The sequence below is a fragment of the Varanus komodoensis genome, unplaced genomic scaffold (assembly GCF_004798865.1).
Source record: "Varanus komodoensis strain SLA01 unplaced genomic scaffold, ASM479886v1 scaffold41, whole genome shotgun sequence".
Classification (NCBI taxonomy): domain Eukaryota; kingdom Metazoa; phylum Chordata; class Lepidosauria; order Squamata; family Varanidae; genus Varanus; species Varanus komodoensis.
In genome coordinates, this window is record NW_025335954.1 from 1,465,261 (window position 1) to 1,571,214 (window position 105,954).

At 44.4% G+C, this 105,954-nt stretch overlaps 2 protein-coding genes across 8 annotated transcripts; one reads left to right on the forward strand and one right to left on the reverse strand.

The window, feature by feature from the left end:
- The first annotated feature begins 9,453 nt into the window (after positions 1-9,453).
- Positions 9,454-81,354, forward strand: SLC11A2 (solute carrier family 11 member 2). 7 transcript variants are annotated; one of them, XM_044443301.1, is made up of 17 exons: positions 9,454-9,522; positions 24,264-24,341; positions 33,199-33,323; positions 35,655-35,780; positions 37,547-37,666; positions 40,798-40,904; positions 42,516-42,586; positions 44,092-44,159; positions 49,189-49,344; positions 50,758-50,916; positions 52,699-52,785; positions 58,965-59,084; positions 60,092-60,241; positions 61,678-61,751; positions 63,748-63,901; positions 66,078-66,131; positions 76,938-81,354. In XM_044443301.1, the coding sequence occupies exons 2-17, from the start codon at positions 24,308-24,310 to the stop codon at positions 77,013-77,015; spliced, it is 1,683 nt and encodes a 560-aa protein (XP_044299236.1). In that variant the 5' UTR covers positions 9,454-9,522; positions 24,264-24,307; the 3' UTR covers positions 77,016-81,354. The 7 variants fall into 7 exon arrangements, 6 of the variants coding, with proteins under 6 accessions (XP_044299236.1, XP_044299241.1, XP_044299237.1 ...); XM_044443302.1 differs by lacking the exon at positions 9,454-9,522 and adding an exon at positions 10,930-11,846; XM_044443303.1 differs by lacking the exons at positions 9,454-9,522; positions 24,264-24,341 and adding an exon at positions 25,056-26,161.
- Positions 81,355-82,738: 1,384 nt separating this feature from the next.
- HIGD1C (HIG1 hypoxia inducible domain family member 1C) lies at positions 82,739-85,912 on the reverse strand. Its single transcript, XM_044443118.1, has 3 exons — positions 85,819-85,912; positions 83,110-83,244; positions 82,739-82,803 (listed from the first exon to the last, which is right to left on the reverse strand). Exons 1-3 carry the CDS (start codon positions 85,910-85,912, stop codon positions 82,739-82,741), a joined length of 294 nt encoding a protein of 97 aa, XP_044299053.1.
- Between the last annotated feature and the right edge of the window lie 20,042 nt (positions 85,913-105,954).

The following is a 105,954-nucleotide window of genomic DNA, read 5'->3' on the forward strand; positions in this document are numbered from 1 at the left end:
ATGCTTGATTCTTGGTGTCAATAATATAGGAAATTTTACCTTTTTTTAGCTACCATTTTAAGTCATGTTGAAAGCAAGCACCTATTTGACCCAGCTCAAACACTGCCTTGCCAAAATTAATTTGCAAGTACTTTTTGACCTCCTTTACTGACTGCACAAAACAAGGAGTGCTCCACATGGGACCTGAAAAGGAGGCTATTAATTTTTAGAAGCATCATGCATTAAAAGCAGAAACCATTCCCCGCAAGTAGAAAACCAGCACGTTCAGGTAAAACCTCCTTGCTGAGTTAGTTTTGCAGGCACGTTTTTGGGTTTTGGGCGTGTTGTGTAAACCAAGGGATTCCTTCAAAAGCAGTATGACCTCCGCCTATTTTGCGGGTGGTGCCACCCGTTCGTTCAGGTTTTTGCAGTACGCTTACAGCAGTGTCGCCAGGTGCAGCAAAATGAAGTGCTGCATCCTGATGCGTCAGGATAAAGCATAAAGCATCCTGATGCGGCCGGGACTTTGCTTAGAGCTTCTGGAATGTCGTGGCGGCGGCGGCGGCGGCAGTCTTTCAAATCCAGTAGGGGCTGCCCGTGCCTACAGCCTAAAGTGGCGGCCCGTTCTGATGACCTCGCCCTGCTGCACGTGTACATTGGGCCCCGGCCGGCCGCGCTGCGACGCGTGTCCGCGGGGACTCGGCTTCGGAGTCCGCCTGCGCCTCCGAGAGCGGCCTGGGGGGCAGGTGCTGCCGGAGCACGCGCAGATAGCCGAAGGGAGCCCCGAAGGAGACGCTGCCGGCGAGCGCCTCTTCCTCCCGCGGCCCGCCCCTGCCTGCTCGCCCGGCCCGGCCCGTGCACTCACCGCAGCCAGGGGAGAGGCTCGGGCGGGCGCAAGCCCCGGTAGAGCGCGGCGGCGGCGGCGGCCTGGCAAAGCCCGGCGCGCGAGCCGAAGCGGCAGCAGCAGCGCCAGCTCCGCAGCAGCGCCATCCTACAGAGGCCGGCCGGGAGGCGGGGAAAGCCAGCGGCGCCGGGCGGGGGGCGCGAGGGCGATTGGCGCAGAAAGGCCCCAGCGCGGTGGTTCGCCCCAAAACTGCTCACGTGACAGCTTCGGGCGGAAGAAGCTGCTACGGGAAGAGAAAGCAGCGCGAACCTCAGGCGGGCCCTGTACCGCAGGAGCACGACTCCCTCCCTCGCTCGTCCCGCACGCTCGCGGTTTCAGAACCGCGAGGTCCACCCACCGGAGCCTGCTGCGAAAGAATTAAAGTATTCCAATCTCAGAAATTTGCTTTGAGACCCAGGAAGGAATGCAGCAGTTCACACACCTTTCGCGCAAATATCCACCCCTGGTTACCCGCAAGTTTTCTTCATTTCAGCAGCCCTAATTTAGGAAAGAGAATAGTAATAGTGCTGCTGCTTTTGCCAAACATTGGGATCCTTGGTAATCTGCTGCGAATCACAAAGAGATTTACCAATGAATCCTTGCTTCTTCCTACCCGTTACAGAAGCGTTCTGAAGATGCTAATCCTGAGCCTTAGTCTGCAATTCTATACCTGTTTATCTAGGAGTATGTCCAGCTGCATGTAGTAGGACTCATTTCTGCATAAACATGTATAGCATTTCAGTCTTGTGCAGCAAAACCAACCAAGAGTCCTGTGGTCCCCCAAAGCTAACACATTTATTTGTGACATCAGCTTTTGTGTGCCACAGTCCATTTTATGAGCTGGAGGGAAGTGTGTGCTGATGGCTTGACCATTGGTGCTGCATCTGCCAAAATGATCTTTGGCCTCCACAGGCTTTCACCACTTTAGAAAGCTGAACTGAAATTGATATGACCGAACTCAGCAGTTACTTTTGTGCTAAGCCTCTTTGTGGCTTTGTTGCAATTTATGTTTTTATTAATTTGTTTAAAAAGGAAAGCTTTCATCACAATGTCTTTATTATCTCTGAACAGTGCTATAGGACTCTTGGTTGTTCATTTTACACTGACTTCCAGGCATGTCGCAGGAAGGTAGCATTGTCCGTAGGGGCTCAGAGGCATCATTACTCTGGCATAAAAGAGTTAGAAAGAAGGGCTCTTGCTTGTAAAGAATGGGCCAGATGAGTTTTATATACTCATTTAAAGCATTTATATCACCTTTTCTCAACAGAGCAGAACTCTACACAATTTTTAAAAGTACAGCAGCTCTTTTTTGTATCCGACTACCCTAGCTGCATTTCCTCCTGGCACCATGGAGTTATACTAGACATTTCCCCGATTATTGTTCTTTGCTAGCAAAATATGAGTCAACTTTCCTAAATGTTGTTGTAGACCACAGTGGCCACAATCATTCACAGCCAGCATGGCCAGTGCTTGGGGATGATGAAAGCTGGAGAGCAACATCCTAAGGCCCTGTCCTAAAGCATGGCAGCTTCTTTTTTAGGAGTTTCTGATGCAGGCCCAGGACATAGTCTTCAACAGTCACACACCTACATGATTCTGGCCCAGCTACCTTGGCAGCTGAGTTTTTTTTTTTAAAGGTTAAAAAAAAAAAACACTGAATTGGGTTCTTTAGGAAAGGCACTGAAAAAAGACTGATATAAGAGGAGGCCTGAGTGAAAAGAGATAGATGAAAGGGGTGAATCTAACCTGAGAGGAACAAGAGACAAATGCTGTCACTAGAGGAAGGAGCAAAGGTAGGAAGCGAATGACCTCAGTGTGTGCAAGGAAGAAATGGGGAACATAAGGCAAGACCTTCAAATGTAAAAGATAGAAATCTGATTCCTGTGTGGAAGAGAATATAGAATCAGGGTAGGAAATTGCTTCAAGAATAAATTGGGAGAGAAATTGTTTTAGGACACACACTGTTCATTTAAAACCAAGCCAATCCCCCCAAACTGTTCTTATTTACAAGAAGTTGGTCAAAAAATTACAACAACTTCCTGGAAACGTGTACCCCACGCACACTTTCTTTAACAAATGGTACCTGAATTCTTATGTGTTCCACTTGGTACTGTCTTTGGCCTCTGGAGAAGTACCGTCCTCATGGTTGTTGCAAGCTGCCCCGAGGCTTCGGCGAATGGGGCGGCATAAAAATGTTTTAATAAATAAATAAATAAATAAATAAATAAAATGGTGTTACATGAGCCATGACCTGTGCCAGGCAGAAAACTGGATGCAGACTGAGGAGACCTAGGTTCAAATTCCTACTTCTCCAAGGAGTCCCTGGGTGACTCTGAGATAGGAAATATCTCATATCAGCCTCTTTCACAAGGTGTAAGAATCAAGTCAGACAGCCCCTCCCCTGTCCTACACTGAGCCCCTTGGAAGTAAGGGCACACATGCAATAAAAGGTGCGTGCTTACACACAAGTGACTCCCATTGACTTCAATAAGGTTGTATTCCCAGTAAGTACACATAGGATTGCTCCAATAGTGATGGTGATCAGAAGACTGTTGCATTCTTCTTGAAGCAAAGAAGAATAAAAGACTCCTATCTTTTATTTTGACCTTTATTCTGAGCCCAGATGCATCACAAGCATAATCTGTCACATCAGCATCAGGGAGTGTTATTCTCTGCTGATATTGCAAGAAGTACTTAGTTAAGAGAAGTCCAAAGGACTGCTGAGTTAAGTGGTGGCAGCAGCATCTTTTTTTTTTTTTTTGTTTTGAAATACTACCTTTTCTGATAATCATTTAGAACTTTTCAGGCCCCCTGAAAATAATCAGTTTTGTTTTCTTTCCATCTCTACCATTTCGTTTTAGAGGTCTATAATTTGGTAAAAGATTTCTTTAAAACAGCCTCAAACATACACCATTGCACTACATGAATTACATGTAGGTCCAAAGCCGGAAAAAAATGAATAGCAGCTCAAAATCTTGAAAAAAATTCCAAGGCTAGTGATGGGAGTCATAATCCAATATTTTGCAGGACACCAGACTGGAGAAATCACATTTCTCAGCATTATTCATTAAGTTAAATGTATGTTATGTGAATGACTATTTCCTCTGGGGATATTTTGCAGGTGTGCTGCCAATCTGTTTCATTTCATAACCCCAATTGCCAGTGGTCTACAAGCCTTCTGCAACGTGGTGCTCTCCAGATGTTTGTGCTACAACTTCCAGCTTCACTGAGCCTGAGTCATGCAGTCTTGGGTTGAGGGGCTTCATCGTTCAGGACACTTGGAGATCACCAAGTTCTGGCAGGCGAAATACCTGCATTTTTCTGCATCAATTGCTCTGCTCATTCTGGTAAGAAACAGTACACAGCCATTTATCATCAGCAAAGAAATACTTCCAGGTAAAGGTTGTCCATTGGGGGTTGCCGAAGCTCATCACTGCATCATAACCAGGACCAAGCTTGGATGAAAGCAGCTTAAAGGAAGCTGTTTCATTCAGGAAAACCATAGGTGGAAGAGAATTGGTGGCAAGAGCTTTTACTTCAATCATCTGAGGAACATGGATCAGTCAAGATCAGCACATACATTACAAGTATTTATTATTAAATGTATATTCTGCAAGTGATTAGTCCAACAGGACTCTCTAGGCAGATTACAGAGCAAATAAGATCAACACATATATACCAATGAGATAACAATAAAACATAATATAAAATAAACCAGTAAAATAAACAAAAACATAGCACCACATCCAGCACCACCTTCTGGCCGTGATTGGCTAGGCAGAAGTCGAACTACTGCAGTGCAGTGCCCCTAACTCCTAACCCAGCCAAACTGTCCAGAAGGACACCATGGTCGATGGTGTCAAAAGCTGCTGAGAGGTCCAGGAGAACCAACAAGTAACAGCATGCGAGTTGCCCTCTTCCACACCACTCCTGTAATGTGTGAATTCACACACTATACAGGTGAAGCTAGTATCACCTGATGGTTATCACCTCCCTTTCCCTGCAGAGACACTGACTCTGGTGAGTGATTAGGGGCACATCATTGGCCAGACAAAATGGCTCCTAGAGTCAAACCTTAGCAGAGTGGTTGAGCAACCACATCTCCCAAAATGACAGGTTTTGTGGCATGAGCTTTCATGGAACATAGTCCACTTCATAAGAGGCATGCGAAGCGCCACGGCTTTTGCTAGGCGCATATCGCAGGGAGGGAAGAATTGTAATCAGTGAGGTCAAAGATGTGCAAACAGCAACAATCACAGTATTAACAGTGGTCATTAAAAGTGCAGCTGTTGCTGATAACAGCCATCCTGGCACTAGGCAAGCCTGACACTGTGGTGCGAAAAGAGAACTGGAACACAGGAGGGATTATGCAGGTGGAAAATCTGCTTCCCTGTGGCCGAGATCATCAGGAGATGGGAGCAGGCTCTGTCTCCAACCTAGTGGTATCCCTGAGTATTACCCATTCGCTGTCTCTCCTCTCAGTGACCGGCTGACAGGGTGGACTCCAAGCACAGGAAGGCAAGAGGCCTTCACAAGGTGCCCTCCGTCAGGGAGTCTACATCCCCACCGCCATTGTCCCCAGCTGCCCTTGCTCCTCCTGCTCCTCTTCTTTCTCATCAATGCTGCCATTTGCTTGCCCAGTGGGCTGGCTGAGCTCCAGGGAGCAGGTGAGCCGTAGCATCTTCTGCTCCTCCACAACACCACCATTGACTGGGCCAGCGTGGAAGGCGGGTGAGCAATGGTGGAGGGGAGGAGCAGGTCAGGGGGTGCCCGCTGCAGTCAGCAGGTGCTTACCATTCTCATTTGGGCTGCTGGACCTGCTGGCTGCTATTCACGCCAATGGGGAAGAAGTGAAGGGCAGAATGCTGGGTGAGGGCAACACCTGCTCTTTCACACAGGCTGGGCTGATCCTCCCTGTCAAGGATTGCCAGGCTAATGCAAGATACCTCTGTGCCCTACAACATATCCTTGGAAGTACAGGGCCTTCCTCTGCCTGTGCGCAACCTTGCATAAAGTTGGGCACAACACACTCACTTGTTATCACATGTGAAGCAGCTCCAACCCCACAAGCTTCTGTTGTTTTCTAGATGGCCATGAAGCCCTTTCTGCTTTCTTGGTAGATCTGTGGGTGTGTGGTCGTTCTTGTGGTTTTGTGTGCTCAGCCCTTTCTTATCAGGAACAAAGCACAGAAGCCAGGAAAAACTACTGAAAGTCTGCACGTCCCTTGGCTAATAAATTCAGTCTTGATGGAACATTGAATCAATATTGATCAATGACACACTTTATATTGATCTACCTAAAGGGACTTACCCGGACTGTACATACCAGCAATAGAACTTTGCAATGGTGCCAAGTTCTGATCCTGGCTGAAAAAAAGCCTGGCTACCTAAAATAAACCAACACAGACCAGTGCAGAGTTCATTATAACTTATGCACAAGATCATTAGAATGTTACTTTATCTGCCACTGAATGGCCTTCTATACTCCCTTTACCCATTATCAGTAATATTTGCCCGAAATAATCCTGTTGTATCCAAGTCCAGAACTGTCAACTGTCAGAGTGAACAAATCAAAGTTCTTTGTGCCCCATTAATTCTCCATTAAATAATGAGTCAGTGACATAACTATTTTTACAGCAGCTTGCCCCTACTAGATATAATTGCCTTTTAAAAATGACAAAGAAAAAGGTATAATTAAATTCTCAAAGATATTTCAAACAACCCTGCTCATTAGCATCCTGAGAATGGGTAAGTCTGAAGAACTCTTATCAGTCCAAGACACGTGTATATAAAGAGGTGTTTCTTTCTGGCAGAAGCAGTGGAACAAAAAGCAACTGTCACCATTTCTGCATAATGCCCATCAAACGTTTCCCAGAGCAGAACTGTGAACTGGGTAAGTATAAGTAAGTTATACCTTGGGTTTTGAGGAATATCTAGACACCCAAACTGAGAGGGTGTTTCTGTTTTGCAGGGCAATTCATATACATTTTCTCCAGAATTTTGTTTGGCTTCCATTATAGCATTCAGCTTCGTTGCTTTACTCAGCTGGGGATATTTGTGCTGCTAGTGCCATTGTGTAGTCTCTGGGAAACTATGTTCCACGTTGCATGATGGTCTGATTTGTGGATGGTCTTCTGGCCTTTTGGTTTGGCAAGGTGACTAAATGCAAAGGGGAAGAAAGTACCTATAGGAGGGAGAACTTCAACAGATGGTTTTTCATCCCTACATGAGAAACTGCACCCCCTGAAATCCACTTTTCTATTTTTCCACTTTAGCCAGCTGGTAAAGGTCCTGGTACCTGGCGTTCCTTTGCTTCTCATTACTCAAAGGGCCAGCAATCTTGACAACAATCTACAATAATCTCTCCACTTTGTGTGTCATTATGGAATCACTCATCTCAAGGCATAGTCTGCAACCATATAACACAGACATCTTTCTAAAGCTATAGCAGATTTAGTTCTCGTCAGTGCCTGTAAGAGCGATCTCCTGAGAACCATATGTATGTGCTCTGAGCCCTGCCGAAGAAAGGTGAAATATGAATAAAATAAGTTAAGCCTGAGTAAAAAAAGGTTCCTTTTATCTCAGATAAGGTTTTTTCTTCCCACCTTATTATCTGAGAACAGGAGGAGGAAGAACAAGGAGACAAGCAACCCTAAATTTAAACTTTTGTTCTATTTTTGTTTTAAACATCTTCCCCCCATTTAATGATAATACATTCATACCATATACTTTTAATGGAATCTCTTTAAATTAGGATTCTGATGGTTAGTTGCATTACTAATGTAATTCAAACCTTGTTGTACTTTGTGGAGAAAAGGTTTTATGATGATGATTTGATTAAAACCAACAACTGTTGAATGGAGGTTATAGTCTGAAAGTTTTCAAGGTAAGTTTGGACACTTTTCAAGCTGGTGTGATTTGGGTTAAATCAGATGTGATGCAGAAAATCTTGATGTGAGCACCTGTGACCATTTTTAAAATGAGGTGGAGTATTTTAAATCGGAAGGGGTACTCATATCAGACTAATTATTCAAGTGCCTTTCTTTATGCAGGCAAAACAGTACCATAAGGGGGAAGTATCAGAAAATTGGGGAGAAACCCCAAGGTTTGTGGAAGCACAGAAATATCTAGAAAAAAAAATTAAACGCTGTTAACTCAAAACCTTCCAAGGAGGACTGAATGTTCTAGGGCAGCTTTCCCCAAACTGGCATTTGGACTGCAACTCCCAGAATTCCCATCTAGCAGGGCCGTTGACTGGGAATTCTGGGTGTTGTAGTCCAAACTGGGAACCAGAAGGTTGGGAATGGCAATCCAAGCAGGGGACAGAGAGAGCTGGAATTGTGTATCAAGCAGGTGATCATGACAGGCTAGTAACCTGACCAAGTGTATTCTATACTGCAACATTTTGTTGCAGGCCCCACATGCTAGTCACAGGGTAAGTGAATGTTCTCATTTCTTTCATCAGGGAAAAAGTGTTGGCACATAGGATCTATACCTGCCCACTGTCACTGACCCTCAGTGGTTGACATTTTAGACCCTGGAATAGTGGAGACAGCACTCAGACTGTGGAAGAGGGAGTAGGCAGTCTGTGAGAGAGAGCTGCGCCAGCCATGTCTCCAAGATAGGAAAATCAGCCTCAGAGAGGAGAAAACAGTGATCCAGCCGGCAGGGTGGGGAGTGCCCCCCTCTGGATATGACTTACCCTGCACCACTTCCGGCTTCCTCACATTTCCCTTCAAAGTGCCCACATTAGAAAAGCCCTTCTAGTGAAAATAAAAGAGATTGGAAGAGCGGGAAGCAAAGATCGCCTCCACTACGCCTGCCCTGCTGGCTTCAGGCAGGCAAGGTGTAGGGACTACAGAAGCCTCTAAGCTTCAGGGCTTCCAAACAGCAACACCTTCGCACTCTTTGACATTCATGTATATTCTTAAGCTGTGAAACACCCAAATAACATTTCTCCACATGCAGTACCTCCACGTTTTACAACTGCTTTCCGATAAATTAGATGAGAAAAGCTGCTCACTAACCCTGATTTAAATAAATATACATCTGTGCAAGTACAGCTTCACATTTTAAGCTCGCTGAAATCGAAATACTGTTAAGACTACAGCCATAAAATGAAGCTTGCTGCCCTCTTGCCAAACACATTTTCTTGGGAATAAGCACTCTTTTGTTGTAGAAAGAGAGGTATTAAAAAGGAAAAATAACAAAACGAGCAGCTCTCACCATGAACAATGCCCATTGTAGCTTGACAATAACATTTTAAAAAACTGCTCAGGAAGGACCTCTCTGTCACTGTCCTAACCAGCTACCATTCTCTGAGTGCTCGTCTGCCTGTCTTGGCAGTCTCCAGAGTCCAGCCCAAACCTCACCAGGGCTGGCACGGGGTATTCTGGCTGCGACGACACGCATCTCACGTAACGGGAAATACGCTCCTCCTCCTCCTCCCCCCCCCCCGGCAGCGCCAGGGTTGCAGCTAGATGTCGGACGCCCTGCACCGTGTCTTCTTGGCGGATCCCCTGCAGGGGGCGCTCCCCGCTCCCCTCCGCGGCTGGTGAGCCGCGAGCGAGGCGGGGCTTTTCTGCTTTCTCGAAGGAGTTGAGCTGAGCCGGGCCATGGCAGGCGGCGAAAGCGGCGCGTTGTGGGGCGTCTTCGGCTGAGGTGAGACGCGGCGGGGCGGCGTCCGTTTGTGCGCGAAGTGCGCATCGCCTATGCTTGTTGAGAGGGAGTTCATTTCAGCAGGGTGGCGAGACACGGGTGGCCAGGTGTCGTGTGTAGTTTAGGGTGTGTATACGTGTCCACACGTGCATGTGGCGGATGCCCTTTTGCTGACTGCTGATACTATGAATGCTTAGACTAAGTCTGAAAGGGTCAAAGTATATCGGCGGAAGGAGAGGCTCGGATAACTGAGCAGGGTTACGCGATAAAAGAAAAAAGTAATTATGAACATCACCAACAGTGTAGAAATCGCACTGAATATAGGAGTACCCCGTTGACACAAACAGGCGCGCAACTACGCGGCGGCGGCGTCGGGGTGGTGGTGGTCTTCTTGTTTTCTAGGCGGTGTTTTTGCTTTCTAAATGGAGGGCGTTTAGGATAAGGGCGTACTGAAGGAGAGCTCCGGGACCTTGAGCTTGTCTGCAGGCGTCTGTGCTTTTTAAAGGAAGTGTTTTATTCGGCTAGGGGCGAGCCCCTTATCCTCCGACCTGCGTGCCAGTTCTTGCGTTCCAATTTACCGATGCCTTTTGGAGTGCTTTCCAGTTCGAAGCTGCCAGTCGCCCGCTGTGCGGGTTATTGGGGTCACCTTACACCACAAAATGCAAGTCTACAAGTATTTATTTCCAGCAGTCGGAATGACCTGCTTCTTCTCGCCTTTCTACTGTACTTTAATATCTACTCCGGGGCAAAAAACAAGGGGGGTTCCTTCCAGGAGGAAAAAAGGTGGAATATAAATGTAATGTAATAGCAATAACGGTAATAGTAGTAGCAGTACCCTCTCTGGAATTTAACTGGTGTTTGCACTTCCCATCCAAACATTTTATTTCGTCTAATTAGATAATACGGAAGACTGCTGATACACTGATATTTTGTCAAGGCAAACCTGGATAATCTTAGCATGCGAAATCATAAAAAGCAGGGAGGGATTCTTCCCAAACCAAACAGAATTTCAAGTCATTATGACCCCAGTTTTAAATAAAGTTATAATTTACCCTTTCCTATTCTTCCTCTTGTGATCCATTCCGAAGTATGCCTGTATACAGCAAGCATTTCCAGGGTAATCCATCTCAGGTTTTTAGTATGAACTAGAAAGATAGGGGGCACTCTGGGAAAAGTGGTGTCACAATTAGGCAGTGGTGATTGCATGTGACTTATTTTACAGTCCTTTTGAGGCATGTTTACTTGAGCATGAGGCTGGTTGACGTCAGTGGGATTTTTTTCCAGGTAAGTATATTTAGGACTGAAGTCTAAACCCCTTTCTTCTATTTAGTTTCTTTAAGCATCAAGACCACTGTTTTAATTTCTAAGGCTTCCTGGTAGATAGGGGGCACATCATCTCATCTCTCAGTTAAAACCACCATGCAGCAGTACACTTCAGAAGTACCATATGCTGGGGACAAGCAGGGAAGGCGCTAAACTTCTTGCCCTGCTTGAGAGCCTCCCTTGGAAATGCCCTGCTGGAGTTGGTGGGCCTACGGTTTGAACCTTTTGGGAGCCTGTATGTTGTTGCAGATCTCAACCCTTTATCTATCTGTCCACTGCAGTGTTTTCATTTTTTAATTTGTGTGAAATGCTTACTATGTAACATCTCATGCAAAAGAGGTCCAAGTTGAAGGAAATTTTTTTAAAGCCCAGGAGCATATATGCATATCATCATCATCATCATCATCATCATCATCATCTAACGCTATTGTGTGAAAGGTTATTTACCTCTAAAAGATTTACTTTATATTCTTGCAATTTTGCTAAGTCAGCAGGTGGTCTGTTCTTATGTGGACAGGCATTCTGATGGAAGGGCAGATGGGGAGAATGGGGAGAGTTGTAGGTGAGCAATGTTACATAAAGGTAATTAGCTCCTCATTTTTTTCATTTTGGTGTTTTGATGGGAGAGAGGAACTTGAGTAGGCAGAGCCTTGCACCAAACCAAGATTTGCTTTTCCCCCCTTGAAGGGCTGCTTCTTTAGTCCAGATCATACATGAGTCCTGATCAGTTCCATTGCAGGTAAATGGCTAAAACCTTCTCAGACCTTGTTGGCTCTGTTGGCCCCTTTGCCAGAAGATGCACCCATTCCAAGGGCACATTTTGGTGGGTTGGTCGTTATGGATTCCAGAATTGCCTGGTAGCCCTGACCTGAACATTATGCACAGGTTGGCTGAAAAGGCAGCCTCAAATTGCACAGCAGCACTACACTCTATCTGCGGGGAAGGATGCTTTCGTAATTTCAAAGAGGCACATGCTGCTTGGTGGGACCAGAATGTGTAGTAAGGTAAGTGTCCAGCAGTAAGCGGGTGATCATTCCTGTGGGGCTGCTGTTGGTGTGTGCCTGCTTGCTAAGCCACATTCCCAGCAAGTCAGGGATGTCATTTCAGTAAAAAGGGCAAGGGGGAATTAAAGCAAAATTTAAATGGCTACTCTTAATATTTTCAAAGAGAACCAAACAAACCAATAGATCAGAACTAAGTTCTGTTGAGTTTAGTGGGACTTGTAATCATGTGCCTGCTAAGTCCCACTGAATATAGTGGGATTTAATTTACTTACACTGTAAACTGAAAAAAAAAAAGATAAAAGGAAGGACCACAAAGAGTGCTCTCCAGATAGCAGTGTTATTGATACTAGTCATACAGTCTGCTTTTCTTTTAAAGCAAAGGAACTGAATCATTGCCAACCATGATAATTGTGTAGAAACAGTGAGCTGGCCAGAAATCTGTCATCCTGAGGAATAATTACAACTGGTTGGAAAGGGGTGGTAAGATCTGATTGTCTACCAATACCACTGAATCTCTTTCTAACAGGGAGGGTTAGGTGCTGAAGGAACTGGTAGATACTGGGCTTCAGTGTGTGTCTTGCATCCCTGAGGGTGAAAAAAAGACGTTTCATAAATATTTGCTCAGATAAAGGAGTTGAACAACATGGCTCTTCATTTTTTTTTAATAATGCTGCTAGCCCACAATTGAAATCAATGTCAGTAATTTGAGTTTCAGGTATGCTTGGCAGAGATGAGGAGGAGGAGGACACCCACACTGTCTGAAGAAAGATGAGGCAAAGCACCTCCTTTGCCCCTTTTAGTACTGTTATCCTGTACTGAACTTCCATCTTCCTCTCTTCAGGACATTAGCAAGCTGAACGTTAGGCTAACTCTGGACCCTGAGCAGAAGGGAGGAGAATGTTTGCTTGCCTAGCAAGAATCTCTACATGTGAAGATTTCAGATCCTCCTTGAGACTGTGTAGGGGAGTACTCTGTTCTTGCTCCCCACTGGGTTCACTTCACAGCAGAGATGCTGCCCTTGGGACTAGTCATAGCTACTTGGGCCCTACTCACTTGGCTTTTAGAGCAAGTGTGAAGATGTATCTTTTCAACTCTTAACCCTTTAAAATATGAAGGGTCAGGGTTAAAAAAAGTTCTTTTTATTGTGTTGCAGTTTTATTGTTTCAGTGTTCAGCATCTCGCTGGCTTTTTAGCAAATAAGGTGGTCTTCCTCTTTACTGAGTATTCTTACAGGCAAAAATGCCTTTTCAGCTCTCTTGTCCAGAGTCATAAAGTTCCTTTGAAGCTGTCTTGCAGGTTAACTTTAACGAAGAGACTGCAATTCTCTCACAGCTTTTATTTAGCGGTAGTTACCATATTTGCATCCTTCTGATTGGGTTTCTACTTCTTGAGTCATGTATTAAGCAAAAGGGGTTTTTTTAATAGTAAATTTTTAGCTTAAAAATTAATGACTAGAATCGATTAATCTGTTCTGTAAATCAAAACTGGACAAATGACACTTTCTCTCTTGGTTCTGAAAAGTTTAACAGTAGACATGGATCAAGTTGGAATGATACTGGGATGGAACATTCCAGTGAGGAAGCCATGCCACCTGAGAACCTGGAAGCCACCCACCCTGCTGTGGATGTTTGGGACACCTCAAGTTGAACCTCCGATGCGGACCTACATGTTTGGGCAAGAGCATGGGTCCTCCAACTACAGCCCGCAGGCTGGATCTGGCCCGCCATGCCCATTTATCTGGCCCGCCATAGAGGTTTTGGACTTGCTGCGTGCATGTGGCGAGGCGCCAGCTTGCTCACAAGGAGATCGTTTTGGACACATTTGGAGAAAACGATCTCTGCGCACGCACACCCCCACCCCAGCCCACGCCCTCCACCCGCACCACCTTGGTGGCCCGTGCCCATCGCCGGCACCTTTCAACTGGCCCCCTGTTGAAAAGGTTTGAGGATCCCTGGACAAGAGTGTATAGGAGCAGGTAGTCCTTCAAATATCATGGTCTCAAACTATTTAGGGCCTGCCAGATGGGACTGTACTCACCCTAATTTCCCACCACTGCGTGCCATGCTGACTGTGGATAGTGGTAGTCCAATGCACCTGGAGGCTGAGAGGTTGTGGAAGGCTGGTTCAGTGTTTTATAGGATCAACATCGGCCCTTGTGCCTGGAAATGTGCCAGAACTCAGTGGTGTTTTTTTTAAGTTCTGCATTCAATGCATCTGGCTTTGAATACAGGAAAAAAGTTGAAATATGTGCTATGACACTTATCCCCCACTCAGTATCAAGGAGTGCAACATAGGGCAGGGGCGGAGAGAAAGCAGATCTCTAGATGTTTGAGATTCCAACTCTCAGAAGCTCCTGTCTGAATAATAATCAGCAATGTTGGGAGTTGAAGACCAAAACATTTGGAGATCTTAATTTTGCCCACTGCAGCTTACAGAACACATGATGTTTCCATGTATATTTTGCTTTTTATTGCCATTTTATTTGCTTTATGCTTTCTAAGCTGCTCACAAATTTTCATGGTATAATAATGTATAAATTGTATAATGAAATGTTTTAAAGTTCCAATACCTCCTTTTTTAGCAGTAAACACTAGGGTAGATCTCTATGAGTGGTATCTACAATATCCCCTAGTTGCGCTTGATTTAAAAAAAAAAAAAAAAAAACTAAGGGATTTGTGCCTATTTATTTGGTAATTCTCCACAGCCTAATTTAAATGAATGATGTGTTTTATCTCTTGAGTGAAACTGCTTTTGATGCTCAATCATGTGTATTCCGTCCCCCTCTTTTTTAGAAACTAACAGTAGCCATGGAGATTGAATCTAGAGAAGAGGGTGAAGGAATCCCTAGGCCTTTCTTCTCTGGCTATTTTTCGACACAGAGGACTGGTTCATACAACACAGCCATTTCATTATCAGTAATTTAGCCCTCAATGAGCTGTTGTTCAAGTGGCTACCATTTTGAATACACAACCCCTGAATCAAGTGATGGTGGTTAAGCTGTGTTATATGAACTCAGCCATCATGGGTTACTTAAGGATGCAACAACCTCCTCCTGATCAAGGGTTATATGAGGGTTACTTAACCCTCAAATAGCTGCTGAGAGTTGCACAACATGCAACTAACTCTGTGGTAGGGGATTTCAAATTGAAAACTGCATCTGAACATGCCCAGCACACATACAGCTTAATATGGATTGAGCAACCCACAATGACCCATCAGTGTTGTGCAAACCAGCCTCCCTTTGTGAAGTTAAAGGCACTATTTGTGTGGGGGAGGAAGGGGCAGGGATTCGAATGGGAAAATAACTAAAGATGGAAAAAGTTAAGCAGCCTTCCTTTTCTCCCTGTTTACCCAAGTCAGTCCTTGGGTAATAATATTATGGAAATAAAGTGTGAAGATAGCTCATATCTTCCTTCTGTAAGAACAAAATATGCAGTAATAGCATTCTTGGGTTTAGTTTTATTTTTTGGTGCTGACTGTGTCTCCCCTGCTCCAACAAACGCACATCCATTTACTGATTTTCTTGGATCTTTCCTGTGTTTTCATTCTCATCTTATTAATGTTTATTGTTTATAGTATAGCTGAAATTTAAATTGAATATTAAAAGCAGTATTTTGCCTATCATTTCATGTGCTGCCTTTTATATTCCCAGTGTGTAACTAGATGTTCCCACATGGAGGGAGCAGGGAAAGTGGATAAGCAGGGAGAGGTGGCATAACTTAATGGTTTCACTGTTAAAGGCACCATAAAAATAACTTTGAAGAAATAGGGCAGTATCCAAATTGACTCAAGCACTAATATAAATTGTACTGTGCTAGTGTGAGGGGCCTGTAGTATAATGGAGATAGCATTAGCTGACTCAGTGGGATTCCCCTGAAAACTCATCATGCCAGTTAATGTGGTTGTTGGCACAACAGAATTTACGTTGGTGCTTGTGTAGACTTGGATGCTGCCCATAAAGCCTTTGGCTAGGCAGTAAGCTAGCTGGAGCTAGCAATGCGCCAGCAGTTTCTTCTCTATAAAATAGTTTCCGGTAGTGTTCAATACAGTTTTATCTTCCCAATTTATATTGTTTTTTCCTTCTTTTGCACTCCTTAGGAAGTAACTGTGTTTTTATAGAGGAACTATAGACATTTATGACTTTCAGACTTTATAATCTCTAGATTATAGGGATCATTCTGTCATGTTTATAGCTTAAGGAATGGAAAAATATGACTGTTGTAATGTGTTCCATCCATGTATGAAACTGGTTAGGTGAAGCATATTTAAGTAATTTTTTACTTTTTCCACATTATATGAACTTACTGTGTGTGTTTGGCCCAAGATTAGAGTAGAAAAAATGCATGTTAGACTATAAAGACCATATTGCAGGTGTTTGCACTTTAAATACGACATCCTCTCACGGCGCATTCTAGTCAGCTTGTAGAGTGGGCATGTTTTGCTGAATGTTGGATTAAGACGATGTAGTTCAATATATATTTATATTATATCATTTGAGATAATGTTGAAATTACCTCCTAATGTTCACAGTGGGCTGATTTACTTGATCAAACTGGCCATGCTGAGCTGCAGTGTGGGGGGGGGGCGGGGGGGCAGGTTGTGCAACTGTAAAACCACTCTCACATAACCAGTGGTCTGTTCTAGCATTAGGTGAGGTTGAATTTTTTTTTTTTTTTAGGTTGAAATTTTTTATTTAAATAGAAACATACTACAAAAGCTTAGGTGAGGGTTGCTTAACCTTTGCACATCCCCCATCACTTGCATTCACACAACACAATAAACCTCAGCCAGGCAATGCAGCCCACCATGGCTTAAATAAGCTATTGTGCGCACTAGGTCACTAATAAAGGTTGATAAAGTTGCTCTTGAGCTGAGCATACAGGTTTGTAACATACTCCATTGTTCTTTTAGTTTTATATCACATGTTATGATTTGTCCCAGTTTGTGACTGTTTATCAGCTGATAGAAGAACTTGTGTATAAAGTTATGACATATTTTAGTAGGGTACATAAAAAGGGATGTATTACTTCCTCCAAGTTAAATGACACCACCTAAACTGCAGTATCTCCCAGGAGTCAGCTCCATTGAATTCAATAGGGGTTGTGTCTGCATAGGGATGTGAAAGGATTGGGCTGTTGTGCCTTAAAAGTTACTGGGCTCACCTTCCAACACTCTGTTAATCCCATTAAGGAAGTGGGAAATTGAAGAGAGGCCTCCAGGATTATAGAGACCACATAGAAGGTCTGTGGCAGATGGAAAAGAGCCAAGTTCCACTCAGACTCTGCTGCTTCTTACCTGATGGGTGTTTCTGTCGAAGAGTTCAACATGAAAAGACTATAACAATATTGCTATCTATTTCGGGTTATTTGTGACCCTGAACTCATTTTAAACATGCAATCCAGATAAAACTTAATTGTCTTTTGTCCCATAAAATGAATTTCAAGGCTGTGAGGCCTTCTGACCCATTTCTGTCTTCATTCTCTACTATTCCCCAGGTCAGGAATGAGCAAGGATGAGAAATCTGAGGGGCATTTTTGACCTGCCTGACATGACCTTCCCAATGGAGGGCTAATATGGAACTTGCTGGTCTACCAATGAAATTTGGCAGCAATATAGCACTAAAAGGTTTCAGAGGGGCAAAAGTTGCTGTGCTGTATAATTGTGACAGACATTTTACTTGCTTGTGGAGTTTGGTTTTTTTAAACTTGGGGTGCAGTTGGGTCATGTGCAGGACTTGAGATTTAAATCAAGCTTCCTGTCGAAACCCTTTAAAAAATATTTTCCTAAACAATGGTGCAAATCCGCTCCCAAGTGATGGTAATTTTCACTCAGGGTATTAATTATATCGTTTCATTCTTACAACCAGGCTTTGCCTCTTTTTGTCTCACTGTATATATTTTGCATTCTTTCCTTTTTCTCCATAGGAGGAATCGCTTTTAAATATTCCCCTATAGGATTTTTCTTATGACCACCATCCATGGTAATTTGTGGTTAACAGGACACATCCCAGCAGAAATAAGTGCTGTTAAGTTCGGTGGAGCTTGCTGCTAAGGAAGTGGCCACAAGTTATCTGCTTTACTATGAGAATAGAGGAAAATGCACACTGGACAATTTTGTTTTCTCCTTTTTACTCCCCAGAGTTTCTCCCTGGCCCAGCTTTGCCCTCACAAAAAACAAAGTAGTAAGCAAGAATGAAATGCCAATGACTGACAGATCAGATCAAGGTTTGATAGTTACTGGGCTGAAAAAAATCCAATTTTAATATTTCAAAATTCATTTAAAATTTTTATTAAGCATCTGTTTTTATCTACCCTGCTTTATTATCTTTCTGTCCTAACTAACTCTTCTGCCCTACTTGGCCCAATTTCATCACTGCATAAACACACGCAAAAAACTCCTATCTGGCCTGTGTCTTTGCACATAGGACATTTAACTATAACAGTGGTATTTTTTAAGTTTGAGATAAATTTAGTAATTATTTTCAAGAATTCAATAAAAAGAGATTGAAACAATATTTTTCACCCACTGGGGTGGGTTTTTTAATTACATAATTGGTTTTTACTCATCATCAGAGCCTATGGGCTGGTGTTGCCCTTGCCTGCCATAAGTGCATGCCTCTTTCTCTTACTTTTTGGAGGTGGTAAGAAATTGCCTTTAGAAAACAAGCGTCGTTCTGTGTCAGAGCATGTGCTTTGCATGCAGAAGGTCTTACGCTCGGCCTCCTAACATCTGCAGTTAAAATAATATTGGATAGTAAGACCTCTATGCAGTGTTGTTGCCATTCAGTCAATTTGCAAGGCTCAATGGATTGCTTTGGCTTCATATAAGCCAACTTTGTATATTCATATTCATTTCCAAGATGGCATCTTTGTGCATGTGTATCTCTCACACATGCACAAGAGAAACATCTTGGGTGTGCCATTTCACCCACCTTGCGGTCACAACCAGAAGTCAGAAGTGCAAATTTAAAAGATGGTTAACTTTAAATGACAGCTTTACTGCCCGTAATTTGCTGCTCCTTTAATTGCATCCAGCTTTATGGAAGGGTTTTTAAAGAGCGGAGAGCAAGATGTGCAAAATGGCACGTCCAAGTTTGTGTGTGTGTGTGTGTCTGAGGCGCCCATGAGCAATGTGTGAAAGGCGCCTTCTTGGATTTTGCCCAAATTGAGGCAGAAACGAATGCCGGCACTGATGAGGTTTCAGCTGGCAGTTGCTGCCCAAGGGAGAGACCTCGGGAGTTGTGGGGGTATCGCTCAGTGGAAGCTTCATCTTGGTATGTGTGTGGCAGAGGGGGAGATTAAGAGGAAGCCAATTGAAAATAAAAATGCTGATATCACATTGGCTTTATTTATTTATTGTATTTATATCCTGCCCCCTTTCCTTCTAAGGAACTCAAGGTGGCTGCCTTTATTCTCCTCCTCCTCACAGCCTCACAACAACCCTGTGAGGTAGTTTGGGCTGGGAGTCTGTGGCTGGCCCAAAGTCACCCAGTGGGCTCTGTGGTTTAGTGGGGACTAGAACCCAGATTGCCTGAGTGTGTGCCCCATACTGTTAACTGTTATACCACACTGGTCCTCAAGCAAGGATATGGTGTGGCTTGCATTTGCGAAACCGAGTATATATTGCAGGCTGGAAAGAGTGCAGAAAATGTCTACCAAAATAATTGGGAGAATGGAACAATTCCTCTACCAGAAAAGTCTACATTGCTTGGGGCTTTTTTTTTTTAGTTTAGATTAAACAAGTGGGAACTTGACAGGTTTTCTCCCAGAGATGAGCAACTTGTGGCCCTCCATATCTTTTGACCTACAACTTCTCAGCCCTATTTGGCTTAGCTAATGATGGGCCAATACATCTGAAGGGCCATAAGCTCTCCACTCTGATTTATACAATTATGCGTGGTACAGAGAAGGTGGGTAGGGCTCCTTCTCCCTGCTCCTATATCACTAAACCATAGTGTTACCCAGTAAAATTGGTTGTAGATTCAAGATTGCAAAAGAGGAAGCAATGCTTCACACAGTGTGCAGTTACTTATGGAATTTCTTACCTCAGGATGTACCAATGACCTTTGGCACTGAAAGCTTTAAAAGGGGATCAGATATATTCATGGTCATTTGATCCATCAATCATTATTAGACACAATAGGTAAAAGAGAGCTCCAAATTCAGAAGTCATATGTCTCTGAATTCTAATTGCTAGGGAGGCATTTAGAGGGGAGGGCTCTCCTTTTTTCAGGCATTATGCCCATGCTTTTCAGAAGCTCCTGGCTGGCCCCTCTGTGAAGCAAGTTTCAGACAAGATGGACTCATGGGTCTTGACTGTCATCCATCAGGGTTTCTCTTACAATCTTAGATTCAGGTATGAGTTGTGCCAGCTGGAGATTAAACACCCAGTGCTTCCCTTATGTAGTTTCATATCATTGCAGCCTTATAGTGAAGGATCTCTGTCTGCTGCAAGTCTAAAAGTACAGCTGTTGCCCTTAAGGCAAATTCTTCAAGTGATGCAGTGTTTAATCAAGCAGTAAATGAATAACTTCTAATTGAATGAGGGCAAATCTTGGTCTGGCTTTGTTGGAGTGTGCCAGATCTAACGTCTGGACAAAATGTTTGTGTAGTCAGAGCTACAGGACATCTGGCCTGCTTCTTAGGGAATCTGCCCCATTCTCTCATCTTTGCTGCTTTTGAGCTTTGGGGGCCTTTTTTGCAAGTTTGTTCAGGGAAAAGTGAGAACTACTAGACTATGTTAGCTATTCTTTATGATCAGTTCAGGATGGGACCCTTCCTTTCTGGTGGAAACTCTCTTGTGAAGGCGAACCCTTTGAAAAGACAAAATTTTAAACTGGAGTGTAAAACTTTGATTTTAAGGAAAGATTCATAGGCTGACTACATTTCTACCAGCTTTTGTGCATTGTTGCTGAACCTTGTGAAAGTTGCCTTCCTATATAAACATGTTTTCACAAGTAACTCTCCATAGAAGGGAAGCATTGCCAAAATTGACTCAGTTCTGGCTTCTGCCACCCACAGCCATTTTCTGCATTTAATGCTCCTGATTAATATTATTCAAAAGTGGGACAGTGTACAAGTATGCAGAATGAGTTTTTCTTTGGCTGGTTACTCTTTTGCCTTTTCTAAAGCTCTGTTGTGCTGGCCTCCAGGTTGCATGCCTTCCTGCATGATTGCTTTCACTGTAATTTCCTCACCTTTCCTCCATACCTGTTGCCCTTGGTCACGCAGTTCCTACCTCCCCTCCCCACATTTCTCTTGAAAGTCTGGATAGCATATATTTGAACTGTTTCCACATCCAGCCTCTCCACTGAGTTTGGTTTTACTTAGAGTAGAACTTGAAATCTGTGGGAAGTGAGAGTGGCGCAGAACATGTTTCTAACATACGGTAGCATACTTTCCATGTGAATGTGCTTATAATATTGCAAAGCAGCTTTTCAAAATAAGTTAAAATTGTAGTGCCACATTAACAGAACTGGTGCATATATCTTAAATGAGAAAGTTGGTCTGTAAAGGGAATGATCTGAAGCTCTCCTTGTTTAAAAGCATCCATCTTTTTCCTCCTGTACTAAGAATAACAGTCTCCTAGCATATTGATGGGCCTCCTTAAGAGGCATGAGGTATGTAGAGTTCAGTGCTTATTAGGAAGAAAAGTTTGTCTGTTTCGTGGGAAGGTTAATGAAGATAAAACAACTTTAGGAACATCTTAAAATTGCTGAAGCTGCAGTTCAGTCTGGGAAGCCAGAGATATGGAGGCACAGGAAAAAAAATTGGAACAATCTTGGTGTGGGAAACATTCTTTTCCAAGGACTCTCCCAGTGGAAAAATTGGAAATTTGGGCAAACACAGTATGAGGGAACTCTTGCAAAATCTTTTCTCTTTTGGAATACGTGTAATACTTTTCAGGTTCATATGCAAAATGTGTCAAATGATTTTTTTGTTAAATCAGCAGCATGAAGATTCAGAATGTCTGTAGTGCTGTAAAATGTCTTCCCCTGGGATGGGTTGCATGTGATGATAAGACATGTTTCCGCCAGAGCCCTGGGTTAATGTTTATCACTGTGGTAAATCCTGCCTGAATGCTCCTCAGTGGAGCAGTACACATGAGCACACTGCTTATATAGAATAAGCCAGAATTCCTCCAGGACTCTGGCTTATCACGATGGAATCCTGGCTTATTGTTGCATGCACATCAGACAATTTTCCTAATATTTAGATAGCCCTTAATATTGTTATGCATCTCATAATTTATTTTCAAATAGTGCTTTGTTGATGTGTGTTTTCTCTTTTCAATTTTCTCATGTACTGCTTTTCAAATGGCAAAAACTGTAAAACATGCTTTGGTAACAGTGATGTGGATATTGAACTGAAAACAATTTCCAGGAAAATTTATGCAAATTAAGCTAATTGACATAAGAACATGTTCAGTTTGCATTGGAAAATCATTAGAAAGTTATTTCAATTAGCATGTTTACCTAATACAAATTAAATAAACAATAAGGCTAAATAATTACCCCATGTTAATTTATGCTCCAATACATTACAATATTTGTTCTGAAATATTTGAAGGAGAAAAGCTAAAACTTAATTAATATAATTTAAATGTTAAGTTATGCAGTCATGTTCATTAGGATACATATAAAACATTATTAAAACAGTAACATGCACTTTTCTTAGATTATTTAAATGTATGAAAGAAAGACGTTGTTCTCATAGTAATTCAGCCTTCCCCAACCTTGTACCCTTTGGATAGTTTAGGCAACAAATCCCAGAATCCTTCAGTCAGCATGGCTGGCTGGGGATGCTAGGAATTGCCCAGCATATCTGGAGGACACCAGGTTGGCGATAACTATACTAATTTACTTTAGCAACATGGTGACAGCTCCCCTCTGTTATTACTGCTGGTGCACCTGTGCTTTCAGTACTCATTGGTTCAATTTCCCTCTGAGGCATTCACACATTGCAGTGACATACATGTATACTCTCACATGTTTTCTAGGAATAATCACATGAACTGCATTAATAACAACTGTGAAACTCCCAGACTTGCTCATTATTGTATTTGCAACTGACATCCATCCACTAATGAACTTATTTAGACAAAAGTTCTGCAGAAAATGAAACACTGGAAAATTTTCCACATTGCCTTACTCCTAGGTTGCATACAGCACAGGAATTTGCAGCTTTCTATTACAGGAAATAAAATGGTGCTTGTACAATCTATATTTACTCTTTTTTGGTCTGTGCATGTGTACCTGGAAATAACAAAATAGGTCATCTGAGTTGGCATGCATAGGATTACTCCACAAATTTCCAAAATATACCAAACAACACAGTTTTATATTCTAAATAATACATTTAATGCTGTTTGAGTAGTAAAATAAGGTTTGTTTGATAAGAAAATGGATATTTAATGGCCACCCAAAGAGCCTGTTGCTAGCAGAGGGCTTTTAAACAAACAAACAAACAAACAAATGTTTTTAATCACCCCACCCCATTTCTGTTTTTCTACACCAAAACAGACTCCCCTGCCACACATTCTGACAACTACATTCATAGCTGTCTGCTTCATCAGGGCTTGGAATAAGGAAAGCATGTGAAGCTGGATGGGCGGGAAGATCCATCAGTGCTAAGAACATGTCAATGTTTCTCCAGCCCTTTTTCAGTATTTTCTTTGTATATATACTTTAAGCAAACAGACACACATCTTCTATGGAGATCAGTGTTAGTAGAACTGAACTTGCTTATTCCTAAGGAAATATTAAACATCCTCTCCACTAATTTAGTGCACAGCATTTAAGGTTTATGTATCTGTGTTTCACTACAGGTGCCCATAAATCAGGTTCAAGAAACTTTTGTTTCTGATACAGTATTGATGAAGTATTTGATACAGACTGAATGAATTATATGTAAATGGAAGAGACTGAGCTCTTTTGCCTGGAGCTTATTGTTAAACCCTTAGTTCCAAATGAGTCAAGCAAGCAAGTCAAGCCACAAACTAGAAAATTGTTGAAGAGTTTTCTGCTTTTTGGGGCAGCTTGTTGCAACATACCTTGCTGACTGTTTTCTGTTTGCATCACATTGTGGGATAAATGGTAGGCAGGCTTCTCTGATGAGTCCCCCCACGTGATGCAAGTAGACTTGCAAGAAAGGACTTTAATAGTCCCTTCAACTTGGACTTTGTGAATTTGATATTTCATTTCAAAGGATACCTACAAATCGATCTTGTAGGAGTTTCAAAGGCTTCTTGGGAGTTTTTTCTATGTTTTTTCACTATGTATGTTTACTTTGGCCTCAGTTTCCCAAGGAGTGTGAAAGAGAGGGAAAGAATAGTAAAAAAAAATCCACAATGATTAACAAAGTCTCATTACAGCTCCTCAAGTGGTCTTGCCCTAAATTTATTTCCTTTCTTTTGCAGTTAACGTGAGCCCTTCTAAGGATTCCAAAGGGGACATTCCCACCATGGCACCAGGGAAGGAACGAGATGTATTATGCGGTAAATTTGCTGTTTCATTTGTGTGTTTTTATGCAGTTTGGTAACTTTTCCTATAAACAGCTGGTCTTTCAATGTATGTCTTTTTTTCCTCTTCATCTATCAGTGCTAGAAAAATATGTTAATTCTGGCACATCTTAGGAATATTTGACTTTTCTTTCTGTCCCAGAGTGACTCAATAGTCTTGGCTGTTGTAGGCTGCAGCACCTCAAACCAGTCTGGACACCCTCACTAGTTTAAAAACAAGGGGAAAAAAGGAGGCTACAGTTCGGAGGAAAGGCCACTTCTGGAATAGTTGAATTTTTAAAAAATGCAGCCAGTACCCTTGTATGTCTTCCCTCATAGTGTGGATGCACTAGATAAACTGGCCCTCTGTGTCTGTGAGGAGTGTTTTGATTAGAGCAGAAGGCATTAAGTGCTTTTATTGGCTATATCCACATTTATTTTTCAAGTTATTCTGACATGCATCAAGAGGGCAGGAGCGTAGCTCAGTGGCTGAACATGTGCTTTATGTATAGACAATCCCTGGTTTAGTCCATGACATCAGAATCGAAGAACAGATGGTGGGGAAACCTTTCCTGTGACCACTCATAGCTGATGACACTGGGCTAGAGGGAGAAGTGTCTGATGTGCTATAAAGCTTTCTTTATTCCTAAAATCAGCCTGCAAAGGCAGACTGGAGGGCACTAGGTTGGGAAGGCTGCTTTATATGAACATCTATGTATCAGTTTTCCACTCAACATGGGTTTCCTTAGGTGTCTCACATTGTAATAAAAATAAGGGCATACATCATCCTACAGCGTCCATTTCATTCATAATCTGGCATTTCAGCTTTCTCTAAGAGACAAGTTTGGTTAGGACTGTAACAACTTATTATGAGAAGCCAATGACTACTTTCAGTTCTTTGGGACAAATCTAGAAATACTAACCTCAAGAACAGCATATTGTTTGACTCTACCAAAAAGGGTAAAACTGTATTGAACCAGGGATTCTTCAAACATCTTCCTTATGTGTGGATTATCTCTGTAAAAGGTCCACAAATTCTTCCAAGGAGGACCTGCAATTTCTTTGCTACCTCTGTATCATGAATACTGTTTTAAAGAAGTTATTTGTAATTCTTACAGAACAGAAGTGGGGGGACCTTGCAAACCATAATACCAATTGCAAGTCTGGATAGTCTGGCATTAAAGTCATTCATTGGTTTGTGAAACAGGATATGAAATTCTTTGGATAGCCTTCTCCATATTGTTGACAGGACAGATACCTACTTAAATTTGCAGCTGAATCATACACATTTCAGAATTAAGACCCATTGAGTTCAGTTGTTTCCAGGAAAATGGGTGTAAGATTGCAGTCTTCAGTCCTTTGAACAGACAAAATAATCTGGAAGACAAGGTGACAAACTCCCCAACCTCTGGACCAGTATATTTAAGACTGCAGAGGACATCAGGTTAGCAGAGGCTGGGTTAGGATTTTCATTTACTTTAAGGCCTGCTTCTTTGCATGAGCCCCCCAGAACTAGATCCAAGTCTCTTGTATGCAAACTGTGGAACTTGAGAGATACTCCAGAAATTCTTTATCTGCCAACCTGTTAAAACCACCCAACAATGTTCCACAAGATAATGTTTATAGTCTGTATGCTCACATTATCACCACCTCCCAGCCCTTGTAATGAACATTTTTCAGTTTGTCTTGAATTGCCCTTACGGCCAAACAGCTAGAAGCACCACTCTGTAACCCATAAGTTGCCCTGCGTTCTCAAGGCTTTGTCAGCAGTTGATTCTTTATAGGAATTTTAGTTATGTTAAGGAAGTTCAAACAAGGTAAGATATCTGATATCATTTCATCTTTTGCACATAGAAATGCGCCTTGCTACTGATAGCAGTGAGGGCTTTCCACATTGCCATTTACTTTTCATGACGAAATCCTCTAATGGCTCTAACACGTTTTTTCCTCAATAGGGGTTTTTCTCAGTAGGGTTTAAGGAATCTTAATACAGATGTTTATATGAAGGGGGGATTGAATAGCTTGTGGTTGATTCTCTTTATTCTGCCTTATAACCATGGTGGACGGGGACCAAGTATCCATTACTCGGTGCTTGATTGGCCCTCAGGAAGGCTCTTTCCTTGTTTGAGGGAAGCCACTGGTTTTATGTTGCCATGTTTTCTATATTCTGTCCTCTAAACTGCCTGGATTACATGATGACAGACTAAACACAGAAAGCAAGCAAGCTGAATAATTAGGGGATAATCTGGGCCACTGCTAGAGATACAAGGCTGAGGAAGAGATGGCTCCATTTCTGGATGACTGTCATGGCAGCAGTGTTTAGAAGGTACAGGATGCAGTTAGGGCAGGGATTGTGGACCTCTTTAAAGACATTTCAACCTCTTCCTTCTAGGTGTTCCTTTAAGGCAGCCTTCCCCAACCTGTTTTTATTTATTTATTAGATTTGTATCCCATTCTTTTCCAATGAACGCAACACAGCTTACATAATTCTGCTGCTCTCAAGCTTATCTCCACAACAACAACCCTGTGAGGCAGGTTGGGCCGAGAGTCTGTGACTGGCCCAAAGTCACCCAGTTGGCTCCATGGCTAAGTGGGAACTGGAACCCAGGTCACCTGAGTCCCAGTCCTATGTTCTTAATCACTGTACCACACTGGTTCTGTTGTCCTCCAGGTGTTTTGGACCAACTCTCAGCAGCCCCAGTCAACATGACCAATCGCTGGGAAAGCTGAGAGGCCAGACTCTCTGGAGGGCACTGATTCCCATGTAATACAAAACCACTGTGGTTGAATTTCTCCATAGGGCTGCTCAGCGTGGCAGTTGTCATCATCCTGAATATTCAGGCCACAGTGCAGACACACCACCTTGTCATTACATACAAATCCAGCAAGGATGGGTTGTCAAGCTATGGGACACCCTGCAGGGTGGCTGCACCTGCTGCAATGAAAAACCCCACAGAGAAATTCACCCGTCATGTTTTTTCTCATTACATGTGAACCAGGTCACTATGTCAGGCTATGAACCATCCAGCTCAGTATTGTGCATCGTGATTTGCAGTGGCTCTCTAGGCTTTCAGGCAGAGGTGTTTTTGAGTACTTCTGAGAGACATCAAGGAGTCAACCTTGGATCTTTTGCATGCAGACCTCAGAATTCACAGTGTCCTCATAATGGGATCCATCCAGAGCTTCCTTTTGCAGGTAGAAAGACACTTCAACTTACACAAAGGAGGTGGGAAATTCTCCCAACTTCCTCCTCCTACTGGCAGCCCATCCTTTCTCAGGGCACTCTATGTTTGCGGCTCTCCCAAACCTTGGATCTGCTTTCTGCAGGGTGCCATGGGCTGCGGTGCAGAGGAATATGCAGAAAAGCATCACTCTGCAGACAGGACACACACCATCTAGCTAGAGAGCTGATTCTGCAAAATCCAAAGAGAACAACATCTGCAAAGACAGAACAGTTGAACATAATTGACATGACGGATTGTAGAGATCCTGCAAAGTAGGGCGTCTGTTACTGATGATGTAACTCAGCTGAAGCGTTTGTTGGCTAACCCAGTCAAATACGATGATAGATAGGGTTGCCAAATTTGCAAATGCTGCACAGAAGCCACAGGGGATGTGTCACTTTGTTACTATAGCAAATGGTAAAGATATAATTGAGTACAGAAAGATATCACGTATTATTCAAGTTCATCAAAGATTTTTAGATGTATATGGTGGTAGTTTCTAACTGGCTAGAAGTAGAATTTAAATGTCCATTTTGGATTTTTGATGTGATAATGTTAATATTTTCTAGGTTGTTTTCATTAGAGTTAAACAATAAACATGGAGATTAAAATCTTAATGCTGCCAAGTTTATAGGTGTTTCCTTTCTCAACAGACCAAGCAGAATCCCAATCTTTCCAATTGACTGGGCCATGCTATTATCTCAAAACACTCTTACGTTCTTTATGACATTTAACAGTCTTCTAAAGTTTATAGTCTGAAATGGTCATTTATTAATTCCTCCTCATTTGCTGGTTAGAATAATTCATAAGAGTACTGTGAAAGATCATCATCCCTTTCTGGCAGTGGTTTACTCACATCAAATGGTGAACTCTTCTCCCTTTATACATATTATAATGCTAATTATAAAATAATTGCAGAAAAGATATTTTTCTTACTTTCTGGGCAATTTTAATGATTATCCTCTTGTCTGTTGGTCTTTGGAGTTTCTATTACAGATAAATGCTTAAATCATGCAAGCTTCTGAAGACTCTGAATTTAGCAGCAATTTGTAATGGCCAAAGCATGAGCATGTGTGTGCTTAATTATTGAGGGCATTGTACAACTTTATTTTGTTTACTGTAAATAATCATTAATGTTCATATACTACCCTTTTTGCCCCAAAGCCACCAAGTCGGTATTCAACGAATATAAAATAAAACAGACAGTGAAAACCCAACCAAAGACATTAATGAAACTGTCTTAATAAATAATCCAGTAGTTTAGCATACTCACCTTTTCTCAGACAATAAATGGACACTCTTTCCCAGTGATTGCATTGTTCTGGGTAATCCTGCAGCTCTGCACAGCTGTCCACAGTGCCAAGTGCTTGTACCAAGGACAAGATAGCAGTCCTCAGCAGTTGTGACAGTCAGTACTGTGTTCTGAAACTGCAGCATTGCCACCTCTCCTTTTGTGATCCAATGCGTTTTTTTCACCTTCATCTTCTTTCTCTTGTCTGAGTAAGGAACCGTGGACTGTTTGCCTTCCCATTATTTCAGGAGGCAAGTATGTGGGTATAGTATAGTTATGTGCAGGATATTGTCAAGGAGGTGCTGATGAGCAGAAATAGAAATGATGGGCAATGCAAAATGAATGAGACCTAAGCTGTTTCAAATGATTTTATAGGGCATGCACTTGTGGACAGAAATAAGCCAACCAAAAGCATTGTTTTGGATGCTGCTGTGAGAGCAGTGGACCGGAGATCACTGCTGAAAGTCTGCTTTGTTATTAGACTATCACAGAGGTAGGTGAGAGCCAGAAGAATCCCTTTCATCTAGTCAAAACTCCTCCCACTCCAGAATTCTGCCAGTCTCTTGCTTCATCTTAATGTTGGCTTCTATCAAGCAATCTTTGTGGCTGGTTGTACACGGAAATGGTTTGCCTGCTTCCCTGTGCTTCTAACAGAACAAAATCCTTCCTTTACTGACCTGCACACCAAAGAGACGCCATTTTGGTTTCTTGCCGTCTCCCAGAGTCTTACAGTTGCTTATCCGTTTTTGTCAAGTAGCCAATCTTTTAGAACGTAACTTCAGAGAAGTTGCTGGCAGCAGGTTGTTCCTGTGTGCTACATACTGTTCTTTAGATGTTCCTGTCTTTGTTTAACTAGCTGGGCAAGGTGAGTTTGGCTCTTCTGGGGGTGGAATTCTTCCTGTAGTGGTGGTTTTCATTACACAAGTGGCTGTTGCTTTAAATCTGTCATGTAAATAGCTCTCAGCTAAGTGGCATCTCTTATTTGGGAGGCGGGCAAACTGGAGATGTAGGTGGAGAAAGCCGAGTTCATTGTTACTGTGTGCGTATGTGCTTCTTTACTGCTCTGGGTTCTGACTATAAATTGCACATCCAAGGCAGCAAGTGTTAGTGGAGCTCTGCTTTCTTGGTGTCTGGAAGCAGAAGCACAATGCCACGTGGAGAATACAAGCTTGAGTACAAGAGTGAGTACAATCAAGTACTGGAATCTTCTCTGCAGGAGGGGAGGTAGTAGAAGGAAGTTTCAGGGTATGGAAATACAACTCTTCATTTTCTTGCATCTTCTCCCTTTTTGGGGAGAAATTATTCTAAGCTTGTCCTATGGAACTAAGCCTGTGTAGTGCTACTTTCCAAGGTGATGGGGGAGTCACTTGATCCAGCTTTCTCTTGCACTCTCCATGGATAAAACCAAGTGCAAGTTACACCTTGCACCTGACTTCATTGTGTTTGCCACGTTTATCCTAGACTCTGCTTGGTTTGGGCAGGAATGAAGCTGCAAGATTCATTAGCAGGGTGAACATTTGCACCCAAGGGCAGCCCTGCTGGGTTGGACCAAAGATCGGTCCAGCCAGGCATTTTTCCCAGCTGTGACCAGCCAGATTCCTTTGGGAAGCCCATGAGAAAGGTATAAAGGCACAGCCATCCCATGAAGTCTTGTCTGAATACTTTATGGCAATTGTGTATATGGTGTAGAGCCAGTCAGTATTTCAAAGCAAATTTGATAAAAGAACCGCAAATAAAGGAGATAGTTTTATGTTTATTGCAAAAAGTGAGAGCTGATATTAATAGTGCTTTGATATGCAGAAATTAATGAAACATTTAAGCACCGGTAATAATCTGATGTATTTATAAAACAGTATTAATGATTTTTTTTAATCCTTCCCGAAGGCTTAGACCAGGGATCCTCAAACTTTTTCAACAGGAGGCCAGTTGAAAGGTGGCAGCGGTGGGCACGGGCATGCTGGGGTGGGGAGATGGGCGCTATCGCGGGTGCGCTGGGTGGGAGACGGGCCCGATCGCGGGCATGCTGGGGTGGGGAGATGGGCGCTATCGCGGGTGCGCTGGGTGGGAGATGGGCCCGATCGCGGGCATGCTGGGGTTGGAAATGGGTGCAATTGTGTGCATGCTAGGAGTGAGACGGGCGTGATCGCGGGCACGCTTGGGGGGGAGACGGGCATGATCATGGGCACGCATGTGGCAGGGCAGCGGGGCAGCAGCACTGGGCGCGTGTGCGGTGAGGCTGTGGACGTGGCAAGGCGGCGGGGGCGAGACAGCAGTTTGCTCACCCTCTGTGGTGGGCTGGATAAATGGGCATGGTGGGCCAGATGTGGCCCTCGGGCCTTAGTTTGAGGACCCATGGCTTAGACTAAACAAAGAAAAGGAAGGAGGAACTTGGGGAGACAGTGGAAGAGTCGAGCAAGATTGAGTTAAATAGTAGTTAAGTAGAAATAATTTCTCATAATCAGCTGCTTTGGAAAAGAGGGCACATGTTCCCATTCCTAAAAGACATGGCTAAGGAAGGAAGGGCCAGCCAGGGTCAACCTGAACTGTGAGAGCACCACAGTTGGATAGTAGAACACGCTGAGTGAAGCTGTACCCAGAGCACAGTCTCCAGTGCTTGAGGCTTCACCAGAATTTTAGCCTGCAATTGAAGTACAGAAAGTGTCCCAGAGAAGGAACCTCTCCTGGACACGGTACAAACCTGTGGGTCCCTCCATAGCACCAGCAATGCATAGAAGGTACAGCTCTGCATGGTCTCTGTTAGATCTGAAATCTGCACAGGCCTAGACTGCAAGGACCCCTGATGTTGGAGCCTGCGCTTCCTAATGACCAGCGCTGGAAGAGCCATGCGATTTTTGTATGGTGGGGATGAGGGCAGCTTTCTTCAATGGCGTTTTTTAATTGGCCTGGACTATGTATGGATTCCTAGCTGACTCTGGTTTCTCTTCTCCACCCACCCCACCACCTTCCCAATCACCACTGCAGGCAGGTGTGGAACAGTGTGAAAGATGCTCCTTTGCTTTCCTTTATATTCTCAGATATAACTTGTTGCGCTTTATGCATCAGCACTGACCGACCACTAATATGCAAAATATTTCATGTCCTCAGTTAAGAGAGCAACATCTTTAAAACTCCAGTGTTAATTGAGGTGTGTGTGTACACCAAATTTCAGTTTTCTAGCAGTTGCCCAAGAGCCCTAATAACCTTGATACCCTTTTCAAGGAAATGGAGAGTAAATACCGTTGTAAGAAAATACTGCAAGACATGAGTACACTCAAATATATGCAAAGCATGGAAGGTTTTAAGCATTTTTAATCCGATTACAATGTTGAGGAATAATCTAGATGCTGATTAGGTAACTTTCTTCCCTGAAACTCCTGACAATCGGTGTAATCCTATATGCATCTGTTCAGAAGTAAACCCCACCGTGTTCAGTGTGGCTTAATCCCAGATAAGGGGATACTAGATGGCAGTTTGGGGTTGCTGCTGCTGCTACTGTTGTTTGAAGCACCTTACAAAACAATGCTGTGGTCCCTGGGAGAGTGGTGATTTTGAATTCCCCCTTCTGAGGCTATACAGGCACTCGTGCAAACTCAGGGAGATAGAGGAACTAAATATGGGATTGCATCCCTTGCAGATGCCACAGGAAGAATGGTGATGATAGCATTCTGGGGTGGCAACAGCGACCTTGAACATGTCAAAAAGTTGGAGTTCTGGTGGGCAAGGAAAGGAGAGGATGGGATCCGCCATGATCTGTGCCCAGCAGTGAGTGATTTAGACAGTTTCAGAGGCCCGTCTACCTTGGCTTTTGTTTTGGTGGTAGTGGTGGGTTCCACATGATGAGCGGGAGGTGAAATCACATGTGTCCAGTAGGGTGTAGGATTTTTGGAAGCTGCTTAGCTTGGTGCTTTCTTCTTACATGCAGCAATCTCACAACATTCTGCCCTAAGATAATGGAGGCACTTTGATTATGCCACATCTTATACCTCTTGTTTTTAATGTGCAAAGTACTCTACCATATTTACCTCCTCTGTTCCCCCAGTAATTCTGTAAATTATGGCACCAGAAAGTGCCCTTAAAGATGGGACCCTGTACTGAGGGGCACAGTAAGGTCAGGAGTTGGCTAGGATTGGATCCCAACTTGTAGAGGCACCATATTCTGCACTGTATTCTGTCTGCTCTGCTAGACTTGTAGCGAGTGCCATAGCACAAATGTTGACATTTTCAATTGGCATGAGATGCTTTTTGGGTGAGCGGAACGCCAGGAGGTGCTTGCCTTGGGCTTTGCTTCTTCATCTGCATCCTCCACTGTTTATAACGAAGTTTCCATGTTGATTTGCAGAAGATTCCTCTGGGGATGGCGTTAGCACCATTTGCAGCAATTCAGATCCACCACACCGTTCCGACTCCACAGATGAATTTACCACCTACTTTGATCAGAAAGTGCCTATACCTGAAGATGAAAAGGTCAGTATGCTTGGCTGCAGTGCCACCTTTGGTTTTGGGGGGAGTGACTTCTGGGCAGCAGTTCTAGAATACTGCACCAGGGAATACTGCTAGCATAGAGGTGGAAGGTAGCCAGTACTGAAGGAGGTACCTACATGATTGGCTGCTTTGAATGTGCATCCATCCAGTCAGCTCCTGACAGGCAAGGTGTAGTTTTATGGGCAAGGTATGCCCAGATCATTCATCGGCTCCTGGTGCAGAGATACAAAATGGTTAATCCATTCCCTGTGAAATTGCTCTTGGCTCTGTACTAGTCATTCAGAAATGCATGGAGGGCTAGTTCTGAGGAAAGATAATTTTTGCTCTCAGGAAGCATGTTTTTAAAAAGCCTTCCCCAACCCAGGTCCTTCCAGATGCTTTTGACTATAACACCTGATATCCCTGACCATTGGTGACTTGGGCTGCTGTGAATTGTAGTCCAAACCCTCTGGAGGGACTGCAAAGTCTCAGAGAAACTGCTCTAAAAAGCAAACTACTCCAGCTATAGCAGTGAAAGAAATCTCCAACATTTAACTTTAAAGCAGGAGTGAATAATGTGTGGTCCTCCAAAGGTTTTGGCCTGCAGCTTTCATCAGCCATAAGTGATGAGTGAAGGTGATGGGAGTTGTAGGCCAAAACTTCTGGCCAGCCACAAATTGTCGCCCACTCCCATTTCAAGGAAGCATGCTTTGGTTGCCTGAATTTCAGAAGCACTAGGCTCAACTGAAATGGCTTTCCTTCTGTTTCCTTCCAGTCAAGGATCTGGGTGGTGGCTTGTCTTTTAAGTTTGTAGTTCTGCTTCCCTGTCTGCTCATGTGCGGTTTATGTTTGACCTGAAGTACGATTGGAAGGCCATCCCTGTGTGTAGTGATTCTCAGTTTCTTTGTGTTGCTGGCCAGGGGAAGTGGAAGTAACAAGGGAGGTTTGTTTTCCCTTGCTTAGCTCACCAGTATAATGCTGGAGCAAAGGGAAACGGTGGTCCTCTGTGCAGATGGCTTCCACCACCACTGCCTTTTAACTTCTGGCTAGAGGAGCTGCTGCTTGTTTAAAGGACAGCAGCACAGGCAGACTTAGCTGCTTGTGGACCTCCCCTTCAGCCAAGGATCAAAAAGCCTTGTACTTTGGAATTCAACACTACAGTCTGTGATAAGGAGAGCCCTTCTCCAAGGAACCCTTCCTTTCTGTGGAGGAGGGCCCTAGTGCTTGTTTTAATCTTTAAAATGACAGATTACTGACGTTAAAGAAGCTGCTGATGGTTGATGTCAGCATTCCCTTCCCCTTCCCTTCTTCCTCCCTAGGGTAGATTTGTGTTGGTGGGGAACATGAGTATGCCACACAGTCATTGGATGTGATTGAACACCTGGATGGAACTCAAGCCTATCATTTTGGGACAGATCAAAATAATTTCTCACTTGAAACAGTGAGGCAGTGTTCCATTTCTAAGAAAAGGGCTAGCCTTCATTTAAAGATCCAGTCCTCATTTCTACCTTCTGGCTGCCCCTTCCCGTCAGCATGTCACCAATGGATCTTCTGTGACATCTCACCAAACTTTGTGTACTTCAGTGGACCCTGGGCAGAAGGTAGATTGCCAGATGTTTTGAACTTCAACTCCCATCAGCCCCTGCCAGCAAGGTCAATGGTCAGGAATGCTAGAAGGTGAAGTCCAAAATATCTGGAGGTCTGACCTCTGCCCACTCCTGTTCTTGGGTGCCTTCTGGTCTCCTATTAACTGGAAGGACTCCCTTGCTTGGTGCCAGCATTCCCTTGTGATCTGGAGTTGATGATGGGCAAGCTGTCTTTCCAGGAGACCTGATTGCAAGAACTGGATCAGTGCAAGGGTCTGTCTAGTCCAGCATTGTGTTCACGCACTGGCCAACCATCTGTGGACACCCACAAGCAGGACATGTCCCCAAGCGCGGTAGCCATCATCACTAGTAGCCATTGGTTTTCCCACCAAGCGACTCTCGGTGAGTTTCCATGGAACCTGGAGGTTTCTCAAAATGGTCTGAAAACCCTAATTTGGGCCCCCATTGAAATAAACCAGTCTGACATCCCTAAGCAATGTGGTTTGTATAATTTGTGCAATACAGTGTTGTCGGGTTGGTTTGTCCCCATCCTCCTCCCAGCATGGATGGTTCTCCTGGGATTAACATATGAGAAATAAAGCAAAAATATAGTGCCTTTCTACCTGAATTACTTTCCCATGTGTGTAGTACTGCTTGTGAAACACTTCTCCCTTGTTATGAAAATATTTAATACCTTTAAAAAAGAAATGTAACAACTTCTTTTATCTCTTCATCCTCATTGTTAAAGCACCAATGGTTCAGTTTTCGAAAACTCTGGGCATTCACAGGGCCTGGTTTCCTCATGAGCATTGCCTACCTGGATCCAGGCAACATTGAATCAGACCTACAGTCTGGAGCTATTGCACAATTTAAGGTAAGTGGCGGGGCGAATCCTCTGTGAAAACTTTGATCCTGAACATCTAAAATCCTCTATAGAGCTCTAGTCTTGAACAATAATTTAATTCATCCTTTCCCCGCCTGTCTTCCCATACCTGATATGTTGGAATTCAACTCCTGTAATCCCTAGTGCACCAATAAGTATGCTGGCTGTGAATGATGGGGTTGTAGACCAACAGGCCTGGATGGTTTCAGGTTGGGGAAGAATGCCTTAAGTTTAGTGCATAGAATGAAGTGGGATTAATGCCAGGCAGCTACTATCTGGTAGATGTGTATCTTATCGCTCATGCTTTCTCGTAAGAAGAGTCTTTCTGACATTTCCCTGATGTCATGTATCACATCTGAGTCACTGAAATGTTGGTGATTAATTGCCATGGGACTAGGCTAACCAGACAGGATGTTTTCTCTTCTCAGCTCACTCAGACATGGGTATTGCTCTGTTACCGTGCATTGGCCAAGCATTAGGGGAAACAGTCTTTGTCCTCCCTTTAAAGCTGGAAGTTCAGTTATTGCCGGTCTTCCACTGTTCATTTCTTAATCAGAATGAAAACTTGGAAGTTTCAACCCAAGGTTCACAAGGTTAGGTAGTAAGGCAGTTTCAGTAGGGCAGCTATTCTGGAGCAATTTTAACCCTTAAAATATTCATTTTTAAATATAAAAGTGGTAGAGCACTGCTTAGACATTTAAAAAGTTCACACACACATACACACAGGAACACACTCTTGCGTGTTTGCATGACACAAGAGTGGTTAATGAGCCATTACATACCAGCCAGAATCACATAATTACTGGCACAGCTTGCTGTGACTTCGGACCCTGGTGAGGGAGGGAGTTAATAAACCACCCCAAACCCATGGCCTATTCTTGGGTTCAGGGTTGTTTGTTAACCAATCCAGTCATCTGTCTGCAAGCTGCATCAGTGGGGGTGGGGGGGTAATTCTGTCACTCCAGATGGTGTGCAACTGCACATGCAGGGTGCTTAATGAGCCACTGTGGTTCATTAACCACCCTCATCTTGAACTGGTCCACTGAGCTGAACCACTGGTCCATCTAGTCCAGTATTATTGGCTCTGGCTGGCAGCAGTGGCTCTCACCTGGGGACAACAAGGATCGAACCTGGGATCATGTGCATGCAAAGCACATACTCTATCACTGAGCCATGGCCCCCTTCCAGCCCATTTACTCTTCTGCTTGCTCCTTAGCCTGCCCCAAAGCTTGCACTTGATTAGTTACATCAGTGGAGGTAGTGCATGTGGTTTTCCTTGTTATAAGAAAGTCACTAAGTTAGATTCTATTTTTTTGCATTTTATCAGAAGACACCTTTGTGCTGCAAGCCTCAACCAACTCTGCAGTCATGTTCCAGGAAATCTGGGGACTGTAGTTTTTGTGTGTGTGTGTTTAGCTATCTGTGCAGGTGAAGTCTCAAGACTACAGTTCCCAGAAGTCTTGGTTGAAGATGGGCCAGCTAAGCAGGTTCATATTTATATGATATTGGGAATATCCAGAGCATTCTGCTTCAGCAGTGAATTGCTAGAAAGAAGCAAACCTGGCACACATTGAAAAGTTAAGATTGCCATACCCAATTTCTTGCTGTGATGGAGGATGAAGCCCGGGGCTGGGTTTAATTCCTGTAGAAAAGTGGGCGCCCCTGCATTTGGAGAACCTCTAAATCTGCTGGCTGGCTTCCAGAGATCCTGCGGGCCTCCACTGCTTTAACTGTGGCTGTTCTTCTCTGTCTTTCAGCTGCTCTGGGTCCTCTTGCTGGCCACTATCATTGGCCTGCTCTTGCAACGTCTGGCCGCAAGGCTGGGGGTGGTAACCGGACTTCATCTGGCAGAAGTCTGCCATCGACAGTATCCCAAGGTGGGTGTGCTCATTATGCCACTGTCTTGCTTGTGATGCCCTTGTCAGTAGAGGGGCAGCGCTGTCATGGGTTCCCATCTCCTGGCATGGTTGACATTCCTGGCAGGTAGAGGACAAACTTGTCCTGAGTGACTCGGCTAGCCAACCCAGCACCGTGCCCTTCAGATGTTCTGGATTGCAACTCCCCTCAGCCCCAGCCAGGATGGCTAGTGTTTGAAAATGATGGGCGCTGTATTCCAAAATATCTGGAGGGCCCACATCAGAGCAGGTTGGGCTCAGGGATGAACAGAAGTCAACTGAAGCAGGCCAGACAGCCTTGCTAAGGGGCCAGGCAGACCTCAGAGCCCCATATCCAAGCCAGAGCCTGTAGCACTTCTCTTACTACTGGGTAAACACAGGCATCTGGTTTTATGGAGCAGACGTTTGTGCAGACTTCTCCTCCAATAATACCCATGCAGCATTTGCTTGATATGTCTGCATAATCATTTTAATTACTGATCTTTGGAGAAACTAGTCTGCTAAAGCCTGGATTTAAACAGCTGCACAAGTATTCTTTTTGGGCTTGTTTTGGCAAGACACAGTTGCCTAGAGCTGTGGAACTCAGCTGCAATACACACAGATTTTTTCTCTCTGTGGTATTAATGAATCCCCTTTTTCCCTGCTCTCCCGGTTGATAACTGACTTGGGAATAGAGGAATTCTGAAAGTACTCAGATTCTGGTGCACCTCCTGCTTTGGCTGTGTCAAAATAGTGCCCACCTCTGTTTTGGCTGTGTTAAAATAGTATCCATAAATTTGAGTTTGAGTTCTGCCTTACTCCCAAGTCAGGCCAAACTGGTCTGAGTAGTCCTTTTCCCTGAAGTGATCCAAGGAGGAGGTGTGCTCTAGGTTTTACAGGACTGAGGTCATGTGGCAACTACTCCAACACAGCTCCTTCCTGCACCCTGAAGGTCGCACAGAAACCACTGGGCCGCACGAGAGGAGCCCGTTTCTGGGAGGGCTGGCTCCCTTGGCATGAGGAAGGACTGAGAGCATGGGCTCCTCCTGTGGTGACCTGGGGTTTCCCGAGTTTTGCTCTTTGTTGTGGTGCAAGCAGGTCCTGCAACAAAGGCCCATCCAGCAGACCAAAAATGCTGGGGAAAAGATTCCCTTTTCCAGCGCTCTGCACCCCTTTTGCCAAACACCCAGCTTAACAAATCCTGTTGGTGTCTGTTGCCTTGTGACTTGCCAGATTCCCGGCAGTGCAATCCATGTAGGTTGTTGTGGGTGAGCAAAGCGGGATTGTTTGCTTTCTAAAATTAGATTACAGCAGCTCTCTTTTGATTGCACAACATCTCTGGTAACTGAGGTATGTGGTGTGCATGTGACCCCTGAGGGGGTGGGAGTGGAGGAATTTAGTCAGCCTCTGTAGCTAGTGACTTGTGCTTAGTGTTAGGCCTTATCCATTGGAATTGGTTTCTAATATTAGTGCTGAGGGTATGGGTAACATTATTAAACTTTTGGTAGTGTCTGTTGTGCTTTCCAAACTGCCTGCTGCCTGAGCATAAATACATACTGCTGCCTATGTGTGCTTTGGAATTAGAAGTGTGTCATTTCCTACTGGCGTGGGGGTTGCTGAAGAGCAGAGACTGATGCACAAAGAGGGTTTCTTCTCAAGCCCATCAAGTAGCTATGTGCAAACCTATCATGCTCTCCTGTTCCCAAGTTTACTGGATACATCAGCTTTGAGTTACAGTCTAAAGTATCTGGAAGGCACCAGGTTGAGGAAGCCCAGGATAAAGATTCAGGAAAGGACAATGTTCATTTTAGTATATTTTCATTTCCATCTTAGAATGCAAGGCAGTGTATGTTGGCTCCTAAGGAGGTCTCCCAGCCCACCCTTGCCCAGAGTGAGACCTGCTTAGCTTCAGCAGAGGGGCTACACTGTATGCCTGCTTCCCTGGGAAATAGGAAATGGATGGAACTAGAGCAGTATATTAGCAGAACAAAACAGAATAAGAGATCAGAGGCACAAAGGTATAGCATTTGATGTGACAGAAATGCAGTGGTACCTCAGCTCATGAATGCCTCAGCTCACAACCAAATCAGGTCGTGAATAGAAATTTCAGAAAAATTTTGCCTAAGTTCGTGAACTCCGCATTGGATGATGACCACGATTGCAGCCCTGTTGCCACATCAGCGCGCCCGCAATCGTGCCCGTCTTCCCCACACGAGTGTGCCCACAATCGTGGCCATCCCCCCCCCCCCGCACAATCGTTATTGCAGGATTATGGTTTGGACTCTCCCTCCAAACAATAACCTCCCCCCGCCCACCTAGGTTAGTGTTCTCTACTGTATTGCACTTTCTTACTTTGTTTATTATTATTATTTTATTATTTTATTACTTTGTTTCAGTTTTTTGTGATTAAAAAAATATTTACAAAACCTTTACATTGAGAGGTAAACCTTTATTTACATTGAACCTTATGGGGAAATTTGACTTGGATCGTGACAAATTCGGGTCACGACCAGAGTCGTGGAACGGATTAAGTTCTTGAGCCAAGGTACCACTGTACTGTTGTTTCTGCACTAGCCACCTGTCTTGCACTGGAGAAAGCACTAACATTAACCAATATTCTTCATTGTACTTACATGTCTTGAGGTAATGTCAGTTGCTTTAAGACCGCAGTGTTCTGAACACCAAGCGAGTGTGTGGACAGATACATGCTTGAACTGTTTCGTGGGTTTCTTACTCAGATTTTCAGCTCATAGCAGATGAACAGACTGACACTTTTGTTCTGCCTCTCCTCCATTCACTTATAAGCTTCTAAAATGGGGGGAGGAAGTTTTTTTCTCCTCTGGCCACAAGCCATTGTTGGGAGTATCTGACCACATGCCAGTGGTGTGCAGGAGCAGAATCTCTCCCTGTGTTTCTCTGCTACCCTTCTTTTCTCAGATTCTTTCTCGCTCACCCTCTGTTCTTATCCCACTCTTCCTCCCTGTTCAGTCGGCTGCTGTAGAAGGAATAGTTCACTATGGCTGCAGATCTAAATGCTAGAGTTGCCCACCCCTTTTCAGGACAAGAGGTGCTACAGGGAGAATGTTTCATTTTTTAAAAGTGTTAACCTTGTTTGTTCCCCTGTTTTTGCTTAGGTCCCTCGGATTATCCTGTGGCTGATGGTGGAGCTGGCTATCATTGGTTCAGATATGCAAGAGGTCATTGGCTCAGCAATTGCTATCCACCTGTTGTCTGTTGGGATGTAAGTTGGCTATTGTATCCTCTGTGTATGTTGGGGCTGAAGCATCAGCCCTACCACACGCTAAGAAAAACAGAGCAATGATGTAGTCTGGGAAGCTCCCCAAGCAAGTGAATTTCGTCACTGGCGAGCCCTTGTCAACCGGAATGCCCAGCCATGCCCAAATAAACAGGTTACATAAGGAATGGTTACACCCTGGTGTCTGTTATGGAAGAGTGTTATAACTTATCACAAGTTTCTGTTGAACCTTTTCTTAATGTCTGTGCTTAGTTTGTATTGGAAAATGGAATGTGTTCATGGGAGAAATGGCTTCTACCAAACTGAAAAGCCCTGAATCCTTTGGCCTTTTTTTGTAGGATTACTCCAGTCCATTATGGAGTAGCCCCATTTGAATCTTTTCCTGTTCTCTGTCATCTTGATTTTGGAGACAGGTAGTCAGAATTGTATACTACATCTCAGTGTGGCCATGCCACTAATCATTGGAGTGATATTTGGATCACAACTCATTGGTTAGAGTACCTGCAGAAAGTCTTGGGTTCACTCCCCGGGACTTTCAGGTAAGACTGGGAAAGACTAGTGTCTGAAACCCTGGAGAGAAATTGCCGGTCAGTGGCCCTGATTCACACGATCATGCATTGGGTGTGCATGCTGCCTGGATTTCCCTAACTACCTGTGCCAGTGTGGTTTGCTGTATTGTCCCATCTTAGGAGACATGTCTTGTCTGGGCAGCCTATGGATTATTTGAGGGTCACTTACCCACTGGTGTGGGTAATTAGGGGAAGCTGGCTGTTATGGTTGCAGCAAGTCAGAGGATCTTGTTTTAGTCACCATGATTATGCAGATTGAGTTAGTGTCAAGATGCCTGACTTAGGTGGGCCCATTTTTGGGTCTGTGGAACAAGGGAAACGGATCTGTGGTCCTCTGGATGCTGCTGGACTCCAGCTCCCATTGGCCCCAGTGAACATGGTGAGGGATACTGGGAATTGTAGTCCAGCAACATTAGATATAAACAGGTCTGAGCAGGTTGGGCCAAAAGTCTGTCTCTGGTTAAGGCAGTTTTATGTCCCTGTTTCAGTTCTTTTCCAGAAGATTCTTAACACTAAATTTCCCATTTCAGTGTTAAGGACAATTAGGTAAGACTTCCTTGTCCATAAAAGTAATGGTTATAGTGCAGAGAAGGCATGAGGCTTGGTGTAGGATAACACATGGCATGGTGTTGTCAGCCTGGCTGTTCTTCTCATCTCTCAGAGGTCAGCCTGAGGATTCAGGCTTCAGCCAGGCATAGCCACCAACTTGTCATTTTCCAGTGTGCCTTTCGCTGGGGATTTCTTGTGCGTATAACGTTTAGCTCAACCAGCTTTTAGCAGTCAGCCCAGTTTGTTTGCTTGGCCAGCTCCTCTCTGGGCTCTTCTTGTAGAATCAGGCCACTGGGTTGTGATTCTTGCCTTTGAATCAACAAGTTGTTGATCCACAACCTTGAGGCAAACCTGCACTGTCATCCTTTAGTGCCTGTTCAGGGTTCAGGCCCTCAGTGTCAGGGATGCTGGACCAGTCTTTAAGCTGATGTACTTAGAACAATTTGAATGCATGCACATCTGTTCTGTCTTCCCCCAGAATTCCTTTGTGGGGCGGAGTCATCATAACCATCGCCGATACCTTTGTGTTTCTCTTCCTGGACAAGTACGGTAAGTGGCTTTCTTCCCCCTGCAATTACCCTTCTCTCCTAAGCAGTCTGAGTGGCAAGGGTGTGTTCATGAGTGACACAGGAAAGGCCATGCTTGCCAAGTTAAAGATCACTCTTCCTTTTGTGCATGCTTTAAGCAAGGATTGCGATCACCTGGAAGGACTCTCTGGCCACGCTCCTGAGTGCCACACGTGACCTGCCAGGCAGTGCAGGATGCAGCTTTAGAAATACGTTGGAGGCACTGCTGGGAGCTTGGAGCAGAGTTTGCATTGTTCTCTGTCTGCTTACATATTTGGCAAAGCTTGTGAATCCCATGAGTGTGAGGTATAGCATGGCAAGTATCCATTGAGTCAGACAATTAATCCTGAGGCATGTGATGCTTCCAGTTCCTATAGCAATCAAGCGTTGTAACCCAGTACTAGTCTTCCCTCACACCTTTGTAGATTACTAGTCTTTCTCCATGTCCGTGAATGCATTATGGTGGAGTTCTTCAACCCAGCACCCTCCAGGGGTGTTGGACTGCAACTCCCACTGTCCTCGGCACTGTCCTCTGGCTGGGTGGTTATGGTTGTTGTAATCCAGCAACGCTGAGGGAGCAAGTTGGGGAAGGCTGCTGTATGGGAGGACAGCTTGGTGTCTCTGCGGCTGCAATTCTTTGGACCCTTGATGGAAAGGAGTCCTCTTAAACTTGGCAGGATTTCATTCTGATTGAATGTACAAGCGGCTGGGCATTGGTCCTCTTTGGCACTGGTCACTCAGTATTCCAGGACCTTTTCCATTTGAGAGAGCAACTGTCATTGTCACCCCATTTCAGCAAGCAATATTTTGCTGCTGTCCTCCTTTCCACCACCTGCCCGAGTGAGCATGGCTTTAGCAATAGGAGTGCCACACTCAGGTTAAGAATATCATGAATCTCTGATATCACTAGTGATGAATAACAGCTTTTCCTCCCTCCCTACCTCCCCCTGCCCGCACAATTCCTATTACCATTTTGAAAATATTTTGTCAAACTCCTTCAATTTTAAAAGCATTGGTGTTTTCTTTTTGTGCCCAAACTGGAGCTTTCCTTTGCTGTCTAATGGGAGTGCATATGAGGGTCCTTTAAAAATTAGATACCAACATAGCTATCCTCTTTCTGCTCATCCCTCAATTTCTGAATCTTTTCTGTTTTTGAAAAATGTAGCTCTTTGAAGGCTTTGGGGTGCATATGAACTGGGTGTGTGTTATAGCAGCAGACCGCTGTTTTCCTTGCAGCAAGGCCATCTTTCCATTCTGGAAGAATAGGGTACTGTTATCCTGGGTGTTGAATCAGGGTGTGGAGCATATTTTGACTGCTAGTTACACCTTAAAAGTGCAACTGTGTTGGTGTTGGAACACACGCAACAGCATCTGTCCACTGTGACTACATGAGGAATTGAGCAAAACAACGTTATTCTTCGTGAAGGTGTAAGAGCTGAACTTCAGCTTCCCAAAGCAGCTAATATGGTGTGTATGTGTGTCTTTCAGGGTTGAGGAAACTGGAAGCATTTTTTGGCTTTTTGATTACCATTATGGCCGTCACATTTGGATATGAGGTAATGCTGTTTCTGAATATCTGAGACTTAGAAGTTAAAAAGTGAACAGCTGCATTTTATCCTCCGTAGGATTCCTCTGTTTTGACTATAGCAAAAGCTCTTGTACTGCATGAGATTCATCTGCCTAAGATCATATACCAGGTGAAAATGTCAGAGTTCCCCTTCTGTATAAATATTATAAAAGTAGGTTCCTGGCTGCCACTGCATATCCCCTCTCCCCCATCTGAGGCTGGCCCAGAACTTCACAGCTCAACATGCTGTCTTTGTCCATGCATTCCGCTCTGGGACTCTTGGTGCTCCAGGAAGCCTGGATCTGGAAGGCGGCTTCTGTAAAGGGATGGTATGCTAGGAGAGACAATTCAGGTGCAAGGCAAAACTCTTTTGCCCTAGTATGTGCCTGGTGAGTTAGCTGCTGCTACTTGCAGGAGGACTCATTTGGGGTGATGGGGCAGCATGTGCCAGCACACTTCCTGATGAGCATGTCTGCCCAACAGTGAGCAGGGCAAGCCTCAGAAAGACTGAATGATTCAGCCACTTCCTTTCCAGGCCCCCTTCACTCCCGCCTGCAGAGAAAAGTTCTCTCTGATTGGCAGCTGATCAGAGAATAAGAGCTTTCCTATGCTAGGCGTGGGAACATACAGGCTGAGGCAGAAGCTGGGGGTTCCTCATCTCTGGTTTAAAATAAAATAGAACTATATCTCAGTGGTGGGTGGGGATGAGTGAGGAATTCAGTTGTCTCAGCAGAGACCGATTTGTTAACCCTGTGCTGCAGCCAACAGCTGTGGTGTGAGGAAAGCTGGCTTGCAGATTTCTGTCTGTAAGACGGACCATGATTTGTGCGTTTTTAACCACTAATGAAATTAGCCTTAATAAGCACCTCAGATCCAGGTGGCTGTAGCATAACTTCTGTAGAGTTGGCTGATTGGCAGAAATAATACTTTGTGTGCAGATTACAGTTAGCACAAATCACACAAGAGTCGTGTGGTCTTTGAGTGCTTTTTTGTACAAATTTGATTAGCAGTTGAGGACGTGCAAATTGCACTTTATCTTGAAAACAGAAGTTCTCCAGGAAAAACAAAAACCTCCAACTCAACTCACTTCCAGTCAGTGAATCTGAAGTAGGCAAGAAATGGGTTGAGCCCAAACAAGCAGTTTCAGTACATCCCTCGTGATAGCAGCCTGTCCATGTTCAGCCCTGGAGATGCCTGGGGAACAGTTTCAGCATGAAGATGAGTGACAAATGTAGTAGTAGTAAAAACCTTTATTGGCATAGTTATAAATATTACATGCAACATAAAACCTTGGTCTAAAACATAGGAGCTTAAACCAAGTAGCTTCCCTGAAGAACAGGGACAGCAGAGCGGTTCAAATAAGCTGCTACTCTCGCCAGAGTCTCTCCGTGACAGATGGAGATGGCAAACAGTGTGGGCCCCAGCGCATTAGTGGGCAAAGGCAGCCTCTTGTTTAGGTACAGCTGTTCAGTTAAAGGAAGTATAAAAGTTTAAGTGTAATTCCTTATGATTTCACTTCTAAAATCCAGAGCATCTTTTCTCAGGAATAGCTTTCTTGTGGTGCAGTGGCTTGCTTGAAGTCATTTTGTAGCCACCTTTTTCTCACCAGGGTTTTGAGTTTTTGTTTTGCATGGGAAACATGAATCTCTCCCCGTGAGGTGAGCTCTGATAGTCAGCATATCATGAGAAACTATTCTCCAACAACATGTATATTACCTCAGGGGTGTATGGGCCAGTCTTCCCAAGGGTGTGAACAACCGACTCATGACAATGCATCTCCCACTACCGAAAGGAAAGCAAGCCACACTGATCAGCCCCTACGGACCCACAATGACGAATCCGGATGAAGTAAAGGACAAGTTTTATGAATATCTCGATGCCCTACTCTCATCCGTGAAGTGCATCAACAGGCTGATTCTACTTGGCGATTTCAGCGCGAGAGTGGGATCCAATCACTGCCTGGGATGGCGTCATTGGAAAAAATGGAATCGGCAAATGTAACAGCAATGGGCTACCACTACTGAAGACATGTGTGGCTCATGATCTGATCATCACTAATACCATCTTCCGCCTGCCCACTCGCAAAAAGACGTCCTGGATGCACCCACGCTCCAAGCACTGGCATCTCATTGGTTATGTCATCTTGTGGAGGAAAGACAGACAGGATGTAAGGGTGACCAAGGCCATGCCGAGTGCTGACTGTTGGAATGACCACAGACTTATCATCTCCAAATTAAGCCTTCACATCAAGCCTAAGAGACGTCCGCAGGGAAACAAAGCTGTGATGAAAAAGATCAATGTCAGTAAACTGAGGAACCCCAACACAGCAGCTTCACTAGCAGAAGATCTTGACAACCAACTCTCAGAGCTGCAATTAGAGGAAAATGCTGAGAAGGACTGGAAATGCTTCCCAGATTTTGTGCACTCTTCTGCACTAAAGGTTCTTGGACCCTCACACAGGAAACAGCAGGACTGGTTTGATGAAAACGATGAAGAGATCAAGGCCTTACAGAAAGGCACCACCTTCACCATGCTCATCAGAACAACCCATTGTCAACAGCGAAGAAAAACGCCTTCAACAACGCTCGCAGGACTATACAGAGCAAACTTCGCAAGATGCAGGACTCCTGGTTGAGTGCCAAAGCAGATGAAATCCAGAAGTTTGCTGATAGAAACGATGCCAAACGGTTCTACAAAGCCCTCAGATCCTTGTACGGACCTCAGCCTTCAGCGAGCTCCCCTCTACTGGACTCAGATGGAGCAACTCTCATTACTGAGAAGACTCTGATTCTACAGCGTTGGGCTGTGCACTTCCAATCCGTACTGAACTGCCCATCCTCCATCAATAATGAGGCGATTGACAGAATGCCCCAGGCGGATATCAACCACAGCCTGGATGCCCCAACATCAAAGCCTGAAACCCTACAGGCCATCAGCCAGCTGTCCAGTGGCAAGGCCCCAGGATTTGATGCAATCCCAGTGGAAGTCTATAAGGAAGGTGGTGCAGTGCTCATTGACAAACTCACTTGGCTGTTCCAGTCCTTCTGGAATCAAGGATCCATTCCTCAGGAACTGAAAGACGCATCCATCGTACACCTCTACAAGAGGAAAGGAAATCGACAAGTCTGTGATAATCATAGAGGAATATCACTGCTCTCCATTGCAGGCAAGATCCTTGCACGTGTGTTGCTGAATCGCCTGACTGACCACCTGGAACAGGGTCTACTACCCGAGACACAGTGTGGCTTCCGCAAAGAGCGTGGCACTGTGGACATGATCTTCACAGCCTGACAGCTCCAAGAGAAGAGTCAAGAGCAGAATCGTGAACTGTACACCATCTTTGTGGACCTCACCAAGGCTTTTGACACTGTGAGTCGTGAAGGTCTGTGGCGCATCATGTCGAAGTTTGGGTGCCCTGACAGATTCATCCTGATGGTACGTCAGTTCCACAAAGGCATGACAGCTCGCGTTTTGGACGACAGAGAAGCTTCAGAGGCCTTTCCCGTCACAAATGGCGTCAAGCAAGGGTGCGTGCTGGCACCGACCCTGTTCAGCATAATGTTGTCAGCCATGCTGACAGACGCCTTTCAGAACAACTCCTTGGGAGTCAGTCTGAAATACAGGACCGATGGGAAACTGTTCAACCTGCGAAGACTCCAGGCTGTCACCAAGATAAAGGAGACTGTGCTACGAGACCTCCTTTTTGCTGACAATTGTGTCCTGAATGCTGGAGCAGAGCAGGAAATGCAAGCCAGCATGGACACATTTGCAGTAGCTTGCAACAACTTCGGCCTCCTCATCAACACAGAGAAAACCAAAGTGATGCATCAGCCAGCTCCAAAAGCCCAATACCAAGAGCCCACCATCACAGTGAAGGGACAAAAGCTGCAAGCAGTGGACCAATTTACATACCTTGGCAGCACCCTTTCCCACACAGTGACAATTGACATCGAGGTCAACTGCAGAATCGCCAAGGCAAGCTCTGCATTCAGCAGACTGCAGACCAAAGTGTGGGACCGCCATGGAATAAGCCTTGCTACAAAGCTTAAAGTCTACCAAGCAGTATTGCTAACTACCCTGATGTATGCCAATGAGACTTGGACAGTATACAGGAGACACGCTAGGCAACTGAACCACTTCCACACGACTTTTGAGGATCCGGTGACAGGACAAGGTGCCAGACACAGAGGTCCTCTCCAGAGCAGGCCAGCCATCAGTTCACACCCTGCTGATGAAAGTCCAGACACACTGGGCAGGCCATGTTGCAAGGATGCCAGACCACCGCATCCCCAAACAGCTCTTCTGTGGTAAGCTGTCTCAAGGAAAGTGATTGCACAGGGGACAAAAGAAGAGATACAAAGACATGCTGAAAGCCTCTCTCAAGTCCCTGGTTATCAACACCACCTCCTGGGAGACCCTGGCACAAGACCGATCGACATGGCGCACGCTGATCCACCAAGGCTGCCAAACTTCTGAAGCCAGAAGGACAACAATAGGACAAGAGAAGCGAGCACTCCGTAAAGCCAGAGTTGCAAATGTTGCAACAGTGGTGCCCACACATGTCTGCCTGACATGTGGCAGAACACTCCGTGCCCGTGTCGGCCTTATCAGCCACCTGCGGACACACCGTGGACAACTCACAACCCATTAGATGTCAAGGTCCTCATCGAAAACGATGGACGAACATCATCATATATTACCTCATCCTTCAGGGGGACATGTTGGTCTTTTTGCACTGTTGTGCGGATTAGCCTGCAGTCACCAGAGAGCCTCATGGCTGAGCAGTGAGCTGAACCCCCATTTCCGTGGCCCAGATCCAGCCCTCTCACCACCACACAACACTGGCTGTCTGTTTCAGCCTCACCTTGTCAGGGCCGGCCAAGGTGGGGGCTTCGGTACGACAGGGAGAGAGCCTTATGAGGGCACTGCTGTGGCAGGCTGAAATGAGCACAGGGCTGAAGTCTGTGGCTTGTAAGGCCAGTTTCTGCTCCAGATGTAATCCTGCACATGTTTTGCAGTATGTCACCGTGCGACCAGACCAGGGCAAACTGCTGAAGGGGATGTTTATGCCGTACTGTGAAGGCTGCGGCCCTGCCCAGCTAGAGCAGGCTGTGGGGATCGTGGGCGCCGTCATCATGCCGCACAACATGTACCTGCATTCTGCTTTGGTCAAGGTAAGCTTGGTTTTCCCCCAAGGGCTTCACATGGGGATGGGGAGAGCACAAGAGTTTTCACATGAGGATGGGGAGAGCATTTCCGCATGAGTCTTTTCCCCCTTGGAAATGCCTCGCCCATGACAAAACACACACTTGGCCCTGAAGTGGTTGTGTGTTCTGTGGCAAGAGCTGCATTTGAACCACAGTTGCTGTAATTGTGAGCATGGCTGCACCCAGCCAGGGAAATCCACCACTCCAATTTAAATGGTGACCTCTACATTAGGGCTGATACCAGCCCAGTTAGCTCAGATCCTTTGATAAAATAATGTAAGAACGTGCAGGAGGTTTGGCAGAGGGGAGAGAGAAGGAGCAGGACAGCAACTTCATCCACTCTCTTAGCGCTCCTGGTAACTCTGTCACCACCCCGTAGTTACAATCCGTCTCCCAAGATGCCGTGCATGGGGAGGGATCCATCAATATATAGCAACAGCAGAAAGGCCTGGGCATTCTTGTGAATGCAGTGCCAAATGCAACACAAAGCTAGCACCAAGTTATGCAACCCTGGAAACAAATCCCTTTGAAATGAGCAAACTAGCAGGGCTTCCTTTTGCAAGCTTTGCTTCTTCGTGCCATTCCAGAAGCGCTAGTTTGGGTAGTTTCCTGTAGCATTAGGCCATGTTTCCTTTGCAGTGACCTTCATTTCCACTACTGCTCTATTGATGTCAGACACTAGCTTAAGACCCCTTACAGGCTGCAAGTAATGGAAGGTAAACTGGGGAGGAGGTGAATTGGGGTAACTTCCTTACTTGGAAAATTCCACATTTTTAGCCGTTCTTGTTCAGTCAAAGTGGGTGCTCACAATAAAAAAGGGGAATTTCAACAAATAAAACTATAAAAAGAAAAATATAAAATCCCGTTAGATAAACTTAAATAAATCATGGATCTATATACAATGTATACCTATGAGCGTATGTGTATATGAAAATGCAACTATCAATAAAAGCAGTTATGCATAAGCTTCAGGAAAGGCAGATCAAATATCCATATATTTATACACACGCAAGAGCTATTTAAATAACCACCTGTTCAAAAGTCTGGCAGCATCTTCAGGTCCTCTGTCCATTGCGTTGCAGGAAGTAGACATTTACCTTTCTAGTGTTGTATTGCCAGTTTTTTAGCTGCCCAAAGGGCATGGTGTTTCCTTTAATGCCATCTTGGTTTGGTCAAGTTAGAGATCCCCATAAATCTCCTCTAACTCTGGCATATTCTTGGGTGTATTGTCACAGTATAGCATGTCTTTCAGAAAGATGGAAGAATATTCTAAATTTTGGGGAGGAGCACCTATTGGTCAGACATGGTTACACCTTGACTATACCTTCAGTGGGCTTTTTCCCCTTGTAGACTGAGTTGATTTTTGGTCTCCTTGTCCAGTCTCGACAGGTGAATCGGGCCAACAAGAAGGAGGTCAGCGAAGCCAACAAATATTTCTTCATAGAATCATGTATTGCCCTCTTCATTTCCTTCATCATCAATGTGTTTGTCGTCTCCGTTTTTGCTGAAGCTTTCTTTGGGAAGAAGAATATTGATGCGGTGAGACTCCATATGCTTTCCCCTGCTTCCTCTCTCATGCTTTTTCCTTCAGTTTTAACAGGCAAACAAATAATATTGAAATAATTACAAGACGTTGTGGCACAGGAGTGCAGAACCTCAAGCATGGGGTGCTGATCTGGCTCTTGCCTCACCCCACCCTTTTTCTTCTGACCACCAATTGACTGCTAGTTATTCACATTTTGAGCAGGTTCCCCCCTACCAAATGGTTGAAATTCCTCCTCAAAGGCTCTCAGTTAAAGGCTGCCATACAGCCCTGTTGTGAGGATAAAACAGAGAAGAGGAGGATCATGCAAGCCAGTTGATATCCTTACAGGAAGGAACATAGCTTATAAACATATTAGGCAAAGGAATGAATAAAACAGGGCAGGTGCTACCATAACATTTATTCCCTGGCAAGCAGCCGTTTCTTGAGTTAATGAGCAGCAAACAGCGTTTTCCAGGTTTAACTTCTGGGAGGAAGTGCAGCATATGAAGGCTGGGAGTGCACACCTCACTGCATCTCCTCTGCAGGCAGATGGTCTTAGGTTTGGTCCCTGGCATCTTAGGTGTGAAGGACCTTGGGCAGCAGAGCTCGGAAAGATCTCTGGTCTGGCAACTGGGAGAGCCCCTGACAGCCAAAGTGAACTTCAGTGCATGGACGAAGGAAGTAAAAGCTCCTGTGAGTCAAGCAGGAGGCTGCCTGCTGTATCTCTGAACTGCTCAGAGAGCTTAGCTGCTGGGCTGTGCAGGAATGCAATGCATGAGCTGCCTTCAGCTCAGAAAGTGCAGCAGTAAGTGACCTTTACAGGAGCAGATGAGGGTAGGTGAGTCTTATTTTGGCACTCTTTAGGACAGCCTTTCCCAATCAGGTGCCCAATGTAATCCAGGCATTGCTGGCCTCAAAATTCCCTTAGCCTCAGTCAGTGCAGCTGTTGGTCAAGGATGCCTGGAGACATAATCCAGGACCATCTGGGGAGCTGCAGAGGCTTCCTCCTCATCCCTGCTTTTGAACTTAGTCCTTTTGGGGTGTAAGACCAAGGTGTGCTTCCCAGGTAGGTGAGGAGATGGGTAAGGGCAGTGGCAGGCTGGTGGGCTCAGGAGCCCTGGCACAGGTGGGCCCTTGGCAGCTGCCCACCCATGTTGACTCCAGGTTTGTCCGCTGGAGGTGATGGGACTAGGCGAGAGGGAAATGAGTGGTCTGACGTGGCATAAGGCAGCTCCATGTCCAAGTGTCTGTACTTGATCAGCGATAAACCCAGCAAAACTTTCATGGGATGATAATTTGCTGTGGGGCAATTTCAGGTTGCCTTCTTTCTGCTCCCTTCTGCAGATGGTAACAGATAGTTGCAGTTAGCTCCATTGTGGGAAGTATTGAAGGAACTATTTCTCCAGGATCAGACTAAAGGATGCAGAAGCCATATGCCTTTTGGATGCAAGCATCCCCAGCACATAAAGCAAGCCTGAACTGTGTGCTGGGGGGGGGGCAGTTTGTGGCTAGGGGAACACCCACTGAACATCTAGAAGTTCTCTTTTGAGAACATTGTTGTTTGGGATCGGTAATGAGTGAGTTGATGCACTGTAACATATTTTTATCTGGGTTTCTGTTTTGTTTTTCATTTTCCGGGACACTTATAAAATGGTAAACTAGGATTGGGCTTTGCTTTTCTTATATTCCTCTATTTCTACCACAACTTCCTTTCTCGGAATGAGAATGTCTCTTCTCATACTCAGATCTACCTTGTGAAAATGTTATTTTAAAAATGTGTCTCTTTCTATTTGCAGCATCTAATCTGTGCAAATAAAACTTTTGCTCAAGCTGGGCTGTTTCCAGCAAACAATGACTCACTTGATGTGGATATCTATAAAGGGGTGAGTGAAAGGCATTATGCATTTTTCTTGAGGTTACACTGGAATGTTAGCTGGGCTTTGTACCTGTTATACCATTTCAAGATGAATAGTAAAATTGCTTGTGTGTAAAATAGCAGCAGCAGAAACCAGCCTATTTATGTCCTAGCTTGGTTGATTTTGGGGACACAGAAGAGATCAGTCATGTAAAAAAGAAAAAAAAAAAAAGCAGGAGGGGGACTCCATTGGGCATGAGGTCAACCGTCCGCACTTCCGTAGCCAAGGGTGTGCTAGACAGATCAGCAACTGTTTTCCTTCTGGATTTAGCAACATTGAAGGGGGAATTATGAATACAAGGCAAGTGTTAGCCTCCCTTTATATTGTCACCTGGGATTCTACAAAAAACCATAAGGAGGTTCCTTTGTCCTTGCTTCCAGTGAAAGGAACAATGCAAGCCTGTTTCTTTGTCGTGGCCTCTGTGCATCACACATATGGGGTTCTGCGCCTGTGCAGTGCCTTTGGCCAGAAGATTAACAGCTAACGGTTTTTGGCGGGAACTCCTCTCCCCCTCCCCCCAGCATTATATAAGGAGCGGAGTGTCCGCCATTTTCCAGTCTTTGCAACCGCCGTTCATTGTGCCTAGTGCCGCTTCGCTCTCGATCAGATTGTTACTTACCTTCTTGCTCGTCCGAAAATCTCTCTTTTACCAAGTTTATATCCCTTGTTCTTGTTGTTAGTATTTCACTTATATTTCTTTAATTTTGCACCATTTTTTCTTCTTTATCGTTCCTATTAAAAAAAACAACCAAAAATATTACTTTCCCGCTTTACTATCTCCTTTTTTCTTCTTTCTACGATGGTGCAACGGGCGGCGTTCCGCAAGTGTGGAAAATGCGGTTCCAAAATGCCCGCCGCGGACCCGCATGATCTGTGCCTCCTTTGTTTGGGGGAAGGGCACAGAACCAATAAGTGCGGCCATTGTTTGGCCTTCTCTAACAGGCAAGGAAGAACAGGGAGAATCACCTCCGCAAACTCCTTTGGGATCGGGCTCTCCTCCAATCTGATCTGCTGGTGGCTAAGCCTTCCACTGTTGTGGCCCCACCTGAAGGCCGTCCAACTTGGCTGACCTGCTGCAACATCCGGCCTCTTCCTCCATTGCTCCACCCTCACACCCTTCTGAAGAAGGCGCTCATGCTGTGGCCGATCAGTCTGTTTCCTTCCTGAAGAAGCAAAAGGAAAAAAGAAAGCACAGCGACTCAGATAAATATCCTGTGCATAAGAAGGCCAAGAAAGATAAGGCGGGCAAGCCAGTTAAGAAGCCGAAGAACCCCTAGCAGGCAAAACACCGTCACTCGGGCTCGGCCTCCTCCTCGATTCCGATACCTACTTCGGAACCAACCCCCTCGGTCCCGACCATCCAGGCGGCTATGAGGGTCACCCCACCGGGCTCACCGCGCCGGCCAGCAGCCGAACCCGTTATGGATTCGAGGAGGGGTTCCATCTCTGATGGGGAAATACGAGACTCCCCACCTAGGGCTTGATCACCAACCCCGATGCCTCCGATCCCGATGGATACTGAGATCGCCATCTCCCCTCCGAGAAGCCGTAGGAGCCATTCCTCGGATGCGAGATCTGATGATTGGTACCACTCCAGGTACTTCTCTGCTCCGAGACAGAGTACCACTCTACAGCCTACTATCCAACCTCTAGGGGACAATCTTCACCATCAGCGCCTCGGCAGCGTTTCCATTCAATGCCCAGAGACGCCCCAAGGGCACCATCTAGAGAGAGTGGCAGATCAGAGTCTCCAGGAGATTCTTCCTCCAGTGAACCACCCCCCTACTGGATGGAATCCGAAGAGTCTGAGGCTGACTCAACCTCGCCGGATGCTGCAGTTGCTTCCCAGGGTCCGGGGTCGCCTGAGGAACCGTACATATCGTTTAACGATCTGATGGCCAGACTAGTGAGATCGCTCGATATAGAAGCCCACCAACAGCCAGGACCGAGCACCAATCGTTTTTATGATGTGGTTAGAGGTGAACGATCCACATCTATTGCCTTGCCGTTTATTACGACCTTACGGCAGGCAATGACCCAGCCATGGGACCTCCCAGCTAATCCACAACTGACCTCTCGTAAATATGAGTCCATGTATCGGGTGCAGGAAGAGGACATCCCATTTCTTCTCCGCCACCCCAAGCCAAATTCGGTTGTTGTAGAATCCTCGCAGGGTCGGGAAGCCCGTGGACACACCTCACCTCGTGACAAAGAGGGTAGAAAGGTTGATTCTCTCACCCGCCGGGTATACACAGCTTCGGGCCTTGGTTTAAGAATCTCCAATTACGAGGCAACCCTGGCGCGTTACCAATATTTCCTGATGCAACGCCTGGACGCCATCATCGATACTCTTCCGGGAAACCAGGGCGAACTTGCTAAGACTTTTGTTAAGGAAGCTATGCAAGTGGCGGTGCAACAGCTTTCTACCACGAGGCACCATGTGGACTCTGATTCGAGGTCGCTGGTCAGTGTAATTTCCCCCCGCAGGCACGCCTGGTTGCGTAATTGCAATTTTCCGGACGAGATGAAGCGGAGAATTGAAGAGATGCCGTTCGACGGTTCCGGTCTCTTCCATGCAAGGACGGACAGCAAATTGAAGAAAATCCATGAATCAAGGATGACCGCCCATCATATGGAATTGCAATCTCTACCCCGACGTAAGTGGTCATGGTCACGTCCACAGTACCATCAACAGTTTCTGCCTCGGCAGCAGCAACCGCATGGTGAGCAGCGTCGCAGGCAACAACCGCCACAGCGCTTCCAACAGGGCCACTGCCATCGTTTCGATACGGACAGGCGACAGCGCTGATGTGATGAGCGAACCTCTCCTCTCATTCCAACTCCCCCCTCCCCCCTCTCATTTGGGGATCAACTGAAGAGTCGACTCTCCATTTGGGAGTCCGTCACATCTGATGGATGGGTGTTATCTGTCATCCAGCACGGATATGGAATCGAATTCGATGTTGTACCATCAGCGAATCCTATTCGATATACTCCGACTTCTTTGGTACTGTTAGACGAGATTCACCAACTCCTCGCTAAAGGAGCTATTCGTCGCCTGTTGTTATCGGAAGGATTCCACGGATTCTATTCCAGATACTTTACAGTTCCAAAACGAGATGGGGGTCTAAGACCAATATTGGACTTGAGAGCTCTCAATAGATTTATAACATCAAAGAAGTTTCAGATGACTACACTTCAAAGTATTCTTCCGTTGCTGGGAAGAGGGGATTGGTTCGCCTCATTGGATCTGAGGGATGCCTATTTTCATATTTCAATACATCCAAGTTATAGGCGTTTCCTTCGTTTTGCGGTGGACTCTGAAATCTACAAATTCAATGTGCTACCGTTTGGATTGGCCACTGCACCAAGAGTTTTTACGAAGTGTATGGCCCCTGTCTGTGCACACCTTCGATTACGTGGAATTCGGATATACCCGTACCTTGATGGTTGGTTTTTGGTCGCCGACAAAGAAGCAGGACTTTCGTCTGCTGTTGAGTTTGCATGTGCTCTATTGCACAATCTCGGACTCTGTATTAATCAACAGAAGTCTTCCCTTCTCCCTACGCAGGTGATCAGCTTCATCGGAGCCTGACTGGATTCGACGTTGGCAAGAGCCTTCCTTCCTCGGGACAGACGACATGCGATTGCTCATTGCATTGCTTGGATTCGACAAACAAGAACTGCTCCCACCCGGTCTATTCAGAGTCTGTTGGGTCACATGTCTTCTTCCATTGCTGTGGTTCCACATGCCAAACTCAGGCTACGTGCCCTTCATCTGTTCTTCAACGGGGTGTTTCAACCACAGATAGACCTCCCTACCAAACGGATTCGACTCCCGGCTTCCGTTCTTCAGTCCCTGTTATGGTAGATAGACCCAGCCAATCTAACCATAGGTGTTCCATTCTGACCCCGGTACCCTACAATAACCCTCGGTACCGATGCGTCTCTACTGGGATGGGGAGCAATCTGTTCCGATCTACGTACCCAAGGGATATGGAGTCATCAGGATTGCAGGAACCATATCAGTTTTCTGGAACTTCTTGCCGTTTTCAAAGCCCTTCAATCATTCCAGGATGTGCTTCTGCACCAGGTCGTCCAGGTGACCTCGGACAACATGGCGACAGTCTTTTATTTAAACAAACAAAGGGGAACCCGATCCCAGAAACTAGCCCGCCTGGCCATGCAGATCTGGGACTGGTGCATACCGAGAGGTATCACTCTCGTAACAATTCACCTTGCGGGCACGGAAAATACAGACGCTGATCTCTTGAGCAGACATACGTCGCGGTCCCACGAATGGGAGCTAGACCATTGGGTTCGTGACATGCTATTTCACCGATGGGGCCAGCCAGACATCATTCTGTTTGCCACACAACGGAACAGGGCATGCACGGCATATTGTTCCAGAGCGGGAGTGGGTCAGGACTCCCTCAGGGACGCTTTCATGATTCCCTGGACAAACATGACTTTTTATGCTTTCCCTCCGATCCCACTCATCATGAGAGTGTTGGCAAAGATAATTCACGAAGGGGCCACAGGGGTACTGATCACCCCCCCGTGGCCACACCAACCATGGTTCTCAACTCTCCTTCACGTCTCCAGAGAAGAGTTTCTCCAACTCCCTCTTCTTCCTTATCTCATTACCCAGAGGGAGGGCGCAATCCGTCACCCAGATTTGCTATCGCTGAAACTGACTGCATGGAGGATACAATGATCGCCTCTGATACAACGGTATCGACACCACAAACTGTTCCAACTATTCCTGCTCAGCAGAGTCTACACCCACACCTACAGTATATCCTCGAATCTGCGCTACGACCATCTACTAGGAAGTTGTACGTGGCAAAATGGCAGAGATTCTCTAACTTTGCCAATTTACACTCTTTTCTGGCCCCTTCAGCTTCTGTTTCACAGATACTTCAGTTTCTCTTTGAATTGCATCAGTCTGGACTCAAACCCTCGTCCATAAAGGTTTATACAGCAGCGATTTCGCATTATCGGGGATCTATACATGGTCTCTCCATCTTTGCTCAACCTCTGATTAAAAGATTTTTAAGAGGATTGAGTAATCTACATCCAACTATAAGACCTCTAATGCCCACCTGGAGTCTTTCGGTGGTTTTACAAGCACTGACTTGACCACCTTTCGAACCCATGGCAACGATCGATCTACGCCTTGCTTCATGGAAGACGGCCTTCCTTATTGCAGTAACTTCAGCCCGTAGATCATCTGAACTCTGTGCCCTTCGGGTAGAACCCCCTTTCCTAAATTTTCATAAGGAAAAGGTGATTCTTCGAATGGATCCGTCTTTCCTTCCGAAGGTCGCTACTTCGTTTCACATGCAACAGGAGATTGTTTTACCGGCATTCTTTCCGGCCCCTTCGAATCCGACAGAACAATCTCTACATATGCTGGACGTTCATCGTTGCTTAGCCTTTTATAGGTCCAGGACTGAGTCTGTTCGGTGTTCCAATAGACTTTTTGTGAAATATTCGGAACATGATCGGGGTTGCCCAGTAAACTCACAACGTCTTTCGAAATGGATAGTAAATACAATTGTCCTATCTTATCAGTTGGCTAAGTTGGACTTACCATCTACTCCAAGAGGCCATTCTACAAGAGTTGTTGCTACTTCTTTGGCCTTCGCATCAGGAGTCCCGATAGAAGACGTGTGCAGAGCGGCCATTTGGGCTACTCCGTGTACCTTCGCCAGACATTATAGCGATATTATACTCCGCTCCTTATATAATGCTAGGGGGGAGGGGGAGCAGAGTTCCCGCCAAAAACCGTTAGCTGTTAATCTTCCGGCCAAAGGCACTGCGCAGGCGCAGAACCCCATATGTGTGACTGCACAGATGGCCACTCAAAGAACATCAGTTACAGGTAAGCAACCTGTCCTTTCTTACAGAAAATGAATATTTTGCTGTCCGCTACTAATAATATTTAATATGTGCATTGTAGCCATGGCAGCAGGCTCACGTTTTCTTTTAACCATTAGGCCATCCTGTTCTAAATAATGGTTTTAATGTAATGTCTCCTTATATTAGATTGCTTACCTGTAGGCCTATGTCTAGGACTTGTTTGCTCCCTTTTTGTTGAATTTTACTATTATAACACTGATAGGGACCCTTCTGTGTTCTAGGGTGTCATCCTGGGATGTTACTTTGGTCCTGCTGCTCTCTATATCTGGGCTATCGGGATTCTTGCTGCAGGTCAGAGTTCAACAATGACTGGAACTTATTCTGGACAGTTTGCCATGGAGGTAATGTATCTCTCTCCAGGTAGGATGGTTCATGCTGGTCATCAGGATCTTTTTTCCCACAGCAGTACAGGACCCCTGCAAAGCTGAAATGCAGACATGTAAAACCAGTAGTCCAAATGGCCCAGTTCCCTAATGAAACCGTTCAACATGCACTGTTACTTCAAGATAGAAAGGCATGCATAGTCTTGGCTTTGGGAGAGTGGCTGCAAAGCCGTGCCTCGTGGGTTCCCTGTGCTACGTATTTAGGCAGGTATGCATTGTGCATCCGTACACAGAGCCACATGCACATGCGGGGATTTTCCTGTCGCAGAAAGAAAGTGCAGCCTCAACGTGCCAGCAGATTAAGTCCACTGAGAGAAGAACAGGGAAGTCAACCAGACATGTGTTCTATGGTAAGGTGCTGAGCTTGGCCAAGTGACGCCAGCTTTGAGATGCTGAGAAGCAGTGCAGATGAGACATTCCAGATGTTGGTAGCTCTCAAGTCATTCAAGGGCAGGGAAAACACCATTCTTCACACTTACAGGCCATTGGCAAAGTCATTCATCACAGGACGCAGACTGGTGAATGTGAGGACTGGGATTAAAGCAAAAGGAAGCTGCAGGCTTGGCTTTGTCCTGACTGAAGCAGTGGGTCCGTGCAGTCCCTTTGCACTCTTGGTTTAAGCATAAAGACTTCATGAACAGCTTGTGTTGGCTCATTTGTGTTTGGAACCTTTTTAGTTATTTAATCATGAAATGAATGAGAGACACCCTGTATGGTATTGTTGTAAAACTAAAATACAGACTTATGTAAGAACAAATGAGAAGAAGAAATTCTGAAAGGTTGTGAGCTTCTCTTTCGGAATACCCTGATGGTAAAGCCAAAATCCACGTAGTCGTTTGCGGACATCTTTCATGAAGCTGGATATTTTCTGGTTGAACATTTTGTAATATTTTTATGGCTAAAGGGGTATATAAAAGATGCCACATCTTCTAGAATTAACCCTCTCTCCCCCTTCCTTGTTCCAGGGGTTTCTCAATCTGAAGTGGTCACGCTTTGCTCGGGTGGTTCTGACTCGTTCCATTGCTGTCACTCCAACTCTTCTGGTAGCCATTTTCCAAGACGTGGAGCACCTGACTGGCATGAATGACTTCCTCAATGTTCTTATGAGTTTACAGGTAAGGTCCTTGATGGAGTTGGAGGAGGCCTATCCTAAAGAACACTTATGGAAAAGCATGTAGTGCCAGCTGTAAAATTAGCCCTTACATGGGTGTTGGGGAACAAGACAGAATCTGGGAGTGGTAGAATGATTTGCAAAAGTCATGACCAAAGAAGCAAAATAACTGGTGGTCCTACAAAGCAGAGGCACAGGTCCTCTTTCATGCCCAGGACCCAAATATCATTATGGAGAAGCTCTTGGGCCCAACTTTCAGCAATGGGTGGGACCAAAGTCAAAAGAGGCAGGGTAAAATACTAGCATATTAGAGCTCGAAGCTCTTCCTGATGGTCACTAAACCTTAGGCGAAGCCTTCCAGCCTTCTAGAGTGGGGAAAAACAACACAAAGGCTGGGAAACCAAGGAACAGCCCATGGTGGGAGAAAAGGCAAAGAGAGCAGATTTTCCATCAGAAATATGTCATGCCTCACATTTGCCAGCGTGTCTTCTGACTGGGCTGAGGGGCTGCCTGTCAAGAGAGAAGCCCCTCCTCTGTCAGGGAGGGGCTGGTGCAAGCACATGATGCCCTGCCAGTTCAGGCTAGTCCATCGGGAAAGATGTGAGATTCTTTCCATGCCTGGCCTTGTCCCACATAATTGTGCTACCCACTAAGTAATCCCACAGTTAGTGTCAGTGCAGCTAGAGTGTATAATGAATGTATTTCTTTCATGCCTGAGCGTATGTATGGTGTTTGTTTTTTGTCTGTAAAGCCTGTTGTTTCTCTGAGTAGATAAGCCTCATCTTGAGCATTTAATTCAAATGCATTTGCTTTTTGTTATTTTAACCCAGTTTTAATTGTGATTCTCAGCTGCCTTGACTACCTTCTTTCTTGGTAGAAGGGTGTGGTGCACATCACATAAATAAATATTCACCAAATGCTGGGGTGGATTTCTTCCTCAGTGACCTCCCCAAAGGGCTTTATTGTCAACCTTACTTTCTGTGTCTTAATTTATAAGTATCAAGAAGGCTCCCAGCCCAGCCAGGAAAATACGACCAACAGAGAGTGGTGGCAGCGACGTCACCCAAGCGGAGTTTGGGTTTAATGAGAAGTTTGTTAATATGGGGGAGCCTCCTAAGTTATAGAGAGTTGGTATGTGACTGGTGCTAATTAAACAGCCAAGAAATTGGACTGTGTGTTTTCCCTCACAAAGCAGATTGTCCAGCCATTAACATCCATAAGGAATCTTACTGTCCATTTGCCCACATTCAGCCTGAATTTTTCTCCATGTATAAAACTTCAGAAATGGTTTCTGTTTCGGCTGGTAAAAGATGCTGGATTTAGTACTGAAAAGTCTTCAGCAGGCAATGGAAAAGCTGCAGTGTGGGTGTGCCCTTAACTTCACTCATTACAAATGCATCACAACCTGCTTCAGCATAATTCCTTGTCTTTTCTTTCCAGCTTCCTTTTGCTTTAATCCCAGTCCTCACATTCACCAGTCTGCGTCCTGTGATGAATGACTTTGCCAATGGCCTGTAAGTGTGAAGAATGGTGTTTTCCCTGCCCTTGAATGTCTTGAGAGCTGCCAACATCTGGAATGTCTCATCTGCACTGCTTCTCAGCATCTCAAAGCTGGCGTCACTTGGCCAAGCTCAGCACCTTACCATAGAACACATGTCTGGTTGACTTCCCTGTTCTTCTCTCAGTGGACTTAATCTGCTGGCACGTTGAGGCTGCACTTTCTTTCCGCGACAGGAAAATCCCCGCATGTGCATGTGGCTCTGTGTGCGGATGCACAATGCATACCTGCCTGAATACGTAGCACAGGGAACCCACGAGGCACGGCTTTGCAGCCACTCTCCCAAAGCCAGGACCCAGTCCTGCGATCACCCCTGCATACGCTAGTCCACGGGGGAATAGTTGGCACAGAAATACTCCTAGGCTGTGGCCAGGCTGTACCGTGTTCCTGCTCTTGCCACACGTGGGATTCAGCTTTGGGTGGTTGCCATGTGCAAAGATGCATGCAGTGCACAGAGTGCAGTCCAGGTGTGGTCCTCACCAGCCTGCCCCAACCTGGTGCCCCGTTTTGGGCTGCATCTCACAGCATTCTTGACCTTTGGCCTTGCTGGCTGAGGCTCATGGAAGCGGAAGTCCAAAACATCTGGAGGGCACTAGGTTGGGGAAGGCTGGGTTAACTGAAGGACTGATGTGATGGCAAAACTATTCCGGAACTGTACTGCTTCAGACTGCAAGTGGGGGTTGTGTATTGGAATGCCTGCTTATATCTTTTTATAAAAAAAAACTTTCCTTAAGACAGAAGTCAAGCATGTCAGAAAGAAGGTTAGGACAGAACCCTCTCAGATTTCCATGTAAAGGGAATGCACAGGTCTGAAAACAGGGAAGCAGTCAGACACGTGACACGTCATCACAACCACTTGCCTCTGGGGTGGATTACTCCAGGAACAATTTTAGCGCTTCATCCACTGCTTTTTGTAGACCAGACCAGAGGGTCAGATAAGGACCGACCTTACTGTTGGATAGCAATGTGGTCCACTTTCCAGTCTCAAACCTTTTAACTGGCTCCACTCCAATTAATTGGAGATGGGGAAAATTTTAATTTCATCTTAATGTTGTAAGCTATTAATTACAACAGTTACTGGTTTGCACCCAGAGAGATGTGAGTGGAGGGTTTTCTTGGGTTGTTGTGCTCACTGAATCCCACCCCAAGCGACACCTGAGGATCCAGGGACCTGCTGGCTCAGCACAGGATGGGGCATGAGGGGCCTCAGGAGAATTGGGGGGGGGGTACCAGAACTTGGGGAGCCTGTTTTACAAGAGTGCAAGTGTTCTTCTATCGGTGTAAGATTCATTTGGCTCCAAGGACATTTGATTGATGGTATTTGTATTCACCCCATAGTCCAGGGGCTCTCTGGGCAGCTCACAGGAAAACAGGAACTGCAACATAACATAGCCATAATAAAATTAGAATGGTAACATCTAAAACCACATAAAATCCAATTAATGTAAGGTACTGAACAGAGAGATAACATAAACAAAAATGAAAGCAACTACAAAGCCAGCAGCAAGAATAGCATAATAAAACCATTAATTCTAAAAGCAGAATTAAATTAAAAAAAGTCTTTACTTGGCCACAAAAACAGAATAGCAAGAGTGCCAGTTGCTTCTCTTTAGGAAGAGAATTCCAGAAATGAGGTACAATAATGGAAAGGGGCATTTTTTCTTGCTGTCCTCTGTCTAACGTACTGAAAGAAAATAGCATTTCCCTTAGAGCATGTAAAAAAACACTCTCGCTTGTTGGCACAAAACATTTCATCCATTTCCCATCGCAGGTGTTACAACATACAGTCCAATAGGTGATGGTGTTGTTTAAATTCTATGGAGATCTTTATGTTTGTGAGCCTTAGAATATGTATCATAGCTCCTACTTGCCATTTTCCACGATTAGCCATAAATAGTTACTCTCAGTCGATTTCCTTCCATTGTAATGCTGTTTCTTAATTTGGTTTCCAGAGGCTGGAAGATCGCCGGGGGGATCCTCATTCTTATAATCTGTTCCATTAACGTTTATTTTGTGGTGGTCTATGTAACTGCCCTGGATCAAGTGGTATTATACGTGTGCGCTGCAGTTATCAGCGTTTTCTACCTAGCCTTCGTGGCATACTTGGTAAGTTATTGGTGAGTTTGCCTGCTTTCTGTCCTGCAAGGCATTCACATGATTAGGAAGTGCAATTTACCCTTTCATAACCTGAAGCTGCCAGCAGCATGGAACTGGAGCTGTTTTCAGGAATGGCTGCGCTTAACAGGCATCGTCCTTCCATACCTTGGAGACCTGTTTGTTGCCCATGGCTGTTTTAATGCAAGCATTGATGTCTTTTCTCTACATACCAGTTAATAGCTGGCTCTGTACAGGATGCACCCAAGCAGTACATTGCCAAAGCAGCAAAGACAAGGTGAACAGGACTCAAGGACAGCCAAGTTATTTTGAAACTGGGGGCCAAAAAACAAAACAAAACAAAACAAAAAACCCACAAGCATTTTTCTCCTCTGGCAGTTCAAACCACAAAGAATAAATTAAGGAACTACCAGGTTGCTGCCTTTATGCTGTGCCTTAAATCAGCCATGCCCCTCTGTCTATGGTAGGGCTGACTCTGCTTCTGCTTTGGTCTAATAATCTTAAGCTGAGATGGGATGCATAACACGTTAGACAGTTTTAGCAGGGTGTATCATAGTATTCTAAAGACCTTAGGATACAGTGTATGTGTTTCTAGAAGCATTCTATCCTTCCAGATAGAATTTGGTGCCCTTCATCTCCCTCTCTCACTTTCTCTCTCTCAGTGCCAGTTCCCAGTAGTGATGGGTAAATTGACACAGTCATAATTCATAACTAATGCATCAAGTTATGAACCAGTATTTTACATCCATCTGAAAGCTCTCTGTTATGAAGCTTCAGTGCAATAACATATTCAAGTGGTTGGTAACAGGAGCTGGCCCAGAAGCTTTGAAACATTTTCTTCTTTATTTGCTGTAATTTCTCTAAAGGCAAAAGCTCTCTGAGAGGCTAAAGTGCCACATCCCTTCCAGACAAGCCTGGGATTGTCCCTAGATATGGCACTGCATAATATTGTTCACAGGATCCCATACAGATGAAAGGATGGGCCCATTTTTAACATAGGAAAAATAGTTTAAAGTCAGTTTACTAAGAACCTTTTTATCCCCAACCAGGCAGGCATTACAGAGCAGCTGCAACCCTCCCCTCAAACAAAGTACTGTACATTTGAATTAGGAAAAAACATGCAGGCTTCATTATTGATTTTAGAACTGTGAAAGTTTCAGGTTCAACTTAGGAATTGACTAATTTTGAGTTTTGGTGGCATAGCTAGTTCTGGCTTTCCAGAGGAAGGGTGAGGAAGAACCCAGCCTTTTTTCATGTAGGTGAAAGGAATGGGCTATGCGGGTACTTGGCTGTGTTCTCAGCGGCTCCCTCCCTCGGAGCTTCATAATGCAGATTATGCTAGCTGCAGCCCGGGAGGGGAGTGTCTGCGCTGTTCCTCGGGCATTGACACACCAGCAGCTAGGAACAGGTTTAGCCACCCTACCCCTAATATTTCAGAGTGCTTTCTTTGACTTTTGTCTCATATAAACTGATGGATCCCTTTCACTCCTGTGGGAAAGAAGCAGTGATGCTGGCTGGCCTGGCCTGCCCTGGCAGCAATCCGGGGGTGGGTGGGGGGGTTGTCATTGTCTAGTGTGTGTTTGCACTGCATCCCACAAAGGGGTCTTGCCATTCTCGCTGCCACTCCATGCCTTCTGAGCTCTGTAACACTACCAAGGTGGTCTGCCTCTCTGGTCGTGTTGTAGGAGCATCAGAACAGCCCTGCTGGATCAGAACAAGGGTCCACTGAGTCCATCTTTCTGTTCATGCAAGCTGCCTGTGCAGATCCCACATCCAGGGGCTGCTGATGGCAGCCTCCCCCTCCCACCCAAGCTCCCCAGCAACTGGGCATACTGGCTCTGATACGGGAGGCTGCACAGAGCCGTCAGGACTCGTTGCCATTGCCACGCTTGGTGGAGCACAGTTGTTAAAGCTCTTCCATTTCAGCTTTAGAGCAAGGACGAGTACATGTCACTGCATGAGGATGCTTTCGGGAGTTTGCCTTACCTATCTCGCCTGTGCCTGGTGGGGTGAAATTGTCCACTCTGAACACAGAGACCAAGGCCTCAGTCATTCTTTTCCCAGCTACAGAATGTACTTCACTGCATCCATGAAAAACATCTTGCATGCAGTGACTGGCCTTTCGTCAATAAACCCAGCACTAATTGCAGCTTTTTCCTTCTTCCAGACTTGGCAGTGCTTAATTGCTCTCGGGGTCTCCTTCCTGGCCTGTGGGCACACGGTAAGAGTCACAAGAACCTTGCTTACTGAAGACCCACCTTCATCGCCAATTAATTAATACTGACTCTGTCTGTACGCAACAGGTAGCCATCAGGGCCAGTGCGTTTCTATGGTTTACTCTGTGAACATACCCCAAATGTATGTGCACTTTTGCACAAAGTTAAGATTGTGATGATAGTGTAAAAAATCTTTTTTGTAGAAAATGAGGAATGTTTTGATGATTCTTTTTCTGGCTGACCAGTCTCAGAAGAAATAGTATTCCCTCTGTTGTAGCAGCAGCGGCTTCTCGATGCGAGATCTGCTTGTAAGTGGCTAACCCCCAAATGTTTTTCTAGTTTAACTAAGGAGCAGATATAATATTCCTGCTGGGACTCAGCCAGTTAATGGAAACGTTCTCTGAAACAAATTGAAAATCATGAGCAGCATACAGTATAAAGTTCCATAGGCTGGATTTTCACCGCGTGAGTCCAAAAGAGCATAACCAGTTGGAATATATGTGCTTCTTAGTTAAAGGCAACATGCCTTCGCCTGGCCTTTAAGCTTTAGGCCACAGGTGGGGGAATCTCCATGAGGTAGGGAAATAGTCTGGGAAATGTTGGGCTGGGTCCAGTTTCCTGTCCTAGTGGTTCTCTGTGTGCCAGGAGGCTGTTTCCACACAGGGGGGCATTCAGACCTGCTGCCTGCTCCTTCTGCGGCCCAAATCTGGGTAAAGTGCTGAATGGAGATGCTGGCAGGCAAACCAAGCAGCATCCCAACTAATTAATGCATTCTGGCTGATGGCTTCTGACCTTGACTCAAGGCTGTATCAGGCAGGGACGCTGAGACTGTCTTCCTGTGTCACACGGCTTCCTTGCTAAGGAGAAACTCTCACAGGTGCCACACCAAATGCTTCTTAGGCAAACACTGCAGGGCACACAAATAGCTTCAGAAAGCACAATTTACTCTGGTACCCGTCAGGTGGGCAGACCACCTTCTGTAAGATTGCCATCCAAAAGATCGTGAGCATAGAGTACCCTGAAGTGGTACACGTTTTGGGCAAGGGAATGAGCAGGGGCAGAGAAGAATGCTTGGGCTGGTTGTTAATTCTTCTTTGTGGTAGAGTAGAGATCCACTTGCTGTTGCATAGAGACATGTCCATGTACCATGTGCCCACGTATACACTGGAAATTTTCTGAAGGCAAGGCTTCCCCCTGACCTGCAGTCCCCGCAGAACCCACAGGCAGATTTCTCAACGCTCTAGAGTGTAAAAACAGTTTGTGTACAAAGATAGATGTTGCTTGAGGGGGAACTGTTGCTAGGATGTGCATTCTTCACACTCCTCTCCCCACTATCCAGATCCGTCTCAGTATTGGGAGAACACAACCTAAATGTTGTCTGGCTTCCAAAATCTCCTTTGAGAATTGAATAATGAGAGGAAGTCTATAATTGTATGGTTCTCCTCTCTCCCTTTCCTTCTCCGCCTGCATTAGAAGATTCTTGACTTGCATGACCAAAAGAACATCTGGATATTATTTAAAATATTAATCTGGTCCTGGGCATGAAAGAAGTATTTTTATGCTGCTTAGCATGCAATTTTGATGTTCAGAAATGGTCAGAAAAGGACAAATAATGTGTTCGGTGTTTACATATCATTTTTGTGACTTAACCCTTCTGTATTGCAGAGAAGTGTCCATATTTCCCATAATCCCATCTGTCAGGAACATTAGAGTTAAAGTTAAGTTTTGCAGGCCCGTTGAAGGAAATTACATTGAGTGTGATTCCTTAAACTCTCTTCTTTCATCCCAGCTCTCCAACAGTATGCATTCCAAAAAACAGATTTTAAAACATATCCTTGGCTAACTTGGTGTGTGTTATGACTGAGTCAGGCTGCTCCTTTTATCTTCTCAATATGCCTTTTCTGTATATCTCTTTGTTGCCCCATTCCCCATAATAGTTGTTAGCTTGGTTTTGTGAATCTTCACTTTTGCTGTTATGAGGGTCACAGACACAGGTGTTAAAGAGTGGGCCACCAATAGTATTAAAATCCTTGGAAAAAATGGCTTTGGGCAGGTTGGAAGTAGTAATAACTGCTTTCTTCAAAAGAAATACCCATTTTTCTCCAGGAATACTGTTCCTTGAGAAGTACTTGCCTTTCTTTGGTTAAACAGAATTTGGAGGTAACTTGTAAAGGCTGCAGTGTGTCCTGAAAGGTCCGGGGCAGATGCCTAAGTATGGTCCTGGGTGGTGCATATGCCTACTTCGGGATGTGGTGGCACGTTGTAAAATATGTTCCACTGAAATGTAGAGGCAATTCCATCACCAAATTTCTAGCTGGTGTTTTTTGATCAGGAATCTGGGCCTGAGGCAGCCTCATGCTGGATTGGTTCAGTATCAATTTACATTGTAAAACACTGGAACCCAACATATCTTTCCATTTTTAAAAAGAAAGAAACCCTTGGAGATACCTTGGAAGTTGCATCAGACAGTGTTTCAGGCTTCCACATCTTGGTGCCCTCCAGATGTATTGAGCTAAAACTCCCATCATCCCCAGTTGGCATAACCACAATTAAGCTGATGGAAGGTTGGCTTCATCTGGAGGTCACCAGGTTGGGGAAGATTGTGATACCTGATGGAGACTATTGTTGCTTATCTCAGAAGTGACTTTGATCTTGTGAAAACGCTAATGGCACTCTTGTCCTGCCAGACGTAAATTTGGGTTAAAGTACTAATCTTTTCAAATCCATGACACTACCTTTGTTTTAAATTCTGTTGTTGCTCACAAATGAAACTGAATTTTGATAGATTCAGATTTTGATGGATTCAGTTTTTAACCATTTCTTCTTCTGACACACACGTTGTGACACTAGTTGCCCACCTTGCTTGAAGACATGTCTAAGGTCACTGTGGGGGTAGCAGTTGGAACAGAAACACGTAGGAAATGCAACTGGGCCTTTGTCCCAGTTCACCAACACCATTGCTATTCAACACACAATCTTTTGTGAGCATTTCTTTCTCTGACTTTTTTAAGCACTGCTGATAGAGCTTGCCTTAGAGTAGCCAGGGTATTCTAAGCCTGGCCAAGCCCTGTGTTAAACTGCATTTGGTTCCAGTTTTAAAAGAAATGATCATCACTTTTTCCCTCAAGTATTTATGAGTTTGAAAAGCTTTCTCAAGTTAAACAGTAACTTTGCATCGGAGTTAGCTTGTGTCCTGTTTGAACAAATCTCAAAAGTCGCATTCCAGCCTAGTTAACCCTATGCAAGTTCTGTTGAAACTGGTGCACCTAAAAGGACTTAAGTATGTGCCAGATTGAACCAGTAATCTAAAGCAATGGTAATCATGGCGATAAGCTGCTGACCCACATAGGAAGGAGCCCTTAAGGTGGACTGGACTGGATATAATCAGGGGCACAAGCCTATGCAGGTTTAGACAGGAAAACAGTCCTACAGCATCCAGCATTCCCCAGCCAGCGCAGTTGGCTTAGGGAATACTGGGTGTTGTCGAAATTTTTCCTGTCTAAACATGCATAGGATTGTGCCCCAAACCATTCCCATTTTTGTGTATTGTAGCTTTTTCGGGGCACTGGAAGTCATGTGGGAATGTTTCATCTGGGGTTGTGCACCTGTGGAAAACACTAATGGTTGCTAAAGGAATCCTTTACTTAGGATAGGTGTGCTCATCCCCTTTGTGTGCTTAAGACTTTACCTGGATTCCTTCCCTCACCCCACAATTGCAAGCCGCTGTATAAAGGTGACTGAAGTGCATTACTCTGCACTGTGGAACGAAACTAGAGAACGCTCACATTCTACCTCAAGCAGCTGGATTGAGCATTAACTGGGCACTCCTCTCCATCAGCACATAAGCACGGCATCCCATGGTGCTAGTTTATGGGTAGCTTTTCGTAAGAAGAGGTGCCCCTGCCGGCAGTGCAGAAGGCCCTCCGGAGCGCCTGAGCTGACCATATCCTTGCATCGTGATGACTGCTCAGTGGTGCTTCTGCATTTGTGCCTCCCATCCCTTCGAAGGGCTTGTGCGGGGCTGCTTGATGAAGGAGCTTCCCCCCCTTAGCAACCTTAGCCTTGCTGCTGTTGAGCTGCCACAAGTTACTGACTGTTTATGCGAGTGTATCCCAGACGGTTCTCTTTGTACTGCCTACCTAATTGACTGCTCTGTTTCTGTGTATCAAGAACTAACTGTGTTTAATATCCCCTAATTCAAAATGGACATAATTTTACAATGGTGTTTTGCAAACTGAGAAGAAATGCATTTTCTGCATAGACTTTGCCATGCGACTTAAATGGCTTTATACAGTGCATGGATGGATGTCTTCCGTTTTTGGTAGCAGAATAGTTTACATTGAGGCTTGCTGCAGATCCACATTATGTAAAATGGCCAGCAGCCTTCAGCAACACTCTTTTTTCTTCTATGCACTTTAACTTTCTAAGTTCTCAGAAGGATGATAGACAAACTGCCTCTTGGGATGTCAATTTCTGTCTGACACTGTTTGAATACAGTACAAGATTTTGGAAATCACAGCAATGTAGTATTCATGTGCAGAAACAGCTGAGCTACATTTTTGCTTGTCTAATCTGTGAAACAAATGTCTATTTTTATCTAGTTTAAAAACCAGTCTGTATAAACAAAAATGTCAATTAAAAATTGAACATTTTTCAACTTGGGTCTCTTTCCTTTTTTATTTTGAATTAATCTTATGAAGGTTACCTTATTTGGCTGAGTGGTATAGTATCTTTATTTCAAATATGCACAGAAATGTTTTGTAAAAAGCATATACCTACCCCAGTCTAGCATACAAGGTTTTCTCTTCCCCCATTCATTTGAGCAAGGGAGAACGCATATGTTGGGCACCCTGCTACTTAAGGGGACAAGAAAGGCCCTGCTGGCAGCCCCAGAGCTCCATGGATGCATCAAAATCTTCATGCAGCTTTGCAATGCAGTTTATAGACTGCAGTCAGTGAAATATGTACACAGCACGTTTCAGTTCGCTGCATCAGAAGAGAAATTACGAGGTGCTGTGCTGCTGAGGAGCTGACAATAGGAATAAACTTGTGGGCTGGCTGTAATAAATACTGATAATGGCCTGAAATGGTGGATAGAGTTAAACTTGAAGAGCATAACAGTTCCTTGCCCTGACCAGCAACATTTTTGCAATTGGGCCGGCCAGGTGCTTCTGAAAAATATAATGTTTTTGGAACTTAATAAAAGTTCCAATTAGCTGACCGGGGTAATAAGTTTTGACAGAGCCATCTTTCCTGAATTGGAGTAATACTTTTTTGAAAACCATCTGAGCTGGTAGGCATAATGACTTGTGGTAGTGAATCACATGAAATCATGCGCATCTTTCTCCCCTGAACCAACCACAAATCATTTTCATGGGACAAAGTTCTAGCATGCCAGCTACTGAACTCCATCTTTGGGGAGTGGAGGAGACAGCCTGCTTTGGGTCCTTCTAAATATGCAGACTTGATAAGTTGATTTCTGCAAGTAACTGCCCAATAGATTGCACGAAACTCATATAGTGTCTGTCCACTAGTGTAAAGGACACTGCGCTAGCAGGAATTAGGTTCTGAGCTGTGTGAGAGAGGAAAACCCACCTAAAGTTGCACTTTTTGGAGAGTGACCATCAGATAACTTCTAGCATAATGCTCGGGTGCTTGCGCAACTGAAGGATTTGGCAGAACTATACTAGAACTAGTTGAAGGTGTGGAACACTTGGATACTGCCCATGATTTCCTATTTTGCAACCCTGGCGGGAGAATAAATATCTTCTGCTGGCAATTTAATCTTGCCCTGGGACCATAGGTTTTTGTGGGAACAAGGGCTCAAAGCCCAGCAGCCTCCCATCTCCTCCTTGGGCAACCTGTGACACCAGCTTTAACAGCCTGCCTTGTACAAGGACAGCAACAGAGGCTTTGACTCAGTAATGCAGCTTAATGGCTTATTCAGGTGCAGGAAAATGGTTATCTGTAGCAAGGGAGGAACTGCCAAAGTCTCTAGAGCAGGGATCCTCAAACTTTTCCAACAGGGGGCCAGTTGAAAGGTGCCAGTGGGGGGCACGGGCTGGGGGGCGCGTGGCAGGGCAGGGCGGGGGGCAGCCCCTTGCTTGAGTGGAGATCGTTTTCTCCAAGCGAGTCCAAGTCTATCTCCCTGCGAGCAAGCTGCCGCTGGGCACGCACACAGCAAGGCGCCAGCTTGCTCGCGACGAGATCGTTTTCTCCAAGCAAGTCCAAGCTGATCTCCACGCAAGCAAGCCTCGTGCGTGCGCGCTCACAAAACCTCTGGGGCGGCTGATTAAATGGGCATAGCAGGCCAGATCTAGCCCACAGGCTGTAGTTAGAGGACCCATGCTCTAGAGAGGTTAATCCTTCTGAAAAGGTGGACAAAGACCTATGATTCATCTTGTATGAGCAGAAAGTGGCTGTTATTTAACGAAAGTGAAAAAGTGTATGGTGTGGGCAAAGTGGAAACAACTTAGATTAGATCTCAGGATGCCAATTGACTTTGTTCAATATATATATATATATATATATATACACACACACACACACACACACACACACATATACATGTATATATATACACACATATATATATATTTGTTTCTGTTCCTTGAGGCTCCATGTGGTCACATTTCAAGGAGAAAATTTACTAAAACAACATTCTGTAGCAGCAATTTCCTACTAACACGATATATCAAATGTCGACAGGTTCTTGGTCAGTGGCCTTCAAGTGACTACCTGTAAGGTAGCAAAAAGATTCCTAGCATAGTATGGAAAAGAATTACATGCTGATTGCAACTCCATTGCAGTCGACTTCCATTTAGAAGCAGGTTGCTTCAAGTCATAGCTTGAATTCTAATATGTTATGTGTTATGGGAATTTTCTCTCCCCCCTCTTTTATTACAAGCTTTCTTTGCCAGCCCTAAAGGAAGTGGAAGGCGTAAGTAATTTTTCTTCTCCCTAAAAAACTTTCAACTTCCTACATTAATTTAAACATGTGCTAAACATGAATTTTAATTTCCAAGAATCTGTTTGGTCAGTTCTTCAGTCTATTAGACAGTCTATCAGTCTGAATATATACCTCTATATAGGGTTTTTTCTTGCTTAAACTGCTCAAACATTTTTGAGCCAGATTTGCCTGTTATGGTTTTTGCAATGCAATTCTCAATTAATGACAGTTAAAAATAAATCTCAAAATAAAATTAATGCTATCTCATGAAAGTCTGGTTATTTAGGTACAAAATAACATTGAAGAAAATCAGAACTCTGCAGGTGTGGGCGTCTTCATCTAGCTGCCGGATAACCCTAGGCTGGTTTTTTTCTGTGCTGCTTGTAGAAGATGGAGTAGCACTTCTCTCAAGACACATAATTAAGATCCAATGGGTGACGCACATGCCCCTTTCACTATTCTAGCAGGGGAAAAATGTGTGTAGGCAACCTCTCTTTGGTGTTTCTTTCGGAAAGTCACCTATCTCAAGGTGAATCTCACCTATCTCAAGAACAGCATGGACCTTTCAAGGCCCCAGGCCAGAGTTCCTAGAAGGAATGCTGACAGATGGTTGGTTCTTCCTGCTGTAATTCCACCAATAATTCACAACTGCTTTAGGCTGGTGTGTGTTCATTTAAACTGCCCAAATTGGCAGGAAAAGAGCAGCACTTGGCTGTTAACTTAGGACCTCTTGATTCACCATGAATTTCCTACAAATAAACACTCTGGGAAAACACTGCAGGAAAAGTTTACATACCCAAGATGTACACAATCACCTATAAAAAATGTTTGTGTCTGTTCTGTTGTCTCTAGAACTCTGTTGTCAGTCCCATTGAAACTTGCATTTCTCTAACACACAACAGTGATACAGCACAAGAAGATCATAATATGTAAAGTGACCCTTACTTTCTTTAGTTTTTGAGGCATCTGTTTGCTCAGCCCCAAAGCCCAGTTTCTACGCTCAGGTCCCACTCCACCATTCTAAAAACACAATGAAACACCCCTGTTCTGATCTACGAAGCCCTGTGCATTCTCCCGTGTATCCCACGTGCCCCTTCAACCTTAAATCGAGAGAGAAAAGTCATGTGCCCAGCAGAAGTACGCTCCCAGATCCCCTTCCATTGAATGAATGGAGCTTATGGCTTCCCGTCCCGGAACGTTATGCTTTCACCTATTTCCTTGAATGGAGGTGGCTGTCAGGGATGGAGAATGTTTGAAGAGCAAGTGATTTTGGAAAATGAAGAGTTTATAAAAGCTAATACCCAAGCATCCGCCACTTGTTTGTGTGATGATTTTATTTTCAATCTGCCTAAAATCTAAACTTCTCTCGTAGCCTTCTGGTTTACCCAAACTGTACCTATTCTTTAAAACAAGCCAAGTAAAGCAGACTCACTTCTTGAAATAAACTGGTAGGAAGTAGGACTTCCTGGCTAAGAACAAAACAGAGACACTCATTCTAGCTCTGTGCAAATTTATCCATGGAGAAGGAGGAAAGTCCACGGGTTCCTTTAAACAAACACCAATATTGTGAAATAAACTTTCATGGGCGGGAATCCACTTTGTCAGATTCATTAAGTACTTACCCATATGGGTCAGTAGGTATAATACACTTTGAGGACCAAGACAAGAGGGATGAATTTTCATACAAAGTGATGCCCGACAGCCAAGCAATGCAAGAGACCGGCTCTGCTGTGCCATAGTAACAGACCAAGCACTCCCTTATATAAAACACTTTCAAATGAAAGCCTAATCCAGTTTGTATGAGTGTGAGTCCCAACTCCCAGTTGTTACTCATAATGGAATAGGTAAAGCCAAGTCATAACATGCTGTATTTATAGCTGGCCTGCAACAGTATTTCCTCTGTCCTTAAAATCTGCTTTCTCAACCAGAGATGCATATATATCTTCAACATCCAGGCCCACAGGAAAGAGCCTGTTGAAAAATCTCACATGAATGCCAATTATTTCCACACTGCAGTTAACCTTATCCTGAACTCTTCCATTCATTTTCTGGAGACCACAGTAGAGCTTTGTGAGGGAACACACAGACAGCACCTGCTACCAGCAAGCTTCATGGCATCACTCATGTCTGCATGCTAGCAGCTAATAGTCCCCTGGAGTATACCGCATGCTCCATCATATACAGTTGAGCTTGCAAAAGAATTGTGTTTACTCCAAACCTCTGAACAAGGAGAAATTCTTGTAAAAAACGTCTATCAGGCATTCTTAAAATTACAATACATACAGAAGTGAGGAAGGCCAGAGACCCAGCATGAAGGAGTAACAGAATGCCATTCTCACCTTCAGTTCTCAACTTAAACTTCTGCAGTGTTATCATCAAGGCCCTGCAACCATCACAAAAGAAGTCCCGTCCCTCTCACAGGCACTGGGAGCAACATCCGGCCTTGCATGGAGACAGCCTCTTGCCAGCCACATGGGAACAAAACCCTACAACAAGTCCCAGACCCAGCAGTCTCCATTTTTAGTCAAGCAGCACTTATCATATGATCAAGTAGCATCAATTCATGTGATCAAGGCTTCATTCACTTACGTGTCATTCACACAGCTCCAACAGTCTTTTTCATTTTAGCATAAACCAAACAGGGTAGTCTCTTGCTTAAAGAAAAATTGTTAAAATTAGACTTGGAAACCAGTGATGGTGCATTTCTGCCTTCCTGGACATTCTGTAGCAGATCTTAAACTCATCATAATTCAGGGAGGGATTTCAAAGCTGTGGTGGTGGTCATTTCCTAATTGGGCACTGTGAGCTTTGGATTCAGTGGAGTCTGAAAGTCAGGAAGTACCCGACCTTCTACAAGTGTGTATCTGCGCTTTTCTTCTCGCCCAAGTCTCATCATGTGATCCTGTCATGTGAGCATGTGATCTAAGCATCTGCAGTGACCATTAGTCCATTGTGCTGCGATTGAGCCTTGTATTACTTTGATTAGACTTATCAGCTCATGCCCCTTTCATGTGTAATCAATGACATGCCTCCTATCGCTCCTTTCCCTTTGATGCTTTGGCCTTACCTCGGAGACACATCCCCACCTCCTGTCACCCACCCTGCCTTCTTTGTAATCAAAATATAGATACACACACCAAACCTCTTAGGTGATCACACACCCGGCAAAAGTGAGCTCTGCCTACAAAGACACGTGAAGTCCCATAGTAGCATTTGCCACTGCTGCAGTTTGTGGCAACAGAGTCAGCATGACTAACCTCGTGGAACGTTCCTGTTTGGAAGCGTGGTGGAAATTAGCTAAGCAAGGGCCTGTGCAGACGCAAACAGACATTTCAAAAGTAAAAAGAAGGATGTGCCACTCTGAATCAAGCCAGCCTAGTTTTCTGGCTGAGGGGATGATGGAAGTTTATTTATTGATTTATCGTCCATAGCTGCTGCTTCATATGATAAAACCTCTCTGAGATTTACCTAAACACCTCAAAATCATGGTCAAAATCCACTGTTTTTTGCAACTGCTGCAACAATGATAAATGGGGAGAAACCCCCAAATAAATGGTGCTTTCCAGGTGGGCTGTAACCCAACTCACCTGGAAGGCACCGGAGCCAAGCTGGCTCAGTCAGCTGCCGATGGGACTGTGGTGGTGCCGGCCGCACTGGCACAGGCAAGAGCTAGCTGGGGGCCAAATTGTGGGACGTGGGAAGGAGGAGGGTGGAGTTCCTACCTTCCCTAGGAAATGCCTGCTCCTCTGTAGAGGCTGGTCTCACCCTTAGGAAACCTTGGGCGTGTGCTCATACCTGATTTTGGCTACTTCCTAAACAACATTTTTAATGACCTCCTCCTTGTCTCTTTCCCCCCATCTAGTATCATCTGGGACTCACTGCTCACCCAGAACTCTTCCTCCTCAACAACGTGGATGCTGCCTCAGTCATGAGTAGTTGAATCCCTCTGCCCCACAGGAGGAAGAGTGTGACTTTTGGAAGAAAAGGAGCAAAGGAAAGCCCTCCTGTGCTGCACAGAACCAAACTGGGATTGGTTCCGAAATAGGAGCGTGCAGTCAAGAGCTGCAGCTCGAGTCGGACCACAAGGGGAAGGGGAGTGGGGAAAGCGGCGGTACTACTCGGGGTTGTCTGGTACACTGTCTGGAAAGGAGGCGCCTTGAGAGGTTGCACCTAACTCAACTGTGAAGGTTCATTGAGGGCTACTGACAAAGTGTGTGCATCATCACACACTCTGAGGGGGACAGGGGTGTTTGCAATGGGGACAGGTGGGCATTCGTTGGTGTGGGTCACCGCAAAAAGCAGAAGGTTTGCATCTGGGAAGAACATTTCGTGAAAGGAGGGTGCGGTCTTCCTCTTACGCCATGCAAGGTCTTCCTCCTCGCACACAACTCATCACCCAAGCTGTTTTTCTCCTGCTGGGTTCTTTCAGGTCTCGGCCCACCTGGGGGGCAGGGTGGATGGTTTGGAGACGTTTTGTGCTGGGGGTGTGGCAAGCACCCCTTTCTGCCATTGCTTTACAGGTCTTTGGCAGTGAGCCATATTTCAACTCACTTGCCACCATCACCTGTAGTCTAGACTGACAGTCTTGTTTTTAGGTCTTTTGAGGCTTTAAATTAAGAAAAATAGGTTGGTGCTCTTACAGATTTCTGTCAAGGTACTGAGGAATCCACTAAGATTGGGCATCCCCTCCTACCTCCAGATTCCTGCAACACTGAGGGAGATTATTATAGAATTAAGGAATAACCTTCTTGACATGTGGGTACCCTACGATTGGGTAGTGAGTGAGTGCAAATGCAAATCGGAAGGAACTCTGAAATGTAAAACGACAGAGGAAAGAAACACTAGTCGGCATCGTTCAGCAGGAACAACTTCTGCACAGGCTCCAGCAAGAGGCCACCTGGGATATTTTTTGTTTTGAAAGGCTGCACAGAAATATTTAAACAGGAAAAAAGTGAATGGAAGGTGAGCCAGAACGCAAGTTCAGGCCCCTTGTAGAAGTGGGACAGAATACTGACTTGATAGATTTGCCGGGACAGTTTATCAATTAAGTTATGTGTTCTGCCTGAAGAGAAATCCCTTGTGACTCCTGATCTTTCCCTTGTCCAGCTCTTTGCCCCTCCACACTTCCGGCTCTAAAATGTTTCATTCATCTCTCCTTATGCATGGCAATGTTCCTTGCATTCATGTGAAGCAAGATTTTTCTCATTTTAAGGTTTTCTGCCTGTCTCTGCTTTCATTTGGTACTTGTGCATGCATTCTAAATGCAGGATCAATTAGAATTGAAACCAGTCTAAAACCAACATGTTCACATATTTTGTTGGCAGATTTGCCCTTTCCCCCTCCCTCATTCTCTTTCCCTTAAGCCAACTGTCAGTCCTACTTTTCCAGAAACGGCTGCACGAACACAGGACGGTGGAATCTAAGGGAAGATTTAATCATAAATTTGTACAACTCAGGCTTAAGAGCACAATCACATTAATGGCTATCTGGGGGATTTTTCTGTTTGCAATGCATAATAATGGAAGAGCAGCCATGCGGGATCAGACCAAAAGTCCATCTAGTCCAGCGCGTGATACACGCAGTGGCAAAGCAAGTGCCCACAGGTTCCCTCAAGCAGGAGGGTGCAAGACCTCCACCTACCCTGGCTCTTCAGCAACTGGCATGCCACCTCTGGTGAAGGAGGTGACATAAAGCCAGCAAGGCTAATAGCTCCTGGCCGCCGCCGCCTTTATTAATCTGTCCAGTCTTTTTTTAAAGTCATCCAGATTGGCGGCCATCACCACTTCCCAAGGCAGCAAGTTCCATAGTTTAACTACACACTCTGTGAGGAAGTGCTTCCTTTTATCTGTTCTAAACCTCCCACCAGTCAGCTTCTTGGGGTGAACCTGGGTTCAAGTATTCTCCACAGCAGGCATTATTCTAAACACAGCAAGCATAGAATTGCACCTGGAGCCAATTTAATGGCCATGGCTTCCTCCAGAGAAACCTGGTGGTCTGATTTTGAGAATGTGCTTGGGATGTGGAATGGTTAGTTGCTGCTATTAGACATCCATCACCCCTTCAGTGCAGGTGCCCCAGCGGTCTAGGATACTGTGAACCTCCCCACCCAAGGGAAAAAAGCCCCCATGGCGGCTCCAACCAAGCAGGCATTCCAGGGCCATAACAGAGTAGGATAGGCCTTCACCTTCCCTGGATATGCCCCAGAATGGAGGGGAACCATGCTAGTCCTTGGCTAGTCATTTTCCACCCCCACCCCCCGGACCAAGCTGTGTGCCTGTGGTTGCGATTCAGGACAAACTAGTGAAAAGGACAGAGGTGAGTCTTGAAGCCACCACTCCACACCTGCCTCTTGTCCTGGCAGATCCAGGGAGCTGCTCCAAAACTAAAGTTTCTGGGCATGAACAGACTGACGCTGAGGCTTTGCTCATAGTTTCTGTATCCTGAACATTTCTTTCATCTGTGGGATGGCTTTAAAAAGATGCCAGCTGCTACAGTTGAAAAGCTGCTGCTTTGGGTGGTTTTCTCACTCCAGGCCTTTATAGGTCCTCGCCTGCTCACTTCCAACCACAGCTGCCCATGTGCAGCTGCCTGTGTTCCCACTGAGTTGGTGTTTATTCCCTGTTTCTACATTTGTGCGCTGTATAAATACACACAAGAGCCCTTTTCAGGTTTGCACTTAAGAGTTTGCCTAAAATACTACAGACAGCAAAGTCTCAACTCGACTGACTACTTTAGCTCACACCCAACAGACGGCAACTAACACACTGTATCTGATTTATTAGCTAAACCCTCAAATAATTGTTACATTAAAGGTACAATCCTATTGCGATCTAAGACCTCTGAGGTGGAGATTTCACTCACCCTGTGCAGGGGAAGGGGAACTGTGGGGGCAGCTGCCACCTCCCTGTCTTCCTGGTCCTGCATTTTTGCTAGACTCTTATCCCGGTCTCCCTGGCCCCCCTTCACCAGGACACCCCCTTTCCACACTCTGAGCTTCTGTTCTCAACTTTGGAGAGCAGCTGTGGTGGGTGGGGGGAGGTCCAGAGAGCTGGTTCCCACCTCAGATGTTCTCTGGGGGCCATAGGATTGCTCCCTTAGCTTTGTGACTTAACAGCGCATGCACAGCTCCATTTTTAACCATTTCAGACTTTCCAGCTTCTTCCTGCTTTCAGTAGCTTCCCTTTTATTTTTCATAGGCAATATAAACTGCACAAAATAATTCCGGGCTGGGGTGGAAAGGCTATTGAGATTCCACAGAATCCTTGAGACTGAGCAGAGTTGTTCTTACCATAGATGCTGAAGATGGAACCAACTGCTGCATCTTGACTGCTAAAGCATCCCCCACCCCTTAAATCCCAAGATTTCTGCTGTCATGCTCAGAGTCAGACACTCCTTCATCAGTGGAGCTCTTGACCATGGATAGTTCCATAAAGTTCAAAATTAATGCCACAGTGGATAAAGAGCCCCATTGACAGAGGGGTTGCCAACCTTCCCTACACATGTGACAAGGTGTCTGCAGGAAAGACTAGTATTCACCTATTTTGCCGTTGTTTTAGTTTGCAGAGTGCATCCTGGCTCCATATCAGTTGTCTAGACACACCCAGTGATGTGGTACTACCTGGTGCCAAGACAGCTCCTGAAGCAGTACGGACATCCACATGTTAATTTCCCCCTTTACGCTACAGTTTGCACTTTCTGATGGTATCATGGCCCTCATTCTAGAACCAAGCTGGCGATTCACCCTATGGCGAGCAGCCTACAGCTCAATGCGCCATTTAACTTACCATTGAGCCCCACTGGAGTCAGTGGCAATACCTTCTGAGTAGAAATGAGACTGCATGGGTGCTACTGCTGTTCTGCCTTCTCATACATTAGATGGGACAAGGTGGGTGAATCAAGACCCACACAGTGTCAGAACCCTTACACCTGGGCACGAGGAAAGTGTCTTCAGGCTTGCTCACAAGAGGTATGTCTGAACTGAATATGGTGGCAGTGCTCCCAGACTGACCCAACTGCTTAAAAAGAGTTGCTTCTATCCTCACCCCAGAATGTTTACAACTGTGTTACAAAACATCTGTCAGAAACTGCCCTTTGGTGTTGGGGAGCTTTAAAAATATATTTGCAATCTGTGTTCTGTTACGAAACCCATTTTCCCTCCTGATTCTTGTTATTTTCATTTTAGATCAGGCACTAATTCATTTTAAAGGTACCAGTCATTTGATTTGGTGTTTATTTGTTTCAATAGAGGTCCAGACTTTCAAATAAACATGTCAGCTACATTTTTTTCAGTCTTTTTACTTCTAATCTTGCCCTCCAGTTGCTGCGGTTAATACTGGTTCTGTCTTTTTCAACCAGACATGGTTGTTTCTTGTCAAAGGCATGCTTGAAAGAGGTTGATGAGTTCCAGGCAGGTGAGTAACTTAGCAATTCATTCCGCCTGGTCACCCTTTTTCAGAATTGTTAGGGATGGGTTGGGGGACAAGACAGAGGTGCAGCTGAAGAGAAATAACCACTGAAAAAACTACAGGAGTGTGAACCTGAAGCAACCATGTGGAAGCTGTTGCAGGTTTAGAATAACAGGAGTTATTCTAAGGAAGGAGGAAGAAAGAAATGCAACTACAGAATGCTAAAGCAAATAATGCAGAAATCCTCATGGGCCCATATGGATTTTAGCGCACACAGGGCTGTAGAGTTCCCTTTACCATTTGGCAGGGCAAGACAGGGATCAAGCTGTTCCGGGTGAATGCTCATCACCAAGTAATGTGGCCCACCGGATCCGCTCTCAGCCTGACTTGACTTACATGGCATTGTACTGAGGAGGAACTGCCTTGGCCATTCCTGGCTCCCTGATGGGTGGAAGCAGGCGTGGTAGGTTTTGTTCTGTCCTCCTGGTGTACTGCAGAGGATGCCGAGGAAGGATGGACGTGGCAATCCTGCCCATGGCCACACAGAAGTAGTCCTTTGACCTCGAGGGCGATTACTTCCGAGTAAGTGAGCACAGCACTGCAGCCTCACTCAATGGCACTTACATGCTTGGGCTCTACGTATGCTTGGGATCTACTTGAAAGATCACCTCTTCCCTGCCTGGTTCACTTGCTGTTGTTTTTATGAGTGCTTCTAAGCTGCCATGGGTGCCATTCTTGGCAGAAGGTGAGGGTATGAAACAAACACACAAATATTAAATAAAGAGCCCACACAGACCAGGGCGGCATCACAGGTTCATACATTAGCCAGATTAATGCTTGGTGACATGCCTGATGGCTTGTGTTTCAGAAAGCCTGAAATACTGTACCCCAAACTTTCAAAGAGCAATGCTTTGGATCAGGGGTAATTGGTGGAACTCCCAGTACTTTGGCATACAACTCCCATCATCCCCATTTTCTATACTAGCTAGGGCTGATGAGTGGTAGGGAACATCTGGAGGGAAACAGCTGCTCCCCTCCCCCTGCACTTGACCTAGTGCAGAGCTCTGGAGCTGAGGATGTACATTTGGAAACCAAGTACAGATGCAAGTCCAATGCTTACTTGAACTAACTTGAGCTTTAATAAATAGCAGGACTAGCAGAAATCTTGGACAGCATTCTTAGGCCCTCACACACATATAGGTAGGTATTCAAAAGCAATAGAGGCAAGTAGTGCTATGCTCTTCCACTTCGTGGAGGATCATTTTCTTGGCCCACTCCCATCGAGGTTTTTGATGTAATCCGTGTACATAGAATACAGAACACCTACCAAAAGAAAGCAGGTATGGTTGTTACTAACAGTTGCTTCAATATCATCTAGCAATTACACTTCACAGTATAAAATTAATGCTGCACACGAAGCCACATTTTATACCTTAACAGAGATAAACTGAATTGTTGCCCACGGATAACAACAACAGATTAGGACTACCTATTTAAAAAAATCAGTGATGCCTTTGATGCAGTAAACTCACTACACTGGAAAGAAGCCACAAGGGACCGTGCAGGAGAGGGAGGCGTCACTGAACAACAGTATTTTTTAAAAAGATCAGCCACGTCAGTTTATCTTACCTATTGTTATTGCGCCTACAACAAAGCCTTGCGCCGCAACTCTCATGTGGATGAGGTGAATTGACATCTTTTGGCTTCCTCTGTACTTTAGCTTGTAAAGACCATAACCCACTATAGCAAAACAGCCTGCCAGCCCTGCACGTTAAGGAGAAAGGTGCCATTCAGTATGGAAGAGATGAAGACTCTTCCAAAATAGACCAAAGTTTTATGTAGTCCAAATGAAATCTCTCTCTCTCTCTCTCACGCACACACACACATAATGAGGCTGTAACACATGCAAGGTGCTTGTGACTGCCATTTTGCATGTCCAAGCCTTGCTTGGGTGTTGTGTCGTGGAAACCCTGCAAGCATGGGTTCAATGATTCTTGCGAAACCCTAGAATGAAGACCTGTTTAAGCCTTGCATAATCCATCCGCACCTGTATTATGTGGAGTAACTCCATGTATGCAACCATCAGTTCTTGACACAAGGATGAGATGCAAAAGCGGTGAATAAGCCTCACATACCAGGCCTCGCCCTCTCCTTTTTCTTATACCTTCCCTGTCCCATTCCTGTTAAGTACTATGGAGAAAATCAACTTGGTGCAATCCTGCCCTATAATCAGTTGCTTGTGCATAAGTCCCGTTTGAATTCAATGTGACTTACTTTTCAGTGGATGTGCTGCATAGTATTATGCTGCCAATCTATCTCTGCTAAGTTTTTCTCAATGTCAACAATTTCTAGACGTCAAGAGTCACTAGAGCCAATTTTCTGGGCAAGAAAACTCCTGCATTAACACCTACTGAATTATTTCCATGGTCCTGAATGCTAGGCTGTGTGTAGCCAAATCTATATTTTTGTTAAGTAGTTGGAAATAAAGTGATTTAAAAACAGGCTCCCTTTTGAATCAAACTGTTGTTTAATGCACTAATGTGTAAACACTCGCTCTTTCTGTTTCAAAAGGCTGTTTCATTTTCCGCAATGAATGTTGGATTTTGCTTCCCAAAGCCATTCACTGTAACCATAACAACTCTTACTGAATCCAAACATTTCCTTTTGCTCTGAAGGGACATCCAGATGTGCTAGGCTTTATCTCTTGAGCAGTTTGCTCCGTTAATCAGGTAATGCAAAACTCTGTGTTTGTTTCTTCGTGTTTGATACATAATTGAATATAATGCCTTTTTTATCTTTCAGCTGCAAACATGGTCTGAAAGAAGCAGGCAGTGTCCTTGCAGTCGGCTTAACTGGCGTAAGGGTATACGAATTAGCATGTGTTCATGGGCACTGGACGTACAAATCACTTTAAATTCTAGAAAGGCTCCTGCTCTCATACTGTTCTGCTGTGGCTGATAAATGGCAAGGAAGACTAATGAAGGCCGATGGGTGACAGTTTGAGCGTACGTTGTTTAAAAAGGGAACCCTAACAGCTGAAAGAAAGTGTCATTCACTTGTCGGTAGAAAATATACTGACTTTTCTACAAGGATGGTTTAAGGCCAAAGCATAGTGGATAGGGATACATACCAAGTTTTCTGCCTATTCTTTATACTGGGCATGTTTTCTTGCCATTTATATTTTATATTATATTACATTTCTGCCATTTTTCCTTGCAAGAAACTCGAGGTGGCTTACAGAATTCTCCTCCTCTTCTAAATCTTACCCTCACAACAACCACCCTGTGAAGTTGGTTGGCCTGAGAGTCTGTGACTGGCCCACTGTCCCCCAGTAAGTACTACGGCTGAGTGGGGACTCGAACCCAGAATGCCAGCCCCACATGCTTAACCACTATACCACCCTGCCTCTCACCACACTGCAATCCGCTTGTTCTCCAGATGCTGATCCAAGAAGGGCAAGAATCTGATCCCCTCATGGGTGTGGTCAGGCTGCTTCATAAATTTAGCCTCCCCTCTAAGGTTTGCACAGTATTGATCTGGACGGCTAAGGCTGCTAGCCTGATTGAGGTTAGAACAGTTTGTTGTTGAATTAGAACTTCGGGGTTTTCATCCCTTCTTGAGCCAGAGTTCCAGAATGGGGCAATCCTGAGATGTTTATAAAACTGGATGCAAGGCAGAAGCGGCAAGTGTGCAGAATGGTCAGCCCTGTCAGTTCATGGGTTCATACACACACTCTCTCTCTCGTCACAGCAGCAATTCGATGACATTCATAGGAGAAAGACCCACAGACTCCTGCTTTATTGCCTTCCAGGTGAAACTGAGCAACTGCTCCATGCCTGAAATGTCACAGAGCCATCAAGGTCCAAAGAGGGTGACATCAGAAGCTGGATCTGGCTCCCCTGGTGGCCTGTTAGTCATTGTGGCCTCAGGATACACAACGCAACTTGCTACTGAAAAGTAAAGGAACTGAAGACACCTGTGTGTTTGCCTTCTTAAGATGAGGGGCTTCAACAGAAAAGAAAACTCTTTTTGCAAAAACACTGTGTTGTTATTGTGTTGTTGCTATGTCATGAACCCATGTTTCTTGAGTATGTTTGTCTCACAGCTGTAACTCGGCCTGCTTCCAAAGAACGCAAGACAGCATGTGTGAGGGTCACACCATTTTATCCTCACAATAATCCTGGGATGTAGGCTAGGCTGAGTGTGTGCGGCAGGCCCCTGAGATTACCCAGTGAGCTGAAGTGCGGAGCAGGGTTCCAAACCCAGGCCTCCCCAGCAAGTCCCACCATCTCGCCACAAATCCATGCAGACTCTCCAAGGCTTTAGGGCTCAACTCACCTATGGGGACAAAGGGGGCCTCCCGGGATTTTCTAGCTAGCTTAGATGCTTGACTATCATCTTCACTTGGAGACCAGTGCTCATCGGAAGGCATTGCTAGCATCTGAAAGGGAAAAGGGTGGAAAAGAGTGAGAAATAATGTGTCTTGATAAAATGGAAAACTGACTGCAGAAGGGCATTCTGTCACTACCAGCATCGGCAGAGAGGTGCACAGCAAGAGTGCTTCATGCAAGTTCTTTCAGGCAGAGTTTTTCTTGAGCATCTCGTGTGGCAGGATTCATTCACTAGCCAAACTGGAGCTGTTGGTTTTCCACCTCAACTGTGTTTCCGGGGACCTTATATCTCCGTCTCTCCATGTACCTGGAGCCAATTTTGTTACTGAGCTGTTCTCAAAGAATGCTAGCAACTTAGGCTCTGTGTGAGAAGGAAAGGAGATACAGCATTGGGACCAGTATCGAAGACAAGTTTGCCAGTGAGGTGAACATGCTATGATGCAGACATGCTGGAGACCTGGTTTCTATCAAGAACTGTAGGAGGAGCCTGGAAAAGAAATTAGAGACAGTATGGTACCTATCTTAACATCTTCAAAGCTGTCACACAATTGATGAAACAAAGATGACCACTCAGCAATTGACAGCTGCAAGTAAGCAACCTGCTTTTTTCAGGGGCTGCAGCAAGGGAGAACTTGAACCAATGGATCAGATTGCAAGACAGAGGATTTCTCCCAAACTTTAGGAAGAGCTTTCTGACAGTACAGGCTGCTCAGGAGAAAGTGGTGGCCTTCAGGAAGCAACAGGCTCATTCAGGTGGTGTCAGGCAGAGGCAGAATGACCCTTCTCTGGGGTGCTGCAGCTGGAGATGACCTGACTCACCAGGCGGCAGGACTACATGCTCACTCAGGAGCTCCTCTACACAATCTGGCTTTTAATTTAATTAACATGAAAGCACAATTAACAATAGCAGATGGATTAATATTTTCGAAGTGTCACAGTATATCTGCTATTTTGTTATTGATATATGTAATTTATTTCACTTCTGTACTGCCTTATAGCCAAAGGTCCCTGGGTGGTTCATGATATAATATAAAATGTATGCCTCACTTTTCTTCTCCAGAAAAGAAATCATTTGATGCATCACATCATTTTAAAAAATATATATACACGTATACAAACCCCAGTAATCAATCCTCAAAACACATGTATACTTAGATAAAAACAACAGCAAGGACAAAAACAGAAAACAAAATTCAGCAACAACAAAATCAACACTTGTGTAAACACAAATGTCACCATGGTTGTTAGAACACTAAGGGACCAAAACTCCTTGGTGGAGGAAGTTCAACATATGGGATGCTGTCACCAAAAAGCAGCCTTCTGCAAGGGCCTCGCAGTTGGCACACAAGGCTCCCCCACCTTGGTAATCCTCCCACTAACACAGGTTAGGCTGGGATGCTTGTTGCACGATGGTCAGCCAGTTCCCTCAGTGGGGAGCTGAACCTGGTGCTTCTTTGTCCAAGTCTACCTCTTAACTACAGCACCCCTCTATCTCAACCCACCCGCTACGATTTCCATATACATTGTACAGGGATGCATGCAACACTTTGTATAGCAGCAGCAATACCAGCAGCAGCAGCAGCATAAATTTGGTTAAATCAGATGTCTAATTTCAAAGTAAAGGCTTTCTCAAAGACTGCATCTCCAGCAGGAATGAAGACTGTGCGGCCCTCTGGGTGCTGTTGGATTGCAGCTCACAGCATCCCTCACCATTTGCTATACTAATTAAGGCTGATGGGATATGCAATCCAACAACAACTGGAGGGTCCCTTGCTTGCACTATGACAGACTCCTTGTGAAAATCAATTTTACTATTAAACTATGCTTAACATTAGCTTTGTCCTTAAGAATGAATTATACAGTTCCGGTTCTTTGTCATCTGTTTACACCTTTTCTGCAAGATTAAAAGCATGCAAGTCTCCGGATTTTTTCCTCAAGTGAAAGTGTAGACTATAATCTTTTATTTCAAAAATCTAACTTTAGCACACTGAGATCCTTAAGACTGGTTTTTTTTCCAGGATCTGTTCAACTGTCCTTCCCTAAAGTTGCATTCAATCTTTCATCCTCATTCAAGATTTGGAGAAAAGAAATAAAATATATGGAGAAATATAATTTACTTTGTAACTGAATGAAAATACATTTCCATAAACTTCATTCTTATTTTTTAAAATGAATGCATTATAAGCAAACAGGACGCAGTTAAACTGGGTGCTATATGAATACTTATTATATTTTTATTAATGCCCTGGCCAGTCTTTCAACCTGAAATATTTTAACTTTCTAAAATAAAATAAGTTGTTGGATTACCTTTGCTCCTGAAGCATTTACTGTCCATCTACTTTGAAGTCTCAGAGAGAAATTATCTTGTATTGCAGGCTGAGGCTGCGGCCAGTAATGAGAGACAAATATAATTACCCATTTTTGAAGCCAGTATTTGATCTAATAGGCTGTTCCCCACAGCTTCTGTACCTTTTCTTAAAGTCATGATTGTTTCTGGAAGTGCATAGGTTAGAAAACATTTACTATCAGAGTTTTAACAAGCAGAAGTGATCCTTATTCAAGAAGTACACCATAATGTTTCATCGATTTATTTCTGGATATAATTCCACTTTGTGGAGGAAATGGTCATTACTTTCTTAGGTTGATAAGATGCCACATTTAATTGCAAATGCTTATAAAAGAAGCAACGTGCAAGCTGTACACTCTACTCTTTTAACAGAATCTAGATAAGCAGTTCTCTGCTATATTAATACTACCCTAAAATAGCTTCTTCTCACTTTTCTATGTGTACACTGTCAAAACTGGGCTGTGCTCTTACAGATTTTACCATCTCATTGATGAGAGTGACTCTGTGGCTGCAAGTCATTCATGGATTGTACACTGCCCAGAGAGCCCTGAAGGAAGTGGTTCATAGATAGATGATGGTGGTGATGATGATGATGATGATGATGATGATGATGATTCTTTAAAATAGTTTTAGGCTGCCTTTGAGAGTTCAAAACCCTCTCCAGGAGGTTCACAAGATTAAAAGCAATGCAACAACATCCAAATTAAGAAAAAGTCCATGAAAATAACAACAATAAAACAGGCTTTTATCCTACAAATGCTAAAACTGAAAACAATTGTAGTCAGACTCTCAGCAGTCCCACAAAAACACAATTCAAACTTAGAAAATTAACAGTCCTTGGCTTTCCCAAATACCTGATGGACTTTAGTGGATAATGCATTTTAGAGATGCAAAACCATTCCAGAGAAGGTCCTCTCCTTTGTATCCCAAGCCTCTGAGCCTCCATTGCTGACCTATAGTGAAGACTGGCTTCACTGCGGAAGGGTGAAGGCAGTCCTTCATGTCACTCAACCCCAAACCATTTATGCAGGAAAGTAAAACACCTGGCCATCCAGATGTTGCTGTGACTCCAACCCACATCAGCCCTAGTTAATGTAGTCAATAGTGAGTAATGATGGAAACTGAACTCCAAGAACACCTGAAGGGCCACATGTTCTCTGCCCCTACTTTAAATCTTAAAGATAGTGCTTTAGCCTGAGCCTGGAAGTGCACTTGCATCCAGTGCAATGGGCAGACAATAGGTGTCAGGTGTAACACTCGCCCATATGTGGCAACTGCACCAGCTAGAGTTTCCAGACTACCTTTAAAGGGAGCCCCCACAAGCATACAATACAGCAGCCCAGCCTGGACATCACTGGAGCGTGGCTAATGGAGGCAAGTTCAGAAATTTTCAGCTAGAGCCTCAACTGGTATAACAGTTTACACTGATAAAAAGCACTCCTGGTTGCCACCAAGTGCCCCAGATAGCAATGAGTCCTCTGAGCAGAGTGAAACGCCATCTAAGACCATTTGTAAATGTCCATCCAGGGCAGTCAGCTTCCTTATCCACAGCATCTCTGCCTTGCCTGAATTGTCTTGACTTGCTTCCCATCCTCCTCCCCAAAACTGCCTCCAAACTCTGCTCTGAGAGTTCCACAGCCTACCTGGGATCAGTAAGGGGAAACCAGATGTAGAACCAAGTATCATCCGTATATGCATTGATGACACTTCAGCCCAAACTTCCAGATGACCTCTTTCAGCAGTTTCAAGTAGCTGTTGGGGACCGTGGGGGACAAGGTGGAATCTTGTGGCACGCCACCGGCCAATGGGCTGGAACCAAAATCTTCTAGTGCCATTTACTGAGAGAGCTGTTCTAGGAAGGGCCTGAACTACCACAGCACCATGCTTCCTAAGCCTAACCAGATCCATCACTGCCTTCTGCATTGAAAAGTCAGTGTTATTACAGGATATCAAATTACTTTTCCTGAGAGGAGAGCTTGTGATTAACATGGAACAGACAGTATGAAATGTATTAATACTTTGGTACATAAACACAAAATTGTTAATCACAACACACCCACTTGCCTAGGATTACTTTTATCCTAGGGATAAAGCCTTGATCTTGTTCCAGTGTGAAGGGATATTCCAAGTAAGCCAGTCATACCACAAAAAGAAATTTGAGCAGAATACTTGCTCTGGAGAACATCATCAGAAAAATTCACAGCATTTTTTTTTACATATGCACATGTTCACTGCTATAGTTCCAGTTCACTAAATACAGACAGGTGTGACAATGGCTGTACAATTGTACAATGTAACCCACTACCACAGAACACACAATCAGCATAACAGAGAGTACACAAACTGAAGTTTGCTCATCATGAACACAATTGTCTTCCTTTTGCAGATATCTGCAATGCAGAGGAATCTTTATAGGCCAGCTTCCCCCAGTCTGATGCCTACCCAATGTGCTGAATTACAGTTCCCATCATACCCAGCCAGCATGAACTGAAGTTGGCTGGGGTGATGAGACTTGCAGCCCAGCACATCAGGAAGGTGCCTGGTTAAGAAAGTCTGGACTAGTCTGTAGTTCATCTACAGCCAGAGGTGAATACTGAGTACTAATCAATATTAATCAATACTCTCTGCAGACACTTCTGTGTCTTGAATTATTTGGTGGAAATTTTTAAAAGATTTTAAAAGCATCATTTGCCCATTTTTGTGTGTAATGCAGTTAATGTCAGAGTCTTTATCAAAAGGAACTGATAAAATATAGTAGAGAATCTGAGTCCCAGTGAATCAAAAACTGTTTTTATTTGTAAAACCATCTTCCCGAAACTCAGTTGTGTAATACTTATAGAAAAAGCAGCCAGTTCTCAAAGTGGTGACACAGCCCAGAGCAACCAGTACACAAAATCCAGAACAGGATTCTGCAGAGGGATAAGCAGGGATCATTTCAACTTTGTAACTGATTCTACTGGACAAAGTCGAGGTGTCACAGTCAGGGTCATATGTCAGAAAAAGCAAAACAGGTGTAACTCCCAGAGAGCTGCCTGAGAGCACACTTTTGCATTTCCCTATATGAACAGTTGAATGGTTGTCATTCACTCCAGAGCAAAAAGTACCGCTTCAGGGAACACTTGTATGTGTATGGTGGGGATGAACCTGGATATTCAGTGGCCTGCATACAGGAGGAATAGCACTGAGTGTCTTCCCAGAATCTCTCTGTGTAGAGGCCCTCCTAATATACTCACATGGCAACTATCATCCCGAAGAGATTCTTGCTAAACCAAAGGCAAGTATGGTATCCTATTTTGTGGTTCAGGGGTTAGGTTCCCCTCAGTCAATTAGTTCATTGGGACTTTGAGCAGGTCACTCACTCTCAGCCTAACCTACCCCACATAGTTGTTGTGAGAGTAAAATGGAGGGGAGGAGGACTATGTAAGCCACCTTGGATTCCTTGCAAGAGGAAGAAAGGTGAGTTATAAATGAAGTAATACCACATATCTAGGATTAGTCCTCAAAATGAGTAGTGCTCAAAGCAGAGAATGCAGTGTTTGGTAACTGCAAGTCTAAGCATGTTTATTAAGAAATAGACCCCATAGTTGACTGTACTCCCTTGTAAATGTTTAGTACTTTCAGCCTTAGGTTGCTACTCTACATTCATTTAGTAGAGAATAAATTCATCCAACTCAGGCTTTTAGATAAGCATGCTTGTCAGAATTAGAAATTTGAGGATGGAGAAGGAAAGTCTGTGTTGACACCAAAGCTTTGACTGGTGCAAATGACCAGACAAGCAAGTTCCAAGTACAATAAGGGCACAATTCCATGCATTTATGACAGTCTCAGCTAGCCATGGGAGTTGTGGGACTTTGTCTAAATATACTTAGGACTGCATCCTATGTTAGTTTTGTAAGGAGGGGGGATGTGCACACATGCACATACATAGAGGGCATGGGGCATGTTTCCAGCGATAACTCCTATTTGGAGTTTAATTCCTAAAATATGACTATGCTTAAATCTCAGGCCATGTGATCTGGTAGCTCTCTCCTAATCTCAGATGCGTGGGGACAATCAGGTAGTGGTGAAAAGGCTTTTTGTACATGCTCAGAGGCACTGCATTATCTGACCAGAGCCACAGCATTACAGTAATTTCTGAGACTTGAATCACGGTGAGCCTTCGCTCAAAGAGGGCATTCTCCGTAGTCCCACCATGGCTCCGCTTCATCCTCAAATCCATGCTGCCTCCTCATCCAGCCGCCGGCCTCCCGTGCCTGTGCCTGCCCTCCTCACTTCCCCACCGGATTCCCTGAAGATGCCAATCCGCCCTGGCCCGGCTTCCGCCCAGGCAGCTCCCAGCGACAGAGCGAAGGGCTCCCGCCCGGCTCGCCCAGCCCTCTCGCGTTCCCATCACCCCCCGCTCCTCTCGCCCACCTGCCAGAGGAAGCCGAGTGACAGAGGGAGGGGAGCGGAGGCTCCGACCATAGACAGTCGGACTCCCTCCTGTGCCCGCCCCCTCCTGGGAACGTCACTCCTGAGCCACCAATAGGAAGAGAAGAGCTTCAGGGCGGTGATCGGAGGGCTGAGGACCCGGATGTTATGAGCGCGCTTGCGGTCCTTGGATGCGGGAACGGCAGTGCGGGCGGGAACGCAAAGCTGCTGCGGTCCCGACTGTGTAATTCGGGAGTGAGCCCCAGAGAGGTCTCGGGGTCTTGCTGCCTGAAAAGCGTGTGTGGGATTGCAGATATAATGGAACGTTATTTATACTTACTTTTATTTGGAGCGTTAACTAGATCCTGTTAAGGTGCTGCAGAGAGCAGCCGAGTGTGTTTGCTTCTGTCTCCTCATAGGTTTATTCGTTTATCAGTTTTGCGACAGGCAGAAATTCAGTAGGCGCACCACCTGCTTGATTTCTGCTTGACAGGCTGTAGTTACTGGTCCATAGTGTATGTTAAAGAAAAGCGAGGAGGTGAAGCGATCCTAAGAAAAGAAATATTTAAGTTCGCGACTTCTGCTTTAAAAGCAAAAGGGGAAAAAAAGGAGTTTGTCATATTAAAAATTTAAAACCGCTTTAGTTCTTGATTGTTAAGACATCCTTCGATTTTCTGATTTAGATGAGAATGATAGTGGCATGTACCTTTTTTACTTTTCACTCTGCTTTGTTCTTGGTAGTGAATGATATAACTGCAGCTCAAAATGATTCATAGACTATCCATAAAATTATTTCTAACTTCAGATAACATTTTACTTAGCATCATGGGTGGAAGTTGTGTAGCATCTGATAATGTTTTTGTTGTTGTTGTTAGTCGCGAAGTTGTGTCTGACCCATTGCAACCCCATGGACAACATTCCTCCAGGCCTTGCTGTCCCCGGAGTCCACTTAAGCTCACGCTGACTGCTTCAGTGACTCCATCTAGAAAACCTCATCCTCTGCCATCTCCTCCTTCTTTTGCCATCTATTGTTCCCAGCAGTAGGCTCTTCTCCGGTGAGTCCTTTCTTTTCATTAGGTGGCCAAAGTATTTGAGTTTCATCTTCAGTATCTGGCCTTCGAAAGAGCAGTCAGGGTTGATCTCCTCTAGGACTGACCGGTTGATCGCCTTGCAGTCCAGGGGACTCGCAGGAGTCTGCTCCAGCACCACAATTCAAAGGCCTCAGTTCTTCGATGCTCAGCCTTCCTTATGGTCCAGCTTTCACAGCCATACATTGCAACTGGGAAAACCATAGCCTTAACTATATGCACTTTTGTTGGCAGGGTGATTTCTCTGCTTTTTAGTATGCTGTCTAGATTTGCCATAGCTTTCCTCCCCAGGAGCAAGCATCTTTTAATTTCTTGGCTGCAGTCCCCATCTGCGGTGAACTTGGAGCCCAGGAAAATAAAATCTGTCACTGCCTCCATTTCTTCCCCATCTATTTGCCAGGAAGTGAGAGGACCGGATGCCATGATCTTAGTTTTCTTAATATTGAGTTTCAATCCAACTTTTGTGCTCTCCTCCTTCACCTGCATCAAGAGGCTGTTTAGTTCCTCATCACTTTCTGCCATTAGTGTGGTATCATTTGCATATCTGAGGTTGTTGATATTTCTCCCAGCAATCTTAATTCCAACTTGTGATTCATCTAGCTCCGCCTTTTTTATGATGTGCTCTGCATATAAGTTAAATAGGCAGGGCTACAGTATACAGCCTTGCCAACCTCCTTTTTCAATTTTGAACCAATCAGTGGTTCCGTGTCCAGTTCTCACTGTTGCTTCTTGAGCCACATATAGGTTTCTCAAGAGACAAATAAGATGGTCTGGTACTCCCATTTCCTTAAGAACTTGCCACAATTTGTTGTGATCCACACAATCAAAGGCTTTAGCATAGTCAGTGAAGGAGAAGTAGATGTTTTTCTGGAACTCCCTAGCTTTCTCCATGATCCACCGTATGTTGACAATTTGATCTCTAGTTCCTCTCCCTCTTCAAAATCCTGCCTGTACTTCTGGTAGTTCTCGGTCCACATACTGCTGGAGCCTAGCTTGTAGGATTTTGAGCATCACTTTGCTAGCATGTGAAATGAGTGCAATGGTGCGGTAGTTTGAACATTCTTTGGCATTGCCCTTCTTTTGGATGGGAATGTAAACTGACCTTTTCCAATTCTGTGGCCACTGTTGAGGTTTCAAGGTTTGCTGGCATACTAAGTGTAGCACTTTTACTGCATCGTCTTTTAAGATTTTGAATAGCTCAGCTGGAATACTGTCCCCTCCACTAGCTCTGTTGTTGCTCAGACTTCCTAAGGCCCATTTGACTTCACATTCCAGGATGACTGGCTCAAGGTCAGTGAACACCCCATCGTGGTTATCAGGGACATTAAGCTCTTTCTTGTATATTTCTTCTGTGTAATCTTGCCACCTCTTCTTAATCTCGTCTGCCTCTGTTAGGTCCCTGCCATTTTGGTCCTTTATCATGCCCATCTTTGCATGAAAGGTTCCCTTCATATCTCCAATTTTCTTGAAGAGATCTTTGGTCCTCCCTATTCTATTGTTTTCTTCAATTTATTCGCACTGTTCATTTAAGAAGGCATTCTTTTCTTTTCTAGCTATTCTCTGGAATTCTGCATTCAGTTGGGTGTATCTTTCTCTTTCTCCCTTGCCTCTCGCTTCCCTTCTTTCCTCAGCTATTTGTAAAGCTTCCTCAGACAGCCATTTTGCTTTCTTGCATTTCTTTTTCTTTTGGATGGTTTTAGTTGCTACCTCTTGTACATTGTTGCAAACCTCCGTCCATAGTTCTTCAGGCACTCTATCTATCAGACCTAATTCCTTAAATCTGTTTGTCACCTCTACTGTATATTCATCAGGAATATGATTTAGGTCATACCTGAGCGGCCTAGTGCTTTTCCCTACTTTCTTCAATTTAAGCCTAAATTTTGCAACGAGAAGCTCATGATCTGAGCCACAGTCAGCTCCTGGTCTAGTTTTTACTGACTGCATAGAGCTTCTCCATCTTTGGCTGCAGAGCACATAGTCAATCTGATTTCTGTGTTGACCGTCTGGTGATGTCCATGTGTAGAGTCGTCTCTTGGGTTGTTGGAAAAGAGTGTTTGCTATGACCATTGTATTCTCTTGACAAAATTCTACCAGCCTGTGCCCTGCTTCATTTTGTGCTCCAAGGCCAAACTTGTCTGTTACTCCGGTTATCTTTTGGCATCCTACTTTAGCATTCCAATCCCCCATGATGATAAGGACATCATTTTTTGGTGCTAATTCTAGAAGGTGTTGTAGGCCTTCATAGAACCGGTCAACTTCAGCCTCTTCAGCACCAGTGGTTGGGGCATAGACTTGGACTATTGTGATGTTGAATGGTTTGCCTTGGATTTGAACTGAGATCATTCTGTCATTTTGGAGATTGTATCCCAGTACTGCTTTTCCTACTCTTTTATTGACTATGAAGGCTACTCCATTTCTTCTGAGGGATTCTTGCCCGCAGTAGTATACCTGATGGTCATCTGAATTAAATTCACCCATTCCTGTCCATTTTAGTTCACTGATTCCTAAGAGGTTGATGTTCAGTCTTGTCATCTCTTGTTTGACCACATCCAGCTTGCCTTGATTCATGGATCTTACATTCCAGGTTCTGATAATGTTTTTAATCCTGCTCAAAAGTTCAGTATTTCTGTGAGTTCAAGGAGGGAATAATGTGCAGAAGTGTGAAATACTCAGAACCAACATTTTACTATTTAAAAAATATTTTGATGTGCTTTAAAGCTGCCATGTGGGTTTGGCCCTTCAGAAACTTTTGGCTAGGTGAACAGCTCACTCCCTTTGCCAGTTCAGAGAAGCTTCAGTTCTACCTGGAGTGACCAGATGCAAAAGTGGGCAAGGCCTGCTACAAGAGCCCTGTCCAGTCTTGGATATGCCCACCTGCATGTGGCTGCCTCTCATGAACTTTCTTTCTCAGGGAGCCAAGGTTCCATTTAGATGCCAGGAAGCACTTCCTGACAGTTAGGACCCCGAGGGTGTGGAATGGGCTTCCACGGGAGCTGGTTGGGGCCCCATCGGTGAGGGTGTTCAAAGATAGGCTGGACATGCACATGTTGGGCATGTGAGCGGAGCCAGCTGGAGCCGGGGGTCAGACTAGATGGCCCGTGAGGTCCCTTCTGATTTGCACTGTTTCTATGTTTATGTGGACCCCCTACATCAGGGATTGTTGAGTTTATTTGAATTTTTTCCAGTATGGAGCTGGAGAGAGGAAATTAGAGAGGGGAGTTTAGATCAGGGAAGTAATACAGGGGCCACTACTCCAATCAATTTATCATTCACCACCCTGCAAATCTTTTAGGTAAATATTAGGAATATTGGGACTTGGATCCAGAATCATGCCCCCAAGAGAAGGTTCCACTTGTGTAAAGTCTTCTTAGCCAATGGTTTCCTCATTGGTTTTAGTCTCGCTATTGCCATGTTAAGAATTTTAGTTGCCAGATAATTTTATTTCATTTACAATTTTATTCAAATTTGATATAAAATGATCGTTTTAAATGGTTTTATTAATTGAATACTTAATTTCTATTGGCCCCTTTTATTGCTTTGTTTTTCACAGTTTTATTAGGTGCAGTTATGAATGCATTGTTTACATTGGCAACTATATCAGATGCAAAGAGTGCTCATCAATGGCACCTTCTCAGACTGGAGGAAGGTAACTAGTGGGGTGCCACAGGGCCCAGTGCTCTTCAACTTCTTTATTAACGATTTAGAAGTAAAAGGAGCAATAATCAAATTTGCAGATGATACAAAACTGCGTGGGATAGCAAATACTGTAGACAGAATGAAGATCCAGGGCAATATTGATAAACTTGAACACTGGACTGAAAGCATCAGAATGAGGTTCAGTAGGGACAAATGCCAAATCCTCCATCTAGGAAAAAGAAACCAAATCCATGGATACAGGATGGAGAATATGTGGCTCAGCAGAACTGAAAGGAAATAGACCTTAGAGTTGTTGTGGACAACAGGGTAAATATGAGCCAACAATGCAGTGCAGCAACAAAAAGGGCATATGTTATTGAAGCATTCATAGAAGTATTACTTCCAAATCATAAGAAATAATAGCTCCCCTATATTCTTTACTAGTCAGCCCTCATCTAGAATACTGCGTTAAATCTGTGTAAATACCAAGATTTAAGAAAAGTCCAGAAAAACTAGAAAGGGTCCAGAGGAGGGCAACAAAAATGATCCAGGATTTGGAAAGACTGCCCCGCAAGGAGAGACTGAGAAGTCCAAGCTGTCCTCTCTTTCATCTGCTTTGGTCCTTCAGTGCCTCTGCTTTAAGGAGACAAGGACACTGGGCAACCCCTCATCTCTTTCACAAGAGGAGCTTTAGAACAGTGAGAGAGAATAAAAGGATCCGCAGCAGTAGCCTTCACTTCAGATGGTCGCTAGACATTCCAGTGCCTGCCTGGTGACATTGGTTTCCTGCTCGCCTCTCCAAGCGTAGCAGCATTGTCATTATAATCTGTCGCACTAGCTCCTTCTCCTGGTTTAACAGCTGCTTTTATAGGCCCTTCACACGTTTGCAGCCACAGCAGACAATAGGAAGGAATATGCTGGATCTCTAGAGACCATTAGCTTTCACATCCCACACTTGCTTTTCATTATTGTATTGAATTAAAAAACCATGTTAAATTGTTTTAATGTGCTTGTTTTTCATTTTTTGCTTTATTTCTTGTTGTTAAGCTACTCTGAGTGGTCCGTGGGCAGAAGAGTCGGGTATAAATAATAAACTAGTGCTGCAGTGAACAATTCTTCCTCATTTTTCCAACCATTTTCATACAAGTTGATAAAAAAGAAATTGCTTTAGAACGTAAACGCAAGGAAGAAGACAATTTCAGGGAAATTTTTCTGGGTTGGCTTGAGGTTCTTGTGCTTACCTTACTGATGAAGTGCTGAGAAGAGTATGCAGGTATCCTGTCTTTCGTTGTCCAGCTATCTTTCTAGCAGCCTGCGTGGTAAACACCAGGGGCAGACATGTGATAAATCTACGCATACAGATTTGGTCTTGCTTTATATATTAAGAAGTATAGGTAGCCTGGGAAACTGTAGGACAGTTGAGAAATGTATAACAGAAAAGACACCCAGCCTTCTTGCATCTACATCTACCTACCTATGGGTGGCTTACAACAACATATTAAAAACACAGTATAATAATCAGGTCAGCTCTAAAACAAAAACTGCTGCAGCTCTTTTCAATGAGAAACTGTTGAAGGATTTCCCCTTCCCCTGGAGCAATTCTGTAACATTGTCCCCAGTTTCAGTATTCACAAATAGGGTGGAAACTTTCAAGAGGCCATTCATGGGAAAATGGAAGTTAACTCAGTCTTGGTGCAAAGAGTTTTCAGCCATGTTCTTATATGCTTCGGAGGGTCAGTATAGAGAATGCCTTTAAAGAAAGAAAGTCCTCTCACAGCGATGCAAAATCAGGATAGTGAGAGGTCCTTAGAATGGAAATGCACCAACTCTTGTTTCTCCAGTTGCTGCAGTATGGAAATAAAAACAGCCCCTGGAAAAATTCTCAAAGTGCAGGGGCACTCCTGGGTGGTTGAGCTGGCAAAGCCATCCCTTCTAACTGTGCTGTTGCAGACATTGAGTTCGGAAGTGAAGATTAGTGCAGGGGGATCCTAGTGTAGCAAGACTCTTGGTAAACCACCCAGACAGCCATTTTAACTTAATGGTGTAGAAATTTAAAATGATGATGACAATGATAAATTGATGAATTCATTTTTTATTTAGGATATTTTTATCCCATCCTATACCAATTGTCTCTGGACAGCTTACAATATAATAAATAATAAATACAGCAATCAATAGCATGATAGGTAAACATGGAGAGATCAAAAAAGTATATCTGCCCAAGGTGCGATGCAGGGACTGTATTAAGTATCTAGCATGGGGTCACCTAGAAGGCTGAAGCTGAGCAAGTGCTAAAAACAAGCAGGCATGATAAGGTCTGTGCTGATATGATGTTCTGATATGATGCATTTAGCAATTCTTTGAAACTCTTTCTGAGAAGCGGGTGGAAGAGAGGGCATTTTCTGCTCCTCCATCTTATACTACTGATGCTATAGCACCTAGGAATATCTAACTAGGGGGTGGTTTAGCTCAAAGAAAGGCTGGGCCTAAATATTTTGATACTTTCTAAGAATAGAACTGCCTTTTCAGCTAGCTCTTCAGAGGAATCTAAAGGAATGTGGAAAGCAAACTTTCCAGAATTAAATGATGATAATAGTAACAACACCATTTTGGCTAAATAACTTCAACCATATGAATGGTTTAATAAGTAAAACCATAATCAGTCATTTAAAAAGGAAAGAAATGCACTTCACTAAAAAAAAGGATCCAAACTTAGGGCCAAAACACATCGCTTTAGATTGTATCTAGCAGCTATGCCTCCCCTTTTTTCCTTTCTTTTCTCTAGAGTAGGCCCATGGCCCCTGTTCCCAATTTGGGCCCTAGTATGGTGGATGGGATAGGGGACTTTTAAGATCTGGATCAGGGGGCTATACCTACTCTAGAGTAAAATAAAACATAGTTGGTAGATACAGATTTAAACGTTGGATTGGTCTTTAGCAATATGTATACGACTAGTGAAATATGTAGACCCACAGAAATTAATGGGACCTAACTGATGACTAATGTAGGTCCCATAGATTTTACTGGGTCTGTTCTAAATATGACTATGTCTGGATTCAACTCAAAGGATATAGCGAAATAAGTTATTCAGATAGAAATATCTCAGTGACATCCAAATACTACAGTTGAATGAATAGTTATTATCAATTAATATTACAGGTATCATGTTTTACTGATGGAAATACACAACTGGCCAGAAGAGGGAGCATTTGTGAAATGATATGGGAACAGAAATTTTAAAATGCATGACTTGTATTCCGGTGCCCATGAGCAGTGTGCCTCTTAGCTGTCTCGTTGGAAAGCGGAAGGATTCTATGTATTCTTTCTGGTCACTGCACCAAAAAAGGCTGGAAAAGCCCAGAAAGGGGCAACTAACGTGATCAAGGTGTTGTAGCAACTTCCCTGTGAGGAAGGTTGCAACATGTGGGACTATTTAGCTTAGAAAACAGGTAAGTTAGGGGAGGCAAGATCAAGGCACACCGAATTATGCGTAGTGTGGGGAAAGCGGACAGTGAGCATTTGGGGGAACGCTCCTCCTTGCATTGTGGTGTTTACTAAAGGTCTCTCCAGCCTCATACTCTGCTCTTATAGTGGCAGATATATTTGGGAAGATGTGTACAAGAGTACTCACCCAGTTATATTCCTCAGCAACTGGTGAGAAGAAGCATATGGTCTCTGATACTGGCGGCTACACACAATCCTCATTACAAGTTCCCTTTGATAGATTTATCTTCCATTTACTGAATTTATAAAAGATGCTGAAATCAAACTTGCCTGGGAGTTTTATCCTTTGGACTTCTTCACAGATTGCATAGCCCACTATTCAAGACACAATTAACTTCTGCTTTGTGGCCATTCAGGGTGTGTGTGTGTGTACACACAATCTAAACTTTTGAGGAAGGACATTCCATTACTGATTTGGCATTTAGAGGATTTTTTTAACATGACAAAACCATTTATTGTACATTTAAAGGATCTACATATGTGCATTTTGTACAGCAGTGTTCTTCTTTAAAGGTAAAGGTTTCCCTTTGACATTAAGTCCAGTCATGCCTGACTCTAGGGGGCGGTGCTCATCTCCATCTCTGTTACCTGCCCACCGAAGTGGTACCTTTTTAACTACTTGCATTTGCATGCTTTCAAACTGCAAGGTTGGCAGGAGCTGGGACAGAGCAATGAGAGCTCACCCCATTGTGTAGATTCGAACCAGCGACCTTCAATCTACCAGCCCAGCAGCACAGTGGTTTAATCCACTGCACCACCTGCAGTCCCTCTTTAGGGAGTTCTTCTTTAGGGAATTATAAAAACAGACACTCTTATATTCTTGGAGCAAAAATGCTTTAATATAAATCATACATAGTCATAATCCTTCACATTTTCATTTTTAATGTACAACAACAACACATTTTTCCAATTTTCTCTCTTACCTCATTATTGTTTTTGCCTTTTAAAGATAAACTCAGCTAGTGAGTTTAACAAATTAGCTAGCAACAGGAAATGGAATATAATCTACAACAACATGCATTTTTATTTTATCCAGCAGATGTCACCATCTTCTCAAAGACATACATCAAAGTAGAATTCACTTTATTTACACAAACACATTTCTCTATTACAGACACTTTCTGCATTTCTCCTTGTGGCCTAATTAACTATATAACCAAAAGATGAAGGTTTTGGATCTCCAGGTTCTCACTGGAGGACTAAGGGTACTCCCTGATAAGGGCTTTTATCTTCCCACTGCCCTGCCTTATTCATAAGAATGCAGTGTGGGTCCAGATGTTGTGCTCTTCCACTCATAATCCTCTTGTGTTTTTCCACCATCCATCTTTTCTCTTACTGCAGAAAATCTGTTAAGGAGAAAAAGATGTAGTAATTGTGCAATGCCTTCTCACTGGATCGCCAGGCTGCATGCATCCAGCAAGACCAGGCAACCGTGAAAGATTTCAGTGTCAGTCAAGCCAAGGCTAAGACCAAACAGGATCTCCAATCTTACCTCCTTGCTGCCCTTTCGTTGTTATGAAGATCGGTCGAGAGGGTAGATTTGGATCATGATTTACAGAAATGAATGATTCTTGCATGCCTTCTGAAGGAAGAGTGGTCCTTTTGGTCCAGGAAAATAAACTCATTAGAGGACCTTTAAAAATCTGAAACTGGATGAGTGAACTGAACTGAGCAGGGCTTGGAATTTCAGTCACTTACCCCCTAACCCTAAATTTGAACAGACCATATTTATAAAATTCCTTTAAAAGGAAAAAGGAGGGAGGGTCAAAGGAACAAGGACAATATGAACATGTTTATATTCTATGCATGTTGATCTGAAATTTATCTTTTGGTATTGTGTTGCATACCCTGATCATTGAGATATGGGCCAGATTTGTACTTCTAAAATCCCACCCATGGTGTTGCTCATCTGCCACAGCCGTCTGCGGAAGCAAGACATGGAATGGAGCATTCGCACCAGGGCTTGGCTCTCTGGAAGCCGCAGCGCTCACATGATTCCTCTACTGCGAACGGGAGAGAAATTGTTGGAGCAGAGCCTCATTGGGTTGGAGCCTCCATGCCCTGGCTCATATGTTAATCTTCCATGAGGTCGTGGATGGAGGCTCTTCTACATGGGGCACAATATCCAGATCTAATGGTGAAGACATCTGGAACGGAAAAAACACAATAGGCTGCAAATGGTGACCTGTGCACTTTTATTTTTCTATTTGAACAATTAGTTTGCTAAAGCTGGCAGCAGCCAGAATGAAGATGGGAATGGGAAGAATGGAGATGTCACAAAGGAAGAGATGGAGGCAAGGCTTCCTAAATTACATTGCTCTCCGAAGGTTCACAATTCACTGACAAGCCTATTGTTCTCAAAAATCTGTGAAATTAAAACAAAAAAAGTAGACTAAATGGAACCACGAAGGTTTGAGAAAAGGTTGTAAACCTTGCTGTCATATTTAATTACACACTGCTTTTCTGCTTTATTATGAGAGAGAGAGAGCACAGCATGGTTGGAGTAAAATATAAAACAGGGACATAGAAACGTGATGATGAGAAAAACATCTTGGGTAGATAATACTTACTATTAATATTGCAGAGGAATCCAGAAATCTCCCCAGCAATAACATAGTGTGAAAAGAAACATAGAAGGAATCTTGGCGAAATAAAATGTTAGGATGGAATGGCTAACTGGATTTCACCTTCGAGGCAAAGGTTTGTGAAGTGAGGAGCAGGGCCCTGCTTTGCTGGTGCTAGAGATTGCTCAGGAGGCAGGTGGTGCTTGAGGCAGAAAATTCAAATGGTGCCCCTGCCATTCATCTTCATCCTCCTCTAACCTCAGCCATTCACCACCCTTTAATGGTCCTTCCATACCTGCTGCCTCTTGCTGCCCAATGGTTGGGCTAGTCCTAGATGGCACCATTTCTGTTGAACTCTTTTCTAAGGATGATTGGGTTAGATCCTGTTTCCTTGTTGCACCTGTGGAACGGGGACAGCCATGTTTTCACTTTCTCACTGCATCCATCCATATTCCAAATCTGCTCTACAGAGATAGGAGACCATGGAGAGATTATCTGACAGGCATGCAAGGGTCTGCAATGTGGAGGAGAGGACAATGTTGTCCTGCAATGGGTGCAACAAGAAAGCTGGATCCACCCTATTTGTATGGCCAGTTTAATGAGTGAATTTTGGAAGTGGATCAAAAGTGTCCTCATTTAAGGATGGCTTTTGGTTAACTGCTGTCACAGCTTCCATGCGTGCGTGTGTGTGTCTGCACACACGCACAACTTTACTGTTTTCATATGTATCTACTGCTTTCATATGTATCTGGCTTATTAATTTTTCAGTGCATTTTCTGGGTTTGGGCTGCTTTAAAAGCCATTTGTTGATTGGTAGGCTATCAAGCATAGAATTTTTTTAAAGGAAACAAAATTGAATAGTCACAAGGGCTATAAGAGAAGATGGGAGAGCCCAAACAGTTCCCCAGTCTTCTTGGTAGCTTGCTGGAACAGTACTGGGAGCTTCTAGTTTGGTGCTGGCTCAGGGATTTCACTGCTCCATCTAGCACCCCAGCTTCAGCAAAGCATTTTGCTTCTTGAAAATTATGTGGTAGATCAATGTGCAATTGGTGGGATGCAGCTCGATTTCAAGCATCCCCGATTTAGAAACAAGAACACTGCTCTTTAAAAAAAAAAAAAATCTCATTTTTGTTTGAAGGGAGACTTCTGAAAGAAGGATTGGATTGGATGCATTAATTCCACAAGCCACATGACAAATGTGCTACACTGAGGGCATGTGGGAAGAAATAATGGTAATTATCCAGTTACTCTCTTGCTCATACCTATGCAGTACCTTTGCTATGTAAAATATATTTGGGGTTTAGAAATATTGCTAACAGATAAGTAAAAGACATTGTTAAGTTGACTGCATACACATCAAGCTAGGGTTCAATCCTGTCCTGCAAAAACAGAATTGGTTTTCTTCAGGCCATGAATTTAATAGAACAATTTGGTTGCTCGCACCAAATCCAGGCTCACCTCCAACCACTTAGCATGGTGCAAAGAGAGTTCTGTCACTTCAGCAGGGGTGCAATACAGAATTTTCTCTTGAAATCAGCAGGGTACAAACAAAGCACCATCTTCTCCAAGGATTTGTAAAAAAATGCTTTTTTTGCGATGTCTCTAGATGGTACAAAATGACAGTGCAAGCACAAAACAAGAAAACACACACACTTTAAAGCAAATTGCAGTCTTAAGAGCATGAATTGGCCAAAGTTCAGCACATTTAAGTTCCATTGATTTTAATATAAGGGATAAGTACATAATTAACTTTCTGAAAACTCTGCCTGTGAAAAGGGCACAATCCAGCCAGTCTGTTGCTACTCACATGTTTTGTCCAGCTCTGTTTAGGAGTTTTCTTCACAAGCCTGGTGCAGTCACAATAAAATGGCTAAAAGACTGGGGATGTTACATCTGCACCAGATTAAAGACATTTCCACTCTTCCCCACAGTCCTGAATTCTCACTACAGTCGCATCACATCTTCTTGAACTTAGCATTTTTGTATCAGTAACTTAGATATTAGTCTCAGACTGAATAGCAGCAAACAATGAGTTGTTATTCAATGCAAAAAGCACCCCTTGCCATGAACCCAAAGAGTTGCAATAGCATAGACAGAAGCTGAGCAGAGACTGCTGGCCTGAGGTATTTAACTTAAAAAGAAGAAGAGAAGTTACAGGTGATTAGGCAAGGTTGTGTGAGTTTGTTCCCCCACCCCTATGATAAGCTTTTACTATTCCTTTTGTGTCTTACAGTTTTTGATTATTAGAATTGCATACTATGTTGACAAAAAATTAATCATTCATTTAATTTCATAATTTTTATCCCCATGGCTCCAGATGAGTTCAGACATAAATACAATGTGCATACTTAGCCAGAGTTACACACTTTTAGATCCAGTTTGTTTCTGTAGAAGAACTTTAAGCAGATCCTTCAGTCTTCCTTTTAAACCAATTTAATGATAAAGGACTTATAGTTGCGTCCATTTCCAGCAAGTAAGTAATAGAAGCACCTCGTGTGTGTGTGTGTGTGTGTGTGTGTGTGTGTGTGTGTGTG

Excerpts from the sequence above, each read along its gene's own strand:
- SLC11A2 (XM_044443301.1), top strand. The coding sequence starts at position 24,308 with ATGGCACCAGGGAAGGAACGAGATGTATTATGCG. Across the intron at positions 52,786-58,964 it reads ATGTGGATATCTATAAAGGG|GGTGTCATCCTGGGATGTTA; the intron begins GTGAGTGAAAGG and ends TCTGTGTTCTAG. Across the intron at positions 63,902-66,077 it reads TAGCCTTCGTGGCATACTTG|ACTTGGCAGTGCTTAATTGC; the intron begins GTAAGTTATTGG and ends TCCTTCTTCCAG.
- HIGD1C (XM_044443118.1), bottom strand. The coding sequence starts at position 85,912 with ATGCCTTCCGATGAGCACTGGTCTCCAAGTGAAGATGATAGTCAAGCA. Across the intron at positions 83,245-85,818 it reads GGCCCCCTTTGTCCCCATAG|GGCTGGCAGGCTGTTTTGCT; the intron begins GTGAGTTGAGCC and ends CTTAACGTGCAG. Across the intron at positions 82,804-83,109 it reads TGTAGGCGCAATAACAATAG|GTGTTCTGTATTCTATGTAC; the intron begins GTAAGATAAACT and ends TTCTTTTGGTAG.